The sequence below is a fragment of the Mus caroli genome, unplaced genomic scaffold, assembly GCF_978045245.1.
Source record: "Mus caroli unplaced genomic scaffold, Mus_caroli_1 scaffold_13, whole genome shotgun sequence".
In the NCBI taxonomy this organism is placed as follows: domain Eukaryota; kingdom Metazoa; phylum Chordata; class Mammalia; order Rodentia; family Muridae; genus Mus; species Mus caroli.
In genome coordinates, this window is record NW_028227268.1 from 60,157,270 (window position 1) to 60,301,448 (window position 144,179).

Below are 144,179 nucleotides of genomic sequence, written 5' to 3' on the forward strand. Positions count from 1 at the left end.
GGGTGGACCAAAGCTGCTCTTAGATTTCCCCTTGCTGAATCTCACCTATTAAACTTCTCTTTGGGCACAGCCTGGCAATTGCTGCTGCCCTCTGTAAACAAACACATAGCTACTGAGGATGTGCAACTGTGGTGAGCAAACATGGAAGGGCACGACTTCAAAAGCTGGTGGCCAGGATTGTGTCATTCTCTGGATCTGGCTTCAGGGCGGGTTTCATCAGTGGCTCCCCCCTACACACACACACACACACACACACACACACACACACACACACACAGCAGTATGAGAATCACTCACTAAACTGTAAAGAGAAAAGTCTGGCACTAGCCAGTCAGGGGACCTAAAGGATCAGGGATGAAGCAGCGTCAAGATTTTATTGCTTGATTATGGGTAGATTGGTGGGTGGGGGACAGTGGAAGCTGATGGTGATGACACACATGGGAAGGCTTGAGACAGCCACTGACTGCAGCGACAGGTGCTCCTCTGTTTAAGATGGGTGATGTCTTGATAAATGGCATGAGATGAAAACATCAGGCCCAAGTGGAATCCAAGCCACTCAACCTACCCATCACTGTAGCTTAGAAACATGGGACACTTGAGTGTAAGTGTTTCCCCCTCATGATCACTGGCTGGGTCAGAGCTTCGGCTCACCACCACTGCCCATCATGAGGGGGGCTCTTAACTGAAGGTATGGTTTGTACTGAATGCACATCAGTTTCACACCACAAATCAGACTACACCCATCTGCAGTGAAGAACTATTTCAGAAAGTTGACAGATTCCAGCCACGTTAACCATCGAACTCTGACTGCCAGCCTTTCGCTGGTGGCTTCTGCGGAACAAACCTTTGCAGGTTTCCAGAAGGCGTTCTACCTCCTCCAACACCCACCCCTGCCTACTCCTTCCCATTAGCATACCACTCATCTTTCAGGTCAAATTCAGATTATCCAGTTCCCATCCACAACCCTCTGGTTCTCTGGGGCTGGAGGAAGTGCTCATTGCCTCATCCTATCCATCCTTGGCACTCTCCCGTGTCAGCTCATCTTATGTAGTTATGCCAAAGTCCCTGAGAGAACAGCCGAAGGGAAGATGTATTTGTCTGGGTTCACAGTTTCTAAGGGGAAAGCCCATAGCCCTTGGGTGCACTGATTCTGGTCTGTGGAGAGGCAGAATGTCATGGTGTTGGGAGCATGGAGCTGAGGCTACTTGCACAATGTCAAACAAGAAGCAAAGAGAACCTGATGAGGACTGGGAAAACATGTGACACCCAGTGGCCCTACCCAGTGACCTACTTTTTCCAGCTGGGCCCCACCTCCCAGTCTCCGTAACTTCCCTAAATTGCACCTCTAGATGAACTGCGGCAACAGGTGAGCCCGCTGTTGGACATTTCCTATCCAAACCATAATACTCCCTCAGCTCTCTCTGCTGTGTAGCAGGGTGGCTGGCTTGCAGACTCTCTCCAGGCATACCATGAAGACTGAGGCTCCTCGAGAGGGAAGAGAGCAGTGTTTCAAACAAACAGCGTTGTTTGAACTGAATAAACAATGTGCCCCCGCCCTCAGACTCAGGTATTTAAACACTTGGCCTCCAGTTAGTGGTACTATGTGAAGAGGACACAGAGCCTTCTAGAGGTGCAGCCTTCCTGGAGAGGGTAGATTGCTGGAGGTGGGCTTGGGGAGGGTTCACAGCCACTTTGTACTTCCAGTTTCCCCTCTCTGCTTTGCTGTGCTTCGCTGTGCAAATGAGAAGTAAGCTCTTAGGTCCCTGCTCTGGACACCTGTGTCATGCTTTCTTTTCTCTCTCTTTCTCTCTCCCTCTCTCTCTCTCTCTCTCTCTCTCTCTCTCTCTCTCTCTCTCTCACCAAAAGCCAAAATAAACTCTTCCATAAGTCACTTTTGGTCACCGTGTTTTCCCACAGCAATAAAACAACTAGTGCACGTGTCCATATGTAAGATATTCCTTAGTTCAGAGACTTTGACATTATTTTATTACATTATTTTTTTACATTACTTACTTTGAGACAAGGTCTCACTATGTACCTAGCCCCATGTCTTTAAACTCACAATCCTACTGTCTCAGCTTCCTGAGTGCTGAGAGTACAGGCGTGTGCTACCACAGCCAACTTAAAAGATATAAATGCTATTCGGCCCATCAGAACAAGGGACATATGGCACTCTCGGCATTTGTATGCACCAGGCTTAGGAAAGAGTCTAGTGTAGCCTCCCAGGAAAGGAGCTAGAAAAACAAGTGCAAGGTAATAAGATGAGGGACCAAAGACCAGGGCAGGAGATTAAAGTGAGGTCATCTGTGCTGCCCTCTACTGGCTCAGGATTCGGGGGAAGAAGTCTGAAGCTATTCCAGTCTTCTTATCATTCTTACTCCAAATGGTCTATGTGGCACCAAAAAGCTGAGTCCCCAGACTAAATGATGAGATGATGCTTGCTTCCACTCACCAACTTCTAGCAACGTTTAGTGTGTGTGTGTGTTTACAGATTTATTTATCTTCCATAAAAATGAAACTGCAGAATCACTGGATGTTTTTATTTTCAAAAGGCGCCGCCCACAGCTCCTGAGACCCTTAACCCAGCAGCTACTTGCAACTTGTAACCAAAGAAACAGGGTTACAAACACTAATCAAAGGCTCTTGGTCCACACTGAAGACATTCCTGTGATGGCAAAATAGAAGAGTAAATGCCCAAGTGCTCAGAAAACCACCGAGGCAGAGAAGTAGCAGCACAGAGCAGCCAGTGCCTGTTATCCTGTTTTGAGGTGTGGTCTTGGATGATAGCATCCCTGATCTAAAGACATGAGCTTTGCCCTGCTATTTTAGCTTTTGGAAATGTTGAGCATCTAATTCATTAAGTTTCTAGGTTCCAGAAACCAGAACAAACTCATTTGAGGTCCTGGAGCACACGAATGATACAAAGTAGCCAGATAGGCTCCCGTAGCTCTGCTGTGTAAGCACCCACACATAAATAAATCAGATTGTAGAGAGCTTTATGTTTACGGCTGTAAATAGGAAATTGTTGCCATTTCTCTCCTTCTCCAAATCAGAATGGCCCAGTTTATATTAACACACTCACTCTAATGGCAAATACACTCTATTTCCCCCCTTTAAATGGCACTTTGAAGTTCTCTGGGAAAACGCTAGATATTTGCAGTGTCTAGTATGATATTATTAAGTATTAGTATCATATTAGGCTCTCTAATGTCTACTTCGTAAAAGTTGACCTGATATCTTTAACATGCAATATCAGACTTAAATTATAGAAAAGCCAAGAAGACTCATGGCTGTAGATTGTGGCTTAAACTGTGGTTATTTACAACAGTGATTCTCCAGAGTTCACCTGGATTTAGTGTTCAAACACAGCCCACCGTGCCTCGTCCCCAGAGTGGCCAACCTTGGGAGGTGGATGGGACACGGTCTTTCATCTCTCTAGAAACTTCCCAGGATGGTGCTAAAACTACTGGTCCTGGGAACCTGCTCGGACACTCACTCATTAAAATGGCTATTGGAAGAAGCAGTGAGGACAAATCCAGAGGCTTCCTCTCCCTTTTCTCTTGAGACAAGGATTGTTGGCATGCTGAAGGGAGGGTGTAGAGGAGACTGAACCCAGGCAATGTACCACAGAGCATGCTGACGGGGGTGCATCTGGGAAACCTTTGTCAATAGTCTTCCTGTAACAATTACATTTTAGTGCTGTGATTCAAAGCACCGTGGCAGAAGCAGCTATGGGAAGAGTTTATTTTGGCTTACGGTTGCAGAGGGAGAGTACATAATGTAAAAGAAGGCATAGCACCAGAAAGCCAGAGAAGGAAGCTGAGATCACATCTTCAACCATAACCAAGAGAAGGGAGAGTGATTTGGAAGCGGGGCAGGGCTATAAACCTTCACAGCCCATCCCAATGACTTCCTCCAGCAAGGTTCAACTTCCTAAAGACCCCAAAACCTCTCCAAATGGCAAAACTGTGAACCAAGTGTTCAAATACATGAACCACTGGGGTACACTTCTCAGTCAAATCATGGCACGTCCTTAAAGTCGGTCTCAGACATATCCTGGCATACTCTGTTGCTAATCTAGGACTTATGAGACCTAGATCTTTTGTTCTGCCTCCATATGACGCTGGGATTATACAGGGCCTCCCCTGAAAGAACTCAGTGGGACCAAGGTTGCTGGGAGGATACAACAATATTAGTTCTCCCTCAAAACCTTGCAATGTTTAGGGGTTCACAGGAAGGGTTTTGTTGTCCTGCCAGGTGGCAGAAAGTTGTCTGTTATCCCCAGACTATAGAGGGTCATCCCCTCTGCTGTGCTTTGATAAACTTCCTGCTTGGATAAACTAGATAGGTAAGTCCTCAGTTAGGATCCCGATAGACCCACAGTAAGTTTAAAGTGTTCTATTTCGGAACTGTGTTTTAATATGATTAGCCTCCTAAACACGATAGCTGAGCCTTGTCTGCCTTCAGCATGCCAGGGTGCTACAGAGTGCCTACAGCTGGGTAAAAGCCGGGTACTATTGAACACCTTCTGAACACAGGCAGCCCGATGGTAATGAGTTGGCTTCTGTACCCTCATGAAGTCAAAGCATTGTAAATCAAACCAATCAAACTTGTACTTCCCTGTCTGTAGAGTCATGTACATCTTAAACAAACTGGAGAAGACAGTGCATACGTTTTTATTAATGTGGTGTATCTCAGACTAGGGGCCACTGAGTCATACCTCCTGCTTCTGGCTCCTGAAGTAGCCATTGTGCTTCAGGCTTACTGCTTGTGACCAAACCTAACCAAACCTAACCAAACCATAGAACGATACCCAAGTAGGGGCTGCACCAAACCAGAAGGGAGATGGTCCACACATCTCATGGCACTCTCCCTCCCAAAAGGCTGGTGGAGAGAAAGAAATTGGGCTCAGTGGGGACCTCATGGAGATGGGCCGCTGCTCCCGGGCCTTCATTTCTTTCTCTCCAAAGCTAGGATGCTAAATTTCATTAGATGAAAAACCCCTTAGGTCCTGAGCCAGAAGCACAGTAACTTTCTGTTCTTTCACACGCCACTCCTGGGGCCCCTCTTCTCTGTACTATGCTGGGAACGTGCCCTCTCATCACATTTGGGAAAGAGGGAGTGTCTGGGGCCCAGAAAGGCTGTGAACAGTCCCTAGGCAACCAAGACAGACTTCAGAATATACAGTCAGTCTCAAATGGCAAGGCGCTTAGACAATGCTGCATTGTGGCGTTTAAAAACATGCATTTTTAAGAGCCTGGGCTTACTGAGTCAGCAATCTGGAACATTCTCAAGATGCTAAAAATATCCTCCAAAAGTGAACTGAATTTTAAACTGTGCTTTAAAAAATGTTCTTTGTGAAAACAATTGAGTGTTTCTTCTTTGAGAGTTATCTGTTTCCTGCATTTAGATGGTCACTGGGATTGCATGAGCCTCCAATAGGGCTAGGGTGAACATCATGACCCAAAAGGCTTTTCATCCTTGCTTCCATAGCAGGAGACAGAAACTTCTAAGTTTTAATTTCTTAAATGATTTGCATTTTCGAAGCACTGAAGCACAGTGTTCTTTCCCATCTGAACACTGTTGCCAGACGGCAAGACAAAGGACATCTACATTTTCAACCAGGAACCGAATTTGTGTCTGCCAAGTACTTAGTTTCTGATATTGCTTGATTTTCCATAGCAAGACACAAATCATGGGCTTGTCAATGGTCCGAAACATTCCAGACAAAAGGATAGCTCTATGTTACCACCATGATGTTAGCTCTATGCAGCAATGATGGCTACTTTTCATTGCTAATACCACAGTCTAGAATCACTCTAGGAGAGTCTTGATGAGGGAAGAACAGTGTACATCAAGGTGACCTACTTGTGGGCATGGTTGCGAGGTTTTTGACTGCCTCAGTTGCCCTGAGAAGATTCCATTGCCTGGGTTTAAGAGTGTAGAAAGAGAGCTGAAACTATGCCTGTGCCCATTCCTTCCCTTCTCTGTTCTGACTATGGGTGTGACTAGCTGCTTCAGATTCCTGCTGCCTTCCTTTCCCAGACAGTGATGGACTATAACTTCCTTCTGAGTTGCCTTTCTCAAAGCACTGTGTCACAGCGACTGGAAAGGAAACAAAAGGCAACTTCTCTCCCTAGTCCCCACTAATGTACACTTGCAGATATAAGGAAGGCAAATATCCATTATAACAAAGTAAGACTGAGTCAGGTAAGAGAGGAGCTAGGATGCATACAGTGTCCAAGATGGTTTTCTTAAGTGAGCCCTGCCTGAATCCAAGGGCCAACAGAAAAGGAGGCAAAACAGCCCTTCTAGCTACCGTGACCAGAACCTGTGTGGCTGGTAGCTTCTATAGTGGAAGTGGTAGTTTGGTTTGGTTTAGTGTGGTTGACAGAATCTTGATATGTAGCCCAGGCTGGCCTCAAATTTGCTATCCTCTTGCCTCAGCCTCCTGAGTATTGGAATTTCAGTTAGCTAATTCTTCTTGTAACTATGACAAAATCCCTGGTATAAACGAGTTAAAAAGAAAAGAACTTTATTTTGGCTTATGGTTTCTGTCCATATTGCTTAGCCCCACAGATTCTGGGCCCATGGTGAGATAGAACATCATGGTGAATAGACCGTGGTAAAAGCTATTTAATCTCATATTGGACAGGGAACAGAGAATGAGGCAAGAAGCAAAGATAAAATACCCACAAAGACCCATTTCCTAGTAAACTACTTCCTCCTGCTAGGCATAGTTCAGGATAAAATAACTACTAAAACCTCTAGCACCATCAACTGGGAACTAAGCCTTCAATACCCGATCCCATGGGCACAATACATTCAAACTGTAACACCCAGGGCCTGTCACCAGGGGGACACACCAGATTCTAACCAGAACACCCAAGACCTGTCATCAGGGGAACACAGCACATTCAAACCATAAAACCTAGAGCCTGTCACCAGCCAGGAGACCGCAGAAGCAAGAGAAATACTCTGTACTCCGCCAAGAGCACTTTCTTTAACCATGAATGGAATAGCAGCCACTTACATTCAGCTAGCTGCTAGAAGCAGAGATGCTCAACCCTCGAGCTGATGTGGACGATCAGCCTAGTGGTGAGCACGCTCTTAAGAGAGTCTTACCTCAGTTTGCACAGGAACATTCACACAGTATCTGTTCCTGGAGATGGCCCATGCCAAACACTTGTGTGAAGTGGACACCAGGCCAGGTGCTGCTGGGGAATCCATCATTCACAGGAGCAGAACCAGAGGCCTAAGCAGAAGGCTGAGACACACAATGGGGAAACATTTCATGCTGAAATGTCACCAAAGAGGCTTAGATTCAGGTAGGAGTGGGAACGGGGTAGTATTTTTAATCGTTTCACTTGTGAAGAGTTGAACTATGAAGCCAGCAATCACTATACGCCTCTGAAAAGCAGATGAAGAAGTGAAGACTACAGTCACCCTAAAATCCAGCTATCACATGCCTCCCCACCAACACACAGATGCATACACAAATGCACCCCTCTGATGGACTACGGAGTTGGGCCAAAGGCCTTAGCAGGGTGAATTCAAGGCCCTGTATGGGTTAAAGTCACAGAAGCAGTGCAGAGCCAGGACATGATGACAGAAATGGAGAAGGGATGTTGGCGATTGTCACAAGAGTAACTGGATGTAAGAGTTGGGATAGAGATGCTCAGATTATTAGTGTTAGAGCTACTGTAACATGCAACACCACTGCAGGGCTTGAAAGAAATTCCTCTCTCACTGTCTGAGGACTGCAAGTCTGAGACCCAAGTATCAGTAGGTACCCCAGGCTGCTCTCCTTGGCTTGTTGGTGGTCAGCTTCTCCCTGTAGTTTCCCATGGCTTCTCTTTGTGAGCCTGTACCAAAACCTCTCTACAAAGATACCAGTTACATTGGATTGGAGTTCCCTCCTTATCTCTCCAGCTTCCTCATCTCTGAGCACAGTCCCATGATGAGGGATGAAAAGGTTAGGTGTTCATCTACCAATTCAGGGTGTGCAAGGCTGCCAGAAACCATTCACAATGTGATGGTGAGTTTGGTTCCAGAGGCCAAGTTGTAAACATCAAGTCACAAAAATTTAAGTATGAATGTGTCCCTGTCTAAGAGTGGGCTCAGTTAACCAGCATCAACCTGCACGCTCCTTCCGTTCCTTCTTCCCCCAGGAGCAGGAAGCAAGCCTCTTCAACCATGGTGGCTAGAAAGCATTTGCTGGAACTCAGCCAGAATCTCTCCAGTAGTTCCCAAGGTGTCTTCCAGGACACATGCTCAGCACGACCGTCACTGTGACCTCTGATTGTGGCCTCCGAAGAGTTCTCACATTGTTGCTGCATCTTCCCTGTTCCCATCTTACCGATGTGACTTCCCAGTCACCTAGCCTACCCTGAGCTTGATCTTTGGACCATTCTCCATCTCCTCCCTGACACTCCTTCCTAGACTTGCCCTTTCTCTGGATCCCAGGCACCTATGGCCTCTTGTCCAATGCATGTGCCCAGCTTCCTAGCCAGTTAGGCCTCCCGTTTACCACACCACAGTGGGAAGTGACTAGCAGTGTTAAGTCAGTACTTTCAAATTCTTACCATTAAATGTGATATTATTATTTTTAATCCCTCTAATACTGGTAGCAAGAATTCTTGACTCTGACGTGTTCTTATATTATATTATTAATATAATGTTAATATTATTATAATATTAATTCCAGGCTAGTATAACAAAGAATAAATAAATTGATAAATATTGGAAATGAAAAAGCAAATATATCTATACTCAAAAAGAAAAAAAAATCCCAAAGGACACTTTTAAAAACATTAAGAAAATGTGATTATAGTTGGGTGTGGCAGCAGGTACCCATAACACCAGCATTGTAGCAACCAAGGCATGAGGAGTCCAAACTTAATCCTATCTCAGGAAAGAAAAGGAAAGGATAGAAAATATGATTATAAAAGATACTATTAATCATAGCAACAAAATAAATAAAAAGCCAACAATAAATCCTAACAAAGAGATGAAAGGTCTTTGTGAAAAACTTACATTATTGATAGAAATCAAGAAATGGAGAGTCACAGGTTTTATGGATCAGGAGGTTCAATATTGCAAACATGGGACCTTCCACCAACTCACAGTCTCAACTAAATTATGAGAGAAGCCAACAGGGCTCTTTAGTCTTTAACAAAGTTGGTTATAAAATGTATATAGAAGAATGCAAAATGATAAAGATTCTAAATTCTAACACCCAGTTTAAGAGCTGTTTCTTACAGAGTAGTTTAGCCCTCCAACAGAGTCTGGAGAGATGGCTCAGAGGCTAAGAACACTGGGTGTTCATAAGAGGACCTGGGTTCAGTTCCCAGAAGCCACATAGCAGCTCACAGTCATCAATGATTCCAGTTCCAGGGGCTCCAATGTCCTTTTCTGTCCTCCACAGGCACCTGACACACATACTGTGCACATACATAAATTTAGGCAGCGTACTCATACACATAACATTTTAAAATCCGAAAAAAAATTAACTAAAAAAGGTCTACACTGATTTAGTGTGCTGTTGGATGTTCAGATAGAAGGACAGAAGGAAAAAGTGAATCCAGACACAGACACTGTTGTGTAAGAAAAAACAAAAAAACAGGGGTATGTTTGGTGGATGCTTGGTATGCTGTGTGGAAAGGGAGTGCCTCTGTGGGCCCATGCTGAGGCATCCCTTCCCGTGAGGAACCAGCCACATGAAAGTATAGTAGAATAGAGTTTATTTAAGCCATGGGAAAGGGAGTTGAGGGAGTAGAGACAGAGAAAAACAGAGAAAGAAGGGGTAGGGGGGAGGAATAGAGGTCAGCATGAGTGTGTGGAGAGAGGGGGGGGGAGAAGGGATGAGGGAAGAGGGTACAGGAACAAGAGAAGAGAGGAGAAGATAGTAAGGAGCCCTGCCTATATTTCAGCAGGCATACCTGACTGTTGCTAGGTAACTATGGGGCAAAGCCTAGATGAAATGCCAACAGGTGCCCTTACAGAGGGTATGTGACAGAGCCAATGCAGGTGATCAATGTGGGAAGAATGGATGCTTCAGCAATCGACTATCCTTATGAAAAATGACAAGAAACTAGATGTTGTGTCAGCCAGCATGTTACAACCATGATGCTATGTGACAAATCTCAACCAAGTCAACTGGTATATTTCAAATTAGATACAGGTCCATGCTATGTGTCTCTTATATTAATTTTTTAGAGATAAGATAGTGTCTCTCTAGGTAGCCCTGACTGTACTGGAACCCACTATATAGCACAAGCTAGCCTCAGACTTACAAAGACTCTACCTGCTTTGCTTCTGGAGTGTCGATGTTAAAAGTATACAACACAATGCCTTCTGAGCTGAACTGTAAGGAGCACTGACCGCCTGGAGCAAGCAGGACCTCTCTTGCTGCAGGTGAGGAACTGAAGGGGATAAACCATACATTCATTGTATGTGTGCCATACATCATATCCCGTTATCTAAAGCAAGGCTGTTCATGTAAGAAGTTTACAGGCAGAAGTTTGAAGCTTTCAGGCATGATGTAGGAGAATATAGTCTTAGGGTAAGAGATTCTCAGATATGACAGATAAAAAAAAAAACTATATGAGACTGATAACTTCAGTGTTCATCAGTAGTTCAGAGTGACATCTGCAATGTGTATCAACAGCAAAGAACATTTAACTGGGGCTGGCTTAACAGATTCAGACCATTATCACCAAGGTGGGAACATGGCATTGTCCAGGCAGGCATGGTGCAGGAGATGCCAAGAGTTCTACCTCTTCATTTGAAGGCCACTGGTAGAAGACTGGCTCCCATGTGGTTAGGAGGGTCTCATTGCCCACCAGTACAGTGACACACTTTCTCCAACAAGGCCACACCTACTTCCTACTCCAACAATGCCACACCTCCTGATAGTGCCACTCCCTGGGCCAAGCACATTCAAACCACCACAGAGGTCTTCCCACCCTAGTCAAACCTCTCTGGAAAAACCCTCATACCGACACCCAGAGGTGTGTTTCCATGATAAATCTAATCCCAGTCAAATTGACAATGAAGATTACCACAGCAGCCATGAAGCTAGGATGCTGAATGCAATTTCTAGGACTTTGCTATTTTATATGGCTTTATCAGCACCAGGAAGACGCATGGTGCTTTTCTCACAGCAGCCTTCTGAGTTTCTATTCATCTGAGTGAATGAGCAGGGGTTTTTTGTTGTTGTTGTTTTTCTTTTCAGAGAAGTGAAAACATTCCCAGGGAATCTAAGGACACTACAGTAAGAGGCCTGTGTGTCAATAGGACTTTGGTGGGAAAGTTCAACCAGATCCCTCTAAGACAGGCCTGGGGAGCTAGGGACACGATGTCCCCTTACTCAAATGAATGTCCTATGACCCTGGGACCTGGCTCCCTCCCAAGAGGGGCCAAGCAAGTTATTGAATTTAACCCTGCCAGTTATAAAAACTGGAGACCATCAAGGTGTGCCTCTGGGTCATCAAATGAAGTCTTCAGAGCCCCTTGGTGACATTTTGTATCAGAGAACAGCTAACAGGAACTTCGTGTGGAGCACCGTGTACAGCACAGTGATGGTCCCTGATGACAAGAGAGAATGAGTCACCAACAGCTCCAGGAATGTGGAAGAAATGCCAGTGAGACTGCGAATAATGAGTGCAGTTCTGACACAGAAGGCGGCAAAGGGCAGGGATTAGTTGGCAGTGAGGAAAAGTGGGGGTAGGGGAGGCCAGCTCCCCTACATGGCTACAGCGTTTGAGCAGCTTGTGTCCCTATGATTGGGATCGTGGTGGGCTGGAATAGTGAGGAAAATGATTTTTTTTCCCATTGGAGAGGAATATTATGTGCAGGAGCTGGTGGTGAACACAGTTACAGGTGAAGTTACAGACCAGAGAAACATATTCTTAACTCTTGGGACATGTCCTGTACACACAGGAAAGCACTGTGCCAAGTGAGCCTGGCACTTTCTGAGAGCATGCAGGTGTTCCCTGTAGTTGCAGCAGAGAGGGGTGGGGAACAGAACGCGTCCATCTGTGCACACATGTACATGTTCTTGTGAACCCCACTTTGCAGGTATGGCCCCTGTGACTCAGTATGTCCTTTTTTATTCCAAGAATTAGTAAAAATGTCCTGAAATGTTGCTTTGCCCTCCTTGACACATCTCTGGCTTTTCCTTCCTTCTCTCTTTCCTTTATTTTTTTATTATTTTATTTATTTTGGTTTTTGAGATAGGGGCTTTCTGTGTAGCCCTGTCTGGCATTCACTCTATAAATCAGGCTGGCTTTGTGATCTGCCTGCCTCTGCCTCCCAAATGCTGGGATTAAAGATGTGTGCTACCTCTGCATGGCTTTCTGGCTTATTTCACACCATCTATTGGACACCTTTTAAAACATGGCACCTTTTATGAACAGTAACACCCTCCAGAAGTGCTTCACTCTCAATATGGGCTCTCCCTGCTTTATTAGGCAATCTGCAACCGCCACAAGCACACAGATGGCTGCTTGCCAGATCATCTGTGTGGATACAATCTCAAGAAAGGAGTGTAATGTGGGTTCTAGGAGCCTATGTATGATGCAATCCCAGGAAGAGGAGAGAGGACGCACTGAGACAGTGTTCTAAGATGAGTTTAAACTCGTCAACTACAAGATGTCTTTCTCTTTGGGGTGGAGAGGCAAGGTATGTGATTAGGTGCTTAAGAAGGTTTGGTGGTTTGAATGAGAATGGTTCCCAGACTGAATGCTTAGTCTTCAGGCAATGGAAGGATTAAGAGGTGTGGCCTTGTTGGGGGAGGTGTGTCCACTGGTAATAGGGTTTGAGGTTTCAGAAGCCCATAGGTTCAGCTCGTGCTCATGCGCGCTCTCTCTCTCTCTCTCTCTCTCTCCTCCCCCCCCCTCTTTCTCTTCTTTCTCTGCCTGTGAATCAGTATATAAAACTCTCAGCTACTACTCCAGCACCATGTCTGTTTGCTTCTTCAATGATGTTCATGAACTAACCCTCTGAAATTGTAAGCAAGCCCCCAATTAAAAGCTTTCTAAGAATTGCCTTGGTCATAGTGCCTCTTCATAGCCATAGAAGAATAAAACAAAAGGTTGTCCAAGGGATAATTTCACCCCAAGTGGGTGCTCTCCACAACCCTATCTGCTGTCTCGGAAAGGACAGCCTGACCTCAAAAGGATTAACACCATGGCTACAGATACCCTCAGATCCACAATCACACATGCTGATCTAGCCTACGTTAGTTAGTTCTGTTGTTTTAAACCTTCATGCTTTTACCATGAGACAAGGATGCTCAAAGATGAAACCCACCTGCTTCCATATAAGTCCTTCTACTGTGCTAAGGAAGGAGCCCAAGAGAAAGCAATGCATGAGTTAGACACACTGAGCCTCTGTGCCTAGCTCACATCTACAGGTGAGAACATGGTGGCCTTCACCAAGGCTGGAATGGGGTAGCACACACCTACTGTTTGCTGAATGCCAACAGGTAAATTGCCCATGCACGGGATGCAGATGACAAGGGAGACCCCTGATGTCACTGTCCACAGATACTGTACGGGTGTGCTGTTTCTGTGTCAATGTTACAATAGTGGATAGCTAATCAAACAACCTCAGTTATTACTGTGAAAGTATTATGTAGACAGTTAACATCATCAAAGAGATTATACACCCTGCTTGGTATAGTACTTCATACCTGTAATCCTAGAAAATTCTAGAACTTGAGAGGCTGAGGCAGGATTGTCACACATTCAAGGCCAGCCTGGTCTAAAGAATGAAAGTCTGTCTAAAAAATAAGTTAGCCCATTTAAATGGGTAGGTCTGGCCAGCTGACGGCATTAAAGGCAAGAGACTTCTTTTCCTGAAGAAGAGCTGTCCTTGAGGCTACAACAGGCAGTTTCCAAGGATGGCCTACCTAACCTGCCCTACGGGTTTGGAATTTGCCAACTGCCATTGTCACTAAAGTCAAACCCTTGACCTAAACCTCTTTGTGTTCGCACGTGTCTCTGGGAAACTCTAATGTGAGGAGATTGCACAGCCAGTCCTGGGTGCTACAGGTTAAGGAGACCTTGTATGTAGTGATGGTTAATCTAGGGCAGACTGTTCAGATCCGAATCTTAGATCCGTCTAGTCTAGCTGTTCTGAGACCTTGGATCTATCACTGCATTCTCTAAGCCTATGAATGTTCCTGGAGTCACTCTGAGAGGAATCAGAGAGGTGTTTTGCTCACGAGCACACAACTGGTAACTAGGAAACCCACGTTTAACCTCGGCTGTCGGCTCATCTTCTTGCCCCTTAGCACTTGAAATATTTCTTACCACTTTTGCTACAGACACCATAGGGTCTTAGATTTTCTGCTTGGATAACTGAGACGTCCTGAACTCTGTAGCCTTGGCCCAGCCAGTCCCAAGGTTACATTCTGCTTAGTGGCAACCCATTGTCCTCCACACCGGCTCTTCCCAAACTTCCTTTACCTGCTCACCTTCCCTTTCCCTGTAGGAGTCCCAGCTTCACAGGACCCTGGGAAAGCTGCAGACCCACCAGCCACAGTCTTCTCACTTTCCAACTGAGATCTTGGCAATAACAGGGAAGGCACAAGCCATACAGCCATATCAGCGGTTCCCGAGTCTCTGTCTGCAGCACCTCACTTGGCACTTTGTCACCATACTAGTCACTCGGCATCTATCCACCCATTAACAGTGATTTCAATTAACAGAGCAACAGGAGGAAAAAAAACTTAGCCCTGCATCATTTGAAGGCAAACTAGAACTCAACTGTTTCCCAAGTAGACCTAGCCATTGGCAGCCGAAGTACCCAACAATGTACAGCATACGTTGGTATACTGCCATCTAGTGAACCAAATTCGAGTTACACAAAGAGAGATCAACCGGCAGCGAAAGGAATCATCCTAGAGCTATTTAAAACCGCAAAGACGACGAGATCATGGGCATTCAGGGTGAGATCAGCATAGACAGAAGGTAAATAAATAAAATAATATAATAATTTTAAACACTGCAAAGACGTTACCAAGCTTCAACATCTGTCAAGGAACAGAACAGAGAGCAGGATGTGTTTCAACTATAAAAATAATTAGGACCAAACAACTACAGTACACTACCAGCTCATATCTTAGATCTCTCAAAACCCTTTCAGGGACCATTGATTTGGACTGAGCTCATCTCTAAACGAATTTTTTTTAATTTTTTAAAGATTTATTTCTTATACATAAGTACAGTCGCTGTCTTCAGACACACCAGAAGAAGGCATCCGATCTCACTTACAGATGGTTGTGAGCCACCATGTGGTTGCTGGGATTTGAACTCAGGACGTCCAGAAGAGCAATCCATGCTGCTCTTAACCGCTGAGCCATCTCTCCAACCCTCCCCTAAACTTCTAAAAGAAAAAAAAAAAAAAAAATCAAGTCAGAGCGCCTCCTGCCAGCGGTCCACACCAAGCCACACTTACCTCTGACCATCTGTGAAATCAGGGGAGAGTTAAGTGATGCCTCCAGTCAGCTGACAATCTTCATTCTTGTTTCTTCAGCGTTTTCCTTCTGCCAAGTGCTTGTGTTCACAGCAGAGCATGCCGGACCTGTGCCCATCCTGAGGGCACATAACTTACTTGCGTGTTTTGCACACTTTTTACCATCCCTAACTTGTTTTAAGCAAACTAGGGACAAAGGTCCACCTCCTTTCCCATAACTGACTGCTTCGCTCCATTCGGAGCCTCTGTGCTTTGTCCTGGCTTAGAATTAGAACCTAAGGTGAGCCTGGATTTCCTGAGCTCTGGCCTTTAGCCACCTAAGGAACGGTTTCCCATTCTGCTTACATGACCACTAGCAGTGATCACTGTAGGCTTTGGACTACTCAGAACATTGTACAGAGATCCTCTTGTTTAATCTTCAGGAACTATTCCCCTGTGGCACAGAAACATGAATGGCTCAACCTCCTGCCTCACCGTAAGCCCTCTGATGATTTGCAGATTCTCAGCCAGGTGGAAACGTGGATCCAGTGTTCAGGATTACCTTTTGTTCAATACGACAGCTCCTGCTTACTAACGAGGGAACAATTCACGGGACGTGAAGAAAGCACTAGGTTAGTCACCGGCCAGGGTAGTACCTAGGCAGACGCCAACACTCCGTGCTCCATCCAGATGTACGTGGTGCTCAGTGATTGCCGCAGCAGGGACATCCCCTTTTGCTTCTAACTTTAATCGTAGTCCTCCCTCTTGCCTTACCAGGCTAGCTAAAGACTATTGACTCTATTGATCCATTCAGCTGGGTTTGGCGACTTCCATAGGTCTTGGTGTTCTAGGGTCTTTTTTGAAAGTCTCAGGTGACTATCAGAGTCTTCAGGATAGACTCTGGTTTCTCTCCCAAGAAACCCAGGAAGCTGTTTGAAAACTGGTGGCGAGGGCTGACATGGTTCCGGAACCTCCAAGCAAGCTTTCACAGGAGCTAATCTGCTTGATTAGTGCCGCCAGGCTTTGACACAGGGGGAGCCCCACTAAGTGTGAAGGTCTAGAGATTATTACACTATCCCAAAGTGAGCTCGGCTGTATATGACCCGCGAGTATATTTAATTTGGTTCCATATGTATTTTCCTCCCTTTTAAATTGAATTTACATTTCATATAGGTCAGATTTCATATTAATTCTCCATTTCTCTTGAGAACCTGGAAGTCCTGGTGGCATGGTCTGTGACGACAGGCTGGAGGTGCAAAGCATCTTATCAACTCAGATGGGGTAGGGACCTGGTGGGCCTCACCCATCAAAGTCTTTATGGCCCCACCTGAACAGTGACCTTGCAGTAAGGGACAAGGAATCCAACTTCTTTGGAATAGGAGAGGGCATCAAACAATGGAAAGTTGCTGAGCTGAGACTTCTTAGAACATGTTTTCTAGGGCCAGTGAGTCAGCTCAGTGGATAAAGGTGCCATGCCCGATGGTCTGAGTCTGATCCACAGTAACCACAGGGTAGAAGGGGAGAACCAGTTCCTGCAAGTTGTCCTGTGACCTCCACAGGCACACATGCAAACACCAAACAAATACAATAAATACTAACTGTGCTCTATTGGCTGTGCAGTTGTGCTGGCTCAGCAGGCTGTTCTGCCATGCAGCGTCTGCTGGGCTGTAGTAACCAATTAACCAGAAAGCCAATGGATTCAATCGAATCCAAAACACAGGTTTTTGGGTTATGTTTTTTGTTCTCCTTGCTAACAGTCTGGCCCCACTGACCCAGGCAGAGGGACTCTGTTGTCCCAGTCTCTACAGCTGCCTGAGGCCCCACCACCTTGAGCACTACTAGATGCTAGGATAGGGAACGAAAGACTGGAGAATCAGTTACAGTAGCCAGCCCTTTCACCCCAATCTCATTAGCCACAAAGACAAGACCTCAACGAATCAAGGGGCCTGGGAAACAACAAATGGAGTCCCTGGTAGGCAGAGTGTCCCTACCACAAGTAACCTTTGGTGATCATTTTGCTTTGCTTAGCTTTGGTTGACAATCCTTTCCTTCCTCCCTCTTGAGGTTATAGGGGACCCTCACTAAACACTGAGAGGACACACGGTTAAAATGCTGAGCCCACAATGTGATGGAGTCAGTGTGCCTTCACGCCTATGCACACCTCTGTTTACACCACACAAGTCAAGGAGCAAACACCAGGGGCTGCGGTGGCATCCACTCCAGCTATCGGATCCAGGCTGATGGGGACAGTACGAAGAAACCAAGAAACCACCACTAACCGGCAACCTCTCTCAGACCCGTTCTCCACTGATTCAGTGAGTAAGCACCACAGCTTGTTCGCATGTGGTGTAGGGAAGCCAAGAAACGCACTGGCTCACCACACTGAACTCTTGAGAAAATCACCCTTAGTTTGCCACTGGGCCTTTCTAAGGAGGGAGCAAACATGCTTCCATCTCCTCAGGGAAGGAATCCTCAAAACATCAGACAGAAAGATGAAAATGAGGAGGGGATGAGGGTATCCAAGCTGTTTCCTACAAGTGTAGCCACTGGCCAGAACCTGGCCACATGGCCACACCAAGTCCCACTGATGAAATTTAGGAATCGGTTGCCATGCTCCAGCAGGGAAGGAAAAAAACTCAGAGGGGGAAACTAAATAGTGTGTATTGGGGAGGGGGGCATCTCTGGTAACTGAGGCTTGGGACAGGAGAGGATATGGGGAGTCTATGGGGGTGACTCTAGCTGAGACTCCTATCAGAGGGGGATAGAGAGACTAAAGTGGCCACCTGCTGTAGCCAGGCAAGACTTCCAGGAGGGCGGGGGCATCAATCCACCCACAAAACCTTCAACCCAACATTTGTCTTGCCTACAAGATGTGCAGGGATAAAGATGAAGTAGTGACGGAGGGAGCAGCCAACCAATGACTGCCCCAACTGGAGACCCATTCCATGCGAGAGAGCCAACCCAACACTACTAATAATGATACTCTGCTCTGCTTGCAGACAGGAGCCTGGCGTAACTGTCTCCTGGTGAGGCTTCATCCAGCAGATGGAGGCAGATGCAGAGACTCTCAGCCAAACATCAGGAGGAGTCCAGGGAGTCTTGTAGAAGAGTTGGGGATAGAAGTGAGCAAGGAGGAGGGGTCAAGGACACCATGAGAAAACCCACAGCATCAACTAACCTGGGGCTATGGGGCTCACAGAGCCTGGGCCACCAACCAGGGAGCATACAGGAGCTGGACCTGGACCTTACACATTTGTAGCAAATGTGCAGCTTGGTCTTCATGTGGGTCCCCTAACAAGTGACGTGGGAGCTGTCTCTGTTCCTTCCCGCTGGATCCCTTTGCCCTTACCTGGACTGCCTCTTTGGGCCTCAGTGGGAGAGGATGTACCTAGTCCTGCTGGGACTAGATGTCCGAGGGTGGTACCCAAGAGGGGTTCCCCTTCTCTGAAGAGAAGGGGGAGGGACAATGGGAGGAGGGATTTGTAAGGATGGGACTAGAAAGAAAGAAGGAAGGGGGGGGGCTGTGATCGAGATATAAAGTTAAAACAAACAAACAAACAAACAAACTTAAGGGGGGCAAGCGCTGGATCCTGCAGAGTCCAAAAGTAAGTCCATCCTGGTTTAGAATTTCAGACTCAAAACTATGGTCACTCCCAACTGATGCCAGTTAGCCTCCCAATCCTCAAGGTTTAAGTCTTTCTGATCAAATAAAAACCAATCTTTAGTAAGTACGGCCATCCTCGTTGGTCAGTCTGATGGCGAACAAGCACTTAGTAAACCCATCCAAAGGAAGACGATGGCTTTGGAGTGTGCTTTTCTTCCCCAGCCTCATCCTGCTTTAGATCCCACAGATGATCCCCAGGTTGTGTCCCCTCAAAGGTGTCACAGTGCCATGACTAAATGGGACCACGCATCTAATGCTTTGTAAACAGCAGTTTTATATAAATATAAAGCTATACACCTGCCAAGCTACAATCCAATAAAGATACTTAATAAACAAGACATTTAAAATGTGCCAACAATGGACAAGTGTATTCACGACATAATATAAAGATTCCAACAAAATTTACAATACTACAAAAGAATCCAGCTGCCTACAGTAGTTTACATTTGGTTTAGTCTATAGTATATTGCTTTGTCTTAGGAAATAACCTTAATACAAATATGTGATTTACAATATCCCCATTATAAAAGAAAAAATAAATTCATACAATGTTTTATAGGCATTTATTATGCCAAGTACTTAAGTAATTACTCTCATTATTTCATAAGAATGATGTTCTTATTAAAAGGTAGTATTTCATTAACTTAACGAAAAGACCACGAAGAGATTTTAGACAGTTCCAGAGAGATCTATGGTCACAAAGAAACATAGCAACAGCAGCCCCTGTATACCCACCACAGCTACAAAGGTCCACTTACGCCAAATGGACCTTGAGTAAATGACTCATATCCAACTAAAACCAAAATTTTAGAAATCAGTTAACATTAGTGCCCAAATTTAGCTTTTACTTGCTTATATAAGTCTAAGATAAGGAACTTTACCATACAGAACACATTAAAATTAATAACTTTCTAATTCATACATAAACCAACATGTTCACCCTTACCACTGATTCAAAACTTACCCCCAAAAACCATGTACAGGAATGCTATGCAAACACAGAAGTTGAGACAGACTGAACACCCCTTCCTACAGTCTATGGGTCAAGATGCGAAGGTCCACTCACACGTGCGAAGGACTTGCTGCTGCTACAGGACCGTCCATACAGATACCCAAGGCACACCTGACACTGTTTCCAGACACACAGACTTCCTGGTCCCATGGGGTTTCCTTCTTTTGAATAAGCTTCTAAGTAACAAACACACCCCAGTCTGCAACAGACCAAGCTCTAAACACCAAGAATCTTGTCCATTGCTCCCAGAGTCCATGACAGTCTTCATCTTTACTCATGAAGTCTGACCATCTCCAGTGTTCTGCAATAGAGAAAAAACTACCTCTTAATATCAACATTATTTCACTTCACATACCATGGAGCTCACAGTACCAGACCAAGGAAAACTGCATCTATCACTGTGCCAGCTCCTTCATTACATTACTTTCAATACCTTATTATAATAATTTTCATGCTTAAAAAGTAGACACAATGTAAAAGAAAACCTGTGGATTCCATCACCCACTCAGATATCCAACTTGTCATATTAAAGTGTTGACAGATTTCATGAGATAAAACAGTAATATTTTACCAAGGTTCAATCGCCAAAGTCCCTCCCAACTAAAAACACTACAGTCAGATGTGCTGACACACACCTCTAATCCTAGCTAGCAGGTGGATCTCCATGAGGTTCGAGGCCAGCCCGGTTGGTCTGCATAGCAAGGTCCAAGCCATCCAAGGGTACACAGTGAGACAATATCTCAAAAAAACCACACCAAACAAACAAAAAGAAAATCCCACAATACTAAAGCATACACAACAAGTGGACCAGAGCATTAGCCATGTAAAATCCAACAGTGGAAATCATGGCCCTCTAAGATGGCTCAGCAGGTAAAGGTGCCTTGTACAACACCACACTGGATGGTCTAAGTTTGATCTCCATGACCCGAGTGGGAAGGAGAGAACTGAGGTTGTCCTCTGACCTCCACATGCATGCTCTTGCACACACACATACCTACACACAAACCCCCTATATATATGTGTGTGTGTATATGTATACACATACATACGGACAGATATGTATATATACACATAAACACACATACATACACACTAATAAAAAAGTGTAATTTAAAAAACTATTAGTTCTCCCTAGTCCTTATCGTCTATAACAAGAACTGCGAGGTGGAATGAGGACTAACTCTCCGAGCACAGGTGGCCATCAGGCTCCGCCCTCCTGAGCAAGGCACCTTTCAGGGACTCTGTTACTCAGTGTAATGCTCGGCCATCAATGCATTAGAAATGCTAACCATGACACCATGCCCATATCTGCTGAATAAGAAGCCTCCTGGGTGTGTTCTGAGATCCACTGTCCTTCCTAACATTGATACTACACTAAACCTCACTGAGGATATTCACGTGAAAATCTAGAGGATTTTCCCAAGACATTTATCCAAATGTGTAAGCATAACTACTTCATTATTCCACGGAAAGCCTTAATTTCAACCATCATATTGGAGAAGAAGAAAATAAAGAAGCTTTGTGGGGGCTGGAAAGGTGACTCAATGGGTTAAAACTCTGGCTGCTCTTATAGAGGACCAGGTTCAATTCCTACCATCCACATGGTTGCTCACAAGCATCCATAGCGCTAGTCTCAGAGGAGTCTTCTGGACACCCCCACCTAGCTTCTGTGGACACCATGCACAGATGTAGCACACAGACATGCTAGGCAGAACACGCATACACACCCAAAACAAAATATGAGTGAATGAACAAACAAATCTTGTGTTCTGGACTGGGGATTACTTTAAAGCAACACTAATGATAAGTGTTTTTAATTTATTTGTGCTTATAAAGCCTAAAAACATACAATAATCATTCTTCCAGACCTTTCATTTAAAACAGCCATCATTAATGAAACCTGAGATAATCTATGAAAATGGGTGATTGTCAAGGATAGTTTATTTCTCTTGGTTTCAAAATAATTTTAAGAACTAATGATACATTTCTGGAATGTCCTAAAAGCCTCCAAAGAACAAGTAAAATATCCCTGTCATTAACTCATGACAAAATAATTGTGAAACTTAAAGAGCTACAAAGCATTTGGTGGGCTGGGGAGACAGCTCAGCAGTTAAGAGTACTGGTCGCTCTTCCAGAAGACAGCGTCTGATTCCTAGCACCCACATAGCAGCTCACAGCTGTCTGCAATGCCAGTCCAGGGCATCCAATCAATGCTGTCTTCTAGCCTCTGCGGGCACTGAGCACATGTGGTTTACAGACATAGAGGTTGTACGTTAAGAACAATTAGTGATTGAAAACAACCATTTGAAAATAAGCAAACTCTCCAAGAGTCAGACATGATTCGATCAGTCCCAGATCACACCCAGAGAACACCTACTTGTCTTAGAAACTGCTTTCCAAGATACGACGTAGCCATGCTGGTTAAGTTCTTCTTGCTGCCCACTTTACACCGGATATAACCATATAGGTTGGCACCTTGCAGCACCACACCCATGATCACCACAGCCTAGGAGAGAGGAATCACGCAACAGTTACTAGCCCCAAACCAACTTTTCTCTACACTGATAAATGAGACCGGGTTGACTGTGGTGATAAAACAAGGTGCTGCATGTCAGAGGTCAAACCAATGAGACTCCTCCGCCTGCAGAAGACACCTCACTGACACTGCTCCGTACAAGGCACTGGCCTTCACTGGGAATCGCCATTTTCATCCACACTTGTAGCTATGTTCCTGTTGCCATGATAAAACACAACGGCCAAGACAACAGACAGAAGGAAGCATTTATTTTGGCTGATGGTTCCAGAGGGATGGAGTTGGTGATGGCGAGGCAGGAGCTCAGGCAGGCATGGCAGCTATAGCACATGCTGAGGGCTCCCACCCCAAACCACAAGCCCAAAGCAGAGAGCAAACCAGCGGTAGGTTGGGGCCTTAAACTCCCCAGGCCTGTACCCACTAATGCTGGCACACAACTCTGAAGCCTTGCCAAACAGCACCACCGACTGGCAACCATGGTTCTTAATCCTGAAACTGTAGGGAGCAACCACTACACATCCACAGTCAGCCTCATCTTCCCTTCACGCTGAGCACACTGGGCAGGTCAGGGAGAGCTGCAGTGCACTGACAAAGCACGGATCAGCTGGTTCATGGGAAGGGAACAGGCTGCTCTCCCACAGCAGGAGGAATGTACTGTGCAAAGCTGCTTGGCCCTGGGGCCACCCCAGACACCTAGAACTGAGAGGAGACAGGAGACTCATGCTCACTCTTAAACATGATTTTAAAAGAACTAACTGACAAGCTGATATCCTACAATTAAATACTCTACAAAACTCAGCGAACAACTTCAGTCAACAACACACAGTTGAAATCCCATGGGCCAAAAGCAAGGCCTGTCACTCAAGTCTATTGTTTCTCAAGTCCCACTTTTAGTTCAAAGCAGCCGCAGGCAACATGCAAACAGAGCAAGCTGTGCTTCAGCAGCCGTGTGCAAGAACAGATGTGCGCTGGACCGGCCTCAAATCCACAGCGCGCTTGCCCCTGCTCTAAGTCCTTGTACTAGCAACAAGTACATGCAGGAACCACCGCTGTGAAAAACAAAACAGCTAGACAGGATCTAAGAAGACACCATGTAAGGAAACAAGTATGTATAAACCTAAAAATAATCAGCCAAGTTGGGAAACACTGGAAAATGGCCTGACTAGCTCATATATTTTAAGGGTAATCTGAAAGAACTTTATTAAAATGAAAACCAAAAAGAAGCAGAGCTTATACTCTGTTCTAATCTTACATCTCATGGAAACACATAGAAGATTAAAGATAATTACCGGATGCCTAGGTAAATGTAAAACCTCATGCCTACTTCGGTAGCCTCCCAAGTTCACACTGGGTTGCTCTTGGGCATATGTGCCCATGCCATGGGGCAAATCCACTTGCAGATGGAGCATGGATCCTGCCGAACCACCAGATTAAATGAAGATAAACCTTAAAATGGATTTCTAAACTGAAGACGGAGAGTGAAGTCACACATCATAATCTCCCTCTCCTTGTAAGGCAACAAGTAGGCTTTTAAAATGATTATAATTCTACTTGTGTATGTGTGTGTACATGCGTGTGTACACATGTATGTAAAGGCTCACGTTAACTGGGCATTCTCCTATTCATTCTCCACCTGATTCCAAACTGAGCCTCTCACTGAATCCAGAATTTGCCAAGTTGTCTAAACTGGCTGGGCAAAAAGCCCGAGGGATTGTTCCTCTCCCCTGTGCCTCCCCAGCACTGAGACTACAGAGGCACACTGCTGCACCAGCCTTTACTGGGGAAGCTAGGATTCAATTCAAGTCCTCTTGCTTGAGCAGCAAGCACTTTACCCTGAGCTGTCATCCCAGAAAACAAATAAGCCAGTGTAGTGGTTTGAATATGCTCAGCCCAGGGAGCGATACTATTAGGAGGTGTGGCCTTGTTGGAGTTAAGTGTAGCCTTCTTGGAGGATGTGTGTCACTTTGGAGTGAGCTTGGAGACCCTCCTCCTAGCTTCCTGGAAGACAGTAGTCTTCTCCTGGCTGCCTTTGGATCAAGATGTAGAACTCCTCAGCTCCTCCAGCACCATGTCTGCCTGGACACTGCCATGCTTCCCACCATGATGATAATGGACTGAAACTCTAAGCCTGTGAGCCAGCCTCAATTAAATGTTGTCCTTTATAAGAGTTGCCTTGGTCGTGTTATCTCTTCACAGCAATAAAACCCTAACTAAGATAAACACAGAGAAGAGCTGCTGCTCAGAGAAAGGGTCAGTCTGGTGTCACTCTGCAAGAAGCTCCAAGAGAAACTAATGACTATCACCTTACAACTCAAAGAGAAGCACAAAGTCAAAGGACATGCACAGCTGTAAGAGAAAATGCAGAAATGCAAGACAGGACTGAGGCTTCTCGAGCTGCAGCCATGGCAGAATCAGAGGCTCAGGCAAGTGTCCACAGCCAACCGGAAGACAGAAATGGCAATCCCTAGAAGGTAAGCCCCACACAAGCTAGCCAAATCAGCAGGGCCTAGCTGCACTCTTTCTCACATTTATGTGCAGACCCCTGATCACAGCATTACCATTCAGATAACAGTAGTGACCATGAACCTAAGTAAATGCATGGAAAACATCAAGAATCCCCCTACAGGGCAGCAGCATGGGCAAGATGGTCACAGAAGAGCTGCCACTGTGAGTATCAGCAAAATGGACAGAGAAAAAGAAAAGCCACTCCACAAAACCCCAGCAGCAGACAGCGAAGCAGCACACTGCCAAAGGCAAGGCAGAATCCATGCTGGAAGGGCCAAGGCTGTGGGCCTACAGAAGCTGAAGGCGAGAGTCAAGGCTTAACTGATGCCAGTTTTCCTGCTAAAGCAAAACATGAGTTTGCACAGTGAATGGGCACAGGGTACCAGAATGGTTGGTACACAATAAATGCAGACATATCCTGTCTGTGGCACTTTTACCATTGGGGGAGAGAGAGAGAGAGAGAGAGACTGACTGCCGGGGGGGGGGGGGAGAGAGAGAGAGAGAGAGACTGACTGACTGCCGGAGCAGTAGATAGCAGGGTATAGCACGGGATGGTGCCGTTTTTTATAATATTTCCCGAAACAGTTGTGCTGTCTTCCACAAAGCACAGGTGCACACACCCATGTGCTGCCTCGACACAAACACAGGAACACATGCACACTCACGAGCAGATCAAGAACAAAGAATCAGAAAGTACTTTAAAGGGTAATTATTCTCAATCGTAACAAACAACACAGGAACAAACAACACAGGAACAAACAAAAATGGAAAAAAGACAGGGGCAGAAGGTTTCTTTTCATCTACAGCAAGTCTTTAAGTAAGTGGTTCTCAACCTGTGGGTCTCAACCCCTTTAGGGGCTGCCTATCAGATATTTACATTATGATTCATAACAGTCCAAAATTCTGGGTATGAAGTAGCAACAAAAATAATTTTAAAGTTGGGGGCCACAACACTATGAGGAAAGGGTCACCGCATTAGGGAGGCAGAGGACCACTACTTTAAGTCAGTAAAAACATTCAAGTTTAGTACTTGGAGTGATAAATAAAAGCACTACGCCTAAATTAAAATCACAAGACCCACAAGTGAGAAACCATAAATGCTGACTCCACTATACTGCAGAAAATCCATAAACACTGAAGATATTGCCTAATTTGCAAAAGATTAGATACAAATATATAGACATGATTACAAAATAAAAATGAACAAAACTCCTACATAACAGGAAAATATGAGTGTACACACACAAAACCAAGTTGTCACAACAAGACAGGGGCCGGACACACTAACCCCTGGGGAGCAGGAATCCACTTACGACTACAGTGCACGAAGCCTGTGCCTGTCAAATGCAGCAAACTCTACTGTTACAGAGACTCAGTTTGGCTCGGGTGACAGACTGTAGGTTTCAAACACAGCAGGAATAGTATTTCTGTCTCATATGGTCTTCCATATCCTCCTAAGCCCAGAGAAGAGAACCCAATGACCACTCCTTGACCCCGGTGAGCGGCAGCAATAGTGACAGGTTCACACGGCGACTCAACCAGTGAGCTGGACACCCCAAAGGTTGCCCTGACCCAATCGCCGGTGAAGCCAGCACACAGTTGTTCTAAGCTCCTGAGGTCTCTGGTGATCTACTAGCCAAAATAAGCAAGCAGAATAGATTACCAACCAGTTTCCTTAAAAAAAACACAACAACCACTGACACCAGGGAGGCTGGTGTGTGGCTGTGCCCTGTGCTCAAGGGAAAACAGAGGTGAGGACCGGAACTCAGAACTACAAGAGAAAGCTGCCCAGTCAGGCTGGGCCTGGCGGATGGGTCAGATGATGACTAACTACAGTTATCCCTGAACGCTGATACTCACCAGCCACTTCACTCTGAAGGAAAAGAGGGCACTAAAGGCAAAGATCACCCACAGCACGGGGCAGGCGATGAGTCCTAGCCAAAAGATTCGTGACTCGGCCTCAGAAATTGGTTTGCTGTCTTGAGGCGTTGACTACAAAAACAAACAACACAAGCATCATTTCAACCACTGATGTCAGATTTATCAGTAAAAGTCGCTTTTTAAACAGAGAACACACTGTACTTAAATTCTAAGTTTGATAGAGGCGATCCAAGTCCAAAGTTAGAACCAAATGCACAAATTAGAGGCTCTGCCACTAAACGACCTTAATAAAACAAGTTATTAGACTTTGTTTTGACTCAGGAACTTTGCAACTCAGGACAGACTAGGAAGACATGGCCTTTCACAGCCATGAAACTCAATTCTTCTTGCACTAGTGCTGTTCATTCATAAGAAAGGTGAGGTAAGGAAATCAGTGCATCCTCTCAGAGACTGCATGTCCCAGCAAACCCAGGAAGTGACAAGGAAATGAGTGATTTCCGAGGAGACTGATGTCAGGAATGTAAGCTCACTGAGCACGAGGTTGCTTTCTGAGATGTAGAACTTGGAAGGCTCTTCTAAGCAGTGGGCAGGCAATTTACATGGTAGGATTGCCAAGATTCTTCTTCTCTGTCTCCAAAAAAAAAAAAAAATTCCACAAGAAAGTGAAATGTTCACTATTAGGAAGCAGGGTGACCCAAAACAAACAAGTTCCCCACAGTTACGAGGGCACCGGCTTAAAGAATAGACCAATCATGACCCTGAAGCCAGCTGCAATCTTCTTCTGGACAAATGGGAAATGACCATGGGGGCAAAGACAGAAAAATATATGGGAGAAAGTGTCTGCTGAACACAGAAAGATCCAAGGCGATGCCCAGCAACGCAACAAAGCTGGGGGCAACCAGGAAGACTCGTCAGCAGGCCGACAGGCAGCCTGCCCTGCTCTCAGGAGCCTGGCCTGAGTCCGCCTTGTTTCTAGACAGAAGCAGCAGAAGCATTGTACTTTGGTGGCTACCTGACTTCGTGCTAACAGGGCAGGTGATATACACAGTGCTTTCGGCCTGGACTCTTCCACCCTTCGGTCCCCAGGAGGAACGTGCACACACTATTTATTTACCTTTCTGGACTCAAACACCCAGTGGCTCTTCCCATCCTCATCAATATGATTCCACCAACGCAGGCCGACCATTAGTCTACCTGTGACATTCTGGGAAAGAGTAATATGAACACACATTTTTAAATGATTATTTGAAGCAATATAAATCCTTTCTTAGTGTACTACTTCACTAATTCAGCTCTCCCCAGAATAACCAGCTAACCCTACATTCCAAGCCTGACTAAGAACTAAACAAAAATGGCCATGCCAAGAGCAGGGTGCATGCAGCGCATAGGATAAGCAACGAGCACACCCACAGCAGCACTCTTTCTTCTCCCTAGGACGGAATGCTTGTCCTTCCGCCACATCCCTATTTCCTTCTTACGTCTCCTTCCTTCTTTCTAGTTTTAATCTTAAGATTAATTTTTAAGACTAACACCATGACCTAAGCAACTTGGAGAAGAAAGGGTTTATTCTGCTTACACTTCCAGGTTATAGTTCATCATTAATGGCAGTCAGGGCAGGAACTCACGCAGGGCAGGAACCTGACAGCAGGAACTGATACAGAGGCCATGGAGGAGGCTGCCTACTAGTTTGCTCCTTATGGCCGGCTCAGCTGCTTTCGTAAAGCGCCTGGGACTGTGTGCCCAGAGGAGGCAGCACCCATAATGAGTTGAGTTCTCCCTGATGAATTACTATTTATTTATAATTTACTATTCAAGAAAATGCCCTACAGGCTTGCCTACAGACCAGTATTTTGGAGGCATTTTCTCAACTGAGGTTCCCTCCTCTCTGGCAACTCTAGCTTGTGTCAAGCTGGCATAAAATTAGCCAGTACAGAGTCCCATATCATAGACCTAGAACTCACTATGTAGACCATGCTAGTCTGAGTTTGTGATCCTTCTGCTCCTGCCTCCCAAGCGCTAAGATTACAGGCATACAGCACATGCCCATCCGAGGCCCCAGTTCTTCTCGTCTTACAGTACCAAGGTATTTTGTGTTTGAATTGGTCTGATGTTATCTAATGTCACTGTTTTTGGTCAGAGCTTGATTTTGACCCAATCTCAGAATTCTTATCTTCAGAATGGGATTTTGAACAATATTTATCTCCTTAAGAGTATATTTTTTACTACTGAAACAAATGTGCCCTTACTTCTAAACCCCATTTGTAAGCATGGAAATGCTTCAGACATTGAAAAATAACCTATGGAGGCAAACTTGCCCTTGGCTGTGAAGACTGATCCCAGGGCCCAAGTTCCTGGAGCTTTTACAAAACAAAAAAGAAAAGGATACTTCTTAAACATCTGCAAACTATACTGGAACTTTACATAGACACTATACCCAGATTATTCATAAATCTCATCAGAATAAAACATGTCGATTCTATGGCTGCTAGTGATATTTGTAGCTTCGCACAGGGCACCACAACTGAGCAGTGTTTATGTGAACGGTGTGCCTGGCACTTCAACACAGAGAAGGTCTAAAGTAATGAATGAACTAACAGCAATCCACAATGCTGTCCTGTTCCTTTCAATTTATTCGTTATTTGAATTCATATTAAATACAGTTTTAAAATAGAAACAGAACCTACCTTTACTGCCCAAAAGTCGCATGACAGCAGCAAGATAATTGTCACCATGCAGGCGATAAAGCTGCTACTGAGCAGCTCGCAGAGGAGATAGACCACAACCGCACTGACCCGGAAGAACAGATGGAAGAAGGATGCCACGGGGTGCCTAAAAGCAAGGCACAGCAGCGCCGTTACACTTCACTGCAAGAGCCAGCAACCCACAACCATGAGATAAGGGGAAGAGGAAGCCAGCAGCTTACCCTCAAGTGCCCACCACTACACTAGGTTATACCGTCACAAGAAAACAGAGTACATGAACTGACTCTAACACCTCATTGAGTATAAACTATCTTACCAGCTTAGATTATCTAATCACGCCACAAGAGCCCCAGGGTGAGAAATCACTTCAAGCATTACGACAAAGTCATCGTACAGTTTTGTCTCTTTCTTTCCCTCCCCCTGCCCTCATGACAAATAGGATCTCACTAGGTAGCTCAGGCCACCCTCACCTTCATACTCTTCCTGTCCTTGCCTCCGGGAGTACATGCACACATCATCATACACGTATGTATGGGGTTTTTGTAAATTAAATGCTTTTTAATCTATTCAGTTGTGTGACCATCACCACAATCAATTTAACAATACTTTATTACTCCAAAAAGCAAAGCTGTCCCCACTGGCAATCATCCCTCTGTTCTTCCCAACCCCCTGGACCTAAGCAACCAATCATCTTCTGTCTCTGCCAATTCACCCATTAGGGACACTCCATCAAAGTAAAATCATGCAACATTTTGCCTCCTGTGACCAACACCTTCACTTAGCACAGTGTTTTCAAGATTCAAGTAGAATTTTGACTTAAGTTAATTTCTTTACAGGAAATACATTTAGATGTACATTTAATTTTGTGCTACTTATACAAGATGTAATTCTGAAATTTACAAAAGAAATCAAAATGTATCTATAAAAATTATAATCTCCTTATTTTTGTAGTTTTCGTTTGTTTTTTGTTTTTTATTTTTTAAGCTGAGAACTGAACCCAGAGCCTTGAGCTCTACCACTGAGCTAAAGAAATAGTGCATCTTCAGGAAACAGCGGTCAGCATGGACTTTAAAATATCAGTGCTCAAATAACGGATTTACAGGTTTGCTAATCTGAAAGTTCAGTGTTGAACAAAATCTGCATGCCAGCTACTAATCTCAAGTTACCTATCCCTCATCCTATGCCAAACCAACAGGCATGCCTAACCTACTCTGCCTTGTTTTGAACCTCAGAACCTCCCTGCCCCCTAGACAGCAGTACTGGTGTTCGAGGTGTGGGAGACCCTAAGAGGTGGTCCTATCTAGGAGGAGTGGGTCACCTAAGGCAGATTATGGTTCTTTCTGTTTCTAGACTGCCATGACGCCCTCTGCCACAATGTCCTGCATCACCAAGGGCCCAGAAGCAAAGCCAAACTGCAAGCAACCACGCACTGAGACTTCCAACACACCTTACACCTTCCCCCCTCTCTTTCTGATTTTGTCAGATGTTTTCTCATATCAAAAAGTGGGACAGGGAGCTGGGTGTGGTAGCACACACCTTTAATCCCAGCACTAAGGAGGCAGAGACAGGCGATCTCTCTGAATTCTGGCCCAACCAAATCTATATAGTGGAACTGTGTCAAAACAAAAACAAAACAAAAAAATAAATAAAATGCCAACACAAATCCCATCAGCTAGCACCAACATTTGGACAGAATAGACAGTAACATAACTCCAACTCAACCTTGTACCTGATTTTGGATTTTCTTGTTCTATTGGTTGTCTCCTCTTCTGCATCAAACAGTGAGACATCTTCAGTGTCATCATTACTGTCCTGTTAGCAAAGTAAATATCTATGATAAAAAGGAAATCCAGTGCTTGTGTGCCTACTACACACAAACCTACACAATGCTCAAAACGGAAGGTGAAGTCATGAGTCACAAGTACTAGGGATTCACAGCGTAGGAAAAAAGGCACCTAGAGATCTTCTACCCCCACTCCAGTCATTGGAAGAAAACCCCCTGTGAGAATCTAATAATCAGTTAACAGCAGCCTGAGCCCTGAAAGAGGAGCAGCAGATGGTGCTCCCCAATACCAACATCCACTGTCAGCTAATCTCTCCCGAGTCACAGAGAAAACTGAAGCTATTGGGGATACACTTAAATGGCTTTTGGCTCCTTCACAATGCCTTCTCTTCTTATCGGAGGCTGAATAACCACCATCATGCCTCTAGGACTTGCTCCATCATTTTCTTCCTATTCTTTCAAGTAGCTCTTTCTAATTAATATATAAAACCTCTCACACCAAATCGATGATCCTGGACGAGGGATAAAGTGCTCCCAGGAGGATCCCAACACCTGAAGAATGCTACTCCAAAGATGACTCCTAAAAGTCTGCTGGGTTTCTAACATCCTTCTGTGAACTCCTAAGAACAGGTCGGGATGTAAAGTGATAAAGTCATGGGAAAAGGCAAGAACGGATACAGAGCAGCAGGGAACGGAGAACTTCCAACTAGAATGGAGGAGAACGAATTCTAAGTATGTAAGGACAATGAATGGAGAGACATCCAAGACATATAACTCTCCAAGTTATATGGAGAGCTTTTACTTTTTTAAGATTATAGAGTACACTTGTGGCCCCTTCTGCTTGTAATGCCAGCACTTGAAAGACTGAGTCAAGACAGTTATAGTCAGTTGGAGAAGGGTGAAAAAAAATAGAAGAAATTAAAGCATGGCTTTGAGCTAACACCAACAAGATTTTTCAGGGGGCGGGGAAGGGGGGGACGGGGAAGGGGGGGGACGGGGAAGGGGGGGGAACAATGGAAGGCTACCAACAGTGCATCTCATGAATGCTTCCCAGTGAACAAAGGTGAATCAGCTGTAACCCAACAGTGGAGTACACAGGATCCACAGAAGAACCTGTGGGTGATTAGCAAAGATGCAGGGAGGGGGTTGGTAAGAAAATCCCAGGAGGAGGGGCTGCTTCTAGGTAATAAGAAAGAAAATTATCAGACAAACAACAACAACAAAAAACAAAAAAACACAAGGGAATAGATGTTTAAGTCTGCAGAGATATTTTAATGCACAGGTTGCCTGGGGGAAGGAAGGTAATGACTATAAAGATGTCAAATGCCCAGCAGGTGGAAGGACTTATGGTCACAGACTTAAGAGTATGAAAAGGCTGCATGGTTGTCTTTCCACAGCTTCCTTTGATATAAGTGCACCTTCAGAGCTGATCTGAAACCATCAATGAATTTTTTTCTACTCCACATTTCCACAAAGTAGACTTTTCTTATCACAGATTCTAGTTGGCCCATCCTGAGACACTTGGTATGTCACTATGTCTTCATTATTATGATCCGAAAATATGTTGTTCCCCAACCTAACCTCTCCCCACCCCAACCCCCACCGCCGGCCATCCTACCCTTTGCAGATCCCATCTCCTCGAACACCCCAACCTGACAATGAAACCTGTGTGACACAATCTACATGGGAGTTCACAGTAAAAAAAAAAAAAAAAAAAAAAAAAATTTGTTTTTTTTGTTTGTTTTTTTGTTTGTTGGGTTGGTTTTTCGAGACAGGATTTCCCTGGCTGTCCTGGAACTCACTCTGTAGATCAGGCTGGTCTCGAACTTAGAAATCCACCTGCCTCTGCCTCCCGAGTGCTGGGATTAAAGGCGTGCGCCACCACGCCCAGCTTCACAGTAAAATTTTAAAGGAAGAAAATATATTACATGTACTAATCTCTGGCCGAAAGACAATTGGCTACATCGACCTCTACGGGTACAAAGGCGATAACCATCGTGATTATCTGTGTACAGCGTGGTAACACTGGAACCCAAGGCTCTGGCAATCTCTCCCTACAGGACCGCCCTGCACTTGAGTATCAGGGCCCTACTGGCCATTCCCCTTATCCGGGCAGGCTATGGGGAGACGGGTTACCCCCGACCTCACACCCAGAGATCCTGCAGCCAGTGTGCTCCACACCCGCTGACAGGAGGCCTCTGTGCCTCCGGGGTCACCGGTGCACCCTATCCCTCACAGTCCACAAACCCTCTAGCGACAATTTGCCCGGGGCCGGCCCTCCTACCCACCCACCTGCAGTTCCTACAGTTCAGGCAGTGGGCGGGCACACCGACCCAACAGCCTCGGGCGACTGGGCAAGACCCCCAGCCCCAACGCAAGCACCGGCTCCCGGCGCTCGGCCGCCATCCCTCACCTGCGACAACATGACGACCCTGCTCCAACCCGCCCCCCACTTCCGGGAGCCACGACAGCGCAGCTGCCACGCGATCCAGCTCTACAGCCGACGTCACAAGCGCACCAGGAAGCCACTTGGTGGGAGGGCGCAACTCCAGAGACCGGAAGGCGGTAGGCGGGTCCATGCCACGGGGGCGGGGCTCCATGGTGGGCGGGGCGGGAAGAGCTGGTCCACGCGGCGGACGCTGGCAGTAGGAGGCGGGGTGTGTGGGCGGGGCCTTGCCACAGAGACTCAGTAGGGGGCCGAGGTGGGGGTGGGCGGGGCAAGCGTGAGCCGGGGCAAGGGCTGCACTTCTAAGGAAAAGCAAAACGCTTGGGAGTAAACTGGCTAACTTAATGGGTTCTAAAGCGAAGTTTCTTGGGTTATGAATGGAAAATGTTTTTTGCTACCAAAGAAGTACAAACTGTGAGTCATTACCACCAGCGGGGACGCCCTGAGAGAGGTTGGGCTTTGTAATTTAACCTTGTAAAAGTATTTTAGTATAGTCTTTCTTAAGCGATTTAAATGTTAAAAGATAATTGAGAAATAAATGTATCCTTGGAAAGGAATAAAAAAACAAACGAGTAAGAAAGAGACAAGAGGACTAGCGTAAGCAGTGGGGGTACTGCTGTAAGGGGCATAACCTTAGACGAAGAAGAGAGGCCAGTACGGCGCATCTGTACTCTATGTACCAATTATATAACCAATCTCTATGTACATCCTTCCTCGGCTGTAAAGTGGAAAGGATGGTGATGGCTTTACAGAGCATTTAGTAAAGTGGCACAAATTTGTTTTTATTTTAAGTCACCTGCTGATGGCATGATCATGCCTAGACCTAAAATTCAGAGAATTTAAAGCCATCTTTGCAACTGTAATGATAGAGATATTCTGTTTGCTCAACTATGTCAGACTGTTGGAGGCTCATGCAATGTCCCTCTCACCTTTTCTTCACTGAAGGGACTCTTCACAGAACCCGGGGTTTTATCTCGTTCTTTGCCAGCACTATGTCAAACCCAGTGTTACAATAATGACCTAATTCCCAAAAAAGAGAAGGCAGGCAAGGTAATTGTGCATCTTCCTGTGAAGCTGGACAGATGACCTATGTCCTAACCTGCTTGGACAATGTTTTTGGTGACTCACCCCATGTTGTGAGGTTGTGTGGAAAAAAAATTTGGTTCTCACTTTTTATATGAATGCAATTTGAATTCACTACCATATTTTAAGATATAGAACATTTGACCAGAAAGTGAATTTCCCACCTTTTAGGAGGATTTTTGTTTTCCTTTTTGAAGGACTGGTGGGGGAGGGTGGTTCTTTGCTTGCTTTTGAAACAGGGTGTTGCCTCCTAGTACCAACTGACTAGATGCTCTGCCCTCCTGCCTTGCCCTTATCCCCCCCCCCCAAAGGACTGGAACTTAATGACGGGGAAAGTCTGCCTGGGGTGTTGAGCCTCTATGTAGGGACTGTACTCTTTGTCCAGGTCCTGAGCCCTTCAGTGAGTCCGTGAACTACTCTTTACAAAATTACCTACTTTGCCCCTGACACCACCCCCTGAGTATTTAAATAGGAGTCTCAATATACTTGAAAGTAAAGGCTCCTTTGTAGAAAATGAAGCATATTTTCTTCATTTTTTTTCCTTTTCTTCTGATGGAGTGTGTTCTGACCCGTTAGATCACATGCAGTGTTCTAAATACAAGTTTGCCTTTTCATCTCCCCATATCCTTTACCAAAACTGAGTTTTGGTCTTTGCAAAAATACCAGGAGATTTTTATATAGTATCCTGACAGCTGCTGTTCAAAAGTTTCTGGAAGCAAGGATAGCTCTAAGTTGGTAGTGATGAATGGAGTCTAACTGCACATGGCCACCTCTTCACAGATGCCTGTCAGTGACCTTGCCTACACCTCACTGAGTGGGATGCTGGCACTCTCTCCCTGTCTCCTGGTGTCTTGGTGTAACCCTACCCATTCTTTGAGCCATAGAAAGGTTCATATGAATTGCCAAAGCAATGTCAAAAAAGAAAGGTCTGAACAACCAACACTCACTTGGTTTTCTGTTTGTTGTAATGCTGCTGTAATTTCCCAAGCCTGGTTTAGATAAACACATTTTGTCCAAGTTCGGGGGCCGCTGTTTTCCCTTCCTTCATGAAATTATCAATAGGGAGGCCTTTGATCTTACGGATCCATGCAGCTTTGCTGGCTTTTCCTGGGTCTACCTCTTTAGTGGATACACTGGCTTCATATTCTTTCATCTTGGCTTCGGCAAATTCTTTTTCCTCCTTCACAGTCATCAGCATGAACCCAGTGTTCATTCTCAGAGGATCAAGGGTTGTGTAGAAACGAGGCCGTTCTTTCTTGGGAGACAGGGTGGCTGTGCCGCCTCGAGGAGCGAGCATTCGGTTTGGTTTAATGACCTGCATGCTGGTCAGGGGGCCTGCACGGCGCATTGTCCCATCAATTGAACTGGTCAAGTGCTCGTCACCCCTTAAGCTGTCAGAGACCTTGGGACGGATGAGACTGGGCTGGGGTACAGTGGCCTGGACTCTGGGACTGTGCAAGGACTTTTTCAAGTTGGGCTGAAGTTTCTGGATTTCAAGGGGAATGTTGGTTTGTCTCACACCTGTAGGAAGATTGCTGAATCGCAGCTGATCAACTGCGTGTTGAACTGATTTTCCTTTGAGTGTTAGGACTTTCCTCGGATATGGAATGGAAGGCCCCCAAGCATCAATGACTTGAGGTCTGGGCCTATGGGGATAGGCAAACTCTTCAGAATTGTGGGCTTGTTGCAAGGCACTGATAGTCAGAAGGAATCGGTCAGGTGTCATAGGGAATTTCCAGGGCTTTTGCAACGGATGACTGACTTCGCCTACAGGAGTTTCCATATCATCTGCTCATTCAAAGACAAAACAGAAGCACGTCAGTATTCTGTGGAGAGGAGGGGCCATAAATACATGAAATTTGAAGCCAGTCTGAGGCACACTGAGGTCTTGTTGCTGAAAAGGGCAGGCCATCAAACATTCTGGATGAAAGCAGTATTTGGCAGTATACTAGCCAATCGATAACTTAAGTTCCTACCTGTTACCTATTCTAGAAAGTGGGATTCCTCCCTTATTCCCGAATTTGGGGACTCCCCTCACCCCAACCACAAAGACCTAAGGGTTTCAAATGTATGACTAAGAAAAAGGGGTTTTTTTCCCCAAACCTACTTAACTTTATTTTCTGCTTCTAATATGTATATATGTTTCAGCATCTTGCCAAGTTCAGGCGTTTACTCAAAATCTACATCCAGGACAGCTCCAAAGAAGCAACCCACAGATATTCCAGTCTATTCTCACAGATGCCTCCATTAGGCCTGCACCTTCCTACCTGCACGGGGTCTGTAGACCCTGGACAGCAAGGAGGCAGCCGACTCTCCTGAGACTGAAAACCAACAAACATCCCCACTTTCTTAGGATCCCCAAAGACACATCACCACAAAGTCAGCAGGAAGCCACAGGAAGGATCCTGCCTCTCCATCTCCTTTTTCTAGTTTCTCAGTTTTTAAATTAAACCAAAATGGAGGAATGTTAGTATGTCAGCATTCCTTCTAAGCTCCACCCAACAGTTTCCTAGCAACAGCAGCTAGGCCTGGCTTACTATAAAAAGGAGTTTGGCCTCTCTTTGCTCTTTGACCCTTTTCTCCCTCTCTGACCCCCCCCTCTCTCTCTCTCTCTCTCTCTCTCTCTCCTTCCCCTTCCCCTTCCCCTCTTCTTCATGTGTTTCCTGCTGGCCTATTCTCTCTCTCTGTTTCTCTCTGTGTGTCTCTTTCTCCCTTTCTCCCCTCTCTTTCTCTGCCTCTACTCCCTTCTCAACCCCCGCTTTCCATGCCCCCAAATAAACCCTATTCTATACCAGACCCATCATATGGCTGGTACCTCAGTGGAATGAGGGATACCTCAACATGGACCTGCTGAGGCATCCCCTCCCACACACCACACCTACAACACACATCACTGACTTTACAAAACATAACCCACATGATTTGCTCTTTAGATGTCATAAATAGCTTAAACAGTATATGTACCCCCACCCACATAGCCACATACACATGCCTTATAACTGTCATTTTCAGGTGCACATCTTCTCTCTCAGAAGTCTAAGGATAATACATTCTGTATAAATTTTTTTTCCCTGTATAGTAACTTTGGGTCTGTCTCTTGAGGATATAAGTAATAACTTAATTAAATGTCCATAATAGTTCTTCCCATCTCTCCCCTTCAACACACACACACGCCCCAAAATCAAACTGATTTTGCTGCTTCACCGGAAGATAGGTTCTTGGTTTGTTTCAGGTGAACCCAGGACTTTGAGAACTCCTGTCTACTAGACACAGAGTCCTTCAGGCTGTGCCCCTGAATGGTAGACTTGGAATGATCATCCCCGAGGCTGGTCTCTTCCCTCTCCTCCTCTTTGTCCTTGCTCTTCTTTACTTTGTTCTTGTCTGAGCTGTACTGCCACTTGACATTTTCAAACTGGAACACGAGAATGTTGCTGTCCGTTTGGGCCACCATCCTGGAACCAAAATGAGAGAGTGCCCACAGAAGGAGCATGGAGGTCACCAGAGCATACATGGCAGTCACCAGAACATGCATGGCAGTTGGGTCTTGTCTAATCCCTAGGCTGAGGGAGCTGTGGCCAGGCAGTGGCCCCAGGAATGGGCTGGTTCAGGGTGCTGCCAGGAGGAAGTGGAGCATCAGGCAGGGGTGGGTAGTTTTGTAACTCTTTTCTTTGTGAATTAATCATGAAAGGGACACACATGTTCTGATTCCTCTACCACTCAGGTTGGAATACCTCTCCAGTGAATTTCCAGTTCTGGAGTACCTAATCCAAGTACCTAGGATGCCCAAGACAAAAGCTTAGACGACACTCCTCACACAGATGTCAGGAAATTCACTCTTTTCTTCTTTTTGAGCTCAATATCTAGACTCAAGTGTTTCTATTTTTACCCTTGAAATTAAAACAACAACAACAAAACCTCTCAATGGGGAAGTCTCCTTTCCTCTGCTAAGCTTCCACCTGACTTCCCAGCATCCTCCGGGGTCTCTGGATATAGTGGAGACAGTTTATAAAGCAAGTTGACCTTCTGTTGCCTCTGACTCTTTGCTCTCACGTCACAGGTTTAGAACTCAGGCTTCTCACTCCCAGGACACCTCTCATCCCCCACACATTTCTTTCTCTTTGATTTTTTTTTTGTTTGTTTGTTTTGTGTTTTTTTATTTTCTTTCCAAGACAGGGTTTCTCTGTATAGCCCTGGCTGTCCTGGAACTCATTCTGTCGACTGGGCTGGCCTCAAACTCAGAAATCCACCTGCCTCTGCCTCCCAAGTGCTGGGACTAAAGGCGTGCGCCACAACTGCCCGTCTCACTTTGATGGTTTTTTTTTTTCATTTGTACAAAGCAAACTGCTTTCCTCTGTGTGTCTAGGTTTCCTAGAACTATAAGAATTGAAATACTCTCCTGTCCTCGCCCCCCACCATGGTGTGTGTGTGTGTGTGTGTGTATTTCCTCCCTAAGTGCTATATTTTTAAGACTTTCACCTATAATGTAAACTCTGGAAAAGTGCCTCGTTTGGGCTGGAAATGCTGATCCAGAGTTTGGGGGATCAGGTCCGATTAAGGAGTCTCCCTCAGGTTTCTTTCTACTCTGGTGACTTAAAGGAAACCCTCCAAGCTGGCCACTATGCCCCCACTTAAGCGTAAACACAGCTCTGACTGGACCCTGATCACTAAGTCTGCGGCAAAGGCCAGTTAGTCCCCCAGGAGACTACTTCCCTCAGCCAAGCTGGAAGAAAGCACAGCCTGCTGTGCTCTGCCAATGAATCCAGAGCCCAGAGGAGAAAGGAAAAGACCGAATAGAATGACTTATGCCTCTGCACTCCACACCTGCCTACCACCCACCTGTTGCCCTGATAAAAGAAGGATAGCACGGGGTCACCTCTGGCGTCGACTTTTATCACCTTCAGACAGTTCCCATTGAGGAAATTATAAATCCGGATCTTGCCGTCTCCACAGGCACTGATGACCCGGAGGTAGAGGAGAGACACCTGCAGCACCTCCCTGGAAGGGAAGAGAACGACCGACAACACCTGCCTGGTGGAAACAGATTCAAGCATTCGGGTGGGGTTGGGAGATAGGAGCCATCCCTGACCTTGAGGTAGAGGTTCCAGCTTTTATAATTCTAGATTTAAATCATGTACCATCCATCAGACATACCACTTCAATTCTGTAAGTTATTCACGGTTTAATCGCAGGTCGCAGGGGACAAAGGTGCTGCTTCGGGCTTTTAAGAGGTAGTTGAGGAGGGACGCCTAATACATCACAGGGCCATTTATTTTTTCTATGCATTTTGATTCTTAGCTACTTATTTATGCTGAGCATTGAGTTTTTTCTTTTCATTCCTTGTAGAACTGTTTCTTGTCTAACAGTCTTGGTATGTAAGAAAGAACAGCATAAGGCTAAGGATCATCGTCGTCATCATCATCATCTAGTTTTCAAGACAGGGTTTCTCTATATAGCCCCGGCTGTCCTGGAACTCACTCTGTAGAGTAGGCTGGCCTCAAACTCACAAAGATCCACCCGCCTCTACCTCCTGAGTGCTGGGATTAAAGGTGTGCACCTCCACTGCATAGCTCAAGGATTACTTTTATATGAACAGACACCTTAAATTTATAGATTCTCTTTTTGGTCTTTAATGAATGACTTCTGTTCCTTCTGACAGTGAACATCCTTAAAGAAAAGTATACCTTGACCCGAGACTTGTGCCTTTTTGTGATGGCCAGTGGGCAAGGAGGGAGCCAGGGAAAACCTCAGTTAGATGCTCCAAAAGGATCTTTCTCCAATTACAGGGATCAAGTTGGTTTATTCAATTCTGATCGTTACAATGCCTTTTTTAATTGGTGTCCTTGAAAAGTTGAATTTAATTGCATCAACTTATTAGACGTCACATGCAAAGCAAACCTATTAGTCATTGCTAGCATTCTGTCTAAGCTCCGCCCCACAGTTACCTGGCAATAGCCAGATATGCCTGGCCCACTATAAAAGGGGTTGTTTGCCCCCTCCTCACTTTCCTGCTTTCTTGCTTTCTCTTGTTTTTGCTTTCCCTTCTCCATTCCCCATTCCCTTCCCCCCTCTCTCTCCATGTGCTCATGGCTGGCCTCTCCTCCTCCTCCTCCCTCTCCTCCTCCTCTTCTCCTTTCTCCTCCTTTCTCCTCCTTTCTCCTCCTTTCTCCTCCTTTCTCCTCCTTTCTCCTCCTTTCTCCTTCTTCTTCTTCTTCCTTCTTCTTCGTCCTCTCTTTCTCTCTCTCTCTCTCTCTCTCTCTCTCTCTGCCCCTACTACCCCTTGACTCCCCTCCCCATGCCCTAAATGAACTCTATTCTAAACTATACAAAATTCCACCTTTCTGTAACAGCAACAAAAACAAAACAAAACAAAAAAGCCTGTCAGAATTTACTTTTTCTTTAGAATCCTGGAAAACTACAGAAGGCTTGTGGTATCCCAAGAAGCATTGAGACAGGAAAAATGGCCTTAGAGCCGATAAGAATGCCGTGTTTTGTGATGTGTTAACTGACCCTAGTCCATTCTTCATTACAGATATAGCCATGAGAGAAGTAGCTACAGTCTTGGTGTGAGTAAGAACTGAACTGGCTGCGATCATGACGAGTTAAGGTGCTGTCTAGTGGCTTCTTAAAGGCTTATCTTTGTTACCTAAGAACTCTTTCAGTGCTGGATCTTCTACCTGAGGAGCGTTTGCTGGTGATGGTCACAGGTAGATAATTGGGCTCTTGCTACCTGAGGTCCCAGAAACGCAGTAGGGCAAATGATACACTAGCTAAAAAGTCAGGAAAATGCTGGGGAGTGAGAGATCCAGGAGTGTGTTCCTGGGAATCTGATGTCCACACGTGTCCAGAGCTCCTGCTTAAGGAAAGGTCCAAGATAAAAATGGAAATACAGCACACTCAGGAGGATGAAGCAGGAGACTGCCAGCTTTGGCTTTTATAACCAGACCCACCTGTGGAAACAAACCAGCGAAAGCACTAACATGCACATTACTCCAACTTTTTACCTTACTACTAGAAGAAAACAAACAAACAAAACAAAACAAAACCAAAATCGAGCAGAAGACAAGAAATAATAAGAACTATAGCATAAGTTAATTGGGTTAATTTAAAAAGAAATCCAGCAAACCAGTGGAACAAAAAGTTAATCCTTTGAAACGATCAACAAAGCTTGATAGACATCCAACAAGTCTTTACTAAAATTGGCCAAGAAAATACAAGGGGAACTGTCCTGGGTGTGGCTCAGGCTGCTTGCCTAGGCTGGGAGGCCCAGGGTTCAAGTCCTAGCACTGAAAAAGAAGTAGAACAAGAGAGAAGGTTCAAGAGAGAAGGAAGGAACTAGGGAACATCTCTGCTGATGGATGGAAATTCTATAGGTAGGTAATGTACAACATTTTAAATATACTATAAACTGCTATAGACTAGTGAAGTGAATTTTATATCATGGAAGCTATGTCTCAATTATAAAAAAGTTAATTATGGTGTGCACTGTGGGAAAGACATTGAAGATTATTTTTAAAGAAAAAAAAATCCAGAGTAAAAGATCACCATCTGTCAACCCAACTTTTCATGCTCAGACTTCTCCTCTCATAACCTTCTCCCACACTATAATCAAAAATCACAATTTTAGTTGAAAACATGGAATTAAAGGAGTTTCCTTTCTCTAGTTCCTCTTTCAGATAGCAACTGTCTACCATATTCAAAAGATGAATTATCAATTCAATCACTAGAATCCTTCAAAAAAGCACTCTATAAAGAAATGCTTGCTGCCAATCAAATAGCTTTGAGCAGCTTATGCCTAGCCCTCACCATTACAGAAGGGTGGAGGAGCATGCACGCAAGGCCTTAGCTATATCCTCCAGGTAGTTCTGGTCTTTCTGTGTCCTTGCCAGGTATCAAGAACCAATCTGAGGCTGGAGAGATGGCTCAATGATCCATCAGCACTGGCTGCTCCTTCAGAGGATGGGGCATGGTTCCCAGCACAAATCTGATAAGGTTTACAAACACCTGGAACTCCACCCTCTTCTGACCCCCACAGGAACCAAGCATGCACATGCTGTCCATGCTTACATGCAGGCAAAACAGTCGCACATAAAATAGAGTAAATAGAATGTAAAAGTCTGTAAATAGCAAAGATGAACCGTACGTGGGTGGTGACATCCGTGGAGAGTGGCAGTATCTGACGTTGTCTGCTAGCAGACAGAAGGCCCGTGGATTAGTGAGATAACAAACTGTGAGGTTGGCTGAAGCGTTATTCCGGTAGCCAAGTCTTACCCGGTGAAAGAATTAACAACATACAGTTAATACTTTTCAGGGGACATCGTAAAGATGACTCCCTTGTTGAGGTCACGGCTTGATTGTCCGGGTGCTACACTGAAAGGCTTCCCCACAGGTTCCCAGGGACTTGGTAAATCCACTGAGCACAGACAGTTCTTAGTATCCACCTGCTAATAATGTAGTTATCATGTGCCACAAAGAGCATTCAGATGTACACACACATCTTATATCGTATACCACATGCCTCCCACAAGGCTGGGGTGTACAGAGTGTCCAGAAATCTAGAACCTGACTTATTAAATGACGATCCTCAGATAGCTTCCCCTAAGGAATCCACTAACTCTTTTAATTAAGTAATAGAGCATCTTGGCACTCTAATGCACTGGGGGGGGGGGGTTAGAAGCATTATCTGTGTAGTCTGTAAAACCATAGGCACAGCAGAATCATTAATTGGCCCCAATAGCCCTTCCAAGTGAGCCCAGCTGTGACTTCAGAATACTTAATAGGCACCAAGCAGCCATCAGCACTAAATCTGGACTGGCGTCGAAAAATGAAACCCATTTGCAGGCCTGGAACAGAACCTAGTCCATAAACTTTGAAGTATAAACTTTTCAAATGTCTTTTGTTATTTTTAGGCCTTGACATGTGGATCATTTTAAGGTTTTGCAAGCACATTTCTCTGGCATAAAGACCAAGTTCAAGAATACTAAGTTTAGAGTTGGCATTATTTGGGACAATCTGCCGGTGCACCAGATAGCTAACAGATGTGAGTTTATTGTGTGTCACATGTTTTCTTTAACCTCAGCACTCAGTAGGCTGAAGCAAGATCACAAGTTCCAAGCCAGCCTGGGCTACACAGGGAGACCTACTCTCTCACTCCACCCAACTAGAGCAGCAGCACACAGAGGGTCTGATCCACTGAAGACTGCACATGTACCACCCCACTCCCCAGCACCTACTTAGGATGCTTGAAGGCCATCAGGCACCGTTCGTACTTTCCCACCATGCTCCAGGCCATGACCAGGCCGTCAGCACCTCCAGAGACGAGATGCCATTCGTTAAAGAACAGGCACTTTACAGCTCCCTCGTGCCCAGTGAGAGTCTGCAAGAAAAGATGCCAGTACTTTCAGACCCTCTCAAGTTAGACCATGACTCCTCCACTGACCAGAGTTGGAGGTGTCTTTAGAGGAACCCCAAAGCTATATCCCACTTCTCCCGTGACTGCCCCTCATGTAGCATGTCCCTCAGCTAACTTAACTTCTCCTCTAAGAAGGCCAGAGAAGCCAATGCCTCCCTCTTGGCAGTGACTCTTCCACACTTAGGAGGAATATGACTAAAGTTAAGTTCTTGTTCTGGTGGGTCAGTTACTGGGCCAGGCACCATCTCCCTGGAGCACAGAGAAGCCTGAAGTCCTTCTTGTCGGCTGTCATCCTCAGCTCTTTGCCACAACTCAGAGGACATATAGGGGCATTCTAGTGCCTGTAGCTGAGGCTCAACTACAAACAAGACCATTGTGGAAAGATCCCACATTTCACTGTGGTCATGTGGTCCTACTGCAAGCAAGATTTTACTAGTACCTACTAAAGCCAGGAGTCCAAATCTGGCAAGAACGTGTTTGTGGACACATTCTGTGGTTTGGACGTACCACACAGAATCCATGCGTTAGATATTAAATCTTCTAATCCATAAGCCAATGTTCAAACTCTGAGAGGTGATAGCATTGTGATGCTGTGCTCTCTGTAATGTATTGATCTAGCCAGGGATTTGTGTCTTGTCCTGGGAGAGACTTTTTTTATAAGAGCAGTGGCCATGTCATAGCCCATCCTAAAGGCCTTTACTGGATGCCAGCAACTGCACTTTTGAACTATATACCAATAAGTTTCTCTTCTTTATAAACTATAGTCTTGGGTATTTTGTTAAGAATAACAAAATGCTGAATAGACTAAGACAATTTCTAATGCATTTCCAGCACTTTCTTTTCTTTTGCTTTACTAAAATAATTGGTCCTTAGAAAAAGAACCAATAATTTATTTTTTAAAAAATGTGTTATTTTTCCGGACCACCAGCTAGGGCCATGGCAGGATATTCTAGGAGAGTTGTCTGCCAGTACTGGAAGGGTACCTCTGCCTCTCTTAGAAGGCCCTGGGACTCATGTGCCGTGACTGTGCAGGGTCAGAATGCAGCCTCCATCCACCCAGTGTTTCACGATGTGGAGCATGATGTGGTGGCATGGGGGTGGGGGGTTGTTCCTGACCGACTCTGACTGTCTTTGGGGACCCTTTCTTGGCCGGTTATGGGTTGCCCTGTTTGCTGGTTATGTAACTCAATTGCTTGAGGATGGTCCTGGGAGCTACATGGTGGAGCAGACCTTCATGTCCTTGGAACCATTCCCCAGTGTTCCCCCTCCCCCGCCTCCAGTACCAGCTCACTCATGACTCACCTTTTGCAGCTGAGCTGTGACAACGTGCCACACCTTGACTATGCCTCGCTCACAGCTGCTCACAATGTAGGTCTCACTGATCTTGGCGGCCAAGATGGGATCTTTGTGTTTAAAGGTCTTCAGGCACTTCCCTGTCTCTATGTCCCATTCTGACAAGGAGAGGTGACAGGGAAGGCGAGGGAGAGAAGGTTACAGTGAAGATCTGCTTCTTGTCATAAAACGACGCTTAGGAACTCTTCCCCCAGAAACCTTCACCTGGTGGGCACCCCTCCAGGCTCACCAGCAGTGGCATGGAGCCCCCTGACAACTGGCCCTTGAGAAAACCAGCAATGCAGAGGACTCTGACCCTGGAACTCTGCCTTGGAACTGCAGTGCTAGACAACTCGTGCCCAAGAAGCCTGGATTGTCTTTGCTGCTGAGCAGACTTCACGAGAACCAAGGCAAGGCTAGTGGGATGAGCTTTCCCGGTGTTCTCTTCCTGATCCACACCTGTGGTCCACAAACAGCGAGCTGTCCTCCTCTCTAGGCATTCCTGACTCTGACAGACGTTGGGGATTTCATGGCATCATTTTCACAGACAAGGGTGGGTTTGATACTGCTCCTCTGCAGACTGGGTTAGAGCAACTGCACTGTCTAGTTCCCTGGGGACTGGGTGGGGAAGGGAGGGGATGGATATGTGAGCAAAAAGTCCTACTTCCCCAAGCCCCTAGAAACACCTTTGTCCTGAGGTGACAGCCTAGGAGGAGGATGGCCAGAACTGAGACTTGCAAAACATTAACGTTAAGCAAGGAACTACGGTGTCTGCCATGGAATTGTCTCGGGGCAAACATTGTTTCTACTTTCACTGCACAGATGAGGAAATTGAGGCCAGGAGTTCAGGGAACTTCCTCAAGTTAGAAAAGGACTGAGGGGGAGAGCTGGGAACTGAAACCAAGGTATGTGGGCCTCTGTTCCGCTGGGATTTGTGTGAGCTGAACTCCACTCTGCAAGCGTGCTTTCTTCCCTTGTTTGTTCACATGGACATCTTGTCCCATTTATAACATCACCAGGGATAAAAAAGAAAAGAGAAAAAAGAAAAAAGAAAAAAGAAAAAAAGAAAAAAGAAAAAAGAAAAAAAGAAGTTAGCCAGGCAGTGGTGGTGCACGCCTTTAATCCCAGGACCCAGGAGGCAGAGGAGGCAGGGAGATTGCCGAGTTCGAGGCCAGCCTGGTCTACAGAGTAATTTCTCTAGGACAGCCAGAGCTACACAGAGAAACCCTGTCTCAGAGAGACAGAGACAGAGATAGAGAGAGACAGAGATAGAGACAGAGAGAGAGAGAGACAGAGAGAGAGAGAGAGACAGAGAGAGAATGAAAAGAAAGAAAAAAGAAAGAAAGAAAGAAAGAAAGAAAGAAAGAAAGAAAGAAAGAAAGAAATTTTGGTAGCCCAGGAAGGTGGCAGAGCTCTTGAAAGACCAGAGAGGCTAGGGGCCACAGCCCAGGACAGAGTGATGGAAATGGTATTTTGCTAATTGTGGGTTTCGAGCCTTAGTTTGCCTTTTAAAATGCTGGACTCAAATCTGTGTCTTGATCACTTCAGTTATTTTGGTGCCCTTCAAATTTTATGCCAGAGGTAAGGGTCTGACTGCCCTATCCCCAGTCCCAGCCCCACTGTGAGGTTCTGAGGAAGCACGCAGCCTTCCTTACCAGCCCTGTGACACCATGGGTCATAACGCTGGGACTTGAGCTCCAACCCTGTACTTAGTCAGAATTCCCCAACTGGGGACCTTGGAGACCAAGACTCTTGGATGGCTTCCAGGCTGTGGCTGCTCTTTTGTCTCAAACCCTCATCTAGACAGTTTTCCCCATGGCTTTTGCAAAAACCAATGGCTGCAATGTTCACTAGGGTGGGTGAGAATATATATGGCAGCCGGGAGCGTGACTCCTCCCTTCACTAAGTCTGAGCACCTCTGGGTCCCTTTCCTATGTTCTTTCCTCTCTGCCTATCCCTGACAGGCAGTGACTCCCTAGCCCTCTGCTTTCTCTTCTCCTTTCTCCTGCTTTCCTGAAGGAATTTCATCCACACTTAGGTCTTGCATCTTTCATTATGAGTTCACACCATCATATTCATAGGTTCCACATCCTTGGTTTAACCAACCACAAATCAAAATATGTGGTGGCCAAAATGGCATCTGTACTAGACACTGCATACATGAAAGTATGCATAGACTTTTTATCACTGGTACTAAACAGTGTTGAACCACAACTATTTACATGGCATTTGTATTGTACTATGCATTATATATCAACTAGAGGTGGTTTAAAGCATACAGGGGGATGAATAGAAGTTCAATACAGGTATTGTGCTATTTCACATAGGAAGACGTGCATCCTCAGATGTGGTTGGTATCCAGGGGAGGAGCTCCTGGTATCAGTCTCCTGTGGACACAGAGAAACAACTAAAATTGGCAACCATCGAATCCATCTATCTAGGATCCTCGGCCAAGGCATCCATTTCTGGGGAATTCTCACATGAAAGTCCTTAGAAATCTCTCCTTCGTTGTATTTGCTCTCCAAGGCTGCTAGAACATATTGCTTCAAAGTTTCTGGCTGAAATACAAATGTATTGTCCTTTATAGATGTTAGATACCATACCATGTGGCTGAAGTCAAGATGTCAGCATAAATATGCTCCCATACAGCAGGAAATCCATTCCTTTATCCTTCTCTATGGTCTTCTGGAAGCCACCCTGTCCTTGGTTCATTATCCATTCTTCCACCTTTCATGTCAACAGTTTTCCACCTCTCCAACCCTCTTCAGCAGTCACATCTCCACTGGATTACAGTCAAGAACACTTCTCTGTTTTTTTTTATGGAGTCGTACAAATACATTGGCCCAACATCAACAATCCAGAATAACCTCTACATTCTAAGGTGGAGATATTCATTTAATCATATCTAAAACCAATCTTTTTTTATTTCCCAAGATGTATTAATCCATATGCCATTGCTTTAACAAAATACCTACGATGTGTCTATATGCCATTGCTTTAATAAAACATCTATCATGTGACTATATGGCACTGCTTTAACAAAATACCTATCATGTGCCTATATGCCATTGATTTATTAAAATACTCATCATGTATTTATGATGAGATTTTATTCAGCCCAAAGGCTTAAGGATTCCAGGGCATGGTGCTAACATCAGCTCTGGTTTGTTGAGGGTCTGCTTAGCTGTATCACCTCATGGTAGAAATGTGTGTGTGTGTGTAGGGACACTGCCAAACTGGATGCCAGGAGTTCCACAATCCTTTCTGTGGGCAGTGCCCTTGGTTGGCCCAAAGACTTCCCAACCAGGCCCGATGTCCCTTCCTCTTGCCCCAGTGGTGACCAAGTTTCTGACACATGAATCTTTAGGGGAACACATCCAAGCATAGGATAATGAGATAATCTAGTCACCAGTTCCAAGAGTTAGGATGTAAACACTTTCCCTCGATCTTTGCTCTGCCTGCCACACTCAACTTGTCTAAAACTGAACCTATGCCCTCCCCTCCAGTTTTTCCCTACTTTGTTCTCCCTTTCTAGTCTTTATTATTTCCATTAATTGTGTTTTTATATTCCGGGCAGCTTGGAGTTTTTTGAATGGCATTACTATTTGCTTTTATAGCCTTCTTTTTTGTATCCAGTTGGTGAGAAAGTCCTAGCAGTTACCACCTCTGGAAGTCTCTCTTCAGCCTGGACTGTTGAACATGAAGCCACATCCATCTGAGTTTCCTCATGCAGCTTGTTCTCAAGGATTTGGAAGATACCGCAGCAGTTTTCTAAGGTGCAAGGTGTCCTAATTTGTCCTCTATCTCCACATAGTCACCCTCTTCTATGTTCCTCCAAACTCACATCTGACTTACTGTCTCAAGTACACATTAGAGCATGTCAGGTCCAAACTGAAAACACACCTATGGCTTTAAGGTTCAGTGTTGCATCATGATGCAGGAAGTGCCCTTGAACCAGTCCCTGAAACCAGCTTAGAAGACCGATATTCAACACCACACACAACAGTCCAGCCATATCAAATAACTGTAAGTACTTAGTACAGTCTTCCTCATCCTCCTGTCCATCCATGCACAACTGTCTATCCTTGTCCATTCTGCTTGGAGTATCTTCTACTCCCTACCTTAAGACCACACTCAAGTGGTGTCCTGCTGATAAAATTTTCCTCATTTACTCTTACTTCTATGTTCCCTTTGAATGCTGCCTGTGGTTAGTAGCACATGACTGAGAGCCAGGCAGTCCAGTTCAAATCCTAATTTTTCTCATTGTAGCTCTGATTGTGGCTACTTTTCTGTCCCGGTGATTGTGATGGTAATGCTAATTATCATTATCTTGACAAAATCAAGAATCTCCTGGATGATGAACCTCAGAACATGTGTGCTTGGGATTATTTTAATTACATCAATTAAGGTGAAATAATCCACCCACTGTGGGTGGTAGCATTCCCTAGGCAGGTGATTCTCAGGTGTTGTTGAAAGGACAGATTGACAGATACATGAATAGATGTGCAAATACCTATTAAAAATAAAGACTAGTTATAGAAATGAGTGAGTGAGGTGGAATGTGCTTGAAATCCCAGAACCCAGGAGGCTGAGACAGGAGGATCATGAGTTCAAAGCAGCCCAGGCTATATCAAGAAACCCTGTCTAAGGTGGAGGAGGAAGAAGGAAGGGGGAGAGAAGGAGAAGAGGAAAGGAGGGGAAGGAGGGGAAGAAAGAAACTAATGCAAATTTCTCACCTTTCACTTGTCCATCTTTTGCTCCAGATACAAGCCTGTTCTTATAGACATCCAGGCAAGTGATTGTCCCCTGGTGACCATAAAAGATTCGTACACAAGCCCCGGTTTTCACATCCCAGTATCTGCAGAAATGAAGGCGCATTTTAGAGATTTTTTTTTCTGACTGTCCAGAGGATCCTACTATATAGGGTTCCTTTAGGTAGCTACATAGTTAAATAGGCAACAGGGTCTTGTCACTGTTGGCATTGGTAAGATTATCTTCATAGAAAAAGTAGATTATCACTGTGTGCGCGTTAGAACCAGTAACAGGTAAGCAAGTTCATTGGCCCCACGTCAACCTGCAAAACTCAAAACCACTCCTCTATCTATAACTGACTGGAAAGCATAAGGATAGGATGCCATTCCGAATGGAATGGAGTTGTGTGAGGTTTAATAAGAGTGCACTAGACTGTTATAATGAGAGTTTTAAGCAGAAAAAAGAAGGGAACTTGGGAGATAACTGAGTAAGAAAGAAAGACAAGGGCCTGAGTCTGACCCCTAGAACCTATATAATGAAGAGCTAGTGTGGTGACCTGTGCTTGTAGTGCGTGCAGCGGGCAGGTGGCCAAATCCATGGGTCTTACTAACCTATCAGCCTAGCCTGCTAGGTGAGTTCTGAGCAGTGACACTCTCTCAGAAAGAAAGAAAGAAAGAAAGAAAGAAAGAAAGAAAGAAAGAAAGAAAGAAAGAAAGAAAGAAAGAAAGAAAGAAAGAGAAAAAAAGAAAAAGAAAAGGTGGATACACATTGAGAAGGATTAGGTTGGGGCTGTGGCTGGAGTTCAGTACCTTGCGTTTGTGAAGTTGCAGGTTCAATCCCCAGCACTGAGGTAGAGGTTAGGTAGTACCCCGAGGAGTGGGGGGGAAGGCAGAGATGAAAGAGTAAACTAATGGATGAATAAATAGAAATGAAGCCTCGTGCAGACCGATAATGATCGCATGGTGTGAACTGAAATGTACAGGCAGCTCAGTTCCCTCTCCCTAAAGTTGAAAACTGAAAATAAACCAGAATGAACAAAAGTCAGAGAGTAGCCACAGACGAATGAGACAGAGGACTTACCCCACCGCATTTTAAAACCAAAGTAATTGAAACACTGTTGAGCAACGACAGCCACACGGAAGAGTGAAATACAACAGAGAGCCTAGGAATGGGAGATGAGGATGTGAGTCTTAGGGCACAGCCAGCCTTGCAGACTGGCGGGGGACTTTTTTTTTTCATGAATGATGCTGAGACAGTTGGGGACACAAACAAAGAGCCTCTTAAAACAGGAAGCTGTCATAACAATAATGAATTGTAGGTAGACTGAATACCTGAAAGTGAAAGGCAAAAATAAAATAAAACAGGGCTTTTACAAAGGTACCGCAACGCCAGACATGACGCTGCATGCCTATAATCCCAGCGATCAGGAGGCTATGGCAGGAAGGTTGCTGTGAGCCTGGACTATGTAGCTAGACAGTTAGAAAAGAAAGCAACCACAGCCCAAAGCTTGTGTACTTGGACACCAGGTGACATAGCCAAGGTCATCCCTAGCAGCACTCTAGACCCGGACACCCAAAATTACACAAATATTCATCTGCACAAATATCCACCAGGTAAAATCCCATGGCTCCACACAAATAAGCCATGACTGCTGAACACACCCTATGGTGAGTCTCAAAAGGGCCCAGGTCAAGACCAGGCATTTTCAAAGTACAGTTCCATCTATTTTGACTTGAAGCAGAGGTATAAACAAATAGCTGAGACTTTTGAAAATATGTAAGCAAGAAGCAAAAGCTATAAAGAAACACAAGACAGTGATCAGTATGAAACTTTGGGCAACAATACCTGTCTGGAAAAAAAAAGAAACAAGGAGGAGGAGATCACTCAGAAGCCAGGGAAGGGCTCTTTCCTGGTCTGAGCAATGGGCGCAGGGATATTTATTACATTCTTTAAGATGAGTGGCTGAAGGGATGGATCCCTGTACCCATGCCAGTGGTCCAACTCCAGGGTATCCAACACCCTCTACTATCCTCCAAGGGCAGCTGAACTCAGCCATGTACCCACCCACAGGCATGTACACACACACACACATACATTTTTTTAAATTTTTAAATAAATCTCTAAAACTAAAATATATGAATATACCCAGTTTGAACATGGTTTTGCTTCCATATTATATTTCCCACCCATAAAAAACTAATTTCTCTTGAAACAATTTATTTTAAATATATAGATATATATAGACATGTTTGTTTAAGAATATTTTTTAGGCCGGGCATGGTGGCACATGCCTTTAATCCCAGCACTTGGGAGGCAGAGGCAGGTGGATTTCTGAGTTTGAGACCAGCTTCATCTACAGAGTGAGTTCCAGAACAGCCAGGGCTACACAGAAAAACCCTATCTAGGAAAAAAAGAAAAGAATATTTTTTAAAAACAAAAAAAATTCTGATTTTCAACGCCGACATCTGATAACTTACAAATCTATTTTAAACAGTAAGTAAAATCCTGGCTTGTATCTTGCAAAAAGAACCCTGCTTTTATAGATATTCTAGAAGTAATGTAACTCAGGATAACCTTTACATAAATATAAAATGGACAACATAAATATAAAATGGACAACATAAATATAAAATGGACAACATAAATATAAAATGGACAACATAAATATAAAATGGACAAAGCATACCATGCTTGCTTCTCCCAAAAGCTACCTAGTTTTGGCTGGCCCCAGACATGACAACGATCATGGCCTTATAGCTCTCACCTTATGCTCAGATCGTAACTCCCACTCAGGAGAATGTTGTCCTCCTCAGACAGGAAGAGAGCCCTGACGCTGCCGGCGTGGCCTCGGAACTCGATGGGCAGCTCCTTGGTCTGCATGATATCCAGGAGGTGGATCTTCCGATTGGATGATATGGCCATTAGTTCTCCCCCATTATAGTGAATGATTCTGTTTTGGTCAAACCTGGGTTTCAGGAGATGGTGGGAATGGATTAGAGGACAGAGTTAGTGTCCTTCCTAGGCCCACACAGCACCTGACTTTTGCCTACAGCGGTGGAGTAATAAGAAATTCAGTGCCGTTCAGAAGGCAAGGCCAAGCGATGATAGGGTCTGATGATCCCTACTTCACTCTACAGAAGTCTGTGTCAAGGAGGATTAAATCCTGAACACATTCATAAAATTATATTTAAAAAACAATGCTTATGTATGCTAAATCCCCCAATATCAGATTAGTCTGGGTGGAAAGTCCCCAACCTTAATTGACGGTGGAAGTCTGTTTCTCATAGAAACTTCAGAGGAATATAGCTGGGGAGTCCCATGTGCACTGCATTTTCTCTTCCTGTCTCTCCCCCTTAACCAGCATCTAAGGAGCAGTTCTTAGGCCTGGGGTTCTGTGCTAATAAGCGCCACTGGCAATATAGGAAATTGTGAGTTGCCCTTTGCTTGTAATGAGCTTTCTAGTCAGTCCACCACTGCCAGGTGAGAGGAATGGATTTCCCAATCAGAAAACTACTATAGAATTAGGTATTATATGAACAGGATGGCCAAACAATTTGTCCAAAAAGAGCCATCTTTAATTGTGATCGAGAACACTGCTATTACTTACAACACAGTCGCAGAGTAAGGAGGCAATGTCCCAGCAAACAGAAAGGTGAAACCACTTCAAACAGGAGGAAATCTTGGTATTTACCTCCTGATCCCTGATGTCACATCTAAAGTGTGACACCCCCCTACATACATGTAAAGAGCAGCTGTCCCCACACAATTTGACAAGCTATCCCCACGCTGATCAAAAATAAGATATAGGCAACTCAACAAAACCTTGTGAATAAAGAGAAAGGAACGAAGCCAAAAAATATGGGGGGAAAAAACTATTAAAATACTTTCTTATAGTTGGGCTTATGACTCAGTGGCAGGTGCATACAGACCTAGCATGTGTAAGGCCCCGAGTTCTAACCCAGCATCAAATACATACATATATAAATACATGCATAAATACATACATACATACATACACACACAAATAGTCTTTTGTGGCATATCTAGATGATGTCATGTGGTTCCATTATTATAAGTTTTCATATTTAAAATAGATACCAGAGTGTGTTACTGTGTTGTGTTACAGAAATGTATTACATATATATATATGTATATATATACATATATATATGTATATATATATATTCCCATTTCCTTCAAGTATGTGCTATGTGTTTAAAAACATGATTCTGGAGATTATAGTTCAATACTATACTGGTTAGGTTTATGTCAAATTGGCATAAGCTGGAGTCATCTAAGAGGAGGAGATCTCAATTAAAATTGCCTCCATAAGACAGGCTGTAGGCAAGTCTGCAGGGCGTTTTCTTAATGATTGACAGGAAAAGGCTGGGTTCATTGTGGGTGGGGATACTTCTGGGCTGGTGTTCCTGGTTTCTGTAAGAGAACAGGCTGAAGAAGCCATGAGGAGCAAGCCAGTAAGAAGCATTCTTCCATGGCCTCTGCATTGGTATCTGCCTCCAGGTTCCTGCCTACTTTGAGTTCCTGCCTTGGTTTTCTCAGTGGACGCTGATTCAGCATATGTAAGCTAAATAAACCCTTTCCTTCCCAAATTGCTTTTGGTCATGGTGTTTCATCCCAGCAATAGTAACACTAACTAAGACAATTATTAGTGGTGGTTGTCTCTCAGTGGCACAGACACAGGAGACTTTCTCTACACACTAACTGGGATTACAGGACTTTTCTCCCAGTCAGCACGCATTAGCTCTCAAGTTGGAATCAGGCAATAGTGAAATTGTAAAGAACCAAAGATTTCATGTGTGTAACCTGTCAAATGTCTGTTGATCGAATATCCAAAACTAATGAAGTTGGGGCTTGCAGCAGAGAATGGCGCAGATTAAACATTTGTTGTTCAAACAGGTTCTTAGGCCTGGAGCCTAGCAGGAGGTGCACTATCTCTCAAGCCAAAGATGGTCTAGAGAAGCCTAAGGGGTCTTCAAAGGTCCTAAAAGATCTAACTTCTCACACCACACTTACGTGTCAGAGAGGATGCGGATGTTGTAGGTGCCACAGAAAACGTTCCTCTCCTCCATCTGGACCAGCTGGGTTTCCTGGTTCTGGTAGGCATTCCACAAGTTGTAATCAGTCTAATGAAGAGATAGATAATGGAGTCAGCGCCATCATAGCCTTTACTCTGGTCCAGATGCACTGCCCCCACCCCCAATCTTTTCCCTTCAAGGATGTAGCTGATGTTTGGGGTTGTTGGGGAGAGGCCCATAAGCTGACGTTTAAGTTACCTGTGCATTAGAAAACACTGAGATGAAGGTACTAGCGCATGTTTGAGCTTGGAATTTTCTACAGTTTGGTTTTCTACACTTTTGTGGCTGAATTCTAAGCGTTGCTTGGAGCACAACTTAACTGAAAATGAGTTCACACGGGCAAGCTCACATAGGCAAACTCATGTGGGCATGGGCATACATACACCAAATCACAGCTGCCTTTGACCAACCATCGCACAAAGCCAGGACTTTGTATTTACAGTCCAGGTACCCGACAGTGCACTGCCCTCCGTGCCTTTGAGTCCAGCGCTCAGATATGCTTGACCCTCGTCGTGCTTGCAGCTGACTTACAAAGTCGACCACTTGCCTACACAGAGCTCTCATCACCTTACAGGTGACATTTCTGAGATGACTCAGGGAGTTAACCTGAGTTTTATCAAATCTCAATGGGGTAATCCATCTTTCCTTCTTCTCCCTTTCCTCCTTCCTTCCCTCCAGCCATTCACCACCCAATTTCTGAATGGCTTCAGCCTGTCAGACATGAAAATTTCCAGTATCGATGACTGAACCAAACACTTCCATTCCTCTCCCCAGCCCTTCAGGAAGCTGGAAGGAGTCACACTAGGCTGGTAGGAAAGAAAGCGACTGTCACAAGAGCAGCCTACGTCGTCATCCATCGTCATGTTGTCTGCCTCAGACAGGCCCGAGAGCATCCCCTGCTGAGCCTCTTTGAACCTAAGCCTTCTCCTCCATGTCCTGGACTCTTCTTCAGATGCTTCATCCCTCCGTCCACTCGTCTTAATCTTTAATCACATCGAGATGCTCTGCAAACCCGCCTTATCTCCAGAGCTTGTCACACACAAAAGAGAAACATACTTAGAAAAGTCGTGTGAGTCAGTCACTAGACTGTGTGGAAGCCCTTGAGCTTTCTGAGCCTCAGTTTCTTTCCTGACAAAATAGGTAGATGAACGAACTCAGAGATGAAAGCTTACAGGTAAATAAGATTGATAAATGTCTTTTCTTAGTTTACATTATTTGTGGAAAACAAAAAATAAAAAAAAATCTTTTAACTGGCTGCTATCAATTTTTCTTTTAAGCAAGAAGTTCCTTTTGTTTGTTTTTGTTTGTGTCTGAGCCAGATCTAGCTGGCCTTGAACTCACTTTGTAGCCTAAGCAATCCTCCTGCCCTCAGCTGAAATTTCAGGTCTATGCTACCACACCTGGCAATACAAGAAATTTTACCTAACACCAATTTTTACCATCTCCCGAAAATTCAAATGGTCTGGGAGGTCAGATTCTGTAGTCCTCGGTGGCATGATTAACTGGAGCTGCAGAGCCACTAGGCCTTTGGGAGGGCAGCAGGCTGTCAGTTAACCCCAGTCTCACCATCCTTCATAGGTAATGCTATCATGCCCTCCCTCTGGGTTCTCTGCCTGGCCACACACATACACCATCATCATCATCTCTAAATTATACTCCACAGCTTCCCTATGGGAACCCAAGTCAAACCACCCCTCATTAGGTATCTTTTTGTTGCCAACTGAATAGACTTTAGAATAAATGGAACTTCAACAAAGAGGAAGGAGCAGACATGGAATGCTCTAAGGGTAACTACAATGCCTAGGTACTAAATGCTCAGTGCTCCAGATTTCTTCCCTTTGTTCTTTTGTATTATTGCCTAAGTACTGGTGAGGGGAGCTATAAGTGACTGATTCTTCCCTCCATCTAGCAGCAGAATGAACCTGGTAGTGAGATGTCTGGCATTTTTAGCCCTCTTTCCGTGCCCTTCCCATTCCAAAGCAGCAGGCTCGAGTAGCCCTTGAGATGGGTAGACTCCTAGGACTCAGGGGAATCAGAGGCATGGCTGCCACTGCTCCCAGCCCCTGAAATCTCCACCAGATGACTTGCTGTCATTGACACAGACCACTGAGAGCAGAGCCCGATGAAGCCCACCATCAGCAGATGATGACATCAGGGCTTAGGTGGAAGGAGAGACTTATGTGTAGGTAGTAACACAAATGAACTTTGGCCTTTTCAGGGAGTGGTGCCTCCCAAGAGCCTGTGTGCTCGCTTGTGGGTGTCAGCCTTCACAGTGGGGGCAATGGGAACATGACACCTTCAGCTGCTTACCTCGGACAACACCGAAACCCACCTTTGTTCTCAGTTTCCACTTCTGACTTTTTGACCGTGAACGCTTCCCATCATCTACTATCTTGGGAACTGGGATTGAGACTTTGTTGGCATAATTAGGATCTATTCCCCTTGTGTAGGACCCCTATGTGGTTAAGAGAGAAAGAAAGACTACACTTGGACATCTGTAACCTTGCGTATATTATCACACTATCTAAAATAGCTACAATATAAAACTAAGGTAAGTATCCATTAAAGATGTGTACACACACACACACATACACACATGCATACAAACATGTACACATGTATGCACGTAAACACACACAATGGAATACAACAAACCATTAAAATGAAAGAAATAATATTATTTTCAACTGTGTACATGGAAGTAGAGGACATTATGTTAATTGAAATAAGCCAGGCACATAGAAACAAATACATGATCTCACTTGTATGAAATCTAACAAAATTGATGTCATAGAAAGTAGAAAGAATAGTGACTACCAGAGACAAAGGTGGTTCCCCGGGGAGCGAGGGGCAGAGGTTATGGTCAAAGGACACATAGAGTTAGGCAGGAAGAGGTTCAAGAGATCTATTGCATGGTACATTCACAATAACTAATAATAGATTGTATTTTTAAATACAAAACTAAGTGCTCTCTCTGTGGTGTGAGGCAATGCATTCATTAGTGACATTTAACCATTCCGTAATGTACACATACTTCAAACCATCATATTCTGTGTGACAAATACATAACAATGACATCTGTCATCTCAAGAAAAAAAAAATTTGTGGTGCAGAGGCTGAACCAAACACTCTTCTACTGAGATACATCCCCCAGCCTTAAATATATATTTAGAACAAACACACAAACACACACTCGGAGAGACACATGCACAGATAGACATGCACACAAAAGAAACGACTCCTCTTCATTTCTACTCTTCCAGAGGAAGGGGAAAACTAGTTGTTGATGAAATCTGGAGATGGTCAACCCCTGAAAGCCCAGGCCTGCTCCGTTGCATCAAGATCATGAGTGGACAGATGGCTAATGACTACCAAGCGCCTGGAAGAGGAGGGCCTGCCTTACTGTGTAAGCCTGCTTCTCTTCCTTTGTCACCACCTGGGCGACATGGTTCACAGTTAGGTCTCAGGCAAGAAACAAAGGTAGAAATGCTGGAGATGCTTCGGTGTTGGAGTAAACTTCCTGTTCACCTAAATCCAGTACATTAGGGCCTCATGAAGAATGTAGATAGCTTGAAGCAGATTCAAAGGTTCATCTGTGGCTTTGTGATTGTGGTAACCCCTATAACTCTTCATGAAGAGGGAGAGTTTTCCGCCTTTCTACCTTTGGGTTGGCTTGGGACCTTTCAGTTAGAGAGATGGCCATTCAAGAGAGCTATTTTTGGTAAATTTACAGTAGATGAGGACAGTAAGTTATAGTCTTTAAAGTGCAGAGTAATGTGCTCTCTCTCCTGTGTGTGATGATGCTTTCATTAGTTAATGACAGTTGACTGTCTCACAACCTAAACTTCCCAGAGCCTTGCACATGCTAGACAAATACTAGACCGCTGAGCTGGAGCCCCAGTCCTCTGAGGGTGAGGGAACCCCTGTGCTCCTGAGAGAATTCTGTTTCAAAAGAATTTCTTCGTATAGTTGTTTGTTTTGTGTATGTTGTGGGGGCGGGGGGGAACGACACTTATGCCAAGGCGCATGTGTGGTCACAGGACAACCTGCAGAAATTTGTTCTTTCATCCTGTAGGGTCAGGAGATTGAGCTCAGGTCATTAGGCTTTGTAGCAGGCACCCACACCCACAGAACCATCCCATCAGGCTAGCTGAAGGGACAGATAAGGGGAGGCCATAGCACAGGGGGGGAGGGGAGGCTGCAAATATGGATAAGGCGCCATTTGGGGGAGTCTACCCTGGAGACACAAAGGTTCAACCTTAGTATGAGAACAAAGCTGTTCCAAGGCACACCCCTTTCAGACCCAAAGTACCTGCAGGAGAGAAATCTGGTTCTGAATGAAGGAGTGCATGGACTGGTCCACCTTGACCTGCTGGGCCAGAGTGGCCCAGTGCTGGCTTACAAAGATACACCTGTTCAGACTGTGTTTATCCAGCATTCCTGGGAGAAAAAGAAAGAAGATGGACCCAGAAACACACGCCCCCCCACCCCCAACCCCAACTAGGCCCAGGTGGGAAGTCTCTGAGAATTGCCCTCATCTACCCAGCATACTTAGAATGTACTTGGAGAGGTGGAGAGGCAGGTCACGTATAAAGTCCCGATATTTGCTGTACCCAGAAGACAGGAGTTGGACATGATCCAGGCTCAGCAGCAGGTTGCACGGATCATCTCCCAGCCTGGACGTGCCCCCTTTTCCAAAAATCTGTCTATTCATTTCATGGATACACTGGAGCGAACTTTCCCCTTTTCCCTCTAGAGCAAAGCCAGAGAAAGGTAGATGGTTGAGTCTGTAGTAAGTCTAGTCCCCGAACAAATCCACTGCAAAGCTTGCCCCCAAATAGATCTCCACGTCTATCGCTAGGCCACTGAATATTCTAATCAGTCTCTCTCCCACCTGAAGTCGAACCTCCTGATTCAAATGTACAGGTGCTTTTCAGCTCAAGATAGTTATAGCAGCAAAGATTGAGCTGGCATCTTCTCCCGAATTTCCTGTAAAATGTGGCGGTGAGGACTGGGGAGAGAGCTTGGTCCATAAAGTGCTTGCTGTACAAACATAAAGACCTGGGTATTGATCCCAAACATCAACTTAAAAGCCAGGTGCAATGGTACCCATCTGTAATCCCAGCACTGGGGAGGGGCACAAACACACACACACCAATGCTCTAGTGAAAAAAAATTGAAGCAATTTAAGAATCAGGAAGTAGAATGAATTAAAATTGCCAGGTTAGAGGTCTGACTCAGAAGCAAAACATTTACTAGCAAGTATGAGATCCTAGGCTCAGTCACCAGCATCATAAAAATACTAAGACTGCTAAACCATTGACCATTGCTGAAGCTACAGGAGGGTGTGTGACTAGATATTATGCTGTTCTATGTACCTTTAAAATTGGAAGCCTTCATGTAAAAGGTATTGTGTGTTTCTCATGCTTATTTCATGGACTGTCACGAATGACACAGTGTGCCACGCCATGATGGCATGTATGACCTAGCCTGGGTATATAGTAGGCTGTGCTGTCCAGGTTTCTGTAAGCAGACTTTATGAGGTTCACACATGACAGAATCAACTGGCAATGCCTTTCACACAGCACATCCCTAACTGGGTGTGGTGCTGCACACCTGTACCTCCACCACTTGAGAGGCTCAGGTGAGAACTACAAGTTCAAACCCAGAGTCAGCTGGATAGCAAATTCCAGGCCAACTTGGACTAGTGTCCACATGAGTGACCACGTTTGCCTGGCTTCAAAGATCAACTTGGGAAGGTCTTCAGGTCTGGAATCACAGTCTTCACTGTTAGGTCTCAAACCTGGGACAAAGGGCTCACTGAGGTGTCCACTAATTATCAAAGCAGCCGCTAGCCACCAACTTCTCCCAGCATCCCTCAGTCTACCTGTTACAGGGCCCTCCTGGCTGTCATACCTGAATTCTCCAGCCCAGGTATTGAGCTAGGCTTTTCCCACTCCAACTTCTCCAGCCCCTATAACAGCCATTTTGGCTATCGCAGTCTCTTGGCCCAAGCCTCCCCTTGTTTTCTCTTCCTTCCTCTCCCCTCTCCTCACATAGTCCATCTCAGGTCATGTTCACTTGGACTCTCCTAAATGTCTCTGCCTGACTCTGCTCTTCCTCTTGTCAACAAAAATCTTTCTCCTCCTCCATACCTAGGGGCAGTCATATCCTTTCAGTTTTTTTCTTTTCTTTCTTTTTTTTTTTTCATTCATTCACTACATTACTTTCCCCACAAAACTGGATCCAGGGCTTCAAAAACAATAACTGAACTGGACTCTAGAGGGCCACCATGTACCAAGCCAGAGCCCAGGACACAGAGGGCACACTAGCCTAGGACAGAGGAGGAAAAGAAATCAAGGAAGTTCTAGAAAGTTCCATTCTGATCTCTATTTCAATAGTATCATAGAAACACCATGGCGGTGAAAGCAAGAGCACTAGTGGTAATACTGACCAGTTTTTATCCTTCTTCTCTTACCAGCCGTGAGGATTAATTGAGGAAAAAAAAAAAAAAAAAAAAAAACAGCCCAACGCCTATTGTTAAATGAAGGTTAGTTTCTAACATTTGATGCCCCTGGTTTCTCTGGCCTTGCCTGTGCCTCCAACACCACTGAGAGTTTCCAAGTTCATCTAGAGAAGCTCTTTGACGCAGGTCCTGGAAAGGTCATCATGAGTAGTCCGTGCCCATGATTGTGATGGAGAGTGAGTCTAAGAGCATCGTGAGTTCAAGGCCAGCTAGGATACATACTAAGACTGACTCAGAAAATGGTTTTGCTACCCCATAACCATCCAAAAGAAAAAAAAAAAACAAATCTTAAGTCAAACTATTGATGTAGGATGCAATCAAGTCACAAAAGACCCAACAAAAGCTTTTCTTTTTTTTAAAACTGTAGGGTGAGCCACCTAACTCCCCTAATGCGATGTCAGATGTCGTCATAGAGCCTGACTTACCGGTTGTTTCTCTGTCCACAGTTTCAGTCCCGAGTTTATTACCTAAATGTCTGGACATTGGGAATGACCCAGGTTTGGGTCTAGCTGACCAAGAGACATATGAGGTGTCCTGTATACCGCTGTACTTTTTCTCAGGGAAGAACATCACATCAGGAATGTCATCATGGAGGCCTGAAGGACAAAGAGTAGACACATTTGCTTTTGAAGGAGGTGTGTGGAGGGAAATGAAGTAGAGAGAAAAGGTCTTAACCTTCCTCATTCTGTTTGAATATAGCCGATTTCCTGAATGTCTTGGATCCAACCAACCGCAAACTGATAATAAAAATTAAAAACCCAAATCTGCAGCAAACAGGCAGGGAGTTTTGGTCACTGGTCAATGAACAGTCCAGCTTAGCAGCGGCCATAGTGCTGGGTCTGTAATTGCTTTATAAATGAGCCAGAGACACTTTAACATTCCTGGAAGGGCTACATAGGTTCTGTACAAATATAAGATTATTTTATGTTAAAAAGAACATGAGCATCTATGAATACCGAGGGCCTGGAATCAACACCCCCACCCCAACACACACACAGAGACAGTTATAGAGACAAGGATGTATGTAAAAAAAAAAAAAAAAAAAAAAAAAAAAGCAGAGGTTTGCTGTTCTGTAGACGGTCTTCTGGTTCATGTATTCCCAGGTTCTTAGTGTCTTCTTCAAGTAAAACTCTTCAATAGTCTTCTTCCTCTTCTTCTTCTTCTTCTTCTTCTTCTTCTTCTTCTTCTTCTTCTTCTTCTTCTTCTTCTTCTCCTTCTCCTCCTCCTCCTCCTCCTTCTTCTTCTTCTTCCTCTTCCTCTTCCTTTTCTTCTTCTTCTTCTTCTTCTTCTTCTTCTTCTTCTTCTTCTTCTTCTTCTTCTTCTTCTTCTTCTCCTTCTCCTTCTCCTCCTCCTCCCCCCCCCCACTTCTGTTCCTCCTTCTTCTTTTTGAATCGTGAATGTCATTTGGGAGAGTCTGTAGTCCAACTTCCCAACAATGGTCAGAAGCATCTGTGAATGGAAATCCAAGAATCTAGCAGTTGCTCAGTCCCACAAGGCGAGCAAGCAAAGAAGAGAGACAGAGGCTTGCTGTTCTGATTCAAGGCCTCTGCGTTTCCAAGTAAAAATCCTAGAAAGCCTCCACTGAGGCCCTGCCAGCAAATCTATGCTGTGGATTTCACTAGCATTCTTTGCGTAAGGATGCAAAGGGGAGTGATCATGGAAAGAGCTGCAGGAAGGGCCGCTTTCTTCTGATGCTCTGACTGATTTCCTTCAACATATAACTGTCCCTGTATCAGATTAGAAATCACAACTATTTAAAAATATCTGTTTTTATTATTTTTAATTATATCTCAGTATGGAGATATGTACGCTTACGTGCAGATGCCCTGGGGTTTCAGAAGAGACATCTGCAAACCAGAGCCTTCCCTTAACTACAGAACCATCTCTCCAGCCCCAGAACTTTTAACATTTTAAGAGAGATGCTCTCCTATGAAGAAACTTGCTACAATCTATAACTAGGCTTACACAGCCCCGATGTAAACAGCGGATTCCTACAGCATGAGATGGAGCCATCCCAACAGAAGAATGGGCATGGCATGCACATTGCACAGTAGAGCACACTGCAGTGGAGGACGCTGGGGGCTGATGCAGGCTTTCTGCTGCCTTGCTAGGTAACTGTATTCCCCAGACTTAGGGAGCCGCACACTAATCTTAGCTTTAGTGCACTTGGGATCTCTCGCTTTTTCACAAGCATCCTTGTGACCCTTTACGTCCTTGATACCAAAGATACGAAGAGAGGGGCTGGACAGATGGCTCAGCTGCTCTTGCAGGGGACTGAGGCTTGGCTCCTCAAACTCAGGTGGCAGCTCAGGACAGTTTGTAACTCTAGTCCCAGGGGGTTCTGACTCCTTCATTTGATCTCCACAGGCATATGACATACATATCCATAGGAAAAAACACAAAATACAAATAAATATATCAAAAAAAAAAAAACCAAACCTAAAGAAACCAATCAGTTTCCTGTGTAAGGATCTAATTGCATCATCCTAGGTCACCTAGCTTTGGCATTCCTTTAGAAATCATGCATGGTGGCCCATGCCTGTAATCTCAGGACTTGGAAGACTGAGGAGGAAAGGGCTTAAGTTTCTAGGCCAGCCAAGAAAAGCAAACCCTATCTGTGAAGCAGGGAGGGACTCATTAGTCTACAAGTTTGACCACAGCTCAAATATCCTTCGGGACCAGAGCTCAAACTTGAAAATTCCTCCTAGAGACCACCCCTCCCACTCTTTACCCACCTCTGGCTAAACCTTCTAGACCTTCGGAGGTCTCTGACATCTGACCTCTGACCTAATTGCAGGTCTCTGGCCTCTCCTCTGCTTTCTTTTGCTGCCCAGAACCAGCCAGTGAAACACTTTCAAGACTTTCCAGTCAATACCCAGGACCTAGAAGGTTCCCCGCTGGGTCCAACAATATCTGTATAGCCAGAAACAGACAGCTTGACATGGTCTCAGACCAGCTGCTAGGCCAGGCTTTGGCTGAGGACCACAGTCTGGTTTGTTTGTTTGTTTGTTTGTTTGTTTGTTTATCAAATCCATTTGGAGACTCGGGTGCAAACTATTGCTTATAAACTAGTACCCTGGGCAATTTTGGACTTTTAGCCACATTTGGCCTCTTAAAGCATGGTTTCATGCTTAAGCAAGCGGCATGGTAAGATGAGACTTTTTTAAAGCTGTAAGTTTTGTTGTTTGACCTGGTTTCTGCCCATGGCAGTTAAGAAACAAAACACAGCTTCCCCGTCACATCCCTCCTACCCTAGTGCAAGGAAGAAGTGACACCCATTTGCAGTGATCTGGGCCCAAGGCAGGCAGGACACTGTGTTCAGTGCTCAGTGGGAAAGCTCTGTCCTTCCTTCTGCTTTTCTCAGTGGCCAGTTTTCTAGAATGAAGTGCCACACAGCAGCTCCTCCTTTGGTAAATGATAGGATGTCAGGATAAGGTTCACAGTCCCATACCAGCCCTCTGGGCAGCCTCTGCCCTTCCGAGCCTGTCTGTCTGCACCTGTGCCCCCTTCCAAGCCTGTGTCTGGTCTCTGGGGCCCTCTGCTCTCACCTGAGATACTGTTCCACTCTTTCATGAACAGGACTCTGATCACATTGGCAGCAGTGAGCAGTAAACTTGAGTCGCACATCTGCAGCAGCAAGAGAGTGTAATTTGCCTTAGTTCGGTGGGTGCTGTTGCCAAACCAGTAGAGGATCTCCTTCATCTTCCGTTCCACCGTTTTATCCAACATCTGGTTCAAGGAGGACTTTACCACCTCCTCCTCCTTTCCCCCCTTCCTACTGAGTTTGATCCGAGACCTGTTGTAGATGAAGTCCTTGCCCTGGGTGGTCTCTAGGATATTCTGGAAATACTGTAACAAATACAGGCTATTTAACTGCCCCAAGATGCTGACTAGAAATCTCCTCTGGGATATGTCGTTGACCCTCCGGAACCACTCTTTGGTGGCAAAGATCTTCCATGCTAAGACACAGGCTTCACACTTCTGGCACACGGGGACCCAGTTGGGTCCCTTTTCACAACGAAAATAGGGGGCCTGCTTGAGTTTTGGTTCCGTGTTTTCCATGACTCTGAGATGACCAGTTCATTTAAACCTGGCCCGTTAGCAACCCCACCAAACACCAGAGGGACAGGGTAAGCAGAGAAATAGCCTTTTTGGAGCCTCTTCGGGATGAACATCTGGAGACACCGTAAGCCACTGCGATGGATGGTAAACTGATCTGACCCAGAAACTGCCTGTAGAAGTCTGGCTTTTTGTACTGACTTCCTTAGAAACATGGCTTTACCGTAAATCTCCTAACCCTGGCACCACAAAAGTAGAGACAGTTGCTGTATATTCTGGAAGAGCTGGTCATCTCATTTCTATAGCAGCTATTCTGTTAACCAAATGTAAAACATAACATGGTCCATTTAAAAGAAAATGTTAGCATCTTTCAGTTGCTGTTATTAAGGACTTGTAAATATTCATAAATACAACTTAGGTGTAGTCTTCTTACATTTGTGGCTGTTAGAGTCTATTCCAGTGCCCTGCATATTATATTCAGTCTCTGGTTATCGCCACAGTAAAAGCACATGTGTTAACAATAATGTAAATTATTTAACTAGTCAGTGCTAGCTGTGACTCCACAGGGAACCACTCTCTGGTGCAGAATTTTCAGTTGTCCTAAGGATATGTTGGGACTTGACTTCTAGACACAGTCAGCTGCCTATCCATGTAGCAGAAGGTCTCACCATAGCTTTGTAGTGAAGACTATGAAGTCTGGGGTATGGATTCTGAGTCTGGACCCCATCCCAGCTGCCCATTGCTCTACGAACACCAGCAGGTTGTTTAATCTTCTTCAGTTTCCTTGTCTGAAAGTGGAGATGGGGATGCTTTCTACTTTGCAGAGGATAAAGTGAGACGCTGTGCACACAGCACTTAGGATGGGTGAGAACTGAGACACTGCACACAATGCCAAAAAGACTGCGTATCATAGCACAGTGTAAGTTAGGGTAGTGTAAGCCCTCACTACACACTAACTGTCTCTCTGTTGTCACTGTCACCATTGCAAGATTCTCCATTTATTCATAGAAGATGTGTTCTAAGACCCCAGAGGATGGCAAAAGCTACAAGGTAATATCAACCCCTAAATAATGTGTATTCCTACACACTTTAATAAATAAGGCTAAGTAAGAAAAATTCAGCAATAACTGTCTTAGTTCCTGTTTCTATTGTTGTGCTAAACACCACGACCAAAAGCAACTTGGGGAGGCTTATGATGCTCACACGTCCACATCTCGGCTTAGCATTAAAGGAAGTTGGGGCAGGAACCTGGAGGCAGGAACTGGTGGGGAAGCCAGAGAGGAGCATTGCTTTCTAGCCTGCTGGTGTGGATTGCCCTGGTGCTGTTTGTATTTTGATGTTAATCCTGCTTCCTCAAGAGGGGTTGCCCCACCCCCACAAGGAGTGATCAAGTACTCTCTTGATCTCACTGGACCTTTCCCCCATTCTAACTGGTCAATAAAGGCTAGAGCCTATGATTGGGCAGTGGAAGGGAAAGGTGGGACAGGAGGTTTCAGAGGAAGGAGAAGGAGAGAAGACAGAGGAAGAGGAGGTGGAAGCCAATATGGAGCAGAAGCACATGGACTGGAGAAGCTGCAAGCAGCAAGGGGTCTCATAGCTAGAGAATAAGTTAGTATAGTGATAGATCTGCCCAATCTAGGCATATAGCTGTATAACTGGCTTATATGTCTTTTATACAGGCTTACGGGGGTTAGAAATTACTGCAACAGCTTGTTCCTTGTGACTTGCTCAGCCTGCTTGCTTTCTCTTTCTCTCTCTCTTTTTCTTTCTTCTCTTTTCTTTTTGTTGTGTTTTGTTCTGATTTTTGAGACAATGTGAACTCTCTCTGTAAACCAGGCTGGCCTTGAACTCAAAGATCTGCCCGCCTCTGCCTCCCAAGTGCTGTGCACCACCATGGCCTGGCTCATCTTGCTTTCTTATAGAACCCAGGACCACCTGCCCAGAGGTAGCCCCACCCATGGTGAGACTGGCCCTCCCACATCAATCATCAATCGAGAAAAATCTCCCAGTACAGGCCAGTCTATTGGGAGCATTTTCTGAGTTGAAGCTCCCTTTTCCCATATGACTCTAGCTTGACATGAAACTAGCCAGTACAACAACCAAGCATGAACTAGAACAATGCACCGTAATATGTGATGGAGCGTGTGAGTGATACCTCTCTTGCAAAATATTGCCATTTTATAGGACTGTACTATCTTCCTTTTTATAAAGTTACTATTTTGAAGTCAGGGTCTGGCTGTGTAAGCCAAACTAGCCTCAAACACATGTTCCTTCTGCCTCTGCATCCCAGCTGCTGAGATCACAAGCTCACCTTTCTGGTGATGCTATTAATAATGATTCAAACTCTATTGGAAGTCTCATCGTTGCTTTGTAATGAAGACTATGAAGTCTGGGGTATGGCTTCTGAGTCTGGGCAAAACAGTCTCTTTGCCTTTTGCCTTCTACCCACAGATGTGGCATATGCAAAGCCCTTGTCTTTGAACCGACTACCTTGCAGAGATGTGGTTGGCACATTTACTTTCTTTACAGCTTGCTCAGTCTTGTGAGTGCTGATATAGCAACACAAAACTGACTGAGACCGAGATAAGAATGTTGGTGTCTCGTCGTCCACCACCAAGTCAGGGAGGTTTACTCAGAATTTGTGGTAAACAGCACCAAGTGGGATTTGACTTCAAAAGGTTAAGATATGGCTATATGAGGGCTGGCAGTGCTCACTGAGTTAAAGCTTTTGCTGATGACCCCAAAGCCCTGAGTTCTACTCCTGGAGCCAACCAGGTAGAAGGAGAGAAGCGACCCCTGCAAGTTGTCCCCCCTACTTCTATATGTACCCAACATGCCTCATCACATGTGTGTGTGCACACATACACACATGAATTAATGAATGAATGAATGAAACAAAGGTGTGTTTTAAAAATCAGGCAGTGGCTAAAATCACATCTAACTGCATCAAAGTGAGTTCCCATTGAGGTCCGGTTTGGTCTTTGCTTCGTTTTGAGGTAACTGCACCCAACAGCAGAGCCTCCAAGGATTGAATAGTTGGCACACACCCCAACAAGCTCAGTAAAAATCCACAGCATGCTACAAAAATAGCCTTTTACTAACTCTCTCTTTTCCCCCCTCCCTTCACCTTTATTTGTTATAGCTAATTTTTACTTTACAAAGAAAATGACAAGTGGTGTGTCTGTCACCTGAGGCACCAACGGAAAGCGAGCAGATATGTGAGACTCTTGGGCTTGCTCTGATCTATCGCATCAAAGGGTGTCTTAGACTTGGAAACTGATGAGAAAAAGCTTACAAAAGCTGTAAGAAAAATAAAAGTTCAAGCCAGGGGAGGAGATGGCTAACTGGCTCTTTGTACATGAGCTTGGATATTTTGGCCTAATCAAATTACACTTCAGGACACTGAACCTTTGAGAAACTGGAGAAAATGGTAGAGATGAGGAGAGTTTTGATTTTTTTTTTTCTTGAGAACAATAAAGTTTTGTGGGACACAGCTTAATACCTGGCTTTGAGGTAAGACTGGGGTGAAAAAGTCATAAAGTCAGGTCAGCTACCTAAGAACAAAACCCTGTCCCAAAAGCAGGAAAGGAAGAAAGGGAGAAAGAAAGGGAGAAAGGGAGAGAGAGAGAGAGAGAGAGAGAGAGAGAGAGAGAGAGAAAAAGGAAGGAAGAAGGGAGGGAGGGAAGGACAAAGGAAAGGAGGGAGGGAGGGAGGGAGGGAGGGAGGGAGGGAGGGAGGGAGGGAGGGAGGGAGGGAGGGAGGGCTCACAAGTTGTCCTCTGACCTCTATGTGTGAGCCATGGTTCATTCTCTCTCTCTCTCTCTCTCTCTCTCTCTCTCTCTCCCTTTCTCCCTTTCTTTCTCCCTTTCTTCCTTTCCTGCTCACACACACACACACACACATACACAAACACACACACACACTAAATCAATCAATAAACGGAATTTTTAAATAAAGAAGGACTGGGGATGCTTTGTAGAGCACATTGCACATTGCATAGAATGCATGAAATTCCAGGTTCAATCCCAGCGCCAAAAAGGCAGGGTAAGGCGGCACATCTGTAATCTCACCAGACAGAACACATACATCTGTAATCTCAGCAGACAGGGGACACACATCTGTCATCTCACCAGACAGAACACATACATCTGTAATCTCAGCAGACAGAGTGCACACATCTGTAATCTCACCAGACATGGCACATACACCTGTAATCTCAGCAGACAGAGTGCACACATCTGTAATCTCAGTAGACAGGGTGCACACACCTGTAATCTTAGTAGACAGGGGATACACATCTGTCATCTCACCAGACAGAACACATACATCTGTAATCTCAGCAGACAGGGGACACACATCTGTCATCTCACCAGACAGAACACATACATCTGTAATCTCAGCAGACAGGGGACACACATCTGTCATCTCACCAGACAGAACACATACATCTGTAATCTCAGTAGACAGGGGACACACATCTGTCATCTCACCAGACAGAACACATACATCTGTAATCTCAGCAGACAGGGGACACACATCTGTAATCTCAGCAGACAGGGCACACACATCTGTAATCTCACCAGACAGGGCACACACATCTGTAATCTCACCAGACAGGGTGCACACACCTGTAATCTCAGCAGATAGAGTGCACACATCTGTAATCTCAGTAGACAGGGTGCACACACCTGTAATCTCAGTAGACAGGGGACACACATCTGTAATCTCACCAGACAGGGTGCACACACCTGTAATCTCAGGTCTCAAAAAAAAATCTTCTGGAAATAACAGACTCACAAATGTGCCATTACTCTAAAGCAGTTTCTCGTATAGTCTGTAGTAATGCAAATGGAAAATACTAGCAAAAAAATATATTTTTAAAGCAGGTTTATTTCAAAACAAGTGGAAGACAGGATTTGAAGTGTTCTTACAATAAATAAATAGTCTTTGGTATAGGAATAAGTATATGTTCTTACTTGGTTATTATGACATTGAAAAGCTACACTGAATTCCATAAGTATACTGTTATTGTGTGTCAATTAAAAATAAATTTCAAGAAAAAAAAAACCTTAAAAAAGAAAAGAAAAAGAAAAGAAGACAGGGCAGGCCATGAAAAAATGCCTTTCTCTTTTGAAGAGTATTCTTTACCTGCTAGATCTAAGAAATTCACATTGATTTCTGCCGTTGAAGAGGTCCTTTGCAGAGCTGAGCAGAGCACAGGTAGCTCATGCTTATAACCTGAGCATTTGGAAGCTAAGAAGAGAGAACTGAGTCTGAGGCCAGCCGAGAATACACAGTGTATCCCAGGCCAGCTTGGGCCACGTCGTGAGGCCCTATCCCAAATAAAAAGAAAAGAAAAAAAGATAAGAGAAGAAAAGCTCTTTGATCGTGTTCAGTGGGAAAGGGAGGTGACCAGGGAACCCTGCTACTGCACAGTTCTACTGAGAAGCTAGCATGTGTTGGTGAGCCCTGCCACTGCACAGTTGTTCTACTGAGAAGCTAGCATGTGTTGGTGAGCCCTGCCACTGCACAGTTCTACTGAGAAGCTAGCATGTGTTGGTGAGCCCTGCATCTGCACAGTTCTACTGAGAAGCTAGCATGTGTTGGTGAGCCCTGCATCTGCACAGTTCTACTGAGAAGCTAGCATGTGTTGGCCCTCATAACCTGAGTAACTCTGAACCAGGGTAGACTTGAGCGAAGGCCGTTGACTCTGCAGGGAAACGATTTCTGCTGGAAGGAGAGGAAATGCTCTAGATCATGAAAGTATCTCAGTGCAGGGCAGTGACGTGAGGAGGCAGGTGGGAAGTATTTAAGTCCTTAGAGACAAAGACTCGGAGTCTTAGAATCAAGTCAAATAAGTCTAAAGCAACACAAAGTTGAGACAGGATCACGGGACTGGTTGAACAAGATTTGCCTTGACACAGGTCGTGGGAAAAGACACGGAAGTAATATTTCTGGTAAATCCCACCAGGGACTTCAAGCTAGGGCAATAGAAATCCATTTTAAGATGGTATGCCTAAAGGCTTGATGGTTCATCATCTGTCTAAAGGAGAATGAAGTCATCAACAGGGTGTCGGGGGGAAAGTGGAATCATCACAGAAAGTACCGACTTAGCACAAGCACACAGGCGTAGCTCCTGCGAGAGGTGAACGCTGTCCCCAAATACCTGAGGAACTATCCCTTTGCGCAAGAAAATAGACAAGTCCATGAAGTCTGGGTGACCTTAGCAGAGAGGATGACTACTCCTCTCAAAAGGACCTCGCTAAAACATTTACTCTAAATCTTGCTGTTCAAAACCATTATGTGCTGCTGATGCTGCAGCTGCTGCTGATCCTGCTGCTGCTGATGTGTCAGGGATTGAGGGCATGCTCAGATGGTGCAAGGCTGGATGACCAAGTTGAGCCTGGCACATGCAGAAAAAAAAAAAAAAAACAAACAAACTCTTAAGAGGAATGCTCAAGACTGTGGGCTATGCGGTTTAGTGTGTGGTTTACCCCTCAGGCATAACATTCATGGTCTAATGAGGTAAGCATAACATGCAGTCACAAGTTCAACAACAGACTTGAATCCCAGCTCTGCCCCCCATTTATTGGGTGACCAGACAAGTTAGCTGACCAACCTGGCCACCATCCCCTAATGGGTATCATGAGGACAATGTAAACATTTACCCCATAAAGATATCATGAACTAACAAAGAGAAAGCACTCCAAACGCTGGAGAGTATGTAAGAAACACACAGCGATGTGTTTGTGATTTATTATGATCCCTGTGCAGTCTTGTTGTGGTTTGAAGATCCCTAGTTGGAAATTCTGGATGACGGGTGACAGTCACCTGAGCAGACAGGAGACCCTCACTAGAAGATGTGAGGAGAGGCTTTTGTGCCTTAGAGTTTCTGCATTCATGCAAGAACTGTCTTGAGAAGCAGGCGGGAAAGTTCATTCAGGACCCACACAGTTTCTAAAGCTACTACCATCAGCAGGCATTTCTGTCTACCTTAAAATACCAGCTGCTGCCCAGTTGTCACAGTTAGCAACCCCTGGGAGGTAGATCCTAGAATCTAGGGAGCAGCCTCCACAGAGGACCCAGCTGGCTTCTCAGGCTCCTCTCCCAGATCCACAATCCGGATGGCGTTTTCTTTCTTAGACAGCCAGAAAGCAGCATAGACCGGCTCTGAGAACTTGCAGTCAAACTTGTGAATCAGAGTCATAGCATCATACTCTACGCCATAGAAGGAAAGGATTCCTCCTGGGAAGTTTACATAGATACCGAGCCTTCTGAAGGGGCTGGCCTTGAGTGGGGTCTCTGTGTCACTGTGCCAGGCTGTGAACTCCTTCCCATTCCAATGAATGCTCCAGGAGAAGCTATTTCCAGAAATGCAGCTGTTCCGTTCCTCCCCCTTACGGTCAATGCCTTTGCAGGTCAGGCCAACATAGGTGCCACCTCCAGAGATCTCCACCTCAAAATAATATCTGTGCAGGTACAGGCTCTGTTGGGACAGCACCTGCCGCCAGTGCAGAAACCTACTGGGGAGGTCCGGGTAGGGGTGTTCCCAGGGCGTGGTGTTGGTGACCTTGCGGTTGTCCTCCTGCAGGCGAAGGTACCTGTGTGCTGTGTCTGGGTCAAACGTGATGTCACATGCATCTGAGGAAATACAGAAGACAGCTTTAAATCCAAGTGACCCCCACAAGGCATACATGAGAAAACACCCATCTTTTGGTTTCATTGACCCATCCTAACTCCCCTGGGTAGGTGAAAACCAGTGGAGCTTTCTGCAGCTCAAGTTGATTGTCACCTGCTGTAACATCTGAGCTGAATGAAGAAATTAACTCATTCATTCATTCATTCATAGACTGTACACAGGAAGTCCGACACTATTGCATGGATCTGAGGTGAGTGCAGAGACTCAGGTCCTTGTATACATACATCTGACCCGCTCATTCATTTGTTAAGCATTTGACCAACATTTAACATGGGAAAGCCTTAGACATGCTATCAAATGCAGTCCCAAAAACTTATTAGAGCACCTCCATACACAACCACTCCAGTCACACACAAAATCATTTCTCCTGTTTCTTTTGCCCTCATTCTTCCTGCAATAGAGACAGCAGGAGGTCCTGTAGACTCCAGCCACTCCTCCCAAGACTCCTGCATCACTTGCATCTAAGCCAGAGGCAAATCTTAGCTGGAATGGTGTCCTAAGTGTGTCCACAATAAGAATAATATTTCAAAAGATATGTTGTATTACTACCTAAAATAATATTCAAAGTGTTAAACATGCATAAAAATAGTTATAAAGAAAGACAAATTACACAAAGATATCCTTAACTTTTCACTTTAAAACCAAGTGGCATTTGGTATTAATTATGTTTCTCTCTAAAATATACATGTGCTCCTGAAAGGAGATGGGAGGGAACAACCTGTGTGGAGGCCAAGCCATTCCCAGCAAAGCAACATTGCAATAGCAGAGAAATAGTTGTGGGTTGCTGAGGCCCATGTAATAGCCAGAGAAAAGGGTGGGCCAGCGGTTGCTCCCCAGAGTGGAGCAGAAGCTGGCCTCACTGGCATAATCCAGAAGGACGTCACCAAGATGAGCACTGGCTACGGGGAAGTCCCTTCAGCTGGGAGGTGAAACCTTATGAACTTGGGGGCTATCCTGAAGGACCTTCTCACTTGAAGTTCTGAATTGACATAAAAGAGGTGCTTGTGTTTATTATACCCAACGTGATATTTTGTGATACGTATACATAATAGAATGACTAACGTAGACTGGTTAATGTATAACCTCACATATATCATACTCATTGCTGTTGTATATAGGTGGGGAGGATACTTCAAGTCTACAGTATGTGTTGTGTAATAAGTTCTCTTAGACTTAATCTACCACAAAGCACCACTTAGAAATGCCGTGCTTTGATTTGTTGTCTACAAATGGCTGCCTATGTGTATGTTTGTGCTTCACATGCCTGCCTGGTGCCCTCAGAGGCCAGAAGAGGATGTTGGATCCCCTGTAATTGGAATTACAGACTGTTGTGGGCTCCCATGGGGGCACTAGAAATACAGTGCTTTTGAAAAGGGTAACGGCTGGACATGGGCACGCATCTCTAATTGAAGTTCTTGAGAGGTAGAGGCAAGAGGAGCAGGGAAAGCCAGCCTGGGCTACATCCATACTGAGACCCTGAGTCAAAAACCAAAATGCTTCCAGAGCACATGAATGCAGTAACAAAAAGGTCTTATAAGGATGGACTTAAAAATCAACCACATAGCAAATGGTCAGGACTTTTTAAAACGCCCAATTCGTGAAATGTAAAGAAAGCCTGAGGGAGTGGTACAGATTAGTGAGGACTCGGGAAGCAAGGGTCCCAGGTAGCTTTAACTGTAAACGCAAGTAGCCTGGAGTCACCTAAGAGGAAAGCCTCAATAGAATCACCTCCATCCCATTGGTCTGTAGGCAAGCTGGAGGAGGGGAAGGCCCAGCACACTGTGGGAGGTACCATCTCTAAGCTGAATAAGGATGCTACCTAAGCCTAGGGCTGTGACAGAGCAAGCCAGCAAGCATCATTCCCTCACAGTTTCCGCCTCAAGTTCCTGCCTTGAATTCCTGCCCTGACTTCCTTAATGATGGACTGTGACCCAGACTGTAAGATGAAGTAAATCTTCTCCTCCCCTACGCTTCTATTGTTCAGAGTGGTTTATCACAGCAACAGAAAGGACACTGGGACACATGGAAACATCTGGGTTCCTGGATTCAACTTTAGGCCAGTGTGGTGGTTTAGATGAGAATGGCTCCCAAAGGCTCATATATTCGAATACTTGGTCCCCAGTTAGTGGATCTTTTGGGGAAGGATTAGGAGGTGTGAACTTGTTGGAGGAGATGTGTCACTGGGGATGAACTTTGAGGTTTCAAATACTTATGATATTCCTTCCTCCTCTTCCTCTTCCTCCTCCCTCCTCCTCCTCCCTTCTCCTCCTCCTCTTCCTCCTCCTCCTCCTCTTCTTTCTCCTTCTCCTGCTCCTTCTCCTCCTCCTCCTTCTCTCTCTCTCTTTCTCTCTCTCCCTCCCCGCGCCCCCCTCCCGCAAGAGATTGTATCTCAATATATAAACCAGCTACTGCTTCGGCACCATGCCCGCTTGCCGCCATGCTCCCTTCCAGGATGGTCATGGACTCTAACCCTCTGAAAGTGTAAGCTCCCAATATTGCCTTGGTTATGGTGTTTCATCACAGCAATGCAAAAGTAGCTGAGACAGCCAGAAAAAAACAAAAAAAACTTCAACATTGTTAATAATATTGCAGCAATGCTAGCTCCCTGCATGATGTATCATAGTTATGTATGATGTCAATGTTTTGGAGAAACTGGGTGATAGGATATAGGAATTATTAATCTGATTTTTGCACTTTTAACCTATTTCAAAAAGGAAAACTTTCGATTAAAAGCTTAAAAGTGTATCATTTAGGAATCGATGAGAGGTTACAAGAATGTAAATCCTCTACAAGATGTGCTGGTTCTTGACTTGGCAGAAAGCATTCTGCTGCCCTGAGTGTGTCTGAATGGGGCAGCCTTTCACAACTTACATTGAAGAAACTCATCCCGGGTTCTGGGCTCAGGTTTCGAGGTCCTATACTTGCGCTGGACAATGGCAGACACTTGAGTTCTGATGTCATATTCCTCTAAAAAATCAGAGAGTTGTAAATAAGTACCTGTCCAGGTGGCTTCAAGAACCGAAGAAACTGGGTTGCTCTTCCCCAGACTTCTCCGGGGTCTGATGCCTGGGAACCTGGGCACACTCAATGTATCAGACAACCCCTGCTGGAGAAGACTCCAGCATGACACATAATTCACGTCATTTCCCCTCCCTTCCCAGGTACCCCCTTTCCTCACCACCATTCCAGAAAGCGCCTCACCTTCCCTGGAAAACTCCTGGAGCTTTTCCTTATAGCTTTCTAGCAATTGGATCAAGTGCAGAGTTGAATCTGTGATGACCTTGCGGATGCCTGAGAGTTTGTCCTTCAGCCCTATGTAAATGCTAGGGGAGGCAGTGTCCTCTGTCTTCTTGAGCTTGCAGTACTCCTGCAGAGAGAGAAACTGAATCAGGTAACTTTACTTGGCATGTGTCTTTCTGCGTTTGGGAAATGGGCTGACGACAGTGCATGCTTCAAAGAGAGAGTGACCATAACGTGCTCTATGCTTCTAGACAAATGTTTCTCGACCTGTGGGTCATGACCCCCTAGAGGACCATCAGAAAACAGATATTTATATTACAATTCATAACAGTAGCAAAATTACAGTTATGAGTAACAACAAAAATAATTTTATGGTTGGGAGGGAACTCTATTAAAGGGTCATAGCGTTAGGAAGGTTGAGAACTACTGTGACCCTACAAAGAACATAGAACTTCTCAAAATCAAGTGAGAAAGAGAATCTCTTGAAGTCAAAAGATCTATGAGCACAGAGAGCTTTAATACACACCTCAGACTGGGCACAGAACATAAGAACCTTCTTACCTCTGCCATTCCTTAAAGCCTTTCTCTCTCCATAGCTTTGGTGCAGTTGTGGCAACCATGGAAAAGCTGGCTACTTTGTTGCATTCTAAAGGTTTCCCTGCCAACCCAACATCCTTGTCAGCCCAGTGCACACATTTGTCATTCTTGCTCTTTGCTTTAATATTTGGAAATTATTTATACATCAGTAAGTCACATTAAGCTACTTCAGTTTCAGAACCAATGTAGGACCAGGGAAGAGTGTTTCCATGTGTAACACATGACCACTATTCAGGTGTCACGAGACTTTAAATAGCAGACTGGATAGGGCAGGAATGAAATCCATCACACCTAGGCAGACCTGCAGAAGGGAAGTCCAAACCCCAGCTCTGTAGAGAAGCACTTTCATACTGTATATCGATTTGGTGCAGCGCTTCAAATGAGTGAAGCAAAACACAGGTACTGTCAAGTGCAAATTACTGCTCATGCCAGCAATCTCAGCGTTCAGTAGGCTGTCACAAGAGGAGCCCAGGCTTAAGGCTAGCCTGGGATACAAAAGGAAACCCCGTCTAAATAAATAAATAAATAAATGTCACTTTGACTGGATTATTTTTTATAGGAAAAAAACTTACCTTTCACTACATTTTAAAACTAAGTTATGTTTTCCTCAAATATATTTTATGCATATTAAAATTTCTCTCTTAAAAATAATGTTACAAGGGCTAGAAGTGTAGTCCAACTGATAAGAGTGCTTGCCAAACATGCATGAAGCCCCACGTTTGACCTCACACCTTTGGCATAGATCAGGTATGGTGGCTGCTGTGTATAATTTCAGCATTTGGGAGGTAGAAGCCGGAGGATCCGAAGCTCAAGGGCATCCTCAGACACAGAGTGAGTTTGAGGCCTGCCGGGGATATCTGAGATCTCGATACGAAGAAAAAGAAGAGGAGGAAGAGGAAGAGGAGGAAGAAGAGGGGGAGGAGGAGGAAGAGGAGGAATTACAAAAGGAGAAGAAAGGGAATTTATTCTTATACTTTTCAGAAGAGATCCTGGAAGAATCCCATGGACGGGGGAGTCAGATCTTCACATTTTCTTTAATGTTTTGAAATTGCAAAACAAACCAATGAAAAGAACAAGCAATCTTGTCCATATTTTTGTCTCTTGTTTTTGGTACATTTCTCTCATCAATGAGAGATTAACTATGGCTGCCTTTGGGTATAAGATTACAAGCAGTTTGTTTGTTTGTTTTTCTTGCATATGTTTCTGTTTTTCACTATAAGTATTTAGTTTTTTGTAACTAGAGGAGGATTGTTTCAAAAACAAAAGCAAGAAATTGTATTTGAAATAGTAAAACTGAAAGAAAAGTTGCACCTTATTTACTCCGCCCTGTCGTTGTGACCAAGTGAGGAATTTGATACCCAGGAGAGTCTGGGTGACTGTTTTTTTAAAGCTACACAGTGGTATCTAAAGTCAGATCTAGGACCAGGTGTAGTGTTATCCTATAAGATAGCAGGTTCTTGAGACCTAGCGCTAACCAGTTTATGCCTCTTGTGTACAGTGATACCTTGTGAGATGGAAAGTTCCGTTCCCTTTCCTAAGCCTTCCTCAGGTTCAGCTCTGTCTGAAAACCAACAGTAACTCCAGTCTCACATCTCTGCGCTCTTTACTTCCCCTGCTTAAGTCCTTCACAGTTGCCTACCCGTCTGGCCCTGCCAGTCTCTTCTTCCATCACTACAGACCCCACACCCATTCCTTGTCAAAGCCCCGTGGCTCCTTAAACCAGCCACGATTTCTCACACTCCTGTCTTTGCACAGGCTGTCTCTATCTGGTACATACAGCACCTAGAACTTGACCCACCTTCCAGCATCTCCTCCTCTCTATCCCTCCTGGATTACTGTTTTCTGATGAATCAAGACCCCACTCCCCTGCTTTTACAGTTCCCTGTATAATAAGACAGTTCCATTTACAGGTGTGTCTCAGGCCAGACGCCTCCAGGGTCCCCTGCTCCCCCATCCTCCGCACCTCCAGGAACAGCACAGTGTTGCTGATGGTGGCCAGCCTCTCCAGCTCTTGCTTGCTTTTCTCCATCTCAATGCTCCTGTGCTCCAGATGGGTTTTGATGCTGTTGACCTGATTCAGTGCAGCCTGTTCTTTCTCCTCTAGGAAGAGCATCACATCAGCCTGGGCCTTCCGCACGGCTGCAAGGAGTTCCCCAAACTTCTCTTCAGCTACCACCTTCACCTCTGACACTGACACCTGATGGGGACAGAGGGGGACGCAAGCAAGACTTGGTTACAGAGGCTTCCAACTTGGCCAAAGCTCAACATTCAAAACCAGGCAACCAAGAGCCCAAAGATGAAGGAACACCAGACTGTAAAAGACAATTTGGTTCTTGAAGGAATTCTGGGAAAATAGATGTACTATTCTTGGTATATACTGATGGATCAAGACCCGACTGCCCTGCTTCTACAGTTCCCATGTATGAAGAGACAGTCCCATTCACAGATGTGCCTCAGGCCAGATGCCTCCAGGATCCCCTAATTCCACAGGACTCTGTACCTTCAGGAACAGCACAGAGCTGCTAATGGCTTGGTATATACTGACTCAGTGGTGCTCAACCTTCCTAATGCTGTGACCCCTTTAATACAGTTCCTCATGTTGTGGTGACCCCCACCCATAAAATTATTATCGTTGCTACTTGATAACTATTTTTGCTATTGTTATGAATCATAATATAAACATTTGAGTTTTCTGATGGTCTTAAGCAACCATCTGTGAAGGAATGCTTGGTTGTCATAAGGGCAGTACCGGTATTCAGTATATTTGATAAATACATTTCAAGAGACAGAGAAACGACTGGGCTGTTTAGTGTAAGCATTCTCAGCATTCCGTGATGCCTTGTTTAATAGACCATTGGCTGAGCCAAAAGTGCATCTGAGATTGCAGTGTTTCTAGGGGGCAGGAGCCCCCCCCCCCATGACTCCTCCATTTCTTTCTAGCAGGCAGTCCTCACTAAGGTTTAAAAAAGTGTTGGTGACTGCGGCAACCCAAGCAGTTGCACAGGGCTCCGCACACTTCCTGAGAAAGTCTTGACTATCATTTCCTTTGCCCTAACCCCTGCATCCCCACCACCTCAGTATTTTTCTCACCCTCACCACTCACATATCTGAGCCCTCTCTCAGGGTCTGTTTCTTATTCTTCCTAACTGAGGGCCTTTGGAGAGATAAGGCAAGAAGGAATGATGGAAGCAGATAGGAGAACCATTGCCTGCTTCAGGCTACACCTTGGAATGCAACGCTGGGAGAATGCATAGTCTCCAATCTGCCCTTGATCTATGGCTGATGGCACAAAAAAAAAAAACAAGTAAATGACACACACAGTTACACATACACACTCACATACAAACACATACACACATAGAAATACACACACATACATGTAAACACACATACATACACACACAAATACACATACACACATACATACACATACTCACACGAACACACATAAACACATACAAACATACATGCAAACAAACATACACACATACAAACATACATGCAAACAAACATACACACACGTACACATACACACACATATACACGCACACACACATAAACACATACACATAAACACACACGGACTTGCACACACACACACATACAAAAATACACACACACATGCACACACACATAGACAAACATACACATGTACACACACATACACACATATATAGATACACACATACACATAAACACAGATACACACACATAAACACATATGGGCATGCAAACATACACACACACATACACACACATATTGGAAAGGGTCCTGGAGAATGTATGGAATGCCCACATGCTCACTGCATGTCAGTTTTCCCATTATCTGTTGGTTTCCTTATGCTGGGGCAACTGGATGGAGCTAACAGCAAACACACTGTGGCACCATTAAGAAAGAGGGCAGAGGGCAGTTTCTCCAAATTCCTCCAGCCCAAACTAGAAAAGCCATGGGATGGAAACTCATTCCAGCCCTCTGGCTCACTCACCATTCCCACCCTCAAGCAGTAGAGTGTCATGAGTCACAGAAGCAAGTACAGACTCTATGCTCTGCCTACTCTCTGTCTACTCCTATCCAGACTGGCTTTAAATTCACAGCAATCCTCCTGTCTCAGCCTCCCAAGTGCTGTGGGTCACCATAACAAGCTTGTGTTAGCTTTCTGAAACCAGGGTGTGTTTACGTGGTATGGATGTGTGGAGAATTTTTACTCAGAGCTCTGGGAATTGTACTACGTGCCCTGGGCTGCTTCTTTCGTGCATAGGAGAGTGGTCTCTGTAAGCAGATCACCAGTCTCATGGTCTGGAGGCTGGAAAAAGAGTCAAGAATTAGATTAGTAAGTAGTATTTGATAAGACCTGTGCAGTGCCGCATTGCTTGGCTTTGGCCTCTCTGCTTTCTGACCACTTTTTAAACAGATTCTAAAATCCAGAAATGGAAAAAGATGTGGCAATGAACACAAGGGTGCCATGGGAAAGGAATATAATCCATTTAACCTCCATAGTGACAACACATAGGTCCTTCATCAAAGAACAATTACATGAGGCTAAACGCATTAGTCTGAAGACAAAATTCAAGGTCACATCCATCAGAGCTCATCCTGAGGAAGGCTAGCGGGAGGGAGGCATCGGAGGATGGATGAGACTTCTGCTGTGGCCTCTCCTTCCTAAACAGGCCCACTGAGAAATTTACATGTGAATAAAATGTGTGTCGGCTGCTAATTACTTCCCTAAGTATGACAAGTAAACTATGCAGAGAGAGAGAGAACCGTGAACAGATATCAAGGTGATCAGTAGCTAATGGTTTAAAACCCTGAGGGTGGTGTGCAGGCCCAGTGGTTACAGAATCATTCTCAGGCCAAGGAAACCACCATGGCAGATTCTCCCATGCAGTCAATAGGAAGAGTCAAGGCAGGATCTAACACCTCTCTGTGTGTCTCCACATTCTTAGTAGTGAGAACATTGCAATACCTCTCTGGCCACCATGTCATTATATGAACTAATTAGAGGTCAATTAAAGAGCCAGAACAAGGTAATGTCCTGTGTGATCCTCTAAATCATCCAGGTCTTTCCAATCAAGTCTCTGGGACATTACAGGAGCTCTTCCTTCCTTCCTTCCTTCCTTCCTTCCTTCCTTCCTTCCTTCCTTTCATTCTTTAGAAAGACATTACACCTATAAGAAAGAAAACAAGGTCTGTATAGAGGAAGCTGACCTCTCACATGAGAGACTACTTAGATTTATTCACAGTGAGCACTTTGTGAGTACAGGCAACCATGAGGGCCCTGGAGAGAGACAGGAGACTGACTGTGGGCATGTCAGGTCCCTCCTAGAACATAGGGAGCTCCTCCATTGACAGGTTTACATGGGAGTCAGAGGTGAGTGCCACACTGTGACCTAGCCTGACTTAGCCTCCATGCCAAAGGACATGAATAGAAGGAAGCACATAGTAGGACCATAAACTTATCTGAAGCTGTAAGGGAGAGGGAAGGCTTATCAACTCTGTGTCTTAAGAGGGAGAGACTACAGGGATGTAGCTGGTTTCTGGGAGACATAGAAAGCACAGTAGTTAGAAGGCATGTGATCTAACAACTGTGAATAAGGAAGGTTTTATCCTTCAGCAGCTAGTTGGTTATAAACACCCCAGAGACAGAAATTAAGTTGTATGGTAGATTAGAATAAATGTATGAGTGAGTGGGTAGATGGATAGATGGTGGATGGATAGATGGTGGATGGATAGATGGGTGGATGGATAGATGGGTGGATGGATAGATGGGTGGATGGATGGGTGGATGGAAAGATGGGTGGATGGATAGATGGGTGGGTGGATAGATGGGTGGATGGATGGGTAGATGGATAGATGGTGGATGAATAGATGGTGGGTGGATAGATGGGTGGATGGATGGGTGGATGGACATGTAAATAAATAAATGATAGGTGAGTATACAGGTGAGTAGCTGGATAAAGGATGGATGAATGTGGACAGACAGACGCATAGAACAATTCATTCCCAGCATGCACGATGATACTGCCAACTCACGGCCATCGGGAAGGTGCCCTACATTCTCTTCTGAGTCATAGCCCATGGCTTGTCATCAATGAGAGGTATTTATGGAACTTACTTTGGGAAGTTGAACACAAATCAGAAGAGACTAAAGCTAAGCATCCTGTCATAGCATTGGCATTACCAAATGCCCCCACAAATCTAGGAGTTCTTGATTCCTTTTTCCAGCTTCCAGCAGACCGACCTCCTGGGATAGGAGAAGCCAGAGGACACACAGTCCCTGAAGCTCAGACTTAAACACCTCCAATCACAAGCACACACATATACACACATTCCTCCTAGTTGAGAAATCATATATGATCTTGATGTGGTGGTGTGTGTCCAGCAGCACTTGGGAGGCTACCACAGGAGAATTACTAAGAGTTTGGTGTTACTTGCTCTATATGGTGAGTTCTAGGCTAGTGTGATACTCTGTCAAAAGCAAAAATTAAAGGGAAAGAGAGGAATAATATGCACATATAAAATTAGGAAAGCTAGTAGTCCAAGACTAATCTGGGTCTACTTCATATTATTAAAAGGTAAATCATTTACAGGTTTAAAAAACTTAAGTCAAATTTTAAGATATTTTTATTACTATTTTATGCTATTGCCTGCATTTATGTCTACGTATCACATGCCTGGTGCTCATGGAGGCCAGAAGAGGTCATTAGATCCCCTAAACTGGAGTTAAAGACATTTGTGAGCTGCCATGTTGATGCTGGGAATTGAACCCGGGTCCTCCGAAAGAGCAGCTGGTACTCATAACCAGCAAGCCATCTCTTCAATCTGCTTAACCCAGTTTTATAAGAAATCCTAGCAAGATGAAGGCACCTCGTGCCTACTACTTTCACTTTACTTTCACTCGCTGCTGGGTCTTCCACCTGTGTCCTAGGACCCCAAATGGCAGTGGCAGCCAAATACGTAATAGCCAGAGAAGTGACCTGAACCAAACTCACCAAAACAGACTTGTGGTTGGCTTGGAGCCTGGCAATGGCATTTTCATTCAACTTAAGCTTCTGCTCCAGGTCCAACTGCATGCACCGAAGGTCCACCTAAGTGAGGAGAAGGAAGGGATTAAGGAGGAGAGAGAACAGGGTATACAAATAGTCCCCATGAGCAGTGGCATTTTCTGTCCTTCATGTCCCTGCTTTTCTGCCCTGAAAGGAGAGCATGACCTTTAAGCTGATCTCAGAAGTTGGCCTAGAGGCATAAAGGGTGAAACAGGTGCTAGTGGCCTCCCGGGACTGAACTCAGCATGAGCCAACCGCCAGGGCCGGAGATGAACGCTGTGCAGGGATGTAGGTCATTTATATCCTCCTATAGCTACCTTCTGCTTGTACAATTCAGGATGGATTCAAAAGTAGTAGACTAATTTGTTTAGCTGAGGAAATCTCAAGAACAACAGAGTCAAGCAGAGTCAGTTAGTGCTCACTGAGGTAACTCACCCAGGTCTGGAGAGAGAGAGAGAGAGAGAGAGAGAGAGAGAGAGAGAGAGAGAGAGAGAGAGAGAGAGAGAAGAAGAAGAAGAAGAAGAAGAAGAAGAAGAAGAAGAAGAAGGAGGAGGAGGAGGAGGAGGAGGAGGAGGAGGAGGAGGAGGAGGAGGAGGAGGAGGAGGAGGAGGGGGGGGGGGGAGGGAGGGAGGGAGGGAGGGAGGGAGGGAGGGAGGGAGGGAGGGAGGGAGGGAGGGAGAGGGGAAAATGTGCAACTTGTCAAGGAAAGTATCAAAAATGAAAGCTGCAGACAGGTGGATTCTAAATCATCTGTAAATAGATAAAGGGATTCTCCCTATTAGAGACGAGTCTCATGCTCTGCATGGGACATAGGGGACATGTCTTAAGAGCAAGACCTCCCATCAAAAGGTCCAATTTTTGAAGATGTAAATATATGTGAAACAAGAGAGACTACACTGGGATTTTCATAGAAGGGGTTCTCTGCTCAAAAACAGAAGTGAAATGTTTTAGAAGATTCAGTGAGCAAGGCATACAGAGAGGCTACTACAGTTCTCAATCAAGGGGGCCGAGTTACATCTTGGGCTGGCAGGAGAGCCTGGCCGCATCAGCCACATGGTCCTGGTTTTGCAAGCATGACAGATGCAGCTGGACACCAGAAAGCTAGTGTGGCCTGGCAATGTGTAGCAGTATGACGTTCTACAAGGAGGCCCTGAGAGGACACTGTGTGAGGTAAGATGAAATTTGGTGAAAGTCAGAACCATAAGGTATCTTCTAAGGAAAGCTGCAAGCCTGGAGTGCAACCTGCCTAGGAAAAAGGCTATGTGTGCTGCCCAGAATAGGGGTGACAAATACACACACACACACACACACACACACACACACACACCATATAAATTACATATTCCTATATAATACATATAATACTATTATATAGAGAATATACATTATATATAGAATTATTAAATATCTTTTTTTCTCTCTCTCTCTCTGTGACTCAGCCTGAACGTTAGTTGGTTTTGAGGTTTCTTCGCCAAGCAAATCAGTCGACTACTTTTGAATCCATCCTGAATTAACGTCTCAGGGCACAGGCAGAAGGTGTAGTTACAGTGGGACATAAATGACCTACACCACCAGTAGAGCATTCATCTCGGGCCATGATGGTTGGCTCATGCTGAGTTCAGTCCCAGGAGGCCATTAGCACCTATTCACCATGCGAGCATGTGTGTGTGTGTGTGTGTGTTGTGTTTATGTAAATATATAAATATATATATATGGTAATATATGCTAATTGCCTTGTCTGGTTTAGTTTTTCCTTGTCCTGTCTCATTCCTCCCTTCTGGAGTGAGAATGTTTACCCTGTGCCTTGTATATCAGAACTGTGTAAACTGTGTGTTGATTGTACAGAGGCTCATAGTTAAGACATTGCCTTCAGTCTCAGAAGAGACTTTGGACTTTGGAACAGTACTGGGGCTGTTAAAGACTAGGGGAGTTTTTGAAGTTAGAGTGACTCTGTTTTTCATTGTGATACAGCCATGTGCCTATGGGGGTCAAGGATGGGTAAAACCTTCTGGTTTCGATGTGAGATGACTCCCAGAGTCCCATGTGTTTGAATACTTGGTGTGGGTGCTAGGAATTAAGCCTGGGTCCTCTGGAAGAGCAGTAGCAAATGCTCTGAACACTGAGCCATCATCTTTCTAGCCTTTGCTCTGTTTCTTGACTGCAGACTCAACATGATCAGCTGCTCCAAGCCCCATTCATCTTGCCGTCCAACCAGGACAGACTGCACCCTTCCTAAACTGCAAAGCAAACACTCTGCCTTCCCTAGGATCCTCTTTCTCAGGTATCCCGCCACAACACCAAGAAAAGCAACCAATCAACAGCCATGCATTTCTCATTATTTTACAACATAATGTCTCTAAATATCTATTTCTTTACCTGGGGCATTGGAATGCAATGCCTGCTTCCTCAGGGTATGAGATAGTGAACTAGACGGAATTAGGTCTGGAAATAAGAACTCTACAGAGGCAGGTACACTGTAAATGAGTAGTGTCAATAATGTCACCCTAATAGTTATCAATAATCACCTTGCTTGCTGCCTTAGCTGCTTTCCAGCCGTACCACATGGAGGCAGGTTCTCCCCTCCACACACCCCTGCCCAAACCAGAGCACATGCCTCCCTGGGAATCTTGGTTTGCCCGCCTTGACCTTTCACTCTTGTCCCTTGGGCTCAGAGAACACCTTCTTCTGCCAAGAAAAACCAATTTGTCAACATAGAGAACCTAAGCCTTTGAAAACTTCAAAGTCACTGCCACTTTCCTGTGTCCACAGGAGCATGAGATTTAAGCTTCTGTCCGTGTTTAAAACTAGTAGACGTCAGAAGTCATAAATTAAAGTCATTAAGTCTCTGGCTGCTTCCCCATGAAGCCTCGGGGAGTTTCACACCTCCCGCCAACCCTTCCAACTCCCTCTACACCCCACTAAATACACACACACTCACACACACACACACACACACTGGGGAAACAGCTGTAGGCAGAGCACTGGGGACATTGTGGGGAGCAGGCAAGCAACCTTCACCCAAGCTCTTGGTCACTGGAGAAGAGCTTAGGGCACCTTAGAGATCACCTTGATACTTGAGACTTAGTGCCTAGCAGTGGGTGTGGGTGTGGGGGAGAAGGGGTGCCTGACCAGTTGGAGGGCAAGCTTGGAATTGTATGCAGTGACCAATTCTAGACAAGGAGGCAAACATGAACTGCTTGTTTGAAGGAATTGGACGGCACACAGCAACCTGGCTCATCTGAGCAGCAGTGCCCCCAAAGACCTTTTTCTTTTTAAAGCAGTGATCCCACTAAGCCTTACAGGGAGACCCAGTGGTGCCCAACAAGGGGCTTCTCCCCTCTGTCCTCAGACTTCCATAAAAGGAGAAAGGAATGTCTATGCACCAAATGAGGAGCTCTGAGTCACCACAAAGGGAACACTCCCAATTACCACACAAGGTGGGGCTGCTTTGGAGCCCCGTCTCTCAAGTTATTCCTGTTCCTAGAAAATGATGGGCTGACGTAGACTGACCTCGGGGTTCCCGAAGAGAGAAGCAGCCACACACTCATCCCAGACCCTGGTGCACCCTGCCTGAGAGCCAGACAGTACAGGGTTGCACAGGCAGCACAGGGTTGGAACAGCAGTGAGAGAGGATGGCACTTGGGGTGTGAAGACCCTGTTCCTGGCTGTAGGTCTTTGCCAAGTTATTTACTGTCTACTCTGCCACCAGGCAGACCTCACTTTTAGTATCATCAGAGTTAGACCTGGACTCCGACTCCACTCCTCAGTGACTGGATCAGGGCCTGCCGCATGCCAGTGAGATTGACTAAGTCAAACAGACTCCTGACTCTTGGAAAACAAACTATGGAATAGTCTGGTGCTCGTGAGCAAACAAGTTATGTAATACTGACCCAAAGATACTCCTTTGGGTTTCTGTGAGAAAGTATTATCCTGAGTGGCCCCATACCACCTGTTGGCTTCCTGCAAATGACTGGGTGATGCTGACTGACAGCTCTCCAGACAAACTCAAAGCCTTCCAGGTCTCCAATGGTTGATACCTTCTCTTCATGAAGACGCAATTAGGGTCCATCTTGACCCTATGGAGTCAATGTTAAGTTTGAAGCTAGTAGCTCAGTGGTCTTCAAAGGAGGCCTTAGGCAAGACTTAGCTTTCCCTCTTCCAAGCACTGGCCTGGAGTCACTTCCAGTTCGGCTCCCTCCTTCAAACAACAGCAGTTGTGTTTCACCATGTGTTTGGCACACCATGGAATAATAGCATGTGTCTTCCCTTCCTGAGCCCAAATTCTCTGAGGGTACGTGGTACAGCCAGTCTCCTACTTACCCCATCAGATGTGCTCTGAGGAACAGGAGGGAACCACATACACTTTGTGGGGCAAAGAAAATAACAAAAGTGGTCCCAGGGACCCAAATCACACACACACACACACACACACACACACACACACACACACACACAGAAGGCTCTTTGGTGGCAGGTGAGATTTTGACGAGATAAAAAACTCAGCGGAGCCAGAGCTGAGAGGAGCACTGAGCTCCCTGTAGGAACGGCTGGGCCCTGGACGTTTATCCGGATGGGACAAGTGACCAGGTGCATCCAGCTCTCAACCCCCCAGATTTCATCCATCAGTCTAACCGGTAGTAACCATGGGCACTTCAGAAAGGGCTCACATGGCTGACAGAAATGTCACTCTGTGCCTCCCAGATGACACTGCTCTGCCATTTCCTGTACACAACATGCCTGCATGAGTTTATTAGCCCTGGCTGGCTCCAAAGTGACCTTCAGAACGCTAGTAAATGCAGGGGGTGTGGACTGGCTGAGAAGAGGAACTCTTGGCTTCTGGAACCTTAGATATATCTAATATGTCTTTCAGAGCAATCCTAACGGTGCTTGTCTCTTCAAGATACTGTCTTCTGAGCGGGCCTCTTGGGCTCCTTGCAAGAGATCTTTCGTCCTCTAAGATTTGGTGGAGGCACCCAGAGTGTGGCTGCTCCTACTGAGTAAGCTTGCCCCACTGTCTGACAAGAAGGACATAGGATGCAAAGGAGACACCTCTCTGAAGCAAAGCAAAAACAGAACGGTCCATGACACAGGCTGTACCTCCCCACAGCCTCTCAGATCATTTTGTATTGTACAGCTCTCTCCTAAGATGTCTAATCTGGAGCTCCATACTGCTCCACACTGCTCCTCCACATCTGGGGCTCTGCCTGTGCTCCACACTGCTCCTCCTACCCAAAGTGCTATCACCCAAGTCTCCATGGTACACGAGGTGGCCTATACTTCACTTTATATTGCATCTGTGTTGGCACAGAGCATTTCTGAAGAAACCAAACAGATGTTCTGATCAGAGGAAAAGGATGTGGGATCTAGAATCGGGGTGGAGAACTTCTTCTCTACTCTGTTACATTATTTGATAGTTTTTTTTTTCTTTAATGTTCTCCTGCACAGACTTTCTAACTAGAAAATAGTAAAATTCAGACACTATATCCAAAGAGAATAGTAACGTGCTGAGGCCAAATGTCTTTAATGTATATATACCAATGTGTGTGTGTGTGTGTGTGTGTGTGTGTGTGTGTGTGTGTGATGGTTTTGTTGTTGTTTAGGTCTGGGGCAATAACTCAGTTGGTGAAATGCTTGCTGCACAAGCATGAGGAACTAAATTCAATAATCAGAACTCACATCTTAAAAAACTGGAGGTGCCAAAGGGATGGCTCAGCCACTAAGAGCTCTGGCTACGATCCAGAGGACCGGGGTTTAATTCCCAGCACTCACAGGGTGGCTCACAACAGTCTGTACTTCTGGTACCTGGCATGCAAATGGTGCACAAACATACATACAGACAAAGCATCCATATGCATAAAATAAAATAAATAAATCTTTTTAAGCTGGGGGCTGGAGAGATGGTTCAGCCATTAAGAACACTTGCTGCTCTTGCAGAGGGCCTGGGTTTGGTTCTTAGCACAGCCACATGACAGCTCACATCAGTCCATAATTCCAGTTCCATGGGAACTGACACCCCCTCTTTCTGATTTCCACAGGTACCAGGCACACAGGTGGTGCCCATACATATATGTAGGCAAAATATACACATAAAACAAATCTAAAATATGTTCAGATTACAAAACATTTAGGCATAGTGTTAGGTGCTGATAGCCCAGTGCTGGGGAGGCAGGGACAGGTGGATCTCTGGGTCTTGCTGGCCAGTCAGACCAGCCTATTTGGTTAGCTTCAGTCCAAATGAGAAAGCCTGTCCCATCTCAAGCAAACCAGGGGGCTACTGGAAGTTGATACTTCCTGGGGGAGAGAGAAACACTCTTCTTTGAGGATATGGTCTGGCAGGGTTCCCATGCTCCCGTGGATGCCCCACTCCCATGCTCAAAGAGGCAGCATTAACTAGACTTATTCAGCTATATTTAAAAAGGAGGAGGAGGAGGAGACATTGAGCTGAGAGAGGATATATTGGGTGGATATGGAAGAATTGGGGGAGAAAACAAACATAACTATATGGGAGTACATGTAATCATATTTCATTGCATACCTATAGGATATTCTTGAGTATAGCAAGTTGCTTTTTTTAATTTGACAACTCCTGAGAAGACTCCCTGAGGTTAATCTCTGCCTCAACACACATGTTCACATACATGAACCCACATGCACACACACTCACATATAAAACAAACAAAATGGAAGGGTCTTCCTTCATTTTTCTCCAATAAGATGGAGTTCCAAAAGCTTCTACGCCTCACTCATCAACTGCGTAAATTTGAACAAGTTCAACAGAGTCTTTCAGAGCCCTCACCTAATAATTACTGAAATATCGGATGGGGAAATCCACACACACAAAAAGTATTTTCAAGTTGGGTGGGTCCCTTTCCTTTGATGTATTTGTTGATTGCCATACTTTCCGTATAGGACATCCCTTGATACTAGAAACACTGGAAACAGTTGACAAGTGGCTTCCCGGGCCAGAAATGGTGACTCAATGGAGTGTAGAACTCTGCAGAACTACACCCATCAGGACTAGAGAGAGTCTACCTCTGGTACAGGCACAAAGGAAATACCCTGGTTAGGAAAGTTCCTTGCCCAGATACCACTTTCCTTTACTGCCCAGGAACACATGCCACAGAAAGGCTCTGGGTGTGCCAACCAACAGTGCAAAGAGGGAACTGCCTTGAGCGTGAACCAGGACCTGTGTGTGGGCCCAGTCAACCTTGCTTCCTACTGGGGAAACTCAAAGTGGGAGAAACTCAAAGTGGGAAAGCTTCGGGGGTCCACCCCCAAGGTCTCATTCAGGCTCTTGGCTTCCAGATAAAGGCAAGCAGTGCTCCAAAAATGGCTTCTTTATCTGATAAAAGTAAAATTTCAGACTTTGAGCAGGGTTTCTCAGGCGCTCCTGCCAGCCTATCCCGTAAGGAACCTTTATTCTCCAGTAAGTTAAGTCGCCCTTGGCATTAACTTCCGTGTGCGTTTCAAATTCTGTTATCTTGGCAGTTTTTGTTTTGTTCTGTTTTTTTACTTGAACGCAGCATTTTGTGTTAGCTTCTTTTGTGGTTTTGCGGTAGAAAGAAAGAAAGGAAGGAAGGAAGGAAGGAAGGAAGGAAGGAAGGAAGGAAGGAAGGAAGGAAGGAAGAAAGAAAGAAAGAAAGAAAGAAAGAAAGAAAGAAAGAAAGAAAGAAAGAAAGAAAGAAAGAGAAAAGCAGAAATGAAGTCTGAGGTTTCGTCTTTTCCCTTGGACTTCTGCCAAGGTTTTCATGGGTTGATATATGCCTCACAAATCCTGCCAGAGGGAAATACCACCTTCCTGAGGCTAACCTTCTACAGCCCACACCCAAACACACATTACTAAACACTAACTAGAAACAGCAGGAAATTCCTATGCGTGGCAGAGACAATAGAGACTGCACAGCAACAGGGACACCGAGATGGGGACAGTGACCCACTTTTGTTTCCAAAGCCAGCGGCTATAGATACTTACAGGGAACCAACACCCAGGCACTACCGCTAAAGTTCTCCTCTGTTGACTGGCATCAACAGAGCCACAAATGCAGCATGTGTGACCTCTCCCTGGGGACACCACCTCCCACTGGTTCCTCCCGGGTGACAGACCCCACTACTCACCTCTTTGTTCCTGCGGGCTGCATCCAGGGAGACAGTACTGTCGCCTCTGTGTTCACCCTCGCCGCATTCCTGGCAGATACACTGCTGGTGCGTGTGGCAGAAGGAAACCAAAGGGCTGTGGTGGGCTGGGCAGGTGCGCAGATCCTGGTCCTTTGCGGGTTCGGTTAGCTGGTGGCTGTGCAGTTTGCTGTTCTCCTGGTGTGGCCGCAGGTGCTCCTCACAGTAGTTCACCATGCAGGTCAGACAGGATTTCACTGCCCTTACTCTGCTGGCCCCAAGACAGAAGTCACACAAGATCTGCTCCTCTTCTTCACCAGGAGCTCTGAGCTTTGCGGGGTCATGACCCTGCTCCTGGGTTTCGTCACCTGGCCTGCTGAGAGGGTCCGCATCTCCTTTTTCTACTGGGATAGCTGACACAGGGTCTGGGCCGAGAGGGGCCAAAGGGTGAGCAGTGATCCCGGTCAGAGGCCCCGGGGCAATCAGATCCAATTCAGCCATCTGGAGGCTCTGCGAACTAAGGGCTAAGGCGGACTACGGACTAAGGCGTCCTTCCTTGCAGTAGGCTCAGGATCTGAGTAGCCCAAGTCAAACCAGAGAGCCACGCCTAGCCGATTGCAGCTGCCCTGAGACATTAACTGTTTCCTCCCTCCCGAGGAAGCTCAGTTACTCAGACAGGACGAGGCTCCTCCAGATTGGCTAGTAGCCAGCCACAGTGACAAGGCTCAGAACTGCCTTGCCACTTGGCTCCTGTGTCTGTTCCTTGGCTCAGGCTTCTCATTCTCATTCCTAGCCCAGCCCTGAAACTTCTATTCTTACGGGACTCGTTCACACACACCCCATAGGCTCTTCCGGAGACCACGTGTGCCTGTGGGACTGGAAAAAAGGGCAAGATTCCTGAGCTCTATTGTAAGCCTCTGCGGCTTTGAGCGTTCCCACAAGCCATATTTTGCGGTGGATCCTCTCTCTCTCTCTCTCAATCTCTCTCTCTCTCTCTCTCTCTCTCTCTCTCTCTCTCTCTCTCTCTCTCTCTCCTCCCTCCCTTCCTCCCTCCCTCCCTTTCTGTTCCCCTCCCTCTCCCCTTCTCTCTACTCCATATATTTTTAAAGGGGTCCAAAATGTAAGGACTTTGACAATAGGGTAGCTGCTAATACTAAATGAGCCACCACCAGCTTGGTCCTACCACCACCACCACAAAACTGGCATACATACATACATACATACATATACACATACATACATACATACATAGTCAATCTAGCTTTATCTGATTTTAATAACTTGCTTTTATCATACTTTTGTTTTATTTTAGTTCTCTCTGTGTGTGTGTGTCAAGAGTTTGACATCTAGTGTCTTTCTTAATTGCTCTCTGCCTCATTTCATGAGAGACGACCTCACAATGAACCTGGAACATGCTAGGTCACCTAGCGCAGCAGGCCAGCAAGTCAGAGGGATATTCTAGTCTCGTGCCCCAGTGCTGGGGTTACAGATAAGCACCATTGCATGGCTGCAGGTGGCCATGCACACCTAGCAAGCACTTTACCCACTAAACCGTCCTCCTAGCTCCACTTCTGGTTGACTTTTAAAACTCACTCATTTGAGAGGCCACCCAGTGGACAGGGTCCTGGCCTTCTACTCTCTGCCTAAACCTCTAACATGTGGGCTTTGAGTTGCCTGGCTTGCTTCTCCGAAACTTGATGGCCTTTTGTTGAAATTGACTCATCTGGGCCTGAGCAGGTGACTAGTGGGTGACCTTTTGGCATCAGAAGACCAAACCTTCTGCCCTCAGAACATTCTAACACTGACCTGTCCTGAACATGCATCCCAGGAAGATCCAGGAAGACCGATTATGGTCCCCTCAGCCACCCTTCCCTATCGCATAAATCCTCACCAGACCCCACCCTCCAGGAAGTGGATCTCATTGTGCTTCTCCCCTTCCGTGCTCAGCTCAGATGCCTTCAAATATGATTTTTCTCTTTTGCAAAACGCATGGTCTCTGTGTTTGCCACCCTGTGCAAGCATCCTGGTTCTGTAACCACAGAAATTGATAGATGTTTATAACCCTGACCCTCCAGTGTCAGCTTCTAGGGCATTGCAGGAGCTGACTGAGAATGAGCATGGGAAGGGGCTATCGGATAGAAGAGGGAAGGCACTGTTCCCTTCCACATACAGCTCTATCCAGCCTTTCTAGGCCACGTATCTTACTCTGTGATCTGCACAAAGAGACAGTTGCTAAACTAGCCCCACATCCAGCTAATAAAACTGTTCCTAGATAAGGTATCCTCATTTTCTCAGGCTGTCCTTACAAAGTGCCACAGACTGACTGACTTTGATGACAAAAGTTAATTTCCCGACACCTCTGCAAGGGTGAGCTCCCACGCGTGGCGATGCCGTGGCCTTCTTCTGAGACTGCACTCCTTGGCTTTCCCTCCCCTGTCCTTCATGCCATCTTCCCTGTGCTTGTCTGTGTCCTGGTTGCTTCTTTTTAGAGAGACATCAGTGAGGCTGAATTAGGGGACCATCCTACCTCATTTTTTTCTTAATTACCTGTTCAAAGACCTACCTCCAAAAGCAGTCATGCTCTGAGGTAATGGGGGGTTATGACCTCAGTGTGTGAATTTGAAGGGTGAGGAGGGGGATGAAGCTCATGGCTAGAGGATGGGATGAGAAGCAAGAGGTTCCTGGGGGAAAGAGCTCTTCCAGACGTGGCGTACCCACACCAGAAGGATCATTCTAAGGCACCTGCATCCCAACTTCTGGGTCCCAGAGAAGTTCTAAGCCCCCCCTTCCCCAGCACACAATTTGTTCAGCTCCCTATGTGAACTCAGGTGGGTTGGGGAAACTTTGGAATAGAGAGAGAGAGAAGGTGGGAGGAGGAGTTCTGGTCCAGTGAGCTCTGGACTTTAGGACTGAGATCGGTCTAATATGGCACCACCATGCATCTCTGCTTCCTTGGGGTAAACTAGACAGACCCGGTGATATTTCTTGGCAGAACTTGTCAAAAATCCAAGAAATCCACAGGCTTCTCAGAATCATAGTATACAAAAGGCTGCAAACTCATCCCAGATGCAGCCCTGCATTATTTAAAGACACTATGGAACACCCATGGCATGATTTCCTAGAGTCTTTAGCCAAGTTCCCCAAGTGTCCTTGTCTCTAAATGTCCCACCCTCTGAAGCTTTCCAAAAGTCAATTCCCAGAACCTTATTCATTTCATGGTTTTTATATCTCCAGACAAGAGAAAAAAGAGCCTGCCCAACCATCCCCAGTTCATTCTTAGACACTTCTTCAATACTAACAGATATTTCCACGAATGACCAAGACTTACCAGAAGATAAACTGGTTTTCCAACATGCCTCTCCATCTCTGACCTCTCTCAGAATGAGGAAGAGAAGTGGTTACCCTGCCTGCCCCATTCTACAGCCTCAAAGGTGGAAGAGAAAGAAGGGAGTCTGCTGTCTCCATCTGGTTCCCACTTGTCTCTCATTCTTTCTCTCACAGTCTCATTCCTACCCTTTCATCTTTCCTTAAGGAATTATTTCCTGTCCCCACCCCCTTCTATGACTAACACTTTAACATAGTACATGGGCATGACCGTCCCTCCACCAATGCCCGGAGTTAACAGACAACGCCCAGTCATGACAATGTAGGAAACCTAATTCTAGGTCCTATCTTCACCTGTTATAGCATCTGTTTTCTCTAAACTTCATAAATGAGATACTGACCTAAGCCAAGGCTAGAAAACAGAGTTCTGAGTTGGTTCCTAGAGATTGTGCCTGAGCAACCTTGGGGTTAGGACAATGCTTTGTTTGTGTTATCTGATATGGACATAGAGTGGAAGACACTGGTCTCTCTATAGACCCATCACAGGAGCCATCAAAATGTCTGAATCCTCTTTATCATTAAGCAGGGTCTTCAGGAGGTATCTGCTAGGCCCAAGCTCTGACCCCACTACCAGGGTCTGGAACGCAACTGTCCAAGCCTTAGATGCCCTTCAACACCTCAAAACCAGAAGTTTGAAGAAATAAAGTCGTGAACTCTCTTATACCCTAATTTCTAATTTTCTATGTTCTGCAATGACTGCCCCTTCCTTTCCATGAAGACCCGGGATATCCCAACCATTTTAGTCAGTCTGTTAGTTTCTTTTGCCTCCTTACAGGGTAACTGTAACTTGAATGTCCCCTAATATCTCTGTCTCCATCCCCACTTCTCAGCCAATCCTATCCCCTTTGCATCTAATTATCAAACCATAGGTAAAACAAGAGCCCTCTTTCCCCACAGCAACACGCAGATGCCACTGCCCCCCCTCCGCCTTCTCAAAAATGTTGCTTATATTAGTCTAATTTTGTTGCTATAAAAATAAAACACCCAAGGCTGGATACTTTATAAAGAAAGGGCCATTGTTTAACTCACATTTTGGAGGCTGAAAGCCAAAGATCAAGCAATCTCATCTGTTTGGCTTCTGGCCAAAGTCCTTTTAACTGTATTACCGCATAACAAAGCCATATACAGAAAAAGCCAAGCACATGGTGCAGTCTTTCTATATAACAATCCATTAGTCCATTTTTGCAAAAACTAATCAGATTCCCAAGAGAACTGCATCAATCCTTCTGAGGGCAGCTCCTTCTAAAACCAAATCACGTTCCAGTGAACTCGACCTCTGTGAGTCTACTGTCTCCCAGTAGCACACATAGAAGGTAAAGTGTTTGGCACATGAATCTTTAGGGAATACACTCACAAAAGCCATAGCACTGCCCCCCAGGGCCACCTTCTCTCCTCCTGCCCCATCTTCTGCCAGATTCCCAGTCACTTCCCAAAATGAAGGAAGATTTAAGCCTCCCTTTCCACCCCAACACTCTCTCTGTTCTCAGAAATTCTCTCTGAGTGCTTCTTACCAACTTTGGTTACACCTCAGTTTCTTTTCATTTTACATTGCTGCAAGAGTACACATAACACAAGACACAAACAATAAATCGTATCATCTCAACCATTTTCAGTGCATGCTTCAATAGCATTGGGCAATATGCATCATCTAGCCCTGGAGCATTTCATCTTGCACAACTGACTCACTGCACTCAATAACCAGTAATTCCCCGTTGCTTCTCCTGCCAGGCCTGAAACTACCATTCTACTTTCTATCCCTGCACACTCAATTATTACAGGTACAGATGTTCATCTTTTTTGTGATTAGTCAGTTCCACTTGGTGTAATATGGTTAGAGTTCATCCGTGTCATAGCATGTACACAGATTTCCTTCCTCACACCTGATTTCCCATTCACTACAAATACTTCCCTCAAGACTTATAAACTGATAATCCTATTCTCTAGCCACATCTACAGATCACTTTGCCTCATAGGGGAAGGTCTCCTTGGCTTCACCTGAACCCCAAACTCTCTACCTTTTGTAAAATGAAGTGTCTCTCTCATCTAATCAAAGCCACTATAATTTTACATAATTCATAAGAAAAACCTGTAACCAGGAAAGTCAGGACCAGGTGTGGTTTACCATCCTTTCCCAGGATTCAAAGCAATTTCCTGCCCCAGAACAACACACACAGCCAATAGCTGGTAGGTAGGTGGTCACACACAGCCAATAGCTGATAGGTAGGTGGTCACACACAGCCAATAGCTGGTGGGTAGGTGATCTGCATCGGGTATTTTCCTCAGAAAGGGAGGTGGGGTGGGGAAAGGGCTCAAACAGACTGCAAGTGTCAAGAAAACTTTATTCAAAAGCAAGGCAAGAGTGCACAGTAGTAGGGAATAGTGTACATAGTAAGGGATAGTGTGCATGGTAAGGAATAGTGCACAGTAGTAAGGAATAGATGATCAGGACTGACAGCTGGGCTGTTGGAAGAATTACATCTAAGTCATGGCTCTGAACTTGCAGTTTTTCTAGCAACCCCCCATCCCCCACCCAAACCTCAGAACTCTTGAACTTGAAATTGTGTCACCCTTCTGTAAAACAGCCCTGTGTTTTGTGGATCTCCTGGGAATGAGGAAGGGAAAACTTGCCCCTGGCCGAAGGCCTCTAGCCCAGCTTTTCCCCTACATCAAAAAGGTCCTTGGTTTGCTTTGGTATCTATTGCTAGAAAGGCCAGGGGAAAAAAATGAAGAAAAGAAGAGGACGTGGAAGGCTTAAGGGATCATTGTTCTCATTTCCAAACATAGATCTTGGAATCACCCCATCACTAGGCCTCCAGCATCCCTCCCAGAGACAGTGATGGATGCTCCCCGGGAAGAAGGACCACCTCAGGGAGGTGCATGCTTTCCCTCCACAGCACAGGAGGACACTCTTGTGGTGCAGTGGACAGGCTGCCAACAGCACAGGAAGAAAGATAAGTCCTGCCTGTCTTACTCAGCAAACAGAGCAGAGGCTGGAGATTGCTGGCTCTGGGTGGAGAAAACTGGCTGATGTTAACTTTGGCTGCTCTTTCAGCTACTGATACCCACGAGTCTCAGGAACCACCTGGACCATTTACTCCCTAAGCAGTCAGGGATGCTCTCAGCTTCCCTATAACCACCCCCCACCCCCCCACCCCCCCGCCCGGCTTAAAAGGCCAGGATTAGCAGAAGCCTCATTCTGGATCCTCTTGGCAGAGTCTGTAACGCCCTTAGAACAAAGAGTGAAAACTTGGCCCCTACCCCTCTAATACATTCCAGACTCACTAACGTGGCGTTTAAGTGGTACCCTCTTTAAAATATTTGAACCATGTTCCGTTGGCTCTCCATATCAACCTCCACAACAGTGCTAAGAATCCTGGTATAATAAATCTCAAAGTAAGAGCCCAAATAAACTTTTGTTATCTTCACGGATTATGACTAAAACATCAGAACAATCTACACATAGAGAACAAACCAAACACTTAAAATATGTGACAAAATGTTTTCTCCTGTGTGGGACATGGCATAGTTTTCAGAGGTGGCACAAATGGAGATCCCAAGCCCCTGTTGTTCAGACTGCCAGTCTTTGGAACTTGGGCAGCACCTAGCCCTCAGTCTCGGTGGTTTCCTCTAATGTTAGTGCTTGCTGGGGTGCCATGCATTCCAGGAAGCTGCACTCGCCTTCATAAAGAGGAGGGTTGCCTCAGATCAATCAGGGCGAGGCCAGCCCTCACGAGCTCAGACAGCCAATGGCCAGGGCAGGTCAGTCTCTCACTGGGCAAGGGCTACAGGCAGCCCTGGGTACAGGATACTGGTTTTGTTTTTACAGGTGAGGCCTAGCCCTTCAGAGTCATAAGGTCTCAGAGAATGGCTACCATGATATTCTTTCTCAACAGCTATAAACAGAAAAAGTCCGACTTCTGTCTGTAACACTAAGTAAGGACTACAGGCTCCGAACCCTGAACAAAGAAAGGAAAACAACAACAACAACACACATACACAACACACACACACACACACAGCACACACACACCTTTTTTCATTCTAGGTCCAAAAGCTTAGCATGTGACCAGGGTCAGAAAACAATACATCATTTTCAAGATAAACAACATATTCTCTGCCCTGCCTGTATGCAAGGGTTTTGGCATCAGATGTACTCGAGGGCTGGAAGGGTGCTGACAGGAGTCAAGAGCAGAGAGAGAAAGAAGTAGACTGAACACTGAACATGGCCAGCAGACTGGACAAGCCAGAAGTCACTCTGAAAGAGAGGAGAATAGCAGGAGAGAGAGCACACAGGAGAAGAGCAAGGTTAACAAGAGCAGAGGCTAGAATGATGAGCATGTTATAAGAAGGGTGAGCAGCTAGGGGAGGGATGCTCATGAGCTGGAGGGAGTTTAGAGAGGAGGAGAAGGGGAGAAGGATGCTAGCATGGACAGGTATATGTTTATCAGAGAACCATTTGTCCCTTTTGCCAGAAGTAAGGGAAATGATTCTTTTTGGCAGAGGGGAATTGGCTTCACAAGTTCCTGAGGAAATCTGGCTTTTATCTAACTGCCAAAAATCCTTTTATAGTCCAGCTTGAACTCATATTTGAATATTTACACAACCTTTTGGAGTTCAGGTTTTTAGAATTTCCTTTGGACCTGACACTATCAAAGTTCCCCCAAAGGATGACTTATGGCTCAGGAACCTCAGAAGCTTCATTCCCCACATGCCCTGGGACACACATATACTCAAATAGTTTTCATTCTTGCTTCTTTGTTGAAAGCCAGGTGACCAGAATGGTTTCTGTATTTCTATTCCCCTAGCTGTATAGGCGAGGAATTACACTCATGGGCTTCCTAGGGTGGAGAACAGCATAACAAATACACTTAAGGAGGATACACTCAGCCACGATGCTCAAAGGAAACAGCAGGAATCCAACTTGATAACACTAGGCCATCTTATTTGTAATCACCATTTGGCCCACCTAGGAGCCCTGTTTTATACCCCAACTCTATAAGACTATCAAAATCATTAGGATTTACTCATTCGTGTGTGTGTGTGTGTGTGTGTGTAGCAGCCCACTGGTAGATCGAATCTTAACTGAGATAGTATATATTGCCTGTAGCTTACTTTTGTCTATTGAACATTAAACCCCTTCTTCCTTCCTACTGGACCTGCTGCTACCTAAGGCTTCTTTGCCTGGAGGCCCAGTACATTGTGCTCTGTGCAGCCCAGATCCGTTTACTTTGCTACAGGAGCTCACCAGAGATGACATAGTGGATAGCCAACTGAAAGTCTTCATTCCAGTCCGCTGGGACCACACTCAAGTGTTCAGGGGACATAGATGTAACCCAGAGTGTCCAGAACATGGATTTCTAAAAGCAGAAACCACATCCTGGCATCTCGCCCAGGAGCTGCAGGTAGATGGAGAGTTGAGAGTCCTTCATGGAAGTAAGCAGTTTGAAGCCAGCCATTTTAACAGAAGCTAAGATACACAGTTAGCTGAACGGGGATCAACATAAGCAAGCAGTTTTAACAAAAGCTAAGATAAGTTAGCTAGAACTGTTGTTAATCCTGCAATTTGCCAGAAACAACAACTCCACCATTTTGCGCCAAATTCAAAGGAAGCATTGATTAAATATTAAACACTGACCAAGAGATGGACTTTAGTCAGGATCATACCCCAGGAATTTCCCAGCCAAAATGACCCTAAACCATGTGTTGCAGGGGCTTATAAGGACAAACCTATGGACCACTGTACTTTCCCATGAGGCTTTGTTATTTCCCAAAAACTACAGGTCCCAGCATCCGAGGAAGTTACCTGGTTCCTGAGCGGGTGCAACTTACAGGTTAATTTGGGGCATTACAAGCTATTCTGGCCTTTGGTTCCTAGAATGTCACTGGGTAGTTTTCCATAGGATTCTCTGTCAAGGATTTCCAGTTCTAGTTAAACCTGGAAACAGCGTTATCAGGAATACAAACGGAGGAGCCTCTGCACTGTCTTGTCCCATCAGTTCTTTCCTCTACCTCCCGGCTCCTTCTGCCTTTGTTGGCCAGTTCTCAAGCACCAGCACTGGGCTTTTACTAAACAACGGGCACAGGGGCAGTCACCTGAATGAGAGTCAATAGCTACTGTCTCACAGAGGACATTTGAGTAAGGAGATGGTCTTGTAATGAGGAAATGTAACCATGTGTTATGTGCACATCACAGAAACAGTGAGAAAGAAAATCTAGAGTTAGCAGTATGAAGTGACCAGAGTCCCTATCTCAACACTCGTGGGTGTGTGACCTTGCCCTGTTCATCTTAGTTGTGTATGCACACATACAGCATTTTGCTCATCTGCCATCTGCCAGATGGGAATACAGTATCCACTGTACTTCCTTACACTGGGACTTGTGAGAAAACAATAAAGAAGACGTTAAAATGCTGAATGAATTCATATGCTAGTAATATTACGGTCACAAGGCCAGCAGAACTTAAGGAGTTGAAGCCTTCTTCAAATGAGTTCTATTAGGATGTGAAACAAGAAGCTGGTCAAAAACTGGTCAGTTGCACCTCAGACTTACTGAAACCTAATTCTCCAGGTCACAGAAACCTGTGAATAAAATCAAGGTTGCACAAGATTGCTAAGGCAACCGACCAGGAATGAGGCAGGATAGAAATGTTACATTAATTGTTAGGGTTAAAACCTTGGCCCTGACAGCTCTAATGAGTTAGTAAAGACACTTAGACAAATTTTCCTCCTGATTAATGCTCTCTTTCAGTCAAAGTTAAATCCAGCCTGCCTGTCTGAGACAAATTCCGCTTGGAGGACTTGGTTTCAAGAGTGAACTTTGTGTGTTTGATGCACAGGTTTTTGCAACAATGTTTATCTTTAACATTCTGTAGACTGTAACAATTCAACAAGATGCTCTCAGAACAGCTTCCTTAAGCACTGGTGCCACCACCAATGAGCTGATAGAACTCAGCCTTCTTAACTACAAGACCAGGGATCTAACTAGTATACGAGCTGTCTCCCCTTTTATCTATAAAACTTCCTTTTGCCTGGACTTTGTTGAGTGTGCCAATAGCTTACTATGGCATAAGTGTTCTCCTCAAAATGTTATTTGTGAGACCAAAACAAGAAAAATATGCCTTGAAGGTTAAGGGTTCTGCTTGCAGTTGAGACTGTTAGGAATAAGTTCCTATTGGTTCTCTGTCATGTCCTTGAAATTTTTCTATTTGTAAGAAGTTCCTGTTTGTCGTATGCAGGCTAAGGTTCCTGTTTGGAGCTAAAGAAGTTCCTGTTTGCCCTGTGTTAAGTCCTTACAAGGATTCTCATTGTAATTAAAAATAAGTGTCTTCTCTTAGCTCTGGTATAAGCTTCATTCAACCCCATTCACATGACGTAATCCTTACCCTTGTTCTTTCATCTAATGGCCAGCTGCCTCACCCTTGTGAACACCTTATCACTCGTATAAAAGGGACCTCAAGAAGCCATCAGGGGCTTTTCTCTCAAATCCTGACTTAGGATGAGGCAGCTGGCTCACCAGTCCCCGGTGCACACTAAAATGCAGCTTTAATTGGACAAATGTGGATTTGATTTTTTTTTCTCTCCTCACAATTCTCAGGTTTAACACAGTCCCGGATAAATACCATTCGTCATCTAGGATAATGCCTTTGATTGGTATTTAAATTGACTGTTTTTTGTTTGGTTTGGTTGGGTTGGGTTTGGTTTAGTTTGGTTTGGTTTGGTTTGGTTTGGTTTAGTTTAGCACTTGTGTTTGAACCGCAGATAGCCTAAAACACCCTAATGAGGAGTGTTTGTGCAAAGTTCACATTCTGAGAGTAACCAAATTCTTTTGCCATAAAATCTTCATTTGAGCTGCACCCCCACGGTGTCATTTGTCACATTCAGGAGGGAATGACATATGCCAGGAAGCCTGGCTTATAAAGCTTGTACAAACACCCCTGAGTCTGTACCCCATGGCTCCTTAGCACATAGCCCTCTCCACTGAGACACAGTTTCTGCAGGTCCTTCCTAGCTAGCCCCACCTCTCCTCCATGCCTGGCTTTCAAAGTTTCCTGCCTTCCTCACCAGACTTAATTCCTGCTCTTCGCTTTGGAAAAGATAGTCCATGCTGCCTGTCCTCTGATGTGACATTCTGAACAGGTTCCAGCATTGGAAACAGACCCCACTCCATTCAGTGTCGCTGTGACCTTACAGGGATGGTAATTGACATTATTATGGCCATGCTGGTTGTAACTGCCATCTTGTCCACTAGGTGACCCTGGCAGGCTGTCTAAAAGCCTTTAAGATAAATGGAGCTATTGATAGCTGAGCTTTTCCTGCTGGCTTCTGTACCTCATTTCTTAACTGATAGTTGATGTATTAGCAGTTTTTAAAGAAAGCCAGCACTTTACTTGCTCATAGGCCACCTTTGTCTTCATTTGCTATTTCTTGCCTTGGGGCGTGGAGATCTCTCATATTGCTAAGATGTACTTTGGGCCACAGATCTTATGAACTGCATTTTGTACAATTATGGATTTATCTCCTTTTCCTTTGATATGTTGGCCCCTTTGCCTTTGAGAGATGATTCTCACACCCTATGCTGAGAGTGTTAGCTGCTAAGGGAGGCAGATACCTTTAGGGATAAGCTCCCTTATTATCGGCTAAAACTTCATGACAAAACAACGAGGCATTCCTGTCCCTGTGATTTGAACCTTTCAAGCCTGAGTTCCATGACCTTGAACTAAGCAGCATGCTCCAGGTGGCTTCCATCTTCCTAAATCAAAACGTGCAGCTGAGCAGGCTCAGAAATATGTTGACCTCAAAAGTGTGTGTTCCCCAAATAAAATCCCCTGGCTTCCTTTGTTAAGGGACAGCGTTGCTCTGGGAATAACTCCCATGCTTCTCTGACCTGCTGCAGTAATGATTCTTTCTCTCCTCTTCTGTGTCTTGGCAAAGCCGCTTTTGTTTCATTTGGTGATAGTTTGAATATGTTTGGCCCAGGGAGTGGCACTATTAGAAGGTGTGGTCTTGTTGGAGGAAGTGTCACTGTGGATGTGGGCTTTAAGACCCTCATCCTAGCATGGAAGCCAGTCTTCCCCTAGTGGCATTCAGATGAATATATAGAACTCTTAGCTCCTCCTACACCATGTCTGCCTAGATGCTGCCATGTTCCCGCCTTGATGATACTAGACTAAAACTCTGAACCTGTAAGCCAGCCCCAATTAAATGTCCTTATAAGCGTTGCCTTGGTCATGGTGTCTGTTCACAGCAGTGAAACCCTAAGACACAGTCTCACTAAGATATGAATCCGTGTATTCAGTCACAGGAGGATTCACTTCTAACATGCATGATCATGTGCAGCCTTCATTTCTAACAGGTTAGCTGTTGTTATGAGACAGGGTACTTTCATCAGAATGCAAGCCACATTGTGCAGTATTTGTTACCCACTTAAAGGATATAGTAGGTACCAGCATATGACTCTGACAGATTCCTGGTTGTGAGGTGACAGGCCCAAAGTGAAAGTTCAAGTCAGATGGGTGGTTTGCAAGCATATATGTCTGTGTGCTGCGTATATGTGTGCCTGGCAGAATATTACTCGCATCAAAACCAAATTGTCTTTGGGTTGATTCCCTCCAGTTTTCAATGGAAATCACAGAATCCAGTTCTGGAACAATGACATTTTGGGGGTTCCTTTGAACTTTTTAGTTTCTTTTTATCTTCCAGAATTTGAGGGCAGCTGTGACCTTGAAACCTGCCAGAGTCAATGACCACCACTATCACCACCAACAGACTCATTATTACCACCACCACAACCACCACCACCATTGCTAAGTACCCCTCTCGGGCAGGGACCATGTTGAGCAGTGAATATACATAATCACTTTGATATAAAGTTTTACAAAACAGAAAATAGGTGAGATACAGTAAATGTCCAACTGATGTGACACAGTCAGGCTTTAACAGTTCACTCATTGGCCAGGACTATTGCTCAGTTAGTAGAGTACTTAAGAGGCACACAAGAAGCCCTCAGTTCCTAGCACTGCATAAAACCAAGCATGGTGGCACATGCCTGTAATCCTAGAACTCAGGAGACACAGGCCAGTGGATCGAGGCCATCTTCAGCTACATATCAAGCTCAAGGCTAGTTGGTTCCAGGTGGATATTGTCCTGGAGTGGCAGGGCAACTGATGGGCTTCTTGGGCTTTCAGTAGAGAACAAGCTACTCACTCACTGGGAGGTTTGGAAAGTTTATTTTGACGGATGGATCAACAAAGTCCATCCCTCATTTGGTCTCTGCACCTCAGGTCTGACTTCTCGGGAGCCTTCTTCTCATCAGGAGGACACATGAATAACACTGCCCCAGAACGAGCGCCTTCGCTTATTTCTGAAACATCTTTCCTCATTTCCCATTCCCTCACGAGCATGAGCATTTATCCCTGAGGCAGGGCTGGCATGGTAGGAAACATTACCAAGTACTTCCAAGTGCCTGTCTCCTCTCTAGCCACATCACTCCTTTATTTCACATCTGTGTGGTGCTTAATGCTGAGTAAAGTGGAGGCACAGAAACAAGTCCAAGTCCCTGCCCAGTGGCACACTTGCCATCTTGCATGGACAAGAGCCACCTTCTTTCTAACAATGGAAATCTCTGTCAGGCTGCAGCAACCTCGTGCAGTCGTGAAGACTAAGTCAGTAAGCTGAGAGACATGGAACAAAAAATTCGAAGAACATCAGTAAAGCTGTTCTACTGGTAGACTAACCCTAAACAACTGCTAGTTTATTTTAAGACTTCAAAATATAAGAAATGTCCTCAATACTCCAGCTGAAAGCCTACTGAAGTACTGGCCCAAACTACTCTAACACATGACACCCAAAAAGAAAGAAAGGGGTTCTCCCCACCCGATGCTACAGAATGAGTGTCGGAACAGGACTCCAGTGACCCATTTATTCTGCTTGTCTGGCTCATGTGGAGAGGGCACTGACGCTTTGATCAGCCCAGGGACAGTATTGGGTCATGAGTCCACTAAAGATCAGTTTCAGGGTGAAGTTAAACTCCTGAGACAATGGTCTAGGGAGTCAAACGGGTTCCGTGGGTCACATACCTACAGCAGCCTCCCACATAGCATGTGCCACCATGCCCAGAAAAACAAAAACAAATCCCAACCTGTTATCGACAGCTGTTGTGAGATGCCTCAGAGATGGTTTCTACAAATAGAGCCACCATGATCTGGAAGTTGATAGACTTGGGTCTGCAGATGATCTCAGCCAATGAGAGTGTGTTTGGGGAACTAGATAATGAATGGATAATCTTCAAAATGGCACCACTCAGGATGCCCTGATCTATGTGACCATTGCTTTTCAGCCCATTTTTGTGCTCTCAGCATCTGACCATTAAAGGTGAGAAGCTCTTTGAAGTTCAAACTGAGGCTGTTTCTCCTTCTCAACCTGTTCTCGAGATCTCCCTAGGTGAGCTCATACATTTTCTAAAGCTTCCATTCCTGCCTATACATGGCTCATAAATGGGAGGTCTGCAACCCTCGCTCTCAGATCTGTACATCCAAGGACTATTAATTTAAGCTGTGAGCTTTAATCACATTCCCAAGATTAAACTGCAGACCTTCCTTGATCCTGATCTTTCCACAGTGTGCCACTCATATAGTTCACAGAGTTTCCCAGCACCACCTCACCAGACATGCAAGTAAACCTTAGAGCATTTCTAATGGTGATTAGAGTGAGAAGCCGATCCCCACCCCACCCCACCCCCATGTACTCATAAGTTTGAATACTTGTTCCCCAGTTGGTGGAACTGTTTGGAAAGGATCAGGAGGCGTGGCCTTGCTGGAGGAGGCTATCGCTGGGGGTGTGCTTTGCAGTCTCAAAAGATTTGTGCCATTCCCAGTGCTCTCTTCACTTTGCCTTGTTGTGGTTGTGCATCAAGATGTGAGCTCTCTCTGTACCTTCTCTCTGCCATCAGGGAATCTAGCCCTCTGAAGCCATGAGCCCAATTAAATGCTCTCTTTTGTAAGTCTCTTGGTCATGGTGTTTTGTTATAGCAATCGAAAAGTAAGTAAGACACTCATTCTTCTCTTCCTCTCCTAACCTGATTCCACCCCATCACCATTTTCTGTCCCAACTATCTCCAAAACCATCACCCTTTATATTTCCATAGCCATTACTGCAGCCTATGTTACCACTGTCTATTATCTGAATTATAACATCAGCCTCCAGGCAGAAGTCCTGCACTGACTCACTGTGTGGCCAGAGAATAGGGGAGAGGATGAGGTCAAAATTAGTATATGAAAGAAACCAGCACCAAAGAAAGACTGGAACACACTCACTCACACACACACACACACACACACACGTACACACACACATACACGTACACACATACATGAGCTACATGTAACAAGATAGAGCCTATACCAAAAATTGTGTGTTATGCAAATGATCCAAAAGCCCATGCATGCTTTGATATAAAAATCACAATCTGTTATAGCCATTGAGCTTCTGACCTTTTATGGCCCACCTCCCCTCTTAAGAATATGTTCTTTCCTTTTCTATCACTTATCCATGTGCCCCTTTCCAAATTCTTGTTCCCATGCAGAGGAATCTGGAAATTCCAGTGTGTACCTACCAGACCCCCACAGCTGCCCATAATGACTGGCAGCCAAGAGATAAAGTTTATGTTCTCAATTTCTTAAAACTTTCTACTAATTCCAGGGAGACCTAACAGAGCCTGGAATGATTTATTTTTCTTTCCTTTCTAATAAGCAGACTTTTCTCCACACTAATCTACTCCTTCCTCCCTCCCTACTTTCCCTTTCCCCAGTGCACGGAGAAAGGCTGGCAAGGGCCTGCACTGGGAGCAGTGACAGTAACCGACTATGTTTGGGTCCCATCCCTTCCTTCTCATGCATGGCTTACTGGCCACACAGTGAGGCAAGGAGTTGGAATTCAGTATGTTGAGACCTATAGTAGTACCTAACTAAACTATTCAAATTGACCCAGGCATCCTCGCTACCCACCCCAATGTTCAGGGTTCCCAAATGAAAGACAATGTAAAAGACACATGCACAGCCTTTATATTTTGATACGCCTAAAACAGCTCAATGGTTGGGTCACTTCCTAACCTCCACGTGGCTAATCCACCTCCCTCAATATTCCCAAGTTATTACTACTAAAATCTACATTCCATCTTTGCAGCCCTGGACCCTGTCAGGCAGCCCTCTTAGGGCTGCTCTTTCCTGGCTCCTACGTGGCAGCTTTGCTCTCTGTCACACACCTTCTCAGGCGTGGTGGTTTTGTTTTTTGTTTGTTTGTTTGTTTGTTTGTGGTTTTTTTTTCTTCTTCTTCTTCTGGCATATTGGATCTCCTTCCTCCTCTGTAGCCTCCCCTCCCCAGTCTGAGACCTGTTTGCTCAGGGGTGGAGCTTGCCGCTCAATCCTCAATCGTTCTGCCACGCCCACAGCTGGAACCTGCCACTTTGCTGTTCCAGAGCCATACTGGACCCCAGGATTATCTGGCGGGAATCGGGCCCCTCCCCCTCCTTCATAACTGAGTGTGGAAATAGTAAAATTGAGCTTTGATCAAGATGACTGCTTTAGAGAAATCGGCCTGAGTAGGGCCACAGGCCACATCCGGCCGGATCAGCGCCGGGGTAGCGGGAGCGCAGGGTTGCCTGACACCCTCCAGCTACCCACGACCCCCGCCGCAGGATTTTGGGACTGCTGGTGAGTGGAACACAGCTTCTGCTCCAATCCAATTGCGCGGGACCTGAGACTGCATTAGTTAGGGAAGCAGAAACCGGCCTGAGTAGGGCCACAGGCCTCATCCGGCCGGATCAGCGCCGGGGTAGCGGGAGCGCAGGGTTGCCTGACACCCGCCAGCTACCCACGACCCCCGCCGCAGGATTTTGGGACTGCTGGTGAGTGGAACACAGCTTCTGTTCCAGTCCAATCACACGGGACCTGAGACTGCTCTGGTTGGGGAGAGAGAAATCCGGCCTACATAGGGCCACAACCCTCTTCCGGTCAGAAAAGCACCGGGGCAGCTGGGGCGCAGGGTCGGCTGACACTCACCAGCTACCCACAACACCCACCACAGGATCTTAAGACTTCTGGGGAGTGGAACACAGCTTCTGCTCCAATCCAATTGCACGCGGGACCAGAGACTGCATTAGTTAGGGAAGCAGAAAAACGGCCTGTGTAGGACCACAGGCCTCTTCCGGCTGGACCAGCACCGGGGTACCATCAGCTACCCACGACCCCCGCCGCAGGATTTAGAGACTGCTGGTGAGTGGAACACAGCTTCTGCTCCAATCTTTAAACAGTGACAACGATAACAACTAACCCCAGAGATTACCAGATGGCGAAAGGTAAACGTAATAATCTTACTAACAGAAACCAAGACCACTCACCATCATCAGAACCCAGCACCCCCACTTCGCCCAGTCCAGGGCACCCCAACACACCGGAAAAGCTAGACACGGATTTAAAAGCATATCTCCTGATGATGATAGAGAACTTCAAGAAGGACTTTAATAACACACTTAAAGAAATGCAGGAGAACACTGCTAAACAGGCAGAAGACAATAAAGAGAAAGCACAAAAATCCCTTAAAGAATTGCAGGAGAACACTGCTAAAGAGTTACAAATCCTTAAAGAAAAACACGATAACATAATCAAACAGGTAGAAGTCCTTACAGAAAAACAGGAAAACACATCCAAACAGATGATGGAAATGAACAAAACCATACTAGACCTAAAAAGGGAAGTAGACACAATAAAGAAAACCCAAAATGAGGCAACACTGGAGATAGAAACCCTAGGAAAGAAATCTGGAACCATAGATACGAGCATCAGCAACAGAATACAAGAGATGGAAGAGAGAATCTCAGGTGCAGAAGATTCCATAGAGAACATCGGCACAACAATCAAGGAAAATGTAAAATGCAAAAAGATCCTAACTCAAAACATCCAAGAAATACAGGACGCAATGAGAAGACCAAACCTACGGATAATAGGAGTGGATGAGAATGAAGATTTTCAACTCAAAGGACCAGCAAACATCTTCAACAAAATTATAGAAGAAAACTTCCCAAATCTAAAGAAAGAGATGCCCATGAACATACAAGAAGCCTACAGAACTCCAAATAGACTGGACCAGAAAAGAAATACCTCCCGACACATAATAATCAGAGCAACAAATGCTCTAAATAAAGATAGAATACTAAAAGCAGTAAGAGAAAAAGGCCAAGTAACATATAAAGGCAAGCCTATCAGAATTACACCAGATTTTTCACCAGAGACTATGAAAGCCAGAAGATCCTGGACGGATGTTATACAGACACTAAAAGAACACAAATTCCAGCCCAGGCTACTATACCCAGCCAAACTCTCAATTAACATAGATGGAGAAACCAAAGTATTCCACAACAAAACCAAATTCACACATTATCTCTCCACGAATCCAGCCCTTCAAAGGATAATAACAGAAAAAAACCAATACAAGGACAGGAACCACGCCCTAGAAACAACAAGAAGGTAATCCCTCAACAAACCTAAAAGAAGACAGCCACAAGAACAAAATGCCAACTTTAACAACAAAAATAACAGGAAACAACAATTACTTTTCCTTAATATCTCTTAATATCAATGGACTCAACTCCCCGATAAAAAGACATAGACTAACAAACTGGCTACACAAACAAGACCCAACATTTTGCTGCTTACAGGAAACTCATCTCAGAGAAAAGGATAGACACTACCTCAGAATGAAAGGCTGGAAAACAATTTTCCAAGCAAATGGCATGAAGAAACAAGCTGGAGTAGCCATTCTAATATCTGATAAGATTGACTTCCAACCCAAAGTCATTAAAAAAGACAGGGAGGGACACTTCATACTCATCAAAGGTAAAATCCTCCAAGAGGAACTATCAATCCTGAATATCTATGCTCCAAATACAAAGGCAGCCACATTCATTAAAGAAACTTTAGTAAAGCTCAAAGCACACATTGCACCTCATACAATAATAGTGGGAGACTTCAACACACCACTTTCACCAATGGACAGATCATGGAAACAGAAACTAAACAGGGACACAGTGAAACTAAGAGAAATTATGAATCAAATGGATCTGGCAGATATCTACAGAACATTCTATCCTAAAACAAAAGGATATACCTTCTTCTCAGCACCTCATGGTACCTTCTCCAAAATTGACCACATAATTGGTCACAAAGCAGGCCTCAACAGATATAAAAATATTGAAATTGTCCCATGCATCCTATCAGATCACTATGGCCTAAGGCTGATCTTCAATAACAAAATAAATAATAGAAAGCCAACCTTCACGTGGAAACTGAACAACACTCTTCTCAATGATACCTTGGTCAAGGAAGGAATAAAGAAAGAAATTAAGGACTTTTTAGAGTTCAATGAAAATGAAGCCACAACATACCCAAACTTATGGGACGCAATGAAAGCATTTCTAAGAGGAAAACTCATAGCTCTGAGTGCCTCCAAAAGGAAACTAGAGAGAGCACACATTAGCAGCTTGACAACACACCTAAAAGCACTAGAACAAAAGGAAGCAAATTCACCCAAGAGGAGTAGACGGCAGGAAATAATCAAACTCAGGGGTGAAATCAACCAAGTGGAAACAAGAAAAACTATTCAAAGAATCAACCAATCAAGGAGCTGGTTCTTTGAGAAAATCAACAAGATAGATAAACCCTTAGCCAGACTCACTAGAGGGCACAGGGAAAGCATCCTAATTAACAAAATCAGAAATGAAGAAGGAGACATAACAACAGATCCTGAAGACATCCAAAACACCATCAGATCCTTCTACCAAAGGCTATACTCAACAAAACTGGAGAACCTGGATGAAATGGAGAAGTTCCTAGACAGATACCAGGTACCAAAGTTGAATCAAGATCAGGTTAATGATCTAAACAGCCCTATATCCCCCAAAGAAATAGAAGCAGTCATTAATAGTCTCCCAACTAAAAAAAGCCCAGGACCAGATGGGTTTAGTGCAGAGTTCTATCAGACCTTCAAAGAAGATCTAATCCCAGTTCTTCACAAACTATTCCACAAAATAGAAACAGAAGGTACTCTACCCAACTCATTCTATGAAGCCACAATCACTCTGATACCTAAACCACAAAAAGACCCAACAAAGATAGAAAACTTCAGACCAATATCCCTTATGAATATTGATGCAAAAATCCTCAATAAAGTTCTTGCTAACCGAATCCAAGAACACATCAAAACAATCATCCATCCTGACCAAGTAGGTTTCATCCCAGGGATGCAGGGATGGTTCAATATACGGAAATCCATCAACGTAATCCAGTATATAAACAAACTCAAAGACAAAAACCACATGGTCATCTCGTTAGATGCGGAAAAAGCATTTGACAAGATCCAACACCCATTCATGATAAAAGTCTTGGAAAGATCAGGAATTCAAGGCCCATACCTAAACATGATAAAAGCAATCTACAGCAAACCAGTAGCCAACATCAAAGTAAATGGTGAGAAGCTTGAAGCAATCCCTCTAAAATCAGGGACTAGACAAGGCTGTCCACTTTCTCCATACCTATTCAACATTGTACTTGAAGTCCTAGCCAGAGCAATTCGACAACAAAAGGAGATCAAAGGGATACAAATTGGAAAAGATGAAGTCAAAATATCACTTTTTGCAGATGATATGATAGTATATATAAGTGACCCTAAAAATTCCACCAGAGAACTCCTAAGCCTGATAAACAGCTTCGGTGAAGTAGCTGGATATAAAATTAACTCAAACAAATCAATGGCCTTTCTCTACACAAAGAATAAACAGGCTGAGAAAGAAATTAGGGAAACAACACCCTTCTCAATAGTCACAAATAATATTAAATATCTTGGCGTGACTCTAACTAAGGAAGTGAAAGATCTGTATAATAAAAACTTCAAGTCTCTGAAGAAAGAAATTATAGAAGATCTCAGAAGATGGAAAGATCTCCCATGCTCATGGATTGGCAGGATCAACATTGTAAAAATGGCTATCTTGCCAAAAGCAATCTACAGATTCAATGCAATCCCCATCAAAATTCCAAATCAATTCTTCAACGAATTAGAAAGTGCAATCTGCAAATTCATCTGGAATAACAAAAAACCTAGGATAGCAAAAACTCTTCTCAAGGATAAAAGAACCTCTGGTGGAATCACCATGCCGGACCTAAAGCTCTACTACAGAGCAATTGTGATAAAAACTGCATGGTACTGGTATAGTGACAGACAAATAGACCAATGGAATAGAATTGAAGACCCAGAAATGAACCCACACACCTACGGTCACTTGATCTTCGACAAGGGAGCTAAAAACATCCAGTGGAAGAAAGACAGCATTTTCAACAAATGGTGCTGGCACAACTGGTTGTTAACATGTAGAAGAATGCGAATCGATCCATTCCTATCTCCTTGTACTAAGGTCAAGTCTAAGTGGATCAAGGAACTTCACATAAAACCAGAGACACTGAAACTTATAGAGGAGAAAGTGGGGAAAAGCCTTGAAGATATGGGCACAGGGGAAAAATTCCTGAATAGAACAGTAATGGCTTGTGCTGTAAGATCGAGAATTGACAAGTGGGACCTCATGAAACTACAAAGCTTCTGCAAGGCTAAAGACACCATCAATAAGACAAAAAAACCACCAACAGATTGGGAAAGGATCTTCACCTATCCTAAATCAGATAAGGGACTAATATCCAATATATATAAAGAACTCAAGAAGGTGGACTCCAGAAAGTCAAATAACCCCATTAAAAAATGGGGCTCAGAACTGAACAAAGAATTCTCACCTGAGGAATACCGAATGGCAGAGAAGCACCTGAAAAAATGTTCAACATCCTTAATCATCAGGGAAATGCAAATCAAAACAACCCTGAGATTCCACCTCACACCAGTCAGAATGGCTAAGATCAAAAATTCAGGTGACAGCAGATGCTGGCGAGGATGTGGAGAAAGAGGAACACTCCTCCATTGTTGGTGGGATTGCAAGCTTGTACAACCACTCTGGAAATCAGTCTGGCGGTTCCTCAGAAAATTGGACATAGTACTACCGGAGGATCCAGCAATACCTCTCCTGGGCATATATCCAGAAGATGTCCCAACCGGTAAAAAGGACACATGCTCCACTATGTTCATAGCAGCCCTATTTATAATAGCCAGAAGCTGGAAAGAACCCAGATGTCCCTCAACAGAGGAATGGATACAGAAATTATGGTACATTTACACAATGGAGTACTACTCAGCTATTAAAAAGAATGAATTTATGAAATTCCTAGCCAAATGGATGGACCTGGAGGGCATCATCTTGAGTGAAGTAACACAATCACAAAAGAACTCACACAATATGTATTCATTGATAAGTGGATATTAGCCCAAAACTTAGGATACCCAAGATATAAGATACAATTTGCTAAACGCATGAAACTCAAGAAGAATGAAGACCAAAGTGTGGACACTGTGCACCTTCTTAGAATTGGGAACAAAACACCCAGGGAAGGAGTTACAGAGACAAAGTTCGTAGCTGTGATGAAAGGATGGACCATTTAGAGACTGCTGTATCCAGGGATCCGTCCCATAATCAGCTTCTAAACGCTGACACCATTGCATACACTAGCAAGATTTTGCTGAAAGGACCCAAATATAGCTGTCTCTTGTGAGACGATGCCGGGGCCTAGCAAACACAGGAGTGGATGTTCACAGTCAGCTATTGGATGTATCACAGGGCTCCCAATGGAGAAGCTAGAGAAAGTACCCAAGGAGCTAAAGGGATCTGCAACCCTATTGTTGGAACAACATGATGTACTAACCAGAACCCTGGAGCTCTTGTCTCTAGCTGCATATGTATCGAAAGATGGCCTAGTCGGCCATCAATGGAAAGAGAGGCCCATTGGACTTGCAAACATTATATGCCCCAATATAGGGGAATGCCAGGGCCAAAAGAATGGGAATGGGTGGGTAGGGAAGTGGGGGGCGCTATGGGGGACTTTTGGGATAGTATTGGAAATGTAATTGAGGAAAATATGTAATAAAAATATATAAAAAAAAATAATAAATAAATCTAAAAAAAAAAAAAAAGATGACTGCTTTAGCTGCATCTTTCTCTCGCGCAGCCTAGCCCCTCTTCTCTTCCAGGTTTCCAAGATGCCTTTCCAGACTAGAGCCCACACATGTGATCCGCTGGCCGGACACAACATTCCTCCTTTCTCTCTGTCCCTAGCCCAGGAATCCTAAAAGTCGTGCCTCTGTCTGCCCTGCCCAGCCACCATTGGCTGCCAGCAACTTTACTCACCAAGCAGAACAAACTGGGGACAGGATCTCTCAGTGCAGACCTGCAGATTCTCGTACAATTTTGAGGACCCAAATAAACATAAAATAAGCAACATTAGGCCAAACCCATTACAGAGACCCTCACCCCATCCTTGTTGCAACAGTGGGAAGATATACATATTGTTACACCCAACACAAACACAAACGCACACACGCACGTGCACGTGTGTGCACACACACACACACACACACATACACACAGAGAGGCACTCATACACGCACGTGCTCACACACACACAACCCAAGACATCCTAAGAAGAAATGATTTCAGAAATGCCAGGGACTTGCATCCCAGGGTTGTGAGACTTGGACCCAAGAGAGGCAACATGGGTAATTGGTTTAAGTTCTAGTTGTAGGATGAGTGAGCCCAGAATGGCTGGATGCTCAAACGAGGGTTTCTGCTTTGCAGGATATGTTCAGGCTCACGCAGAATGCTTAGAACAGGGCTTCCTGGGAACTCCACCATGGGATTCCTTAGGATGTCTTCCCACTGAAGAGACCCTTGATCTCTTGTCTCTCCCTTTAGGATTCCTTCAGGAAATTCACCTTTAGTCCCTTTGAACACCCACTATGGTGCCTGGGAAGATAATGTCACAGCAGTATAAACACTTGGATGGTGGAGACAGGGACCCCTGCCTCAGTCTCCCAAGTGCTGGGATTGCAGGTGGGCTGTGAAACCCACACAGCTTTACTTGTATGCTGAAACCCAAACTCCAGTCCTCCTGCCTGAGCGGCCAGTGTGTCTCATCTCTGCAGCTCTTAACTCTGGCTTGTGCTCTGGCTTAGCCCTGAGTACTTGCTTCTCTGCTAAGGAGGAAAGGGGTGTCGAGGAGGAAGCTGGAAAACATGCAGACAGTCTCCTGATCGTGTGGCCAGAGTGCATATGTGGCCCTCCCATATATGTAACCCGCTGCCAAGGATTGTGACCCAACAGGGACAGACATAAGAAGATGAAGGAGAGCTGCCTCCTCGCAGGGTTGAAATTTTTCTAACAAAATAGTACAAATTCTGTGGCCATTTCATTTTTTACATCTTTTATTGCAAAGTAAAGGTACTAACCTTTACATGTCCAATTCAAAGTGTGGGGTATGCACATACATGTGTCTTTATACAAATATCAGTATCTTGGGATGACTTTTAACTGACACTTGTAACATTAGGACTGAGAGCCAGTGCCTTCTCTGCCTGTGCTCTTCTCTTTTTAAAAAATGTAAAAAATAAAGTTTTTCAAGATTCTTATTCCAGCCAATTTATAACCCCCCCCCCAAAAAAAAGGATAACGTGGCCATTTAAAGCCAAGCTGTTGCTGTCCGCTCAGCTGGCCTTCGTGGTGGTCAGGTTACGCGCTGTGTCTTTGAGATTTACATTTCCTACTTCGATTCTGTTAAGTCTTTGGAAGTCCAGTTTTAGAATTAAAGATTGATCAATACTGCTAAATAATAATAAGATCATCAGTGTAACTTTGAGACTGTCGCTTCTCGGCCTTTTGACTAAGATCAAGTGTAACTATAAAACTGGTAAATGACAGATCTCAAATTCACAGAAGGTTTTCATTTAAATGTTTTTAATTTTTTAAAACTTTCGTGCGTGAGATTCACCTGCATATGTATAAATGATCCCATCCCTGCAGTGCCCACAGAGGCCTGAAGAGGGAGTCATACTCTGGAACTGGTGCTCCAGACCATGGTTTGCAGCCATGTAGGTGCTGGGAATCAAATCAGGTGCTTTGCAAAATCAGTAAGTGCTCTTAACCACTGAGCCATCTCTCTAGCCCCTAAAATTTTGTGTGTGTGTGTGTGTGTGTGTGTGTGTGTGTGTGTGTGTGTGTGTATGGCTTTATGTATATAGGTTGTCAACATGTGCTTATGTTTGTAGATTGTTTACCTGGCACCAAATTGACTTAGAAATTAGTTTCCACATACATTGAAATGGCTAAATTAGCCCACATTAATTTTAGTTTCTAGTGTAACCAGAGTTTTAAGACTTAAGTCTTGGAGTCTGATAGTCGCAGGCCCAGCTCCAGCGTACTTGCATAAGTTTTAAGTTTCAAATGGAAATGTTTAAGACAGAGGGTGAGCAGTGTATAGAGTCGGGCAGTCTTGGTCAGGGTGTTGTCTGGTCAGGGTGTTGTCTGGTCAGGGTGTTGTCATTGTCTCAGTTCCGGTTCTGAAACATGGTCCAAGAAATTTCTATCACTTGAGGAGATAAACGGGTTCTCAGGAAGTCACCGTTCTTGTTCCAGGGCATGGCTTTGCAGGCACAAGTCATTGTTTTTATCTCTCCTAGGATCCAAGACAACTCAGTTAAGATAATGACTCACTCTGTGCTTCATGTGCAAAGGGAGGCAGTGAGCTCAGAGGAAAGGAAATGGCGCAGAATGAAGCCAGGGATCAGAGCTTCATCCTGCCCTTTGGTGCACACAAACGACGAACAAGTGCTTTTTAGCAAAAGCCATGTCTAAGAACATGTCATCAAGGCACTTAAATATCAAATGGATTAAAGTTGGTTTAAAGTATCGGTAAGGAGAAGGGAAGGAAGGAAGGAAAGTGAGAGAGGTGGGGAGAGAGAGGGAGGGAGAACCACTACCATGCTCTGCTGGATTCTGGGCACAGTTATTTTACTTAAAAAAGAAATGCTCTGGGGCTGGAGAGATGGCTCAGTGGTTAAGAGCAACAACTGCTCTTCCAAAGATCCTGAGTTCAAATCCCAGCAACCACATGGTGGCTCACAACCATCTCTGACGCCCTCTTCTGGACTGTCTGAAGACACATAAGTGTACTTACATATAACAATAAATAAATCTTTTTAAAAATTTTAAAAAATTAAAGAAATGCTCTTTAATGACAAATAAAATAAAAAAGGAAATATCAAATAAAAAACAGACAAAAGTTATTGGTTTGGAAATTTTTGATACAAAAGATTCAAGAAGTAAGGGTAGTGCTTTGAGATGAAAATCATTTTAGGTAGGTAAGCTTTGTCCTTAAGATAAAGATAAAGATAATGATAAAGATAAAGGATTGATGTCAAATGGGAATAATAGAAAGAAAAGAAAGTCAGAATACTTAGGCACACTTACACAAGTCCCAGGTAAGCCACAGGAAGATCTGTGAAAGATAAAACTTAAAGACGCACACATTTACTACCATTAAAGGTCATTATTTTTTTCCTATAATCAGATATTTATCGTTAGATATTTATTTCATCAGCCAGTTTGCTCCTGATATGAGGGGCAAGCTGCAAACTGTGGCTTTAGGAGTTCCTGACAACAGAGATAAAACAAAAGATAATTCAAAAGACCCAGGGGGAATGGTTTAAACCCAGAACAAGACCAATTCACAACCTTGTCCCTGGAAAAGCTGTGTTTCCTCAGGTAGAGTACAACCTGCCACCTCAGAGAATTCTCACACTGAAGAAAGAGGAATCTAAACAGACAATCCTTATCATGTCTGTGGAGAGCCAGGAAACTAGGAATGAACTGCTCAAGGTAAGGCTATAAGGAACAGGGCTTCCTCTCAACAAAGAATCACCGTAAGGAATGATGTTACACTTCTGAAGGAAAGCTATGCCTCTGCGCCCTTGACTGCCTTTGAAGACTGATGCTCTGGCAAGTTGAGCAGAGAAGGCCATCAAGGCACTTCAGGTGACTCTTGACATGATATAACATGAAAGAAAAATGTTAATTTTCTTTACAATGTTGAAACTTCGTTTTCTGCTCTGACTGATAGCCTAGAACCCCTTACAAAATAAGCATGGATGGCAATGTGCTAAAGCGTAAGATGCTATTGTGTCAACCATTGACTTGGGCAGCATCTTACACATTGCTCAAGCACAAGACCTGACACTGGGAGTCCTCAGTACTAATTCAGTCCTTAATCACCTCCCACTACTTCCTTACTAAAAAATTCCACTGTCCCTGAAAAGCTCCACACCAGGGGACTTACTCCAGCCTTGGTGGACTCACCATAACACCATGAGGAGCATCATCTATGTCTACTGCTGCCTTGGGATTCCTCCTCTGTGGTGTGCATATCCCTGAGTGATTGTTTGTTTGTTTGTTTGTTTTGTTTTTCTGAGTTCAGACACTCCAGAAGAGAGAGTCAGATCTCATTACGGATGGTTGTGAGCCACCATGTGGTTGCTGGGATTTGAACTCCAGACCTTCGGAAGAGCAGTCGGGTGCTCTTACCCACTGAGCCATCTCACCAGCCCTTGTTTGTTTTTCGAATCCATGAAAGTTCAGCATTCCAAGTCCCAAACTCCCTGCCTAAAAAGCTTGAACCTCTCCAGACTTTTGTATTCTCATTTGTCAATAAAAGGCTACATGTTTGAAGTCCCTTTGCCTCTGTGGTTGGAAATGATGCACTGTAGACGCCCCATACCTATTGCAGTATAAGAATTGTCCGTATCAAGGATTATTCTGTATACAATTAAATTGGTGTTACTAGAATCAATTTTTTTAGAGCCATACACAGGAACCTTCTACAGATGACTCCAGGTAATCTGGCCATACTCTGATACAAATTCATACAGTCACTTTCCCCCTTAAATGTTTTATAAAAGTGTTTGCTCATTCCACTCCAGCACTTCCACTGGGAACAGTAGATGGAAGTTCCTTGGACAGGCTGCCAGTTTCCACACTATCTCCTAAAAAGAAATAGTTACAAGTTCAGCTTCCAGGAAAGAGAAAGGAAGCAACCAAATAAGAAGAGGAAAGGTGGGAAAAGGAAACAAGTTTCTTCCCTAACAGAAAATATTGGGCAGCTATTTAAAGAGAAATGGACACATTTAAAAGTTTAACCCTGCCGGGCATGGTGGCGCACGCCTTTAATCCCAGCACTTGGGAGGCAGAGGCAGGCAAATTTCTATGTTCGAGGCCAGCTTGGTTCTACAGAGTAAGTTCCAGGACAGCCAGGGCAACACAGAGAAACCCTGTCTCGAAAAACCAAAAAAAAAAAAAAAAAAAAAAAAAAAAAAGAGTTTAACCCCATATTTTGATGTCTGGCCATCAACAGCATCTGAGTTTCCATCCTTTTCTCCCTGCTTCTCCCACCAGAAGCAGGATGCTTAAGGAAATCCAGGCCTAGAGCTACAGGTCAGTGACACTTGCCTAGCATGTACAAGACTCTAGGGTCGATCCATGCAGCTCCCAGATAAATAATAAGTAAATGCTGGCAGGAGACATAAATCCTTAAGCCTATCCATGATCCGCTCTCAGACTACCCCTGCTCCAGCCACCAAAAAGACACACCCAAACCTACTTTTCGTTCCTGGCATTCTGGGCCAGTTTATATATCCTGACTCTCCTTAGAAGTCCTCTGCGTACACTTAGAAGTGAAGTGTACACAAAATGTAACAAAGTAAAGCCACCATAGCTGACCACAGGAAGAGATGTGCTGTGGGAAATGACTATGTATTCACACAAAGATCTATAGGAAGGTAGTGTTGGGACAAATTAGCCATGTGCATCTAATCTGGTTGGATACAGCATAATCTTCATCAGCACAAGAAGGGACAAGTGCAATTCTTTGGCTTATTCTTGACACTTTGGGGGGAGATCAATACATGGTGACATCAGTCATGTTTAGGTACAGATAAAAACTGCACTGGTACACACCCCAAAAGATTGATGCGTAGGGTCATTTGACAATCCCAGAGTTCAGATTTTTTCCATTTGGATGTGTGACATCCTTGATGCTAATAATTTGCAGGAGATAGTGGGGCCATCCCCCTCCAAATAAAAAAGCACCACAATTACAACCGCTTAGGAAAGGGATCTTTAGTATTTAACAAAATAGAATCCAAATGCATTCATTTATACATTTAGGGTGATTCTCTGTGGTGTGAAGTCTGTGTTGCTTACTTAGAGTTGAACTACACATGCACACTCTGCCATGTGCACACTCATGATAGTGGGAAGGCTTCTCTCCAGTGTGGATGCTCTGATGCACAGCGAGATGGACACTTCTACTGAAGGCTTGCCAGCACTCCTGGCATCTGAACAGTTTCTGTCCAGTGTGAACTCGCTGACATTGAGAGTGGGACGAACTTTAGCTGAAGGCCTTCCCACAATCTTTACAACCTCCAGGTTTCTCCCCAGTGTGGATTTTCTCATTTTTTAATAAGAGTTGAGCTCTGACTAGAGGTTTTGCCATGCTCTTTACATATGTAGGTTTTTTTCTCCAGTATGAGTCCTGTAGTGTTGAATCGGGCTTATTGGTCAGTAAAGGCTTTTACACAGTCATTACAAATAGGAGGGTTTCTAGTTCATCTGGTGTGAATTCTCTGATGATGGTAGAGTTGTGACCTCATTATATGCACGGGATTTTCTCTCCTGTGTGAACAAAGCGGTGGACGAGAAAGGCAGAACTGTGACTGGAGGTTTTCCCACATTTACAGCATTCACGCTGTGAATTCATGTTAGAATTGATCTTTCCAGTGCAACCCAGCTGATGTTCAGTATGGGATGCATTGAGACCAAAAGCTTTACCACACGCATTGCATTCATAATGCTTCTCTCCAGTATGAATCCATTGGTGCAGGTTAGCATCCATTACTTGACTAAAGGTCTTCCTGCAGTCACTGTTCACAGAGCTTCCCTCTGGCATAGATGCTATAATGAACTATAAAGGACTTCATTACTACAAGTTTTTCTATGTTCGCCTCCCTCAGAAAGCATCCCTTCATTTTGGCTTCTCTGCGCGTTAGTGAGAAGTGTATTCTGAACTATGACTCTTTTATGCAGATTACTTGCAGATTACTTTTATGCAGATTTTATGCAGTCTTCCTTGTTGTGAATATTTTTATATTTGGTGAAGCATGAATCCCTTCCACGTTGTCAGGACTTCTCTCTAATGCCTGTTTTCTGATGCTGAGTGGATTGCCCATTAAAACCTTCCCATGATCACATTCCAATTTTTTCCTCTAAAATGGACTAGAGCAGGGGTTCTCAGCCTGTGGGTCCTGACCCTCAGAGAACACATATTTCTGGTGGTCTTAGGAACCCCAGCCATAAATGTATTTCGTTGATATCTCCTAACTGTAATTTTGCTACCAAACTGTGTCTCCGTTCCTAATATTGAGCATGAACTGAAGAGTTGTTGAATAGTTTACCACATTCGTTACAGTGAATAATTTTTCATTTGTATTATCTTTATCTTCTTTAATACACCTTGCTTGTAGGACAGAGTCAGACTTCATACTAACGTGTCTGCCAGCTAGGGGATGTGTGGCTTACTGTCTGCTACAGCAGGGTCTGTCTTACAAGCAAGTATTTCCTGAGCCTCTTAGGTTCCTTGTTTGGATTCTGAATGGCCATCATGCCCCCTGGCCTCTGTGACACTGGGGGTCCCTGCATCAGCCTTTGTCTCTTTCTCCACATCTATACTTTCACAGGATATTTTTCCAGACAAGACAGAACCTTCTTTGGTTTTGACTCTCTAGTTTCCAGGTCTGTGGAGAAAGAAGTAAAAATGTTCTCTGTGCCAGAAAGAAGCATGGGGAGGAGATAACTGTGCTTTCAATATGATTAGTCACAAAAATAAGGCAGTCAAAAGGTCCTTTATGGCCGGCACTGTTATATGTTAAGGTTAAATGACAAAATATATACATTTATTCTTTTGAAATCTATAGCCTATTGGATAACATAGGTATTAATCAGGTAATTTTAACATGATGAGCCTATCAGGTGCTGGTGAATGAACAGATGGGATATAGGCGTGGTGATTGTTTGAACCCTCTGACCCACTGCAGATTTCCCTGGATTTTAATATCCAGCCCCCTCCTCCCTTATGTTAACTTTACCACAACTGAGAGCATGCTTTAGAAACTGTCTCTTCTCTCCTGCTGCCATAGTCCCCCCAAAGCTCACCTTAATTAGTCCTAAGGTTGCCACCTAAGTCAATTATATTATGTTCCCCTGTTACTTTGAATGATGTACATTTTCCGGAGATTTCCTATAGCTTTCTAACATGCACATGCATGCGCAGATACACACACACATGCATATATATGCACACACACACACACACACATATGCACACACATACTCATACACACATACATGCACAGGTTTAAAGAGAGTAAACATCAAGAGACTGCAAAAAAAATGTTAAGATGGAAAGAGGGCTAGGCCTAAATAGTTCATCATTATTACATAAACCACATGTGACCCACTGTCTTAGAGCTTCTACTGATGTGACAAAACATGAGGACCAACAAGCAAGTTGGGGAGAAAAGGGTTTGTTTGTTTATTTTTGCTTACATTTCCATTATCACTGTTGATCATCAAAGGAAATCAAGACTGGAACTCCAACAAGGCAGGAACCTAGAGGCAGGAGCTTATGCAGAGGCCATGGAGGGGTGATGTCTATTGGCTTGCTCAGCCTGCTTCCTTGTAGAACCCAGGACCACCAGCCCAGGGATGGGACCATCCACAATGGGCTAGGTCTTCCCTCATCAATTACTAATTAAGAAAAGGCCAAATTTAATATTCTCTGGAGGGAGTGGCCAAAAGGCATGTAAATTTGGAAACTTTCCCGTAATCACTTGAGTAGCACCCAGGAGATTCCTCCAGTCCCCGGATAACTACAGTGGTCTTAGACAAGTTAGTGGGTTTTCAAGCTGAACCCCAAATCCCAGACATAAGTAGCTGTGAAAAGGGCCTAAGTCTTGAGAGATGGTGAACTTATCAGGGTCCCAATCAGCACATTTGGATGGGAAGGCTTCTTCAAAACTTCGAAGCTTCTCAGCTTCCACCTGTACCAGCAGCCAAGGACAAACAGCCTTCTTTGCCCTAATACTTTCCTTGCTCATGTTACACTGAAGTAAACAGAGTTGTAAGGAGTTGTTGACAATCATCCCCAGTGAGGCCAAGGGAACAGCAGACAGATTCTAGAAGAAAAGTCAGGGTTTGAGGTTTTTCAGAGAAAGGGAATTGGAGGTTTTGCAGCTGTACAGATCTGAAGTGGGAAAAGAAGGCATAGATTACCAAGGACCATTGCCTCCCTCTCTGAGTCTCTTTCTCCCAATGGATCTAATGAGTCTGGAGCACAGTGGGACCTCCAGTAGGAACCCAGTGGGGATGAAGGAAGTAGAGGAAATAGGATGTCTTCATATGGAGAGATTATGATGGTCACAGAGGGAGAAGCGGTGGAAGAGACAGGGAGTGTAGGAGCAATGACAGACGTGGAAGAGGGTCCAGAGCATAGTAGAAACAGAGAAATGAACAGGATCTGGTGATTAGATGGTGAGAATCAAAAGTTGAGTGTCTTCTCGTTTTGGCATATGCAAATGGTGCACTGGAGTAAAATGCACGCACTGAGATGGGGCTGTTTGGACACAGCGACTTTCAAGTAGGTGTAACTTAACCACAGGCCCTTGAGAGTCCAACTTTTTTGACAAATGAACTTTTTTTTTCCTTGCAAAGAACTTACTGCTCAAGTGTGTGGAAACCGGCTCAATGTTTTCAGCTCTGCTCATACACGTTTTTACGATTGCAAAATAGATGAAATACAAGTCCATTGGGATAGCTGAGAGTACTACATGGATCCTGCTCTAAAACTACAGCTTTCATATAGTTTGAAGACAAAAGATGGGTTTAGGGAAGACCAAACCATGGCTAAAAGCCATATACACATGCCAACAGTAAAGAAATTTGGGCTGAAGCTACATAGACGTAATATGCAGAGAGAGAGAGTGCAAGGTGCAGAGAGAGAGAGAGAGAGACTTTGTCTCCCACGCCCCAACCTTCCGGTACTGCGGGATACCACGGACGATGCACCCTTTTCTCTCGCGAGAGGGAAAGATCCCGCTGTGCAGCTGAGCCACTCGTGGTCCCAACCTGCCAAGAAACAGGGGGTCGGGCAGCGCGCAGGTGCTTCTGGGAGTTGTAGTTCCTGGATTTGCCCCGCAAAATGTCACGCATGCGCGACTCAGAGCTAAGCGGAGAAGTTCGTAGCCTTTGTCAGGCCCGGGAAGAGAGGTGAGTTTCTTGTTAGGATGCTGCGGTCCTCGGTTTACCTCTGCGGTGGTCCAGTAGTTGTTCTCTGCCAGGGAGGACTGGAGTTTGTAGTTCTTGAGCTTCGTCCCCTTCCTTCCCCGCCCCACGAGCCATCCTGGACCCCAGTGCAAACTGGGGAGCTGGACAGATCTGGAGGAGTTGTCTGTGCCCTCTACCTCTCAGGCACCCAGTCCCCTAGGGGACAGCTCCAGGAGCCAGAAACAGACAGGTGACGACTCAGATTCAGGATGCTTTCCCTGGTTTCCCACGTGATCTGAGCGATGCTCTCTACAGAGCCCAAGAGGGAAGAAGTCCTTCGAGGCTCCGTGGACTGCTGACTGTGCGAACAGGAGAACCAGACCTTCGGGGCATGGAAGAGGTGGTGATCATGGAGACGGGTTTGGCCGAAGCGCCTCAGAAAAGAGGTAGAATTGCTCATGGGTTGGTGTGCATCATGGAAGAGTGGAAATCTTCCTTTTGAAGGGGAAACCCACCGTTGTCGTGGGTTAAGTGGTTCTTGGGAAAAGATGGCGACTTGTCAACGCTATCTTGAGGATAGGTGAGCTCTGAGACGTTGCAGGGCTTACTATGGGTCAGTCCCCATTCCACTTAAGTGTGCTGCACAATGATCCCACCAGTGCGGACATTGTGACAATGTAGTCACAAGTTCTTCCAAATTACTGCCCCATCCTGGTTTCCATCGTGGATCCAAGAATTCAACTTTGTAGTCGACAAAAAATATTTTTCCATACGTTATCCCACTTTATCCATAGTTACCATGAGTGCTGTTTCAATACAGATCGCTCACGACCTGCTTCACAGGCACGGAAGGTAGGGGCTGGCTTCAGCACTAGGAGACCTGTGTATCATAAACTCCTGTGCCAAAATTCCCTCCAGGGGTCCTTTTCAGGTTGCTAGATGTCACCTCAAACTCAACCAATCAGAATTTGGAAGTGAGATCTAGCAATCTCTGCCTTAAGGAAGCTTTAAAGGGATTAAAAAAAAAACAAAAACAAAAACATTGAGTCTACTTTAGGTAGATTATAATGGAAATTTACTTATTCTAGTTTGTAGAACAGAGAGTTTGAGGGGATACGTCATGAGTAGAGCAACTGAATTCAAGCCTAGAGGAGTTACGTGCCTGAGCATATTTTACAGTACCGGAAAGTAGCAGTTTGTTTTGGATTCCTTGTTAACAGGGAGTGCATTTGGTGTGGTGGAGGGGTTTAGATGATACAGAGTAGAGAGCCAGGTCCAGACCCAGTCCCTACCGCTTTCTTCCCTTTAGCTCTGTCTTCCCCAGATTCTCTCCTTTCCCACGAGAAGAGTGCAGAAGGAGACGTGGCTGCTCTGAGACTCACAGCCAGATCCCAGGTGAGTCTCCATGGGTTACTGAGATCAAATTCCACCTTGTGTCTCAGAGCACAGATGCACTCCCTTTGTGATGTGGCATTTCGTTGTCCACAGAGCCCATCTAGAGACCTGAGTTCTAATTCTAAGAAACTAATGGACTCAGTAGAAAATATTTTCTGCTTACTCATAGTATCTCTCTTCACCATCTAGTATTTCTTGTCTCTCTACAGGCAGGTAAGTCACATTTCTCTTCTTTCCCAACTCTGCTGATTTCTGTATTTGGTCATGTGGAAAGCTAATTTAAGGGTCATATAGTATATACTTCTTAAAACTTGCATTTCTCTAAGGGAAGCAGCACACATATGGCTGTAACTAGGAGCTTAAGAAAACACCTTAAATGCTGAAGAGATGGGAATAAGAATAATAATACCTACTCAGTTAAAACTTAGATATGGAATGGTCTGTGGTTGTACTAATTACAGGTTCATACTGCATTCTGCAGCCCCAAAATCCCTCAGTCAGCCTGTTCTCGATACAATGGTTGTAAAAATGACTTCTGGCCCTTTTTGGACTTTCTGAACTGCCCTGTGAGTCTTGCAGACTTAATTAACCCCAGGGGCTTACATGCCATCTACAGATACCCATCTTACACTGGCTTGTGCAAGGAGGTATCTTTACTGACCAAACTAACTGTTTGGCTAGATAAAGGATTTAGGCAGTAACGTAGAGAGCTAGCATGTCCATCTTGTCAACCTTTTTCTAAAACTTTGAGAGTTTTGCCCACAAGCAGGCTTTTTTTTTTTCATGCCATCATCAAACAAATGTAGGCTTGCATCATTGAGGTTGGAAGGTTGGGCGTTCTCCTGCTGCTTATATTAATTCTAGCAGGATATAAAGAGTCATTTTCTGCACCATTACTGATGTTAACCAGGTGTAATTGTTCGAGGAGTATAACTGTGCGCACGCTTGTAGACACATTCCACCTGTAACTTCAAGGTGGGATCAGTTCTATCTGATGCCTCCCAGGCCTGAATTGCCCAACACAGAGGGACAGAAAAATCGGGATACAGATACCAAAAGAAGAGCGAGCAGTTTTCATGCCTGGATACTAGATTGAAGACTCTTATGTCATCATGGTGGATCTTTTATGGATATTTTTAAAGTCTGTCCTTTTTTAATGTTATTAGATTTTATTTAATGCTAATACTGGAGATTTTGTGTTCAAATCTATCTGAGTTGATTAGGGTTTTCTCCATCTTTTTCTTACTAGGTTTAGAAAATATGTATATTAACTTTAGTTCTCACAGATTTAATAAGCAGCACAGAATATATAGGCATGATAAGTTTCTTCCCCTTATCTCCTTCTACAGAGGATAACTGTCTGGTGATTATAGTATTGAATCCAGATAAAGTTTCTGCTTTTATCCTGTAGGTCTCTTTCTGAGTTGTTCTGATTCTTTGATATGATCTGTGCGCTCTTCTCTTGTATTTATGTGTTTTTAAATTACGTTTTCAAGAGTGCTGTGCATCTCCCAAGTATTTAGCCATTTAAGACTGGGCTTGGCATTTTGCTCCTATTTCTGTTTTTATGTTCCAATATAGTTTGGCAGTTACCATCAGCTATGGCTTTATTACATTCCTATTTGGAAATTTACTAAAATCTACTTTGTTGGGTTTTGCAAATATTTCATGCATGTTTAAATAGAAGGTGCTTTATGTTCAAGTAAGCATCTGTTACATTGTTTCAGCAAACTTGGAATATTGTTCCCATTCCCTATGGCTTTACTTGAAGGGGCACAGTCAGTTCCAGTATGTAGCCAACCACTGCCTTTTGTCGTTGTTGTTGTTGTCATTGATGCTACAGAGATATACCCTTATGGCATTTTCCTTGTAAGCACTTTTGAATACCATCTGTAACCTTACTCAGCATGTCACATTTTCCAACTTAATGGCCCTTTACCTTGAATTAATTCCACATTTCACCAGATTTGCTGCTCGATGCCAGTTCTTTCGTTCTATGACCTCTCTGTCTTCCTGAAGACTACATCATGGTGTGTGTGTGTGTGTGTGTGTTTATTAAGGAGTTATAGGGGAAGTATGCAGACATGCTCTTTGTTTCTCACTATGTATATCTTAATTTTTTTGACATGAAAATGGTAGTTTCTCCATGGTGCAAACATAGTCTTATTTCATGTTGAGTCTCACACTGCCTGGTACTCACGGAAAGTGCGTAGACTATTGGGGATCATAGAGTATTGGGGCTGTAAACACTGTGAGAAAACCCACCGCTTCCCTTGTTGAGTGCATCTTGGCCTTCTGCTTTATTTCCATTAAGAACAGAATGAAAGGAAGAGGTATTGTGTTAGTCAGGTTTCCCTAGAAGAACAGAGCTGATAGAACAAACCTGCAGAAAGGAGCTTTATTGGGGTGGCTGAGAACCTGTTCCAGCTAGTCTGGCAGCAGCTGGCTCCTGACAGAAAGACCAAGAGTCCAGTAGTTGTTCAGTCCATGAGGCTAGACTGGTGGTCGGAACGGCTAGTCTTCAGTCTATGTCAGGATCTCATAGACGTCGGCTCTAATGCCAGTGAACAATGCCTGGGCAGCAGGATGTATAGCTTGCCAGTGAGGCTGAGAGCAAGTAGGCAAAGCAAAAGCTTCCGTTTCCTATGTCTTTTATATCTGCCACCACGAGAAAGTGTGGTCCAGACTTAGGGTGGGTCTACTGAAGAGATATGGATTTAAGGTGAACTTCCTACCTCAAATGATCCAATGAACAAAAAACAAAAACAAAAAACAGAAAACAAAAACCAAAAAAACTCCCTCACAGGTGTACCCAGCTGCTTGGGTTTATAGAATTCCTGATATAGTCACGTTGACAACCAAGACTAGCCACCACAGGTATCAACTAAAAGATGATGAAAAAAAGTATATTTGTGTCTTAGGAAGCCGTGACATTCAAGGATGTGGCCATGGACTTTACGCCAGAGGAATGGGGGAAGCTGGATCCTGCACACAGGGCCGTGATGCTGGAGAACTACAGGAACCTGGTCTCACTCTGTAAGAACAACTTCTTCCCATCGCTGGGAAATCCACTCACAGGGCTGTCGTTACCTCATTGAGAATGAAATGCAGTAACAAGCCATTGCTTTTCATTCCGTCGTGTTAAACTGTTCCTTTTTGGCATAGAGGAAGAAAATGTTTTATTTCGCTGGAGGCTGGGCATTGACTCTGAGCCTTACATGTACTAAGCACACATGCTGCCACTGAGCTGTAGCCCCACCCCATTCTGTCCTAGATCCTTGGTGAAGTGTTTAGGTATCTGTGTATCAGATTCAAATAACTACCTATTTATACTAGCTTCAGGGGGAGGAACTTAGGAAAGCAAAGGTGCCATTGGAATTTTGTGTGTTTGTTTATAGTCGATGGACTTGTCTGTGCCCTGTCTTAACTATTCACTTAGCATCCTCCTATGTGGCCAAGGTGACCATCCTCAGCTCTGGGCATAGGTTACTCTTCCAGTTAGAGAGCTGAACAGAAAAAGGAGACACTTTCATTTTGAAAATTCAACTAATAGGCATATATCCACCTGGGAAACAGAATAGGGCAGAAAGAGGGGGGTGCTTGTGGCCCATTTTGGATCCTTTGTGCAACACTCTGTGCATGTGAGCGTGCGAGCATGCATGTATGTGTGCACTTTATTTAAGGGTGGAACAGACTATGGTGGCCTCTGTCAAACCCTCATTTAATAAATCCCGAAGGAAATTCTAATACTTGGAAAAGGAAAAAAGGAAAAACATCAAAAGACAAAAACAGTGCTTGCAGTCACAGCTTGGGAACACCACTAAAGACCTCTATCATTCATATTCTCTCCCGAGTTCATACCGTTCCCCTGGGCAATAAGGAGACTGAAAGACTTGTCTTCCTTTACAACAGACAAATTTGTCTTTACAAACTCTATTGAGCCTTGCACCAGTCTTAGACTCTTGCAGACATTTTAAGTTCCATTGAGAGGTCCTTCTTCCTTCACCCCAGATGGCCTCACAACATCCTGTCTCCTCTGTAGCTGCAGGGCATGGGCCTAAATTCCAGTAGAGATCTCTGTGCCCACCATAAAGATTCGTTTTGTTCATTTTACTCTCTTCCTTTCCTTTCCTTTCCTTTTAATAAACAGGGCTTCCCATTTCCAAACCTGATAACTATAATTCAGAAGATGGAAAAGAACTGTCGGAGCTTGAGAAGTCTCCCAAGTGCAGTGACTCAGGTAGGTAAGCCGATGGGGCTTCGGATGCATCAAGAGTGAACAAGTGCGCTTTTCAGAGCTTAGAGAGCGTTAGAAACGCCTGTGCACCTTGATTGTCAAAATATTTGAAAATCAGATGTTTTTAAACATATGTCAAAATAAAATAACCATCATTGAAATTAAACATTTTTTCACTCTCCTCTCCTTCCTTTCCTTTCCCTTTTTTTTCAACAGTAAAAATACATAAAAACATTGTTTCTATGAATTTTTACAAGTTGAACACATTCACGTCACTACTGCCAAGATCAAGAAAGAACTAGTCTCCTGAGAAGCACTCTTGTGCCAGGTGTTCAATCCCCTCTCTCCTTAGGGAGGCCTTGGTAACACCGATGGTTAGTTCTGATGTCTGGTGAGCCTTATTTAAGTGGAATCACTGTGTGTTCTCTGAGTCCGACGTCCTTCCTGAGCTTTCCCCGTGAGATAGAGCCATGTTGCAGCGTGTTGCTGAGATTAGCTCACGGTATGTGCTCCATAGCCTTCCATCATTTCAGTATCCCAGTTTCCCCATTCTCCCACAGACAGGCATTTGGAGAGTGTGGGTTGTCTGAACCCTGCTCCTGTATATATTCTTCCACGTGCCTTTCGATGAACACGTGTGTGTGTGTGTGTGTGTGTGTGTGTGTGTATGTGTGTGTAAAATGTACATATTGCCACAGAGGTTTACAAAATCTTTCCATTATGTCTCCACTGGAAGAAGTCCCAACTTCTAGTTTTTCCACATGTTTATCAGCAGTTAATATTATCTGTGTTTATTTTAGCCATTTCTACAGATAAGTAATGTCTTTTGCTTTTTAAGAAATTAAAATTTTAGGGATTCAGATAAAGACCCCATTCTCCCATTCTCTAGCAATAGCCACTTTGTCTTGAAGTTGGTATGAATTATTCTTGTATTTGCATGTACAGGTATATGTATGCACATGCATATATACATAAAAATGTATACTTTATTGCTACAGTTTTTCTGTGATCATTTTTAAGCTCCACTATTTCATTTTGTTATCAGTCTATATTAATATGTAATGAACTGTACATTTTTTTTCTTTCAAACAATACAGAGTGTGGAGGCAGTGCATCGTGTGGATAAACTGGACAATTTGCTTTTATCTGCTGGCCATTAGCAGAGCTGCGTGATTATCTTTTACTTGTGTTCCTCTTGAGAACTGACCTTAAAGTAGATGCCTGGAAGAAGATATATAGGCCTTAAAGTATCACATACTGGTTTATTGGCCACCAGTTGACTCAGTGGCTCTTGTCCATCTTGTAAAAAATGCCACTTCGTGTTCATTTGCGTTTCTCCGAGTGCTAAGTCTGAACCACGTGAGCACTTGTGATTATTGCCTATTCAAGGTGTCTTGATTTGTTGGAGCTGTTTGTGTACTTTAGACCCTAATGCTTGGTGGTGGTGCTGTTACAAAATGAGGAGGAATAGAGTCTTCCAGTTTGGGGTATATTTAATAGCCCCAAAGTTAGTAAACTTTCAAATTTCAAGGTCAAAGTTACTGATTTTTTTTTTCATTCCTAGGGTTGGTACCCAAAGCCTTGTACAGATTCGGCAAGCACTCTACCCTCGAGTTGCATCCCCCACTTTTACTAATTTCTTTAAGATTTCATCTTAGGGGCCGGAGAGATGGCTCAGAAGTTCAGGATACATATTTTCTTGTTGAGGACCTGAGTTTGATTCTCAGCACCCATGTCAGGCAGCTTACAGCTGCCTGTGACTCCAAGCTCCAGGGATCCAAGGCCTCTGGCCACTGTGGGCATCTGACTCACACATACATATCCACACATAGACACAGACAGACAGACAGACAGACAGACACACACACACACACACACTATTAAAATAACTTTAAAAAAACATTTATTTTTACTTTACGTGTATGAGTGTGGGCATGGCGAGAGTGTTGGATCCCTTAGTACTGAAATAACAGAGCATTCTGAACCTCCCTGTGGATCCTGGGAATTGAACCTGGGTCCTCTACCATAGCAGGAAGTGCCCTTAACCATTGAGCCATCTCTCCAGCCCCAGCCCTTACTAATTTAAGTTTATCTGTTGTGAATTGTTGTGTTCTACTGATGTCAGAAAGGTAATCTGAATTTTATTATAAAATAATCCAGTTTTGTCATGCAGGTATTTATTTTTGGAAATGATGTGAAACGTATCTTTTCCATACTTAAAGCCTATAATCCAGCATCGTTGACTAGGTAATCTTTTGCCACTGGTTTGTGATGCTACCTTTAGGAGAGCCCACTTCCCTTATAGATATTTGAATTTCTTTCTAGACTTATTTGTCCGTGTTTTAGTAGCATACTATTTTAATTACTAAACAGTACTTATAATAGTGTAGTATTATACCGTTGTTATACTGTATCTTAGTAAATTATACATACTTAGCTATACATATCTGTGTGTGTAAATTCCTGGCTATTTATCATAGCAGAAGTTATTCTCTACCGTGTGGGTTTCCTCTCCAGCTCTCACACACTCATTGCCTGCCCCTCTGCTGACACTTTTTTCCCATCTTTTTCCCTCCTTGTGTTATATTTCTGATCACCTTTCCCCCATCCGATTCTCCTGGATAACGCTATTCATCTTCATACTCATGCCCCTCGATTTCCTTCTTATTTTACAAACCATCCAGTAAGAGTGTCAGATCTCCTAACTCCACAAAGGCATGCTTCCATCTTGATTCATCTTTACCTGTTATAGGACCATGTTACTGTTGAGCACAGAAAACAAAGAACATGTGCATTTGCAATGTCTTTTCAGACATGGAAACCAGACCTGAGAGCAAAGAGTCAACTTCAGTGCTAGACTTTTCCAAAGAAGAGCCAAACAGACTGACAGAAAACACTGCTTCTGACTCCGACATTGAAACTGCTCATGAATGTGAGGGTTGGTTAGAGCATCGTCAAAGGAATCGGGAGAGGTACCCAAGACAAATGTCTGCTCACAGGAACTCCCTCCCTGCAGAAGAAGATGGTGAACGTGATGTATATTGGAAAAGCTTCAGTCAGAAACCTCTCCTTACAACTGATGACAGAGACCCCAAAGGATCCTGGGACATTCACACGCTTGGGAAAAGACTGAAGCAGAAATCAAAGTTAATGACAAAGCAGAGACATGATAAAGAGAAAAAACCTCACAAGTGTGTTGAGTGTGGCGAACTCTTCACTTACCGTTCGGTACTTCTCCGACACCAGAGAGTTCACACTGGAGAGAAACCGTATACCTGCAGTGAGTGCGGGAAGTCCTTTAGCCACAGAGCCAATCTGACTAAACACCAGAGAACCCACACTAGGATTCTCTTCGAGTGTGGTGAGTGTAAGAAAACCTTCATCGAAAGTTCATCCCTTGCAGTACATCAGAGAATTCACATCGGGGAGAGACCTTACGAATGCGCCGAGTGTGGGAAAGGCTTCAACCGAAGTACACACCTGGCCCAGCATCAGCTGATTCATACTGGGGTGAAGCCTTACGAATGTAACGAATGCGACAAAGCTTTCATCCACTCCTCAGCTCTCATTAAGCATCAAAGAACTCATACTGGAGAGAAGCCCTATAAATGTCGAGACTGTGGGAAAGCCTTCAGCCACTGCTCATCTCTTACGAAGCACCAGAGAGTGCACACGGGAGAAAGGCCGTATGAGTGTAGTGAGTGTGGGAAGACCTTTAGTCAGAGCACGCACCTTGTTCAGCACCAGAGAATCCACACTGGAGAAAAGCCCTACGAATGTAACGAATGTGGGAAAACATTCAGCCGGAGCTCAAATTTTGCAAAGCATCAAAGAATTCACATGGGAAAGAAACCCTATAAATGTGGAGAATGTGGGAAAGCCTTCATTCATTCGTCAGCTCTTATTCAACACCAGAGGACTCACAGTGGGGAGAAGCCTTTCAGGTGTAACGAGTGTGGGAAAAGCTTCAAGGGCAGCTCCTCCCTCATCCGACATCAAAGAACTCACACTGAAGAGCAACCCTGAAAGGTGCTGAGTGCTAGGTGAAGGTTGGCTTTATTGCTGCGTTTCATAGTTGATTGTTGAAATAGAGAGACCTTAATATGACCCTGGGGTGTGTCTGTGTGTGTAGGATTTCACTTGTCCACTGTATAACTCTGAACAGCAGGTAGGAAATCCCTTCTACGCATTGGCTTGATAATAGTGAAAACCTCTGGCTATAGTTCTCAAAATTATTGTTCCTGGTTTTCCAAATGCCAAATTTTAAATTCAAGGAATGTTTGGGAGACAGTAAAACTGTGAATTTTGTGAAATCTGGTTTCACTGTGCTTGGTCACAGCAGGGACTGCTGAAGCCTCTCGTTTAGTAAGGAAATCTTTTACTTTGTAGATTAGGCTTGAGACATACAGCCGTATCCTTGGGAAGACACAGCTCAGTCACTCTAAACTCAAAGACAGACACCCACCGTATGTATCGTTTCCTTTGAGAGTAATTTCTGTATTAAAAAGTAAAGGAAGGTTGAGAGATGAAAACTGCTTAGGATTCCATCCCCCACAAAGAGTGCTATCTAATGTGATGAACTTAACTAACTGCACTTATAAAAGTTTCTAGGTTAGGTTTACATGGACTGGATTGGTCGTTGACTCACATAAATGGCATCGCTATCCTTTTGTTTTGGAGATTCTCTAGTTCCCTTGGGGATCTACCCTACGGTACCTAACAGATCGGAGTCTTCTCTTGTCTTCCTGTGCCAACGTCCTCTTTTCTCATCTTTGCCATTCATAGAGCCCTTGGCTTTTTATAATCGGTTCATCAAGGAGAGTTTATTCCGATAGATTATTCAGTGTTTGGCGAAGTGTGCCCTGTGACTTTTAGAAAGCTCTCTGGGTGTGTTGCAGTTTGAACATATCTGAAAGGTTGATAAGGGTCAATATATTATTTGATTTGGGTCCCAGGCAAGCACACTGAAGCAACTCTGTGGCAGCCTGGCGTGCTCTCGAGTATGGAAAAGCTCACAGGACAGCCCTGAAGTGACTTACCCAAGGATAAGCATCTCTTTCTCCCACTTCCCTGGCTTTCATGCTTGCTCACATTATTTTATTATTCTTATCTTCCATACATTAGTTGGTCTTTATCCCTGACCTCTCATGTAAACACACCATGAAATCATAGTGATCTATTATGATTAGTGACGGATGTGACCAAAAGCCATTGAGAGGATGGGAAACACAAAACAAAAGCTCAAGTAACTATTGAGTAAAACAATACACAGTGCCAGCTTTTTATTATTCTATTCTGTATTAGTTTATACGGGAATTAAAATTATAGGAAAAGTAATCGCAGGTTTTTAGTTTTTTTGCCTTTCTATACCATTCTATTTTATGTTCTTCTCCTCTGTCTGCCGCTGTAAAGAGACACCATGACCATGGCAACTGTTATTTAATTGGGAAACATTTAATTGGGTTTGGCTTACAGTTCAGAGGTTTGTTCCATTTTTGTCATGGTGGGAAGCATGGGGGCATCCAGGCAGACATGGCGCTGAAGGAGCTGAGAGTTCTATATCTGGGTACACAGGAGCAGGAAGAATGAGCGAGCCACTAGGCCTGGCTTGAGCATCTAAAATCTCAAAGCTTGCTCCCTAAGTGATACAATTCTTCCCAACAAGGCCACACCTATTCCAACAAGCATATACTTCCTAATAATACTCTTCCATATGAGTCTATGGGAGCCATTTTCATTCAGACCACCACACCCTCCCTCTGTTGTTCATTTCAATAGACCTTGCATTCTATGACTAAAGCGAGCCAAAGATCCCACTTAATTCCATCATCCTGGTGATAAAGTTTCAACCCTTGAATCTTGGAAGGACATATTTGGTCCATTGCAGATCATCTCCTAACTCTTGCAATATTTTTTTGTTCGGCCCTGTGCTAGATCACCGGTGTCAAGGAGGCAGGAAGAGGGATAAACCCGTAAGAAATCAGATGGAGTAGAAAAGTTGTAATGAACTTGCCTTTCCACTAGGAAATGAGCCCATTCTACCCTCTTAGGCCAGATTGATAAGCAGGGTGGAGCAAATGAACACAGCCCCTGCAAAAGCCCAGGAGCTCGGTAGTCCTCTCAATCTCCTTGTTTGTTTGGGGTTTTTTTTTCTGTTTTTTCTTTCTTTTTGCCTCAAAAGGGAAGATGTCCATCCCTTGGCTGCCTTCCCTCCCCACTCCAGCTGTTCCTCAGCCCCCCAGGACTAAACCCTGCACTAGGTCTATGTTAGCAGGACAGCCCCTCAAATGAGGTCAGCAACATGGAAATGTAGAAAGTCAATGTCTCGAAGAGTCCTCTTGTCCTGTCACCGGGTTGATAGCCACACCCTTAAGGCCAAACCGTCCACCTAGACAGATTCTGAGCATGTAGTTATCCCTGCTGGTGGGAAGGGTCATAATGGATGACTAAGGAAGCCTGCTGCACATCCATGCCTCTGGCCTAGGTCAAGAAAGATAATATAGCCATCAGAGGACGCTACCTATCCTGACTAAGTAGATATACATGTAGGCAGCCAGAGGAGGGCAAAGGAAACAAGAGTTCCTTGTTCACCAAAGACCTCGGGCTTGCCTGGCTTTCTTCCAAGTTGCTACATTCCTGAAAGTGGCACACAGTCAGCCCTTTGGAGAGGGAATCACCTTGGACAATCTACTTGATTTTTAAGGTTGCAGGATATTGGGAGCAGTAGAGTGGGAAAATAAGAGAAATGGCATGCTGAAGTATTCCTAGCCTTAGGACGCTACTGTATATCTCTTAATTTTGTCAGTTAAGACCTCTTCAGTATCCTCAAAGCTTAGACGGAACAATTCAACTGGCAGCTAAAATCTTACTAATGAAGTAAGCCCAATGCGAGCTTTTCAAAGTTGAGTCTGAGTTCTCCCATCCCCACTTAGCAAATGTGTGCTCTAAAAAAACTACATTATATAAATAGAAGGACGGCAATGCCGATAAGGATCTGATACACATTAAGCAATCCAACCACCCATGTGCTCCCATATGCTCATGTGTGCTCTCAAACACATGTATTCTTTATAAATTAAATCATATTTGTTATAGATCTTTAAAATACACATTTTTAATGAAGCAGCTACACCTCTGTCAGAACGAATTACTTAGTATTCCTTACCAGCCTGGGGTTACAGACGTCAATGTGGCAGCGCTGTTCACTGGCCCCTCTTACAGTTTTGTTTCCAATACTTTCATTCTCACGTCTCTTTTTTGGTTTGGTTTGGTTTGGGGTTTTTTGTTGTTGTTGGTCTTGTTTGTTTGTTTGTTTGTTTTTTTGAGACAGGGTTTCTCTGTGTAGCCCTGGCTGTCCTGGAACTCACTCTGTAGACCAGGCTGGCCTCAAACTCAGAAAACTGCCTGCCTCTGTCTCCCAAGTGCTGGGATTAAAGACATGTGCCACCAATGCCTGGTTTTAACATCTCTTGAGATGTTGCAGAAACTGTCTTTTTTCCCCTTCTGAATATCATTAAACAGGATCCATCTTATGGTTCCAGAGACTGAAGTTTGCAGCTTAAATCATTCCAAGGAATTTGCTTTAAGTTAGATTATTGTGGGACTCTGGCCCTTTGCATTTCACTATTTTTCCTTTCTATTATGTCTTATATTTTTTATTATGTCTTATATTCAACATAGCTACATGTTTGATTTTGAATATGACTCTTGGAAGTTTTAATTATTTCCTTGTACTGAATTTGATTGCTTTAATGGCCTGTCATAAAGATGTTTAGATAGGTAGATAGATAGTCAGAAGCTTATTACAATAATTTTAAATTATAATGTATATACTTTTAAAGATAAAGAAAGGGTTGAGAACATGGTGGTACATGCCTTTAATCTCAGGAGACAGAGGCAAGAAGCAAGCGGATCTCTGAGTTTGAGGCCAACCTGGTCTACAGAGTGAGTTCCAAACAGCCAGTGCTACACAGAGAAACCCTGCCCTGGAAATAATAATAATAAATAATAAAATGTAAAAAAAAAAAACAGACCAAGCATAAACATTTCTATATCATTCAAGAAACCAGTTACATTTTCAACTGTTTATTTGGACTTCACAGCTTCTGGAGGCATTGGATTGGAACATCCCTCAGCAGTCCATACATCTGTGAGAAGATCATAGAGGAAAGAGGAGGAGTTTCTACCAAGTAGTACTTGATTCCTTGGACCAGGCACAGTACCACTCACTTAGGATGGGTAACAAGGAAAGGATAAGGCTATCTGGAAACTAGAGCAAACATGGGTGTTATGTGAGAAAGATGATTTAGGGCACTGATGAATGGCTCAGTCTGTAAAATGCCACACAAGCATGAAGGCCTGCAGTCAGTCCCCAGCACTCAAATACATCAAAAGGCAAGTGTGACAATGACCACCTGTAATCTCAGTGTGAGGGAGATGGAGGTAGGGCAATTCCTGGAGTTTGTTGGACAGCCAGTCTATCCAAATCAGGGGACCCCATGTTCAGTGAGAGGCCCTATCTCAGAAAACAAGGTGGAGAAGGACTGAGGAAGACACTTGGCATGGCTCTTTGCCCTCCACACACATATAGATATTCACTCACACTGGTGCATAGGTACACACACAATTTAGTGGTGTTTTGAATCACATTTTACATGGGGAAGCCAATATCACCATTCAGAATATAAAACTCATTGCATAAAAATACCAGCTGTACAAATTTGGCAGGTAATCTGCCCTAAGGTTATGCTGACTGACCTCCATCCACTTGGGACTCAGCCTTTTGCTGTGGGTCCAGGGTCCCCATAGTTTTTCCCTGCTTCTCCTTTCAGGTTTTTCTTCCATCCCATCTCCATTCCTATGTGACTCCCACTGACCTGCAGAACCACATTGCCAGGGACCCACATTGGTTGGGACCCAGGTGGGTGACCTGTGTTCTCCTTTCTGTTATCCATTCTAGCCTCCCCAGACTTACCCTTATCTCTGCTGCAGCCTGCCCACCTGGACCCCTCCTCCTAGCTCACCTCCTTCCTCTGGGGATCTAACCTCTTGATGCAGACCCAAGCTCTCCCTGGTTCTTCCCTGCCACCCATTTCAGTCTTTCCTTTAGCCCATTTCCATTCTTTTATGACTCCCAAGTAACATACAGAAGAGCTTTCTACCAGGGACTCCACAGCCACTACACTTGACTAGGACCCAGGGTGGACAGTAGACTAGGACCCAGAGTGGACAATAGACTAGGACTCAGTGTGGACAGTAGACTAGGACTCAGTGTGGACAGTAGACTAGAACTCAGTGTGGACAGTAGACTAGGACTCAGTGTGGGCAGTAGACTGGGACCCAGGTTGGACAGTAGACTAAGCCCAGAGTAGACAGTAGACTAGGACCCAGTGTGGACAGTAGACTAGGACTGAGGGTGGACAGTAGACTACGACTCAGTGTGGACAGTAGACTATGACTCAGTGTGGACAGTAGACTAGGACCCAGGGTGGACAGTAGACTAGGACCCAGAGTGGACAGTAGACTAGGACTCAGTGTGGACAGTAGACTAGGACTCAGTGTGGGCAGTAGACTAGGATCCAGGGTGGACAGTAGCAACTAAAGAACAGAATACCTACCTAACAAAGACAAGATTAGATACTACAGCAAGAAACACTCCCAACTTAACTCCACATGCCTAGATCCCAGCACAAGAACACAAACATGAACAGTTAATACAACATGCCTCCTCCAGAAGCCAGAAACCTGTTGTAATAAATCCTGAGGAGAGCAATTTAGCCGAAGCAGCAGACAGTGACTTCAAAATACCAATTATGAATGTGCTCAAGGACATTAAAGAGGGTGCAAATAAACATCTGATGAGCAATAATAAAGAACATGGAAACACAGAGATGAATGAAACAGTGAAACCAATCCAAGACATGAAAGTAGAATTTAACAAAGAAATTGAATCATTAAAGAAAGCCCAAACTGAAATAAAACTGCAAGTGAAAAACTCAGAACGTCAAATGAAAACCACAGAGGTAAGCCTTGCCAGTGGATTTAAAAGATAAAAAATAAAAATAAAGTGGAGAGAGAATTTTAGGTCTTGAAGACAAGGTAAAAGAAGTGGATAACTCAGTCAAAGAAAATGTTAAATCTAGAAGAAGAATCCAGGCACAATACATCCAGGAAATCTGGGACACTATGAAAAAAAAATGCAACCCTGCCAATAATACCTACAGAGGAAGAAGAAGCCCAGCCCAAAGGCACCAAAAATATTCTTTAAAAAAAAAAGTCATAGAAGAAAATTTCTTCAGTCCCAAGAAAGAGATGCTAACAAGAGGCATACAGAATACTAAATAGGGTAAATAAATAAATACCAACATCAAAACAAAAAACTCCTTACCAAACAAAGAAAGGCTATTAGAAGGGAAAAGGACCACTCACATGTAAATTCAGGTTCATTAATATAATACTTGACTTTTCAGTGGAGACTCTGAAAGCCAGAAGGTTCTAGATGAATATTCTACAAGCCCTGAGAGACCACAGATGCCAGCTCAGAATAATATACCTAGCAAAACTACCAATCACAATCAATGGAGAAAGAAAACCATTTCATAGCCAGGTGGTGGTGGCACATCCCTTTAATCCCAGCACTCTGGAGCAGAGGCAAGTGGTTCTGGCCAGCCTGATCTACAGAGAAAGTGCCAGGACAGCCATGGCTAAACAGAGAAGCCTGTCCAAAAAAAAAAGAAAAGAAAAAGAAGAAAGAAAAGGAGGAAGGAAGGGAGAGAGAGAGGGAGAGAGAGAGGGAGGGGGAGGGAGGGAGGAAAGGAAAGAAGGAAGGAAGGAAAGAAGGAAGGAAACAAAAAATATTTCATGATACAAACAAATTTAGCCAATTTCTATCCACCAGTCCAGCTTTACAGAAAGCACTAGAAGGAAGATTTCTGTCTGAAGAGAAGGTTAAGTATACCCAAAAGGAAACAAGGAATAAATAGTCCAAGAACAATTAATCAAAAGTGGGGAATTTAAACAATAAAATTACAGGAATAAACAGTTTATTAATAACCCTTAGATTAATAATCTCAATTGCACAATAAAAAGTCACAGAGTGGCAGAATAGATTAGAAATGTGATCTATCTTTCTGTTTCATCCAAAAAAAGACCTCATCATCAAGAACAAATATCAAATAGGGCAGTAGTTCTCAATCCGAGGGTGCAACACCTATAGAGGGTCACAAAGCAGATACCCTACTTATCAGATACTTATATTACAGTTCATAACAGCAAAATTACAGTTGTGATGTAGCAGTGAAAATAATTGTATGGCTGGGGAATCACCACAACATGAGGAATTGTATTAAATGGTTACCACATTCAGAAGTTTAAGAGCCACTGCCTTAAGATAAATGGATGGGAAAGGCAAATAGAACCAAGAAGTAAGCACTCATACCTCCTTTAATATCTGACAAAATAGACTTCAAAACAAAACTAATCAGAAGTGAGAGGAAAAGAGACTACATATTCATTAAAGGAAAAACCCACCAAGAGGGTATGACAATTCTAAACATCTATAAACCAAACCCAAGGGCACCCAAGCTCATAAAGGAAGATACTACAGCTAAAATCACATAATTCTAACAATACCCCATTCTTACCAATAGATAGGTCATCCAGACCAAAAACAAAACAAAACAAAACAAAAACAAAGAAACACTGAAGTTAAATAATGTCATAAATCAAATTGACCTAATAGAATCTGTAGAACATTCCACAAAAAGAGTAAAGAATATACTTTCTTCTGAGCAGCTCATGGAACTTTCTCTAAAACTGGCCATAAATTAGGTCACAAAGCAAGTCTTAACAGATACAAGAAAACTCAAATAACCCATTATATCGCATC

The 144,179-nt window shown here is 44.5% G+C and overlaps 4 protein-coding genes, 1 long non-coding RNA gene and 1 other non-coding gene across 9 annotated transcripts; 2 read left to right on the forward strand and 4 right to left on the reverse strand.

Annotated features, from left to right (window-relative positions):
- Window positions 1-19,380: 19,380 nt before the first annotated feature.
- Tvp23c (trans-golgi network vesicle protein 23 homolog C) lies at window positions 19,381-34,089 on the reverse strand. 2 transcript variants are annotated; one of them, XM_021176458.3, is made up of 7 exons: window positions 33,956-34,089; window positions 31,489-31,571; window positions 29,742-29,886; window positions 28,172-28,261; window positions 27,037-27,168; window positions 22,516-22,644; window positions 19,381-20,439 (listed from the first exon to the last, which is right to left on the reverse strand). In XM_021176458.3, exons 1-7 carry the CDS (start codon window positions 33,965-33,967, stop codon window positions 20,413-20,415), a joined length of 618 nt encoding a protein of 205 aa, XP_021032117.1. In that variant the 5' UTR covers window positions 33,968-34,089; the 3' UTR covers window positions 19,381-20,412. The 2 variants fall into 2 exon arrangements, with proteins under 2 accessions (XP_021032117.1, XP_029339931.1); XM_029484071.2 differs by having other exon boundaries at window positions 33,835-34,068.
- A 195-nt stretch (window positions 34,090-34,284) lies between these two features.
- On the forward strand, window positions 34,285-44,347 carry LOC147001491 (uncharacterized). Its single transcript, XR_015045051.1, has 4 exons — window positions 34,285-34,402; window positions 40,022-40,163; window positions 41,601-42,441; window positions 43,978-44,347. It is a non-coding gene; the product is annotated as an uncharacterized LOC147001491 (long non-coding RNA).
- Fbxw10b (F-box and WD repeat domain containing 10B) lies at window positions 36,003-66,444 on the reverse strand. Of its 2 annotated transcripts, none has more exons than XM_021178080.3 (13): window positions 65,735-66,444; window positions 62,612-62,782; window positions 60,212-60,412; window positions 59,973-60,100; window positions 57,993-58,115; window positions 55,599-55,708; window positions 53,329-53,529; window positions 50,549-50,670; window positions 45,783-45,931; window positions 44,302-44,444; window positions 39,908-40,099; window positions 38,276-38,523; window positions 36,003-36,859 (listed from the first exon to the last, which is right to left on the reverse strand). In XM_021178080.3, exons 1-13 carry the CDS (start codon window positions 66,246-66,248, stop codon window positions 36,066-36,068), a joined length of 3,096 nt encoding a protein of 1,031 aa, XP_021033739.1. In that variant the 5' UTR covers window positions 66,249-66,444; the 3' UTR covers window positions 36,003-36,065. The 2 variants fall into 2 exon arrangements, with proteins under 2 accessions (XP_021033739.1, XP_021033740.1); XM_021178081.3 differs by having other exon boundaries at window positions 36,004-36,859; window positions 39,908-40,066.
- A 4,673-nt stretch (window positions 66,445-71,117) lies between these two features.
- Window positions 71,118-93,696, reverse strand: Trim16 (tripartite motif containing 16). Its single transcript, XM_021178128.3, has 6 exons — window positions 92,941-93,696; window positions 84,772-84,867; window positions 79,745-79,978; window positions 77,146-77,311; window positions 76,816-76,911; window positions 71,118-73,886 (listed from the first exon to the last, which is right to left on the reverse strand). Exons 1-6 carry the CDS (start codon window positions 93,436-93,438, stop codon window positions 73,303-73,305), a joined length of 1,674 nt encoding a protein of 557 aa, XP_021033787.1. The 5' UTR covers window positions 93,439-93,696; the 3' UTR covers window positions 71,118-73,302.
- Window positions 93,697-126,598: 32,902 nt separating this feature from the next.
- On the forward strand, window positions 126,599-138,091 carry Znf286a (zinc finger protein 286A). 2 transcript variants are annotated; one of them, XM_021176327.3, is made up of 6 exons: window positions 126,599-126,663; window positions 126,976-127,106; window positions 127,970-128,055; window positions 130,977-131,091; window positions 132,206-132,295; window positions 135,105-138,091. In XM_021176327.3, exons 1-6 carry the CDS (start codon window positions 126,605-126,607, stop codon window positions 136,316-136,318), a joined length of 1,695 nt encoding a protein of 564 aa, XP_021031986.2. In that variant the 5' UTR covers window positions 126,599-126,604; the 3' UTR covers window positions 136,319-138,091. The 2 variants fall into 2 exon arrangements, with proteins under 2 accessions (XP_021031986.2, XP_085686049.1); XM_085829923.1 differs by having other exon boundaries at window positions 127,985-128,055.
- Window positions 138,092-138,833: 742 nt separating this feature from the next.
- On the reverse strand, window positions 138,834-138,976 carry LOC115032647 (small nucleolar RNA SNORA67). The gene has a single exon (XR_003838281.1). It is a non-coding gene; the product is annotated as a small nucleolar RNA SNORA67 (small nucleolar RNA).
- Between the last annotated feature and the right edge of the window lie 5,203 nt (window positions 138,977-144,179).

Bases quoted from the DNA above. Each gene is read 5' to 3' on its own strand.
- Tvp23c (XM_021176458.3), bottom strand. The intron at 27,169-28,171 runs GTAAATAAATAG...TTGTTTTTGTAG, and splicing joins GGGTGTTTGAGTCCAGAAAG to TCAACGCCTCAAGACAGCAA. The intron at 20,440-22,515 runs GTAGGTGTTCTC...TCTCTATTGCAG, and splicing joins GAAAGCAGTTTCTAAGACAA to AACACTGGAGATGGTCAGAC.
- Fbxw10b (XM_021178080.3), bottom strand. From the start codon at position 66,248: ATGGAAAACACGGAACCAAAACTCAAGCAGGCCCCCTATTTTCGTTGT. The intron at 62,783-65,734 runs GTGAGAGCAGAG...TTTGTCCTTCAG, and splicing joins AGAGTGGAACAGTATCTCAG to GCCTCCATGATGACATTCCT. The intron at 44,445-45,782 runs GTGAGTCATGAG...CTTTTCTTGCAG, and splicing joins TCACAGCTCAGCTGCAAAAG to ACTCTCACTGGGCACGAGGG.
- Trim16 (XM_021178128.3), bottom strand. From the start codon at position 93,438: ATGGCTGAATTGGATCTGATTGCCCCGGGGCCTCTGACCGGGATCACT. The intron at 84,868-92,940 runs GTGAGTAGTGGG...CTCCTCACTTAG, and splicing joins CAGCCCGCAGGAACAAAGAG to GTGGACCTTCGGTGCATGCA. The intron at 77,312-79,744 runs GTGCGGAGGATG...CTCTCTCTGCAG, and splicing joins ACACTGTGCTGTTCCTGGAG to GAGTACTGCAAGCTCAAGAA.
- Znf286a (XM_021176327.3), top strand. From the start codon at position 126,605: ATGCGCGACTCAGAGCTAAGCGGAGAAGTTCGTAGCCTTTGTCAGGCC. The intron at 127,107-127,969 runs GTAGAATTGCTC...TCTTCCCTTTAG, and splicing joins CGAAGCGCCTCAGAAAAGAG to CTCTGTCTTCCCCAGATTCT. The intron at 132,296-135,104 runs GTAGGTAAGCCG...ATGTCTTTTCAG, and splicing joins TCCCAAGTGCAGTGACTCAG to ACATGGAAACCAGACCTGAG.